General features: G+C 43.8%; 1 protein-coding gene and 1 long non-coding RNA gene across 15 annotated transcripts in view; one reads left to right on the top strand and one right to left on the bottom strand.

Annotated features, from left to right (window-relative positions):
- The window catches only part of LOC124513484 (uncharacterized), a 41,129-nt gene extending 3,045 nt beyond the window's left edge, over nucleotides 1-38,084 (top strand). For 2 of the 14 annotated variants that reach the window (XR_006962403.1, XR_006962405.1), the window contains exons 2-7: nucleotides 1,377-1,554; nucleotides 3,288-3,391; nucleotides 4,378-4,643; nucleotides 24,774-24,966; nucleotides 31,080-32,758; nucleotides 34,445-35,246. This is a non-coding gene — a long non-coding RNA (uncharacterized LOC124513484). The other 12 variants (XR_006962404.1, XR_006962408.1, XR_006962398.1 and 9 more) reach the window with 10 other exon arrangements.
- Nucleotides 38,085-77,691: 39,607 nt separating this feature from the next.
- LOC124512895 (ABC-type organic anion transporter ABCA8-like) lies at nucleotides 77,692-141,744 on the bottom strand. Its single transcript, XM_047080533.1, has 37 exons — nucleotides 141,552-141,744; nucleotides 138,095-138,259; nucleotides 133,906-134,012; nucleotides 132,775-133,001; nucleotides 130,376-130,517; nucleotides 129,886-130,071; nucleotides 128,724-128,871; nucleotides 125,392-125,560; nucleotides 123,225-123,283; nucleotides 122,137-122,247; nucleotides 120,913-121,088; nucleotides 120,349-120,468; nucleotides 119,963-120,101; nucleotides 119,061-119,151; nucleotides 115,711-115,850; nucleotides 112,338-112,457; nucleotides 108,828-109,026; nucleotides 108,168-108,334; nucleotides 104,379-104,512; nucleotides 103,470-103,607; nucleotides 100,401-100,508; nucleotides 95,481-95,654; nucleotides 95,176-95,289; nucleotides 92,848-92,970; nucleotides 91,929-91,994; nucleotides 91,387-91,478; nucleotides 89,622-89,742; nucleotides 88,404-88,521; nucleotides 87,638-87,729; nucleotides 84,404-84,564; nucleotides 83,153-83,228; nucleotides 82,984-83,078; nucleotides 82,208-82,327; nucleotides 81,868-82,008; nucleotides 80,042-80,121; nucleotides 78,209-78,264; nucleotides 77,692-78,077 (listed from the first exon to the last, which is right to left on the bottom strand). Exons 1-37 carry the CDS (start codon nucleotides 141,667-141,669, stop codon nucleotides 77,979-77,981), a joined length of 4,692 nt encoding a protein of 1,563 aa, XP_046936489.1. The 5' UTR covers nucleotides 141,670-141,744; the 3' UTR covers nucleotides 77,692-77,978.
- Between the last annotated feature and the right edge of the window lie 2,435 nt (nucleotides 141,745-144,179).

The following is a 144,179-nucleotide window of genomic DNA, read 5'->3' as shown; positions in this document are numbered from 1 at the left end:
TTTATTTCAGCAAGATGGCGGACCAGGGTTGATGTGGACATGATATTATGGATTGGGAAGCTTGTTTGTGAGAGGTGAAAGCAGCTGATATTTTGAGATGTCCTTTGGTTGTCTGTGTAAATACTCCCAAGGGTGTCTTCTCAGCAATCCCCACGGTTGGCAGAAAAGCCTCGGGTGATGACAGCTTTGGGGTCACTTGAGAAGTATTCAGCACAAGATGATGCATCTGTGGGCTTTTCAACCATGAAGGAAAGGGGGCTTCTTAGCTGAATCCCAGGGAAAAAAAGCCACACCCAGGCTTTTTGGTTCCCGACGCCTACCGTATCAGTATTCCTGGCATTGACAGATGTGAAATCACAGCAACTGAATAAAATGGGAAAAATCAGACCATGACAAATCAGCTTGGCATTATTTCTAACTTCTGTCAGGATTTCCTCTTCGACCCATGAAGAATTGAGAATCACTAAGTTTCCAAACATACAAGGGTAGTCCTAACTGTTTTTTGTTTTGGTGGGGTGGGGGCTGGGGGTTGTAGGTAGGGCAGAATTGAGTTCTTATCTTCTTGTCTTGTGGTCAGACGATAGAGTCCATATGCTTTATCAATGCTTTGATATTATTTGAGATGCCCTTTATGGCCCAGCATGTGCTCAGTTTTTGGAAGTATTCCCTGTAAATTTGAAAGGAACGCAGATTATCTAGGAGTTGAGATAAAGTTCTAAACATGTGGATTTTATAAAGTATCTTACTCATGCTATTCAAATATCCAACATCATTATCAATCTTTTGATCACGTGGTCAATCATGTTGTAACAGACGAATGTTAAAATCATACTTTAGGAAATTCAATTTTTCCTAAGTCTATTATGATATCACTTTTACTTTACTTTACTTTTACTTCATATGAAATCACGCTTTCGTACATCCATCAAATATTGACAGTTTCATATGGCTCAACCTAATATTTTGAGGCTACGTTGCTGACGTTTGCTGTCTCTGGTTTCTTATATTTTTCTAATTTATTATGTGATAACCTTCCTTGTCCTTACATAACATCCTTTAAAGTTTCTTCCACCTGACATTTATATGGTAAGAACATCTTTATTTCGATCAGAACTTTTCTAGTGTAATCCATGTATCTGTATACTGATGAAGTTCTATTTGGATTAATGTTTGCCATGTTCTTTTTTCTATTTATTATACTTTTTCTTTGCTCTCTGCCCCTTTCCCCTGCCTTGTTTTTGACATTTTAGTTAAGAAAATTTTCTTCAACCTGATTATTCCCTGCCTCTAAGTCTTTGGAATTCTAAGTCTATATATTCTACTTCTATAGTAGTCTTACCAACAGACTCAACTCTGATGACTTCATTTTTTTCCAGGGAAACCCTTGGACTCCCGGGCGTGTCCAGGAGTCGAAATATCCCACACATGGATAAACACACCAGTTTCTCCAGAAACCAGGACGCTTTTATTTGGTCACTTGTCAGCCACACACATATATTGGTGGAAAGGAACATAAAACATCCCTGAGTTTAGTGGAGATCCAAGACCACTGAGGTCCGTCTCCTCTGGTGATGGAATTTAATAAACTGAGCTCTGTCTTTCTCTCTTTTTTTTTTTTTTTTGAACGTTTATTTATTTTTGGGACAGAGAGAGACAGAGCATGAACGGGGGAGGGGCAGAGAGAGAAGGAGACACAGAATCGGAAACAGGCTCCAGGCTCTGAGCCATCCGCCCAGAGCCTGACGCGGGGCTCGAACTCACGGACCGCGAGATCGTGACCTGGCTGAAGTCTGACGCTCAACCGACTGCGCCACCCAGGCGCCCCTCTGTCTTTCTCTTATACTCTCCTCCGTGGCTCTTGCCTGGTCTCTCTTTCCTGTCCCCAAAACTCTGTGCCAGGAAAGACTAGAACTTGTGTGCGGAATTGCTACGATGTAGCGGTTAAGAGTGTGACTCTGGGGAGCCCGGGGTGGCACCGTTGGGTAAATGTCCCACTCTTGATCTCAGCTCAGGTCCTGATCTCACAGTTCCTGAGTTCGAGCTCCGCATCGAGTTCTGCAGCGATGGCCTGGGGGCCGCTTGGGATTCTGTCTCTCCTTCTCTCTGCCCCTCCCCTGCTTGTGTGCCCCTCCCCTGTCTCTCTTTCTCTCTCTCAAAACAAACTTAAACAGAAATTAAAAAAAAAGAATGTGGCTCTCTTGCTTGATGGCGTGGAGCTAATACTCTCCATCTGAATGGCTCTGGGGAAGTGACTTAACCTTTCTGTGCCTTGAGTTCTCATCTACAAAAGAGGGATCGTAATGCTTCCTGTTTTGTGCCCCTGTGAAGTTTCAATAAGCTCAAGGCGCTGAAGGAGGTAGAAAAACACGAGTAAGATGTTCAGTAAATATGAACTGACATCCCCGGATCAAAATCTCCGTTTTCTTTAATTTGAAAGGATGACAAGTTGAAAGACGCTCGTCATAGGTGATTGAGTAACAAGAGGTCACAAAACAATAAGCGTAATGTAATTTCATGTTGTAAAAATAGTATCTATATTTACACATGCAAAAGAGATACATAGAATTTCCTAGATTATGGGTTATTTATATCCTCCTTTGTGCTTTCTAATTTCTCTAAAATGAACATATATTCTGTGTAATAGACTACACTTGAAACATGCCTTGAGTACGCCTGTTTATATTTTGTTCTGTGCAGTGTTTAAATTAGTGAGTTACAACACAGAGACTGTATACACGCGAGAAGACCACCCTTTGATGTGGTCATTTTGATAGGGTTCAGGTTGTGGGGAGACAGCCAAATTAGATGGGTAATCTCAGAGAGCTTTAGAAATTGGAGGGGCGCCTGGGTGGCTCAGTTGGTTAAGCGGCCGACTTCGGCTCAGGTCCTGATCTCGCGGTGCGCGAGTTCGAGCCCCGCGTCGGGCTCTGGGCGGACAGCTTGGGGCCCGGAGCCCCCCTCGGATTCTGTGTCTCCCCCTCTCTCAGGCCCTCCCCATGCTCATGCCCTGTCTCTGTCTCTCTGTCTCTCAATAATAAATAACCGTTATGGGGCGCCTGGGTGGCGCAGTCGGTTAAGCGTCCGACTTCAGCCAGGTCACGATCTCGCGGTCCGTGAGTTCGAGCCCCGCGTCGGGCTCTGGGCTGATGGCTCAGAGCCTGGAGCCTGTTTCCGATTCTGTGTCTCCCTTTCTCTCTGCCCCTCCCCCGTTCATGCTCTGTCTCTCTCTGTCGCAAAAATAAATAAACATTGAAAAAAAAATTAAAAAAAAAATAAATAACCGTTAGAAATTGGAAACTGAGGCGCAGAAACTGAAGCAGTCAGCCCTGGTTGGGGGAACGGAAAGGTCATGCGCTGCAGCTCGAGACGAGAGTCATGAGGTGCCGTGCAGGTGAGTGAGTGACTACAGAAGCTGGCCCCAAAACAAGGGCCGTGAGGCAGTACAGCAAAAACAAGGTCACACACGGCCCCGCCGAGGGGGGAACAGAGAGAAGTTGCCCGAGCTCCTGATGGCTCCCCAGGCTTCAGTACCCGCGCCCCGGGGCTGGGGGTCATGTTTCACAGGTGGCAAGCAATGCCCGTGGGTGGACACCCTCAAATCCTTTCCCCACTTTGTGAGCTAGCTGGAGCGAGTTTCTGTTTCTTGCCACCGGATGCCCCGGGGGTTTCCACTGGCTGCTTACCAGGGAGCACCTGCACCCATCATGCAGCCATTATGCATCCACCCAAGCACCCATTATGATCAGCCACTCCTCCGATGTACCCGGCTGTTGATATTTGAAGGTTTCCGCCCCGTTCTCCGGTCGCAGAGTGAGGGAGAAGGGCCTCACCGGGTTAGCTCTAGGGCGGCTCTGGCTTCCGGCAGGTACCAAATAACCACTGGCCTCAGCCCATCACCATAATCACAGCATCTGAAGACACTAGAGCATCTCATCAGGAAGCTCAGCCTTTCAGAAAGATGCAAAGTCAGGACATGACCCTCTGGGACAGGGCGCGAAGGCTCCGAACAGTGAAACAACGAGACCAGGCCTGGTCCGTGTCATTTTACTTCATCTCCAACTGTCCGCATCAGGCTGTTGAAACAACCCAAGAGACCTAAGCCTGCTGCACCGGGTGGTGGTGACTCCCTCTGATGTCGCTTAAAACCCTGGGGTTAGAAGACGGTTTTTTTTTTTTTTTTTTTTCTAAATACAGAGGAGGAAGTTTTCAGTTAATGATGGAACCGGACCTAGAATTTCGGTGTCTTAATTCCAAATTCACCATTTCAGCTACGCATAGGAAGGCCACCCGCGTCCCCTTCCCTCCCCCACCCCCCAGTGCGCCCTGGTGCTTTGAGGCCATGCTTATCTGGCACCATATTTCTTTCTCTCCCCAAAGATGCTCCATCCGTGGAGAGGTTCCGAACTGGAGCTTTGTGGGACTCCAGCCCTCTTCAGGGAGGAACAGGCAGAAGGATGCTGGAGGAGACACCGCTTTCCCACGGGACACCGTGTGCTAAGAGACTACGGAAGGACCCCCCGACAAGAGGTATACAGAGCAGCCGTTGCTCAACTGGGGAAGCAGCTACGAGTGCGGGGTCTACAAGAGTGCACACATCCGTCCCGCGAGATGATGCCCTCTGCCCGTGGGCTGGTCCTACAAGCGTAAGTTGGGGATCATTGGTTCTTGTCTTGGTAGAGAAGTGAATTCTGATTTAAACACAAAGCATTAGGCATGACACAACTTCATGTAATTCACAAACTCAAGAGTCGTAATTATGTGGACAGAGAAAGGCTGATATTTGCCTCCATCCTCTTTATTTTTAAAAAGAGAGAGAACAGGGGCACCTGGGGCTCAGTCAGTTAAGCGTCCGACTCTTGACTTTGGCTCAGGTCATGATCTCAAGGTTTGTGAGACAGAGCCCCACGTCGGGCTCTGTGATGACAGTGCAAAGCCTCCTTGGGATTCTCTCTCTCCCTCTCTCTCTGCCCCTCCCCTACTCACATTCTCTCCCTCTTTCTCTCAAAATAAATAAATAAACAAACAAACAAAAAAAGAGAGAGAGAGATTGGGCCCCTGGGTGGCTCAGTCGGTTAAGCATCCAACTCTAGATTTTGGCACATGTCAGGATCTCATGGTTGGTGAGTTCGAGCCCCACATTGGGCTCTGCGCTGACAGTATGGAACCTGCATGGGATTCTCTCTCTCTCTCTCTCTCTCTCTTCCTGTCTGTCTTCCCCCACTCATGCTCTCTCTCTCTCAAAATAAATAAATGAATAAATAAATAAATATTAAAAAAAGAGAATAAAGAGAATGAGAGACGCTTAAACTAAAAGAGTAAATTTTTCTTCTACTTAAAAAATAGCTCCTTGTATAAGATGATCAATATGGAGATTCAATATTATTACTCCCTATGCATTAAAACGGGTTTCCCAAGTAGTACTTCTTGAAAGAAACTATTAGCTCCAATGGAAATGACTTTACCTATGTAGAGAAAAGAATCCTCATGAATTTCTTAGCTCGTATACTTCTCTAGATGCCTAGACAACCTCATTCACTGTGTTTAGTCATTCAACCAAAGCATATTGAATGCGAGCGTTGCAGCGGGCTTTGCACCAAGTCCAAAATAGCGGGGTTTCTTTCATTATGTAATAGAACAAGTCTGGGACGTCTCCGTGTGATAAGGCAACAGAGAACCAGACAAGTAGACAATCTGGGGAAAGAATAAAAACACCCAGGGATCCCGGCGAATGTCTTCATACTGAAAAGGTTTGGGGAGATCTGGAAGTATCACAGGCAACTGCTGAGTGATTTTTCTTCTAACTGATCTTATCCAGAAGGGAAAAGGGGAACCTACCTTTAATGGGCGTCTGCGTGAAACAGTCACAGTATTGGATCACACACACACGCACACTTCTATATGTGCAGATATTGATAACATGCATACATACCAGATGATACACAGTATGCATGGGTGTATCCATAATATAATATTTTGAAAAATGTAATAATTGAAAGTGTAATTAATTACATAGTTATTTAAAACGCACTTATTGCGAAAACTTGTGATGTATGACTTGCCTGTTTGAATAATGAGGAGTTGGAGATCAGAGTCACTAGTGTAAAGTCGTACATAAGAGGAGGAATGAGGATTTGTGCCAAAGTCTACTGAATTCCAGAATCCACTATTTTTTTCCATGTATGTTGATATCCAGAGAATAAGTCAATTAGAAACCTTAAAACTCAAATTTTATTTTAATAGATGCCATCATTTCCTAGGCATGTGACCTTGAGAGGATTCCTTAAGCTCTCTGGGCTTCATCTGACCATTTGTAAGATGCGATCAAAGCAATCTCACGGACGAATAGGAAAAGAAGATGTGGTATACAGACACCATGGAATATTACTCGGTGACCAAAAAGAATAAAGTCTTGCCATTTGCAACAACGTGGATGGAACTAGAGTGTATTATGCTAAGCAAAATAAGTCAATCAGAGAAAGATAAATATCATATGATATCCACTCATATGTGGAATTTAAGAAACAAAACAGATAAACATCAGGGGACTAGAAGGAAAAACAAAATGAGATAAAAACAGAGAGAGGCAAACCATAAGAGACTCTTAAATACAGAGAATAAACTGAGAGTCGCTGGAGCGGAGATGGGTGGGGGGGAGGGTTAAATGGGTGATGCATTAAGGAGGACACTTGTTGGGATGAGCACTGGGTGTCATATGTAAGTGATGAATCACTAAATTCTGCTCCTGAAACCAATAGTACACTATATGTTAACTAAGTTGAATCCAAATTAGAAAAACAAAATGGTTGCTGAAAAATTCAATGAAATAAGTCAAAGTACTCAGTCAAGTGTAGAAAGCAACACACAAAATGGCGTTGTAAAAGTACGATGCAAAGGAAAGGACCCGCCATCGTATTTTTATGGTTGTGCAAGAAAACCAAAGACAATTACCTAAATGTAGCCAGTGGGGTGAACAAGATCAAAAAGAACGACAAAACGTTTTTTATCGCAACTTAAAGAAAATACAAATGAGAAAGGTTTTTTTCTTTTGTTTAGAACAGTGACACGTTGATAACTGTCGAAGCTGAGTGCTTGGGTACAAGGGATTCTTACTACTTTTATGGATAAAATTTCCATTTTAGCAAAAATATAACAAATACTTTCTTGCTTGACTATTCAAGAGTGGATAGGTTGGTGGATTCGGTGGCCAGAATGCCTGGTTTGGAATCTTGTCTCTGACACTAACTAGCTGTGTGACCTCAAGCACGTTACTTGACCACTCTGTGCCTCGATGGCCTCATCCATAGAATGAGGCTAGTATAGTACCTACATCATAGGCTTGTACAGAGAATTAACTAAGTTGATATTTGTTAAGTACTTAGTAAATTACGTGTAAGTACTTGGTAACATAAAAATCTTCTGGGTTCGGAATAACAGGGAAAGTGAGGCTCAGGTCAAGCGACCTACTCAGAGTCCCAGACTTAGGAAGGGTCTGCGCTTGGGTTTGATTCTGGGTCGGTCTGACTCCAAAAGCTTGGCTTCATGCGCCGCGCTGTCTCCCAGCAGGGACCTACTGTAATTCATCCAGGTCCGAATTTGGTAAATGATACTGTATTTACCCTGGTATTGAAGGGTGTGTCCGAGGTCTGGAAGGTCGCTGGGCAAATCTGTTTGCACTAGGGGACCCCCTAGACTTTCTGGAAGGGCTTTGAAGGAGGTCAGAATTCCAAGGTGCTAGTCGAGTCCACTTCACTCTGCACAGATCCCGTAAAAGCTACTCACGTCCATGATGCTTCCCCTGTTCCGGGCATTGTTCTAAGTGTTTTATGCATCGTGCGTTGGAAGCGCAGATATTTATCTGGATTCCCTCAGATGGCCCATGAGCCCGTCCTACACGTATGAAAAAGTGCTGATCTCACCTGATGTCCGAAGGACAAATGAACACGGAAGAGGGTTACAGTTTGCCCTTGTTCCTTAAGGAAGACTTTTTTTTTTTTAATTTTTTTTCAACGTTTTTTATTTATTTTTGGGACAGAGAGAGACAGAGCATGAACGGGGGAGGGGCAGAGAGAGGGGGAGACACAGAATCGGAAACAGGCTCCAGGCTCCGAGCCGTCAGCCCAGAGCCCGACGCGGGGCTCGAACTCACGGACCGCGAGATCGTGACCTGGCTGAAGTCGGACGCTTAACCGACTGCGCCATCCAGGCGCCCCAAGGAAGACGTTTTAAAAGCTTAGCTGCTTTGATACAGAGGGAAGTACTCATAAAAAGAAGAACGAGGACACATATATTATCCAAGGATCTTTCACCCTTTCGGTTTAACCAAAGTACATTTCCAGGGTTCAAAGCTCAATGGCCAAATGCCACATGCTATGACATTTTTTAAAAAGTTTATTTATTTTGAGAGACAGAGAGAGAGAGTGAGTGTACAAGCAGAGGAGGAGCAGAGAGAGAGGGAGAGAGAGGATCCCAAGCAGGCTTTGCACTGGCAGCCCACAGCCCAACATGGGGCTCAAACCCATGAACTCAGAGAGCATGACCTGAGCTGAAACCAAGAGCAGGACGCTCGAGTGACCGAACCACCCAGGCGCCCCAGCCGCACCGTGACGTTTTGATGAACGCGGTGGACTTGTGTGGAAGCCTCGATTTGGATTTTACGACCCTCTCCAATCTGGTGGCCCGTCCCCTGTGACCACGGGGAGGGGAAAAAATCCGAGCATCAGCACCGTGCCTCACATGCATACATCCCTTCCTTCACAAGAGAGACCCTTGGGCATTTTCCCATGTGATCTCCTCCACAATTCTGTGTGGGATCTATAGTAACCTCCCTTCCAAACACGGGAGAAACTGAAGTCAGGGAGCCGACGGGAGCGCGTGACATGACATGAGTCAGGGAGCTCATGTTATCGCTGCATAACTGGTTAGTGGTGAGTCCAGGATAGGAGCCCAGGTCCTCTGTGCCATTGGGGACACTTGCGTTCTATCCTACTGTTGCTGATAAAACATTAACAAGCCTCTGCTAGAAAACTTTGCTGACTTTATCACAGAATACCATGGGGTGGGGGTTTATAAACAATTATTTCTTTCTGGAGGCTAGGAAGTCCAAGATCAAGGCACCGGCAGATTCGGTGACTAGTGAGGGACACTTTTCGGGTCCTAGCGGGTTGTCTTTTTGCTGTATCCTCACACAACAGAGGGGGCAAAGGAGACCCGTGTGGTCTTTTTTTTTTTTTTTTTTTTGCAAAGCACTAATCCCTTTCACGAGGGCTCAACCCTCATGTCCTCACCGCCTCCCAAAGGACCCCACCTCCTAATACCGTCACCTGGGGCATTAGGATCTCCTATATAAATCGGGGGAGGGAAGCACAGTCTACAGCACTGATGGTCATCGAAACAGCCACAGCATGATATTGAAACTATGAACTCACAAGGCAGTGCCCCCTAAAAGTTTAATTCACGAACTTATTTTAGAAACAGGAATCCTAGATCCTTAGGGGATTATACATAGCTTTTGCAAAGCTGCTCAGGGGTATGGTTTAAGAACAGATTTTTCCAGGTGTTGGGGCCACGCCGAAACACTGCCAAGCTGTATCATCTGAGAATTCTTGGGCTAGTCAAATATACGAGGGAGAGCCTGCTGATTTTTCGAGTCCGTTAAGATGACATTGCAAGAAGAAGTTAATAAGCATCTTTCATATACAGTGACATTTTGTGAGAGTTATGTAAAAATAGTGACTATAAATGATTACGGGGAAGACAGCTTATTAGCGGAAAGGTTCCTTTTTTCACGTAATCACCAATGATTGTAACTTGGGGGGAAGCCAGCGTGGCATCTCCTAACCTTCCTTTGTCATTGAGCATCTCTCTCTGGGGGGGGCACCCACCGACTTTGTGAGGTAGCGAACGGCCAGCTGGGTCTCCATGTTACACACGACGATTTCTTCCTAGCAAGGAGCTCAAGAGGTGGACAGTCATCCACAGCTAAGATATATTCGGCGTTGGATTTTCTTTCCTTCCAAGAACAGCAGGCAGCTACGAGAATGTTCCGGAAAGAACCATAGAGGGAGGGAGCCCGGGGTGGATTGCCGGAGAGGATAGGCGACTCTCACGTGGTAGGCTGGTGAATACTGACAGCCCCATGCTCCTGAGGGAGGTCTAACAAGTCTAGAGCCCGGCTCTGATCCCCAGCCTTTCCCAACAGTGAGAATGTCGCTTCGAGGTCCGCTCCAGACTGCTCTCTGGGGCTTTCTTCTCCGGGTACTAATAACTAGGTGAGGGAGAGACACAACAACCAGTGTCTTCTCTCCCAGTGATCTTGTGGTTCGTTTCTCCCACCTAACCCATTCATTCCTCCCCCTCAACATACTCTTGGAATTACTGTATTTTTCTCTGCGTGTTTATGCTGATTACATATTTGTTGGTCTTGTCTCCTATACACCCTCTTTAGAGGGTGGGGATGGGCCCCTTCTCCACTATCCATTATCTGGGGTGTTCTCCTTGCAGGACTTGGTGCCCGGAGGGGGTGCGGTAAATGCGTGTTTACCAGCTGCTCAATTTCCGCCCCCCCCCCCCCCAAACCCGTGCCCTGGCTCCTGCCCTGGGAGCTGGTCTCCCCAAACCTTCGATGGAGTCTGGTCAGGGTAGTCCGGGTCAATGCCATTCACAGGTAATACGTTTCTCCTATGGCTGAAGCACGGGGAGAGGCTCTTGAAGAAAGTAGGACGTAATCGGTGCTTTGCAGAGCCTTTCCAGCCAGAGAATTAGTGCAACAGTTTGAAGCCTTGCTCTTAACACACTCTGGTGGGTCCGATTAGTCGTGAAAGGTGTACCAGTGATTTGTTGCTAATGAGAAAGTACTGAGTGGGGAGCGTTTATTTTTAAAAGTAAATGTGAGTGGATCCAGGCTTATTGTTATAATAACCCTTCATCATTTTTCCCGCCTTATTTATGAGTGTGAAACTTCGGAGCGTGAAACTTGTTTTTTTTTTTTTCCTGAGGCACATGCCTCACATGCGACCAGCTGACCAGCTCTGACCCCACGTGTGGAAGCTTATCTGAATGCAAGTCATTAGGGTAACGTTGTCACAGATACCGTCTAATTATTGGGAGGGGGAGGGAATTCTGATGGGGAAGGAAAGGGAGTGGGTGAAGTGTGGTAGGACAGATCCAAGTTGGGTCTTAGAAGGCAGCCACCATTTGGGCAGATAGCTCTGGGGTGCAGGGGTCGCCCAGCGGTAAGATTTAGGCATAGTTGTCAAAGAGGGAAGTCTTGAAAGTGTTCGGGGTCCTATAAGTGGTCCAGCAGGGAAGATGGAGAGAAGGGTCGAGACTAAGTTGGCGAAAATCTTGAAGGGTTACCAATGGAAGACGGAGGTGTTTATGCTGTATGTAGTGGAGTATCGTCCACGTTTTTCAAATCTGACACATTAACATGTCTATTTCTGTGTGCCGGGCACATAGACTAGTTCTTAAAGCATCCTGGAAGGGTTTAGACATAATCTGCGTAGTGGTTAAGAGTCCTGGCTCTAGAGCCAGTTAATCTGGGTTCCAAAACTGGCTCTGTCACTTATTAACTGTAGACCTGGTTCACCGTGCCTCAGTTTCTTCATCCGTAAAATGGGGATAAGAAACGTGTCTCTTTCACGGATTTGTTACTAAGCATTAAATGGATTAAAATGTAAGTGCTAAATATTGAGTGGGTTAAAATATAACTTAGCCCGGAATAAGCACTCAGAACCTGCCAGCTGCCCATAGGATTATTGTTATTATTACCTTCGCTGAGTAACTAGGTGGGTGTTCTCTGGTTATTTCCTGATGACCTGGGTGAAAATGGGACACATCTTAACGAATCAACCATATTTCTTGAGTGATCCCTGTGTTATGTCCCCCTGTGCTCTGAGGGATATAGAGAAGGGAGCGGTTCACACAACCCTCAAGAACGTTCCAATCCAACGAGGGGGGAAAAAAAAAAGACCAAGCATGGAAACACCGATCAACAGCAAAGCAAAGCTGTGCCAGTGTTCTAGATAGCACAACCCTGTGCCAGACGGAGTATGTGATGGCACGCTTCTCCAAGGGTTTGGAGGGGAGGTGATGGCATGTAGGTTGGAGTGCATTGGGCCATCTGTAAGGATTGAGCAACAATTTGACCAGGGGACTTTAGCTTGGGTAGGAATTAGGTATCTGGGGAACAGGAAGGGGTGCGTCTGATACCTTTCTGGGTGTTTATTTGCCACTTTCACGCTGTTTCAGTTAGGCATTGGTTGGTGGGTTAAGGTGTTCTCTAAATTTTCTCAAGCTCCACGTGTCTATACTTCGTTATCTTTCGGGCATTTTCCCAGTCCCCACTGTGGGGCTCTGTGTGCTTGTGCACTCAAGAAATGATCCTTCTGATCCTTCTCCACTTTTATAAATTGTAAATACGTCCATCGGGTTTATCTCTTAGAGGCCAATTAACTTGCATATACACGGGCGCCTGGGTGGCTCAGTCGGTTGAGCGTCCGACTTTGGCTCAGGTCACGATCTCCCTGTTTGTGAGTTCGATCCCTGCATCAGGCTCGCTGCTGTCAGCACGGAGCCTGCTTTGGATCCTTTGTCCCACTTTCCCTCTGCGCCTCTTTCTCTCTCAAAAATAAAAACAGGCATTCAAAAAATCTGCACATACAGATCTTTGCATATGTTCTGGTTCTGAGAAACACTTTCTGTGCATCGGTCAGTGGCCACTGGTGAGCAAATCCCCATTCACTCTGCCATCTGCTTTTTTTAAAAAAAAATCCCTGAAAAGCTTTGGAAAAGAAACTCCACTGACTTGGCCAAAAGAGGGGGAGGAACGGGGGAACGGAGCCAAGAAGGGGATGCCACTCGCTCAGTTTTCTCAATAACAGAGACCAGGAAGCCAAATATAAGAGAAATGGAGCTCAGGAATACTTGAGATGAAATGTGATCGTCAACAAAACATTACATTCAATCTTTGCTATTTGTTGCTCATCAATGTTCTTATTCGTACTCGTTCTAATTTCCTCCGAAGGGGACAAGTGACACGGAGGGAGGGACTGTCCAGCATGTGAGACAGGCGGCCTTAAGCGTGTGTAAATGTCTGCTAGGAGCCTAGGCCAGTAGAAGCAGGGGGAGCAGAGTACAGACAAGGACAGAGAGGGTCATCAAGATGGCAGCCGACAGCAATGGGAAGGAATCAGATGGAGAAGATTCCATGAGCAAGCATCTCTGGGGATTCATTCAACAGTGCTGAGTCTTTCAGTGACCAAAGGCCCCCGGCAGAGGAAAAACATTAAGATATTTGGGAGAGGGGCGCCTGGGTGGCTCAGTCGGTTAAGCATCTGACTCTTGATCTCAGTTCAGGTCATGATCTCATGGTTCGTGAATCTGAGCCCCGAGTCTGTGTCTGTGCTGAATGCAAAGCATGGTTGGAATTCTCTCTCTCTCCCTCTCTCTCTCTCTCTCTCTCCCCCTCCCCCCTCTCTGTCTCTAAAAATAAATAAATAAACACACACACAAAAGATATTTTTGGGAAATAGCAATTAGTGGTTCAAGAATCAGGGGAATGAGTGGGAGAGAACTTTGAATAAAGCAGATTGCCCTCCATAATTTGGGTGGGCCTCATCTAATCAGTTGAAGGCCTGAATAGAACCAAAGGCTGACCTTCCCGGAGCAAGAGGGAACTCTGCCAGCAGATGGACTTTGAGCTTCATCTGCAACCTTGGCTCTTCCCGGTTCACCAGCAGACTGTTTTAGGACTTGAACTGGACTCTCCAAGCCTCCACAAGTCTGTGAGCCAATTCTTTAAAATAAATCAGTCTCGGGGCGCCTGGGCAGCTCAGTTGGTTAAGCGTCTGACTCTTGATTTCCGACTCAGATCATGATCTCACGGTTCATGATTTCGAGTCCTTTATTGGGCTCTGCACTGACAGCACAAAGCCTGCTTGGGATTCTCTCTCCCTCTCTCCCTGCCCCTCCCCTGCTCATACTTTCTCTCTTTCTCTCAAAATAAAGAAATAAACTTTAAAATGTATATACACATACTCCTTAGGACCCAGGGCAGGGCTTTTGCGAGCCTAAAACTTGAATCACTCACTGCCTTCTGGTCGGTGTGAAGTTTCTAATGGAACCTTACAGGAGACCTCACAGAGGCTCAAGTAACCGGGCTCACTGCCTCACTGGGCTGTGCTGTACAAAACGCAGCTGGCCTTCAAGGCTGAGAAAACACAGCCTCGGGTCCTTGCCAGCTTGGGCTGGCTGGAATCGGGGCGACCCGATCCTTCTGAGCCCTTACGTTTCAGTGGAAGGAGAGGTGATGTTTCTTTCCATCGCAGGTGCCTGGAGGTTCAGCTGGGGAGTCCATTAACCTATCCACAGCCTGCCCAAGAGGTTCTCTGCTTTCCTGTTCCTTCTCAGCATTTCCTGGCAGCAGACCCCCCTTAGTCCAGCCCATCTGGGTTTATACAGGGGACCTGGACAGTGCAGGGGGCAAGGAAGTGAATTCAGGGCCCATGACATAGCAGAGGGGCTAGTGGATTGAGGAATGGCACGACTCTCCCCTATTAATCCCACCCCCTGCTTAGGACGGAGAAGTAGAAGGTCTACAATCAGGAGGCAATTTTCTCACGATTCCTTTTCTGTCTTTTGGCGGCTTGAATGGCAGGACTGTAAAACCAGAGCAAGGTTTTCCAGTTGCTTTGGGCAACAGAGTGAGTCCCCACTGTCACATGCCTGAATTCTCCACTTCTTGCAATTGTGGTCAGCTGCTTGACAGCCGGAAGCTAAGAAAGGTGGGGGGAGCGTAAAAACCCACCACCCAGCTGGCTTCGGGCTCCTTTGAACGTTGGAAAAAGAAAGGAGGAAGGGAAGCATAGTTTCTTCTTCTTCTTCTTCTTCTGTGGTTTTCTTTCAAGGGCATCAGTGATGTAACTGTCGATAAATGTGAACGATCTTTTAAATATTCAGCACACCAAAAGTTATACACCCCAAGGAGTGTTTACACATATCGAGCCCTATCGATGTAGCCATCTTGACCACACGCGTGTTCTAAGTCTTTGCTGCAGTGTTGGTCTCTTCTGCAGGCGAGTCCTTGCCCTCAGAAGCCCAGGCTTTCATCCCAGAGGAAGCAGATGAAAATGAATCGTATTGCGTACATCAATAACCGTAAATGGGCTACACATCAAGATTAAAAAAAATATGGCTGGATTACAGAGTAAAACCCAACTATAAGCTGAGAAAAGAGATATGTTTAAAACAAAGTGACTCATAGAGATTGACCGTAAAGAATGGGAGAAGGCATGCCAGGCAAATATAAGTTAAAAGAAAATGTGAATCTTCACTTAGTGTCAGACAATATTAAAGCCAAGGCAAAGAGCATTAAAGGAAACAAAGAAGGGTACGTTACATTTTTAAAGAGAACCACATTTATGGTGTAACAAATATGTTCCACGGTCCATGGGGCCAGGAAGATTCTTTTTCTTTCTGCTTTCCTTTTTCATCCAGTACGTTGGTGAAAAAAAAATAGTGTTTATTTTTTTTGAAGATTTTATTTTTAAGTAATCTCTACATCCAACGTGGGGCTTGAACTCACAACCCCAAGATCAAGTGTCACATGCTCTACCTACCAGCTGAGCCAGCCAGCACCCCCCACCCCCGCAACCAAATTAGTGCTTATTGAAGTATTTTAAAAATCAGGTGATTTCAAATTAAAAGAACACTCCTTATTTCCAGTTTCTCTTGTAAAATCAGAAAATCCAGCAATAGTGGGCCTGAATGTTTATGTCACATCTGTTAGCCAGGCAGGAGTTGGCAAGCTACATCCCGCAGACCAAGTCCAGCCCACCCCTCAAAGAAATCCACACCAAAGACATTTATGCCAAGACACATAATATAAGGCCAGTATAGGAAAATCAATTATATTTCCATGTAGTACCAACAGATAATTAGAAAATACATTTTTTCAAGATAATATTTTTATGTTAGCATCAAAAACGTAAAAAAAAATACGAATGTATCTAACCAAGATGTTAATATCTTTACATAGAAAACTACAAAAACTCTGTTGTATTAGTTTCCTAGGGCTCGCATTACAGATGACCAAAAACTGGGTGGCCTAGAACACATTATGCTTGTTAAGAAACAAAATTTAGTCCCCTGCATGAAGACTCTTTCAGCCTGGGTTCCATGAAAGCATTAATCCCTACAGAAAATGCTCTCAGTACAGATTTACGACCATGCTACATGCAAAGGAGAAAAGTTAATTCATCACCTCCAGCAGATGCTTCCGGGTATCAGGGCTTAATTCCCTGCGGGATACCTGGTTGAGAAGGGTTATACGGTGGGAAGTCGAGAAGAGGGTGGACATCCTGCCCTGTCCCCCAGCCTGGCCTTTGACCCGACCATCATGACAGTAATTTATTTCCAGGTACTAGAGAGTGAGTTCTCAACACCCAAGAAGTATTCGTGCCATAAGGCATAGTTGTGTACTTAAGAGATTCTTTTTGTCTCTCTTCTTTCTCCTCAGAGACTCTTTGAGACATTGGCTCTGCTTGGATTTCCTTTTCTCCATCCGATAGCACTCACTTCTGCCACGGGATAATGTTTTCTATTTAGGAATCACAGTTGAAGAAGTGTTAAGCCACTTAGGTTTCCAGGAACTGTTGTTCGAAAACTTCAGATGAAGGCTAAGCTACAAAGAGAATCACAAGTGGGCTAAGTGTTTGCAGAGTAGATGTCCGTAGCAGATTGCTCGTGTCTGGGCATTTATGGACTTAGGTAAGGATGAATAGTCCCTTTTCGTTCACCCCACTCTTCCTTAGTCCCATTGCTTAGGTCAGTAACGGACGATGTAGTTGGGGAGCAGCCTAGAGACTAAATCTACTCTTACCATATGTTCTGCATGGCTCTAAAACACTAAGAGGTTTTAATCACAGTATAAGCTAGTGGTAACTGGTTATACGAGACCCACACAGTGGGGTCTTGGTATAGATTGGCTCTGTGATGAACGCGAGCAGACCAACACAGCACAAGAGACCAGAAGAAGGAGGCCAGGCTGCTGGACACACGGAAGGAGGGTCTCCTTTCTCTGGAGGGTGACCCAGTGAGACATAAGACTCCTTCAGTATTAATAGTCGGTAGGTATGCATGACAGAGAATGTCCTAGATCTTCATCACCTAAAAAAAGAAGATAAGCCGTCATTTCCATGGAGTTCTGGACTGTGTTAACGTTAAAGCATCCCACAAATGTCAGTCAGTGTTATGCAGATTGGGTACCTACCCATCTGTGTTCCTCTGCTAATGCCTAGTGAAGGTCCTAACTCACTTCTAAGAGGCTTATGTACCCACAAGGCTCTGGACATTAAATATATAATAGTGGGTTGGCTGTGACTCATTCCCATGACGATCCTTTTAATTTGTCGGCCAAGATCTATGTGTGGAATGGGGATAATGTTTCAGAAAGAGCCTTATGCTGATGCAGGCTCGGCATGAAGGAAGGCAGGTGCTTGTTTCTGGCAGTTGTAGGAGGCATGAATCCAGAATGGATTTGCATCTTATCTTTGTGTGTATCATTTAATATTTATTGAGACCTTCCTAGGTTCTGGGGAATATGAAAACAAATATAAGCTGAGCCCCGGCTTCTCACCGGCCAGTCAGTGTTAAGGCTCTATTTCCAAGTCACATCTACGATTTTTCTTTTCTTTTTCTCTTGTTAAAAGATTTTATATTCAAGTAATCTCTGTGCCCAACATGGGGCTCGAAACTACAACCCCAAGATCAAGAGTTGCACACTCTACTGGCTAAGCCAGCCAGGCTCCCTTAAATGCCGGGTTTTTACACTGTAGAACCTTGACTGTGAATTTCTATTTTCAGGAGAAAAGAGAAGGCAGATTCTCTTCCGTGATACCCCCTCATTTGTTCTCTGTATCATCTTCATTTGCCCATGTAGGACATACAACTCAAGGGTGCTTCACTCTGGAGCCCTGGAAGTGATCTTCAGGACATGATCAGATGATCTTCAGAGGGTGTAGCTTGAGTGGGGGTGTATGGGAGTGTTAACAACGGTAATAGGAGTGTCTCTTTTGGAGTCAGCAGGACGCCGAGGGCTCTGATTGCTGGGACCTCCCAGATAAGCCAAGAGGGCCACACCAGGAAGGTAGTCTAAGTCAATTTGGGAGGAACAGAAGGTTTCTGATCTTTTCTATTCTGCCTCTGTCTCGAACCCCCGACCCTCCTGTGTTCTGGCAGAAGATTGTACCAGCCTGAGAGGTGAGACCAAGAACCACTGTAAACCCACTTAGACCATAATTTACTTTCAGAATCGGTTGATGGCATCAGTCCATGCTTCAGGAATTGTGAGGGAAGGTGTCTCAACCAGAAAACCCCTAAAGGCGCTAAGATCGTACATAACACCCTTGTGTTGAAGGGCAATCGAAGAAGTGTTGGAATTACATTTTTTTCCTTTTCCTCTTCAGGGTTTTAAAGACTGGACTTACCCAGATAGAGTTTTGTTGTGTTTTTTTCTTCTGTTTTTTTTTTGTTTTGTTTTGTTTTGTTTTTATGTTTTTTGGTTTTGTTTTTAGAAACGGAGAGAGACCAAAAACTTACTACGTGACCTTGTATAAATTGCTTAATCCCACTAAACTTTTGTAAAGTTTTCTCAGTTTTGAGGTCAATAATGGTAGCTTCCCAAAGAGTTTTTGAAAGGGTTTTATGAGGAAGTCTACGTAAGGCCTAGAACGTAGCAAAAACGTGAACGGGGTGTCTGCGTGGCTCAGTCAGTTCAGCGTCTGACTTCGGCTCAGGTCATGATCTCAGTCTGTGGGCTCGAGCCCCACGTCAGGATCTCTGCTGACAGCTCGGAGCCTGGAGCCTGCTTCGGATTCTCTGTCTCCCTCTCTCTCTCTCTGCCCCTCCCCTGCTCGGACTCTGTTTCTTTCTCTCTCAAAAATAAGTAAACATTGAGAGAAATTTTTTAAAAAAGTGATCAATGCTGAACTCTTATGAGGGTTTCTTTTCAAAGAGAATCTTTATCAATTGATTGTGATTCTTTGATCCTGCACCCTTCACCCTGTTTAAAACATCTTATTGACTAGATTTCAATTTCAAACCTTTTAATCTCCTTTAAGGGCAGTTGAGTATAAAACATGGTTACAAGGGCAGCTGGGTGGCTCAGTCGGTTGAGCAACCGACTTCAGTTCAGGTCAAGATCTCATGGTTTGTGGGTTTGAGCCCCACGTGGGGCTCTGTGCTGACAGCTCGGAGCCTGGAGCCTGCTTCGGATTCTGTGTCTCCTTCTCTCTCTGCCCCTCCCCCACTCATGCTTTCTCTCTCTCTCTCTCTCTCTCTCTCTTTCAAAACATAAACATTAAAAGAAAAAAAACCATGGTTAGAAAACTAAACTAGGATCTCTTCTGCACGAGCGCCATGTTCCGATAAACCAATCCAAACTGGACTGCTCCCCAATCAGGATGATGAGACAAGAGCTTGGGCATCCTGGCAGGAGATCTGTCCCTGGGTTGCCGCCGGTGGTATAAATAGCTGTGAATCTCCAGGTGATTTGCTAAGGGACCACACGCTCGAGGAGGAAGGTGCGGGGTTTCTCTGCTAAGGGAAAGTAATCCAAAGAGGACATCGTACTCTCTCTTCACTGTGGGGAGAGCGCCAGGCATGTTCCGTGGACAGCAAGAGCCCGTGAAAGCAAGGCTCACCCTTTGCGTCCTTGGAATGGCTGGAGAATCTGCCCAGGAGCTTTACAAATGGCGATTCCCAGAAGGTCTCTGCAATGTCTTTGGGGAGTGGCTGTCGGGTGACTGATGAGGTAGGATTCCACAGCTGGACAGAGCCATTGTCCCCTCCCAGGGAAGCTCAGAGACTTGCATGTGACCCCTCGGAGAGTGAGCGGTGACTCAAAGATAAGCAAATAGACAACAGGCACTAGAAGAATGATTCTCTCCCACTGGTCTTTCAAAGATACTTGCGATGGATCTCAAGCTCACCCTCTTAACACAGCGTTTGGAGTTTTTCTTTTTTGGTCAATGCCTACGATTATTATGAATGCTGGGAGACTGGCAGAGAACAAGTGATCTTCTGGGATGCAGGGTGTTGAGAATGGCTTCATGGCAGAGAATGGACGTGGGGTGACAACTCAGAAGTTGGCCGTGGGTTTTTTTTTTTTTTCTGTCCTGGTTGGGGGTGGGGGCGAGAAGACGATGAGACGATGAATAGTAAATGCTATTTTTACTGAGAGCTTACTGTCTGCTGGGTATTTCCCGACGTGTATTGGATGCATTATCTCAGTTAATCCTCACGACAAGTTACAGACAAGGGCTATGATTACTCCCATTTTGTGGATGAGGAAAACAAAATTTAAGGAGGTCAAGTAAATTGTTCCTGGTCACAGAGCTGGCATATGGTAGAATGGGATCTTGAACAGGGTCTGGTCCTGGAGGCTGTACTCTTAAGCACTAAGCTAAAATAATGTGACTTTCAACCTGACGTAGAGAAATATTGGCTGAAGCACGTTTCTTCAGGGACAGCACCTACGTCTTTGAATAACGTCCTTGACTCTGAGCACCTGGCTGTTGGGCTGCACCTGATAACTGATAAATGTTTATCAGCGGAACTGCCTGAATCGTTGAGTTCCATATGACAGCTTCTGAAAGCTAGACTTGCATTCTTGCAAACCAACAGAAATCATGAACCTCTCCCAAGATGGGGATCCGATTCAATTAAAAAACATGATTTATTTATTTCTGGCAAGATGTTGAAGTTAGAAGCACTGCCCTTCTCTCCATCCATTTGCCATAAATTATTAACTTGTTTGAGCGCGGTGCCTGATGTGAATGTGGATGGTATTGTGTGACTGCGGCTTAAAAATACGTGTGCAAACATGGAAGTGTTCTCCACAAGATTTGACGTAAATATGTAAGGAGAAAGGATGGCTAGCTGCCGATGCAACGTCAAGGGAATCTGTTTAATGTGGGCTGTCATATTCGGGCAGTTATCAAGCCCACAGGTGGATTGGGACAGAACTCTGACCTTTATCTATAATTGTGCAAACATCAGAGGGTCCTGATCAAGAGGAAAGCGTGTTTCTCCCAGGGGTGTGCTGGTCAACGTCTAACAGAGAGCTCTCTTGAAAGTGAAAACAGCCCTAGCTGGTCGTGTTGGCCAGTTTGTGTGATGTAATAGTCTGTGATAGATTTTAATTCTACTGTAGATGGAACTGAAAAGAGAGATACACAATCGTCTCTCTTGAGATGATTTCAATGGGCTCCAACATATCGCTTATTCCTCTAGAACCTCCACCCTGGTCCACGTGGGAGTCCCCACTCACCATCTTGCGTACAGACGGCCGCGGGGCTGGTCCCATGATTGTGGCTCTTGTCTACTGAACGTTCCAACTTCACAGGCCAGATGCTTAGCATTAGGCTCCCGATTCACAGGCTTGTGATGTTTTGCCGTGGACAGGGTAGCAGCTGGAAAGTCCGTGAGAGCCCAGACGGCCCAACAAAGACTTTTCAGATAAACTGTCACGGGGATGGTGGGAGCAGACTATGCTCAGTCCTCCTGGTCGTCTCCCCACCGTAAGAATGAACAGCTCATTACGCACTGAAGGTGGGGGAAGGAGCCACGTCCACCATCAGATGCAGGCTGAGTCGGGAGGGCGACGGGTTGCCTAGATGAACTCTATGGGCAGCGTCTGTCCTCTCCCATCCTTGAATCCCCAGAATCCTTGGCCTAGAAGGTTCAGGTTAGCTTAGTAAACCATTAGGCGCTCGACCCGCCAGGGTGAATGACTCCTAGACCTTGTGCCGAGGAGCAGGGCATCACGACTCTGTGCCACACGCACCGGTGAATGGAGATCTATCCCTGGTGCTAAGGGCTCAGAGAGGAGCTTACCTAGGAGCTGTCTAGAGTGGTAGTCAGGGAGGGCTTCCCGGAAGAGGCAGGCCAAAGTGAACTCTTTAAGAGATGAGTTTCTTCCTCCATAGGTCAGCTGGATAGAACTCAAGTCATTCAAGTTGATTGGATTCTCACCTCTTAAAATCTTCACAAAGGAGTCTCTTTCATCTGCTTTGGACCCCGAGCTTCAGGAAGGAAGAAGTATTTGGGTAGGATCGTCTCTAGACGCAGGTTCTAATCGTCCTGTGGATATAATGGGTTTTTGTTGGGGGGTGGGGTAGAGTTGGGGAATTTATTCATTGTTCAAGGAATATATCTGATCAAAAGAAATCAAGTTCCTACCAGAAAAGGGGCTGAGGGCTGATCCTATGAGGTCCCCCGGCCTTTCAGGCTTAACAGGTGTAATTGTTTGAAGAACTAAGAGTATTATCGTCATATGAATGTTGTCTCCACGAGCCCCGAAGCGAAGACAGGTCTTCTCAAGGCTCTTGGAGAAGCCAGAAAGAAACGTCCAGCATGGGACGGCCCTGCTGCCCAGCAGATGTATCCCTCTAAGTCAGCATGTTTTTCTGAGATGAGCCGGGAGACTTCCACAGAGTTTGCAAACTCACACACACGCATGGCCGTGAGGTCTCTGGCTACCAAAACGCGTCCACGTAAGCACGTGCCCCGTCCCAGCTCCTAGGACTAGGAAGATTAGCAGGGACAGTGTCACAAGCCTGGATCTGGTACAAAGCTGCCCACTCTTTTGGACAAATCAAAGGGATGAAGGGTGTGTTCTTAGGGAGAGTTAGCCTTTATCACTGCAGAAAAAAGGATGACTTCCCCGGGGTTATGGCTTTGGTTTGGGGAGACACGAAGAACTGAGCAGTTTACTTATTTATCTATTTGTTTATTATTTATTTATCTTTAATGTTTATTTATACTTTTGAGAGAGAGAGACAGAGCATGAGCAGAGGAGGGGCAGAGAGAGAGAGAGAGAGAGAGAGAGAGAGAGACACACAGAATCCGAAGCAGGCTCCAGGCTCTGAGCTGTCAGCACAGAGCCCGATGTGGGGCTCAAACTCCCGAGCTGCGAGATCATGACATGAGCCGAAGTCAGATGCTCAATGGACTGAGCCACTCAGGCGTCCCAGAACTGAGCCGTTTTTTAGGAATATCCTTGTTCTCAATTTGTCTTTCAACTTGTCTCGCAAGAGACTGAAGGTGGCCTAAATACACAGCCCAAAGACTAGGAAAGGGAGGTCCCCAGTGATGCCAACAGAATGGCCTTGAGTAGAGATGCCTGTGCTGTTTGAAAGGATGGGATGGGTCCATCGGAAGTAGGAGAGAGTACTATTTAATCGACCCCATTCCATAATCTCAGTCTTGGAAAACTGCCACCGGCCTTGGCTTTTGTCAACCATCGAGATGCCCTAGGAGACCCCAAAAATTCAACCAACTCTGAGAAAACAAGTTCTGTGAACTTTAGAACTCCTCTCAGTTGAGAGGCATTGCCCTACACTCCCAGCTCTATGCTGCAAAGAGATGATAATTGTTTTCAGCATTTCCAAAAGGCCATTCCAGGGAATATTATTCCAGCAATTATGGAAGGGCACCGCGAAAAGTCACCTATGTTCATGCAAGTGTGGAAAATACATAGTTAAATAGAGTGAAGCAGTTTATTTTCTACAGGCTTTTTCAGGGCTTCTCAAAATCTACTATCCTGAATTGTGCATCTCTAAGAGGGAGACCGTGTGTATGTTTTAAAAGTCAGGCTCTAAGGCAAAAGGTAGGCGATGCTTCCATTTTGGGGTTATATCGGTAACACACCATCATTGGCACATTGTTTCAAACTGCACAAACACAGGCATGGATTTGTGTACTTAGGTGACTGTGTATAAATAAGAAGCAAACATATCCCATGTGTAGGAGGAATGGATTAGTGGGGGGCGGAGGTGGGGAGGAGATTTAGAAGCCAGCCACCCCTGATGGAAGGTCAATTGTCCCTGATTCTTTAAAAAAATTTTTTTAATGTTTATTTATCTTTTGAGAGAGAGAGAGAGAGAGAGAGAGAGAGGCAGAGTGTGAGCAGGGAAGGGGCAGAGAGAGAGGGAGACACAGAATCCGAAGCAGTCTCCGGGCTCCGAGCTGTCAGCACAGAGCCCGACGCGGGGCTCGAACTCACGGATGGTGAAATCATGACCTGAGCCGAAGTCGGACGCTTAACCGACCGAGCCACCCAGGCGCCCCAATTGTCCCTGATTCGAATTCTGAATTCCTGGGTGACCCCTGCAGGACCACTGCACGTATCCAGTTCCGTTTCCACACAGACACGAAGCAGAAATTTCAGTAAAGTCATCTCAGACTTTTCTTACAAAATACCGTAAGGATTAAGCAAGCCTATGCTGTGAAAATGTTTTGAGCTCTGCGGTCAAGTACACGACCTAATGACAGGGTATCGGGCCCTGACCACCAGCAGGGTTAACCGAGGGGTTTGCAGGACAGGGACAGAGTACTCTGGCAGGACAGGGGAGGGCTGACACCCGGGGATCGGGAAGAGTCATGCCCCGTGTGCACACACAGGTAGATAGGCATGCTGCGCCCTTGGGGGACAGTGGCTTATGTCCTCAGAGGAGAGGACAATCCCAAAGACTTGAAAAGACAGAAAACCTAGAATAAGCAGGTGGCCTCTCTTCTGTGGCAGGTGGTCACGGCCAGCCGACCTTCAGCCAACGCATTAGCCCTGGGGTCTTCCTGTTCACTGGTCCTGGGGGTGGGGGGCGGTTATGGGACTTGCCCAAGGGGTTATTTGCGTAGAGCCGGCTAAACACTCCCAAAGGACCAGACTTCCAGGAAAGGGCTCATCTAAAAAGTTTATTTATTTTTTTTTCCAGTTGGTGGTGACGGCAAGCCTGTGAACACTGGGCACGTAGGCAGTATCCTTCGTCCAGGTTTTACGATTCCTCATTCCCGTTGCTGACTCATCGGGTTGTCTTGGAATCTGAGGGGAGAAGGGCTGGGAGGCGCGGCGGCCGCGGAGAAGCCGGACCTTTTTGAGCAGAGCAGGAGCGCCACCTTGCGTTGCAAGTGAGCGCTGCAGGCCCTGCTGGTGGGATTAGCAAATTCGGAGTTGGGAATCGGTTCCCTTTGGCAACAAGCTGACCAGTAAGGCCTGGGTTTACCCCTGTGACACCCTGAATTATTTTTCTACTTTTTGAAAAAGGTATTTCTTTATTTTGAGAGAGACAGTGACAGCGTGAGTAGGGGAGGGGCAGAGAGAGAGAGGGGGAGAGAGAGGGAGAATCCCAAGCAGGCTCTGCACACAGCCCGAGATCATGACCTGAGCCGAAACGGAGAGTTGGACGCTTAACCGACCGAGTCACCCGGGCGCCCCATATTTTTAACAAAAGGTGGTGTATTGGGGCACCCGGGTGGCTCGGTCGGTTAAGCATCCGACTTGGGCTCAGGTCATGATCTCACAGTTTGTGGGTTCAAGCCCCACGTGGGGCTCTGTGCTGACAGCTCAGAGCCTCGAGTCTGCTTCCAATTCCTTGTCTCTCTCTCTGCCCCTCCATCGCTTGTGCTCTCTCAAAAATAAATAAACATAAAAAAAAAAAAGTAGTGTATTGGTCACAATTGTTCAGAGGAAGACAACCAATAGAATATGTATGTATCCTGCTAAGACTTTAAGGACTTAGCTCGCACAGTTGTGGGGGATGGTAGGTTCGAAATGTGTAGGGAATGCCAGCAGCCTACAAACTCGGGCGGGAGTTGATGTTACCGTCTTGAGGCAAAATTTCTTCTTAAGGCCTTCAACTGATTAGACGAGGCCCACCCACACTATCCAGGGTGATCTCCCTTACCTAAAGTCAGCTGATGGTGGATATTAACCACACCCCAAGTTACCTTCACAGCAACACCCAGCTCAGTGTTTGATTAAATAACTGGGCATTATTTGACACATAAAACTAACCACCATGATGAAGGAGCGTGGGGCAAGCTGAGGGCAAAATACAGGCTAATAGCACCCCCCCCCCCCCACCAAGGGGAATATGTATGACATTCCCCGGACACTCCCAGCTACCCAAGAACAAAGGAAAGGGGTTTAAGTGCTTCCCGCGGTGATGTGGGAAACTAAGGCAAATGAAAAATTAAATTCCCTTACTGCCTACAGCCCATTGACAGACAAGTCCTTGAAACAGGCAGAGTGACCTCCCTCTGGGAGCTCGGTTGCCTCCGTGAGGACGCTTTGCTGGGGGACAAAACAAGAATCTTAGCTTCACATTATCCCAACCTCGAGGATCCTGCAAATTTACTTGGACATATAAAAATTCCTTTGGAAACTTCCTTTATCTCAACTGCCCCGAGATATATGCCCGCAATCAGACTCCAAGCTTATGCCCTCCCCCCACCCCATATACATCTGAAGGGTCCCGTGACTGAGGTTTTATTAAAAGGTAATAAATGGTGTTTCCCTAGCAACAGCTAGCCCCTCAAAGTCCTGGAAACCTTGCTTCCGAACTACCTTGGAGACTTACTCTATCCCTGACCCCCTCCCAACCTGAGGGCGTGTAGTGAGTTACCCGTCACGACCCCAGAGCAGCTCTTTCTGCCCACGGGTCCTGTCCCCGTACTTTGATAAAATCACCCTTTGGCACCAAAGGCGTCTTCAAGAACTCTTTCTTGGCCATCAGCTCCGGACCCCCCCCATCACCCCAAAACTTCATTAATCATTAGGTAAAGGGGAGTCTCAGTTAACAGCTCTCTTCCGGGTACAGGCTCTCCTTTCCAATGCAGATTTCGGCAGTTGAGGGGGAAGCAGAGAGCTTTTCCTGCACCTGCTGGGTTTTGTTTACTTTTTTTTTTAATTTAATTTTTCTAATTTACATCCAAATGAGTTAGCATATAGTGCCACAATGGGTTTTGTTTACCTTTAACTTGAAATAATCTTTATGCCAAAGGGGCCCATCTTGGAGCAGCCTGCCCTTGGCCCCTATGGCAACATTAGCAAGACGGGAAAATGTATTTTTTAACATTAACAGTGTGAATTGCTCTTCACTTGTTTCATTGTCATACGAAGTCAGCAACACTCAGGTCGCTTTAGATACATTGCCATTTCTAGTTATTCCTTGTAACATTGCATTAGATTCTTTTTTTTTTTTTTACGTTCATTTATTTTGAGAAAGAGAGAGACAGAGCATGTGAGCAGGGGAGGGGCAGAGAGAGAGAGGGAGAGAAAGAGAATCCCAAGCAGGCTCCACGCTGTCAGTGCAGAACCCGACGTGGGGCTCGAACCCACGAACTGTGAGATCATTGATGAGGTTTTGCGGTGACGGCGGGGTTCATGGGGCTCAGAGCTGGCGGCCAGGAGAGAATTCTTGAAGATGTCTTTGGTGCAAAAAGGTGATTTTAGTAGACCACGGGGACAGGACTCATGGGCAGGAAGAGCTGCCTGGACCCTGTGGAGAGACAGGTGATATATTTGGGACTCGGGGGAGGTAAAGCCCAGGGGGAGTTTCCAGTGGGATTTTCATCTGCTAAAGAGGACTCAGGCTACTGGAGCCCCAGCTGTTGTCAGGCTAAGGTTGTTTTTCCCTCTGGCAAAGCATTAGCGTTAAGACCGTCGGGAGTTCCTGGACTTCAGGCCATTGATGGGATTGCCTTTATCTGGTAAACCGGTGGGCAATCTTCTCTGTTTAACCAGTGGTTTTGTTGCCCTTTCTTGTTTTTTGGGGTAGCCGGGAGTGTCCAAGGAGTATCACACATATCCCACCAGGGGACATGCACATCAGCCTGTCGCATGCTCCCTCATCAATCCCACCGAGTGAACTGGTTACCCCGGGGAACTCTCCCATTGGACTCTGATGAGGGAGCGTGAGACAAGCAGAGGGCAAAGCCCAAGCTAGCAACATCCCCCCCCACCTCCCCCCCCCCCCGCCCCCCACGACAGTGGGTTGGTTAAGTGACATTCCCCAGGCACTCCTAGCTGCCCAAGAACAAAGAGAAGGGGAAAAACAGATAGTTAACTGATGGAGATTCAGTCATGTTAGACTCCATCAGTTTACGAATACCTTAGTAAATTACAAGAAAAGGGCAATCTTCTCAACAGCCTAATTTCCAGAAACCTGTAGACTCAGTTCCCTGGAGCCCCTGATATCACCCTCTCCTCCTCAGTGATGTGGGGAACCAAGGCCAGAAGGAAATGGCAGGTAACATTTCCTTATAACCTGCAGCCCATTGGCAAATACGGAGTGTAACTGACATTTCTCTAGGCGCTCCCTGCGGTCTTAATGCTAATGCTTCCCTAGAGGGAAAAACAACCTTAGCTTGACAATAGCTAAGCCTCCAGGAATCTGTTAGCTCTTCACATATGGAAATCTCTTTAAGAAACTTCCTCAGGGCTTTATCTCCCCCAGTCCCCAAGTCCCAAGTATATAACCGGTCTCTCCTTCGGGTCCTGGGGAAGCTCTTCTTGGCCCGGGTCCCTCCCTGTGCTTTAAGAAAATCACTTTTTTTGCGCCCAAGACGTCTCAAGAATTCTTTCTCGGCCTTGGCTCCAGAACCCCCATCACTCCAAACCTCATCAACTGTTAAAAAAAAAAAAAAAGAAAGAAAGAAAGAAAGAGAAAAGGAGTCTACAGTTTTGATGGGTTTTTACCTCCTATGATGCTTTTTAAATGAGGCATTTGCAGCCCTGAACACTGAGAATCCCTCCTGTGGAGAACCTCAGGCAGCGCAGAGGAGGGGGACAGGAGACGAACAGGAGTCCCACGGTTGGTTCTTACTGGAGAGAGAAAAAGAAGACATTGGATCCTAGTTGGGGCTCTCTGGCCAGGCCGGAAAGTCCCACAGGATCAGCTAAGAGAGAAGGCGGAAGTTACAACCTTTCTACGGATCATCGTTAGATCTAATTAGAAATAGAAGTAGAAATAATTAGCAGAGTCGCCTGCTAGTTTCTAAACTCCTCCCCGAATCGTGTCCCCCCAAATTCTTATGTTGAAATCCTGACCCACCCCCCTCCGGATACAGCAGAGTGTGACTGCAGGCTGACGAGGCCTTTAAAGAGGTGGTCAGCTTGCCACGAGGTCATTACGGTGGGTCCTAACTCGATGACTGGTGTCCTTGGAAGAAGAGGGGGTGAGGACACAGACGGACGCAGGGGGAAGGCTGTGTGAGGACAGGGAAGAAGAAGACGTCAAGGAAGCCAAGGAGAGAGGCTTCGGAATTAACTGCCTCTGCCTACGCCTTGATCGCAGACTTCCGGCCGCCAGAATCGTGAGCGAGTTACATTTTGGTCGGTTGAGCCACCCGGTGGGTGATCCTTCCCCACGGCAGCCCTGGCGAATTAATAAGCGAGGTAGCGCAGCGTGTCCTGAACCGTTATCTGCTTCCACTCGTGTAGGCTGGTAGCATTGATGAGGATTTTGGTGGCCTGGCATTTAAAAATTCTCTTAGGTTTCTGTGACTATGGGGTTTAACGGTCGCGTGATAGGGTTGAGGGTGCATGACTAGCCCACGAAGTTGCAGGAAGCCTTTCCGAACTGCCCGTAGTGACACCTGTAGTTACGTCGTTACTAAGACGCACGCGTTCCCGCAGATGTGGTGGGAATTTCCATTCCAGGAAGCGATGCCTTCCTATATTAAAGACCCACCGGGATGCCAGTTTAGAACGAGCGTGCTCATGGTTACCACTGGTAATGTGGGTCGGTGCTACCGGCTACCCAGGGCTTGGGGTAGGTCTGTAGGGCTTCTAGAGCTTCCCTTGGGTGACTGCCATTAAGATACGATGCTCTTAGTCTGCTCAGATTCCTACAACAGACTACCACAGACTGGGAGGCTTATACACCGCAGAGATTGATTTCTCAGGGTTCTGGAGGCCGGGAACTCAAAGATCAAGGTGCCAGCAGACTCGGTGCCCGGCCAGGGTCCTCTTCTGTGTTCACAGATGGCTGTCTTCTTGCTGTGTGGCCTCACATGGCAGAAGGGGCGAGGGAGCTCTCTGGGGTTCTTTTCTCTTTTTCTTTTTTATGTTTATTTATTTTAGAGAGAGAGGGAGACACAGAATCCAAAGCAGGCTCCAGGCTCTGAGCTGTCAGCACAGAGCCTGATGCAAGGCTCGAACCCACAAAACGTGAGATCATGACCGAGCCGAAGTCGGACACGCAACTGACTGAGCCACCCAGGCGCCCCATGCAAGGGCTGCACCCTCATGATCTAAATACCTCCCAAGGGCCCACCCCCTACTCCCATCATATCAGGCAATGGGATGTCACACATGATTTTCAGGAGGACACAAACATTCAGTCTATATGGCAACTAAAGAATAAGCCATTGAGTTTATTAAAATATAAAGGATAAATATAACAAATGTAGTTATTAACACTTGCTTGGTGCAGGTTTTTTATGTTTACTTATTTTTGAGAGGGGAGGGGAGTGGGGAGGGGCAGATCTGAAGTGGGCTCCATGCTGACAGCAGACAGGTCGACACGGGGCTTGAACCCCCAGACTGTGAGAATCATGACCTGAGATGAAGTCGGATGTTCAACAGACTAAGTCACCCAGACGCCCCTACTTTCTGTGTTTTAAAGAAAGAATAAAACTTGCAAAAACAATAGTGTGTTTTTGGTTACAATTATTAGCACAACCCCGGTCCTGCCTGGGCAGAGGACCCAGACTGACCATCAGAGACTCAGGGATGAACACATATGTCTCTCTCTTCCCCTGTTTCCAGACTGGGGATTGCACACAGCCTTACGCTCAAATCCTTTTCTTAGGGCCATTCTTGGCTCTTCTGTATTTGTCAGACTTTTCCATTTGGCTCTCTGTTCGAAACTTACATTAGCACCGTTGTCTTTCAGAGAGAGAACCATCCTCCCTTTCCCAATTCTCTGGCTTCTCCCTGGCCGTTTCCGCCGTGAAAACACTGCCTGAGTCAGAAAGGGAATGACCGTGTGGCACTGCCATGCAGAACTGCCTTCAGGAACATCCACGGGGTCTCCCGACCTTCCCTGTCTTTGGAAGCTCGAAGCTGCCCCTGTCCCTGGGTGTTTGTGGGCTGTGTGTGGAAAATGCCTGCCTTGTGTGCCTTTCCTCTTCCCGCTGACATTGCTCTGCCCGGGGAGCCTGTGAACCAGGATGTGATTTCCGAAACGCCTTCCTAAGCATCCCCGTTCATCAGCTCATTGATTTTCTTCCTGCAGGCTTTGCAGGTAAGGAAGGAGTAAGGAAGAACCGGACACGATGAAGAGGCTCCCATCTGCTGGGAAGAGAGAATGAAAAGTACCCCGGCCTCCGGAAGCTGAGGTCAGAACCCGAAGAGAGGGGCTATCTGTCATATGTGTAGCGGAAGACAGGTAGTGAGTGACAGAGCCCCAGCTTGAAAAGGTCGACAGCTGAAGAAGAAACCAGGCAGGTGAAGGAAAACCTTCTGTTTGCAAAAGCCCATTAATTACCAATCGACAGAGGAGTCTTGAGATTGATATGTGACCAGATGTCCTTCTGTTTCTGTTAACAGAACTAAAAACTCCCTGCTTTAAAAAAAAAAAAAAAAAAAAAAAAAAAGGCAGGAGGGTTAAGAGAGCAAGCTTAATAATGGAGATTGAGATTCCCATGCCTCCCCCATAATACCAAGGGGCCCCAAACATTCTCAGGCCCACCTGATTTGGGAAACTGTGTCGATCAGCATTTTATTTTGCAGAAAGAAAGGGAGTTTAAGAATGTCTCTCCTTGGGGCACTTGGGTGGTTCATTCAGGTAAGCGTCTGCCACTTGGTTTCCACTGGGGTCGTGGTCTCACAGTTTGTGAGTTCGAGCCCTGTATCGGGCTCTGTACTGACAGCAAGGAGCCAGCTTGGGATTCTCTCTCTGCCTCTCAAAAGTAAATAAATCAACTGAAAAAAGTCTCTCCTTTTCCACTTGAGCAATAAATGTGTGCAGAAGTCATTCTAGTCAATAAGACTGTCACCGGCTGCATTAGCTTCAAAGTCAAAGACAAGAATGAACAATCCATAAGAGAGGAATATGCTTATGAAGGATAGCCTAGAAGACCCTGAGATTCACACGCCCCGGAGAGGGCAACATTTCTCCTTGCCTACGATGTCTATACTATTTCAAACGCGTCAAAAAGGCAAAGTAGTTACAGCCAAGGAGATTGAGAAAAACTTCCGGGTCCAGGCGTGACCGCAAATGCCCCCTGGAAGGGAGAAATCGTTGATGATACACTTGATTATTGTCAGAATTGGTTCCTTTATGTTCCTCGGCTGGAGTTGAGGCTTCTTCTTAAAGAAGAATGGGACAGAATGAACACGGGGAGGATGAGAAATGATAGACACGCCGTAGGAAGAAGATGAGAGAGAGAGAGCTGGGAACTCAAATTCTCATAAGGCCAAGCAACGACGACAAAGTTCCCTGGGCCAGAGTTCTCTTCCGTTCCGCAGGGTGCCTGCCCCATACTCCATATGCCAACAGAAGGTTAGATTTTAAATCTTGGGGAGAATGAATACCTTGTTGAAAAGGAACACTGGCGATCCCCATACTTCGGATCCCCATACTTTGTGCCAAGTTAGGTGAGACAGAGCACCTCTGGAACCCCTGGAGAGTCCACATCCTAGGGGGATGATGTGACAAGTTTACTTGCGGCAATCTTGTCCCAGGGCATCCCCTCAGCTTCTGGACCCTGGGCTTGTTTTATTTGTTTGTTTGATTTCAGAATCCTAAAGAGAAAAGCAAACAGAGCCTCCACGCCCTGCAAATGACAGATGTTTAACTCCTCTGAGGCTTTGTTCTTCACCTTAATCACAGCTACACGAAGAAAAACACCAGCAAAGGCATCATCAGTGAGATGAACGCATTGACCCTCTAGAATATTTATAATTACACAGGTACCTGGAGATGGGGGTGGGGGTGGGTGGGAACGGGACTCACCCCCTCCTCCCTGCCCACTTAGGTTTCTTATTTTGTCTTGCTGCGTGGTAGTAGCAGTTTGTGATCAGAAATCACCCAATCTTTGGGTCAGTGTGGGCAGAAGTGACCATGGATACCCATTTGACTGCAACCATGCAGATCTTCCCAGAGTAGAGTGGGAAAGAACTAAATGACGGCCGTCATTGGCGTCTAGTGCAATTGCGAACGTTTAAGAAACCCAGAGTAGGTATTCAGGGCATGGTGTTTAATCCCTTTTGTTGTTTGTTTTTCGTTTTTGTTTTTGTTTAAAGGAGCAAAATCCAGGGAACCAAATCCACAGGAAGTCTCTGTGGGAGACGAAGGTCAAGTGGAAAGGGGAAAGTGACCACTTTATGATGTAGTGCTCGAGAGGCAAAGCAAATTGCATTTCTCCGGGGAGATTTGCTTAACCCTCAGCAGGTTCAGACAGGGAAACCCATTTGCAAATCCCCAGACAATGATGGTGGAATGTCCTTCTCCCTCCCCCACCCAACCAGGAAACCCAATACCCTATGCTGGGAACTCAGAAATAAAAAGTACTTATGTCTAGTACGGAAAACATACAAAGGTTTCCGTACAAATTTAAATTTCTCAGAAAGGCAGCAAAGAGGACACCATGACAGATCTCTTTTTCACTGTTCCCTTGCGTTAAGAACTCTTAAGGCTGGAGGGGACTTTGTGAGCCACCCCAACCCGTGTCATTTTACGCAGAAGAAGTCGAGATCCAATCCTTTTCGGAAGAGCAATCTCTAGTGCAAGAATCGTAGGGGCTTTAGTGGAGCCAGAATGTTCCAACACTCACGTTAGAAGCAGCCCTGCACAAACCACTTGGTGGAATCACATCCTAAATTGTTGACAGGGACGTGGATTGTGTTATTGTTGTTGTCATAGCTACAAGCTGTGCTGTCATTTCCTGGAACCCGGGGAGTTTTACGGGCAGAGCTTAGTGGAATAACAGAGATGTGTCTTCAGCAACTCACCGACCCATTGGTTGAGTCTCTCCTTTCTGCTCTCCGATCATAGAGTTGTTTTCATTGTCCCATGGCAACTGCGTGGTGGTCCCTTTCCTGAGCCCCTATGCTCCTCTTTAAAAAAATGTTAATTGGGGCGCCTGGGTGGCGCAGTCGGTTAAGCGTCCGACTTCAGCCAGGTCACGATCTCGCGGTCCGGGAGTTCGAGCCCCGCGTCGGGCTCTGGGCTGATGGCTCGGAGCCTGGAGCCTGTTTCCGATTCTGTGTCTCCCTCTCTCTCTGCCCCTCCCCCGTTCATGCTCTGTCTCTCTCTCTGTCCCAAAAATAAATAAACGTTGAAAAAAAAATGTTAATTTATTTTTGAGACAGAGACAGAGACAGACAGAGCGTGAGCAGGGCAGGGGCAGAGACAGAGGGAGACACCGAATCCCAAGCAGGCTCCAGGCCCTGAGCTGTCAGCACAGAGCCCGACGCGGAGCTCGAACTCACGAACCGCACGGTCATGACCTGAGCCGAAGTCGGACGCTCAACCGACTGAGCCACCAGGCTCCCCTTAAGTATGCTCCTTTTGAAAGCATCCGTAGTGATATGTTTCATGGAGAATAACTCATTCATGCTGCTATTTGCTGAAATATTTGTCCCCCCCACCCCCAGATCTCAGCCATGTTTGCAAGCGTGGGCTTCGTATCAGCTCTGGATGCCAGGACAGCCTGACGGATCGTGAGGTTCCAGCCGTTCGAAAGACACCACTTTCCAGCGTCAGCTGTAAGTGTGCCTTCCAAGTCCAACCTATTTCAGATTCAAAACGTGCTGTGACTTTTGTTCTGGCGAAAGCTGCTGGTCCCAGGAGAGAATGAGGCATGTTCAAGCATCCTTCTTTCCTTCGCTCCATCAAGATGCGCACCGCACGGGGAGTTCTGGGGGCATCCCGGGGCTGGTTTGCAGGGGCTCCGATCCGGGAGCCCCTCATATAGTGTCTCAGGATGCAAAGTCCTGGGCTTGACTCCTCAAGGATTTGGTCTTCCAGGAAGCTCGAGAAAACTTCTGGACACAGAGATGTCTCCCTCCTGGCTAAACCTGCCTTCTCTCGCCTCTGTTCCACCCTGGGAAGGCCGGAACAGATGATTTAATCTAGATTTTTTCAACTTCAGGAAGAAACTTGGTTATTTTGGGGACCCTTTCACCCGGGTTCATCTTTCCTTGCCTTCTCCCCACGCACATTGGCTTGAATTAAGATGTGAGTCCAAAGAGGTCATTCGATCTTCTGACTTTTGGGCTCAGGGCAGAGGCACAAATGGAGTCCTGGTGGTTCCTATGTATGAAGGGTTTTACATAGGGGTTTGGACCCAAAGGTTGTGGTGGTAAATGACGGATTTTCTCTAGAATGGCTCTTCTGCGTGTGTCCTGGGTCAACCTTCAGTCATAATAGAAATCGCAATAAAGTGAGTCAAATGAGTATTTTTGTTTCCCAGTGCATGAAAGTTATGTTTACACTATACTGTAGCCTATTAAGTGTAAATAGCATTATGTCTTAAAAAAAAAATGCACTTGTTATTTATTTATTTATTTATTTATTTATTTATTTATTTATAGTTTATTTATTTTGAGAGAGAGAGAGCATGCATGCAACCAGGGGAGGGGCAGAGAGGGGGAGAGAGAGAATCCCAAGCAGGCTCCACACTGTCAGCACAGAGCCCAACGTGGGGCTCGATCCCACAAACCGTGAGATCATGACCTGAGCCGAAATCAAGAGTCGGACATACCCAACTGAGGCACCTAGGCGCCCCCCAATGCGCATGTTTTCATGAAAAAATACTTTATTGCCGAAAAAGGCTAACTATCTGAGCTTTCAGTCAGCTGTAATCACTGATTACAGATCACCAAAACAAATATTATAATGATGAAAAATTTGAGATGTTGCGAGAATTACCAAAATATGACACAGAGACATGAAGTGAGCAGACGCTATTGGAGAAATGTCACCAATAAACGTAGACAATGTAGGGTTGCCACAAACTTGCAATTTGTAAAAAATGCCCTGTCTGCCAAAGTGCAATAAACTAAAGCGTAATAAAACAAGGTATGCCTGTAAATAGATGAGGAATTTCAGATTCTGGATCCCAGATCCCTGGATCTCTCCTTCTCAGGGACACACAACAGTGGTTTTGAGTGTATAAGCCAAAAACAAATGGCTTATACATCTGATGACGTTGGCAGCCGAGAGCATTTTAGAAGAGTCCCCATTCAATTTCCCTTTCCAGAGGTTGAACCTACCTCTGAATTTAATGGGTAGTTATTTTTCAGTAGGAACATGTACTTCCAAATAAATAAGCACTGAACTTTTGAAAACTGTCCCATGGCTTAATTGGAATACAGTTCAAGCTGTCATCACCCAAGAGGCCAGAATCAAATTCTAGGGAGATAAGCATTTCCTGTCTGACTTCCCTCGTGGAGTAGGCTTCGTGCTGTGTGAACAGCGGGAAGGAACGGGCAACGTTGGTTTCTGTATTTGACCAGGAGATGGCACCATCTGGAAACCTATCTCTCCACATCTCACTAGAAACAAGGAGTTTCTGTTTTTCACAGGGAGGTCAAAGATGCAAAGCAGAGCTGGAAAAAACCCAGATATCGTAAAAGACCATAATTCATACCATGAAGCTTCTTGCTGTCCCTGGGTGTATTTCTTTGGGAGTCCCGAGTGGGGGGGGGGTGGGCAGGGGGAACAGGCAAAAAGAAATCGTGTATGAACATTCTGGGAATTGAAGAGACAGTTTCCCATGTTCTTTTAGAGAAAGGTACAAAAACCCCAAAATGCTCTTATGTTGTCGTAAATAACAGGCTGGTGTAGGGAGTGGGGGAAGGACTTTTCATTCCTTTTCTAGAAAGAAACTGCTTCACGATTCCAGTTCCGTGACCTTTCCTGCTGCCCCAGAGGAATGGAAACTTCCTGACTTGTACAATAAGACCGCTTGATGGTTCTTACTCTCATGGTATTTAAGAACTGGGGAGGAGTTTTGAGGACATTCGGTCCAAGTTTTATCCAGCACAGGAATTGATGTCGTAAGTAGAGAGTAGAAACGCTGTCTATTTGCAAAGCTCACTGGGGACAGAGTCACACATCTGTCAGTTCATCGTCAGACCCGCAGGTCAGGTTGTTTTAGTTGGACTACGGCCAGCTAACACTCCTGATGCTGTTTCTTGAGTACTTGATTCATTCACAATCCATTCATTAAATGGATAGTCACTTATTTAATTGGTATTTACCCATGGCCAGGCACTGAAAGAAATAGGCTTATATGCCTTACCTTACTAAATGCTACAACCGACACCTGAGACACGTTCCATTATTTCCTGTTCACAGGTAAGGAAACTGAGATCAGGAAGATTAGGTAACTTGTCCAAGGGAACACAGCTAGTAAGTGATGGCGGTCATGGCAGGGAGCTTGCTTTGAACCGTCTGATGAACCCCCAGTTCATACACTGAACTACAACGTTCTCATGCTCCCAAAGTGCATGTGGGTGGTCCCTTAGGGATCCTGTCGTCTCACCCTGCCACCTAAGCATTTTTATTTGAACCCTGATGGGCACATCTGCCTTACAGGGCACTTGGACTGATCTTCAGCTCCTCAAGCTCACGTCTGCCCCTTCGTCCACATGATAACCCTGCAAATGTTTGCGTGTTATGAGCCTATCCTAGTACTCGTTCTTAACAGTTTTTTTTTTAAGCAAAACAGACCCAGTTTTCTAACTTTTCCTTAAAAGAGATAACTTGTACCCTCTTATTACCCTGCTGGTTTTCTCGGTAAGCTCCTCCTTTGTCAATGTTTCTTTTTTTAGAAATGCCTAAAATGGCGTGACCGGGCTAGGACACAGTGGGTGTGATTGCTTTCCTTGGTCTGCACCGTGTTCTGTCCAGAGTGGGAAGATATGGGCTCTGATGATATGTCTAAAGCCAAACCCGCTACCATTTGACCCTGTGTAAACCATTTAATCCCCTCTGGGTTCTGTTTCCTTATTTGTAGGTCTCTTCGCATCTGCTGCAACCTTCTGAGACTCTCCATTGGTCATTCATGGGATATCTGCCTTCCCCGTTAGTCTGTCTTCTGTGAGGGCAGAGGCCGGGGCCATTCTGTTCCACCCTTAGAGCCTTGCTCTGTTCCTGGCACCACCCAGCTGTTTAACTGGCAAAACAATGCATCTGCCACATGGGAGTAATTAAACCCTCTCTTCCTCCTTCACGGGATTGTTGTGCAAAACCAATGAGAGAATATATATAAAAGTCGTCTGCTAAAAACAATGCCACGCCCACTGCATACGCTTTGTGTCTGACTCCATTGCATACGCTTTTTGAAAAAGTCATGTGATTGCTTTGCAGGGAATACAAAACTCCCAGGGCATTTTTTTTCCTTACTCTATTCAGCTGTTCATTCATTCTTTCTTTTTTAAGACCCTACTAGGTGCTCAGACAGTGTATTTTAGTTCAAAGTACTATTTGTAAAGTCAGTCAGAGAAGGACAGATATCCCATGTTTTCACTCATCTGTGGATCTTGAGCAACTTAACAGAAGACCGTGGGGGAGGGGAGGGGAGGGGGCAAAAAAAGAAATAGTGATGAACAGAGAGGGACGGAGGCAAACCAAAAGGGGCTCTTAAACACAGAGAACAAACTGAGGGCTGATGGGGGGTGAGGGAGAGGGGAAAAGGGGTGATGGGCTTTGAGGAGGGCACTTGCTGGGATGGGCACTGGGTGTTGTAGGTAAGCGATGAACCACGGGAATCTACCCCAAAAACCAAGAGCACACTGTAGACACTGCATGTTGGCCAATTTGACAATAAATTATATGTAAAGAGAAAAGACAAAAAACCGAAGTACTATTTATAAGCTCAGCAAATTCCTTTCATCTAGTCGAGTTGCACTATTTTCCTCGTTTAATCCTGGTGGTCCTTCCATTGTTCCATTGACTTACATCACTTACATGCGTACAGTCTAAACCTCTTACTGTTACTGTGCAGTGACTGAGCTGGGTTTCTACTGCATTAGTTAGACACATAAATTCCATGCATTTGTTTTTTACTTATTTGCTGGAAAAATCGTATGGGCAGAATGGGCTCTAGGGGCTGTTTCCAATATACGAAGGTGCTGACGTGTTCTAATTCATTTCTACTGATGGAATAAGAACAATAAAGCATGCCTTAAAGGGATTTACTTACACCAGGGAAAATCTTATCTTGATTGAAGGTTATCAAGTCCCTAGAGTAGCTTGTCCATTTTAGGCTGGAAGGACTCTACAAAGTAAGGACCTTCAGAGAAATTGATACCAGGGATAATAGTGTATTTTTCTTTTCCGCTAGAAGTCTTTTAAAGTCAGTGAAATTCCTTTTTACTTTGTAAGGTTTCCTACCAATGTGTTCCATGGAACTTTCTCTAATTAGATGCCTCACAAAAGACTTGTCCATGACGAGCCCTTCTGGGAGATTTATGACGTACAGAGAGAAACCAACATAACATTGTTTAACCCAATCTTGTCCAATCTTGACTTTAGAATCCTTTGGTCACAGACCACCCCGTTTATCATCTTGGGAAATGCATGTGTGGAATAACGGACAGATCTGCCTCTAGTGGTCTCTGCCTTCTAGACGATCTGCTTCATTTGTAGACGTACGCTCTTTGCACAACCCTCAGCAAATACGAAAGAGTGGAAAAAAGTCTTTCCTTCCTGTAATTTGAGTTTGAGGTGCAAGTATCAGGTGAGGCCTCAGAATTCTCTTGCAATAATTCATAAAGGTCGGTGTAAGACCTGACCAGACTCCAAAGTCTTTCGGTGTCTCAGATACTCCAAGCACATCCCGTAGAGTTGTCTTCGAGCCATGAGGGCTCTATCCATTATGCTGTGGCCAACACAGTCAAGGAAAAGCCAGCTATGCTGAGAGAAGTGTTCCTTCCATTCCAGACATTGGGCTTTGGTCCTCTCGGAGAGGGTATGGCGCTAGGAGAGGGTATGGCCATAACCGCCCAAGCCCCAAACCCTGGAGATCTCACTCTATCCAACACTCATGACGTTTTAACTAAAGCATCTGGCCCAGAGTCATGCCAAAGGAAAAGGGGACTTACCATTGCAATCTGCATCATCTTTGCTATGGGGAACTCTACGATTCTACCCTGCTTCTCCCTTAAGGGATTCTCCCAGCAGGGGCTGGTAGTCCTTTTTCCTGTCTTACAGACTACTCCAGTACCATGATTTTGAGACTCAGTCTACTTTGGGGCGATCTCTACTTCCCAGGTCCTTTTCCCTGTCTGTTGCACCATAGACCCAGGGTCACAGACTCACTCCCTAACTCCTCCAGGATCAGAGTCCAATTTTACCCATCAGCTGATAAGAAAGGTTTTGTTCTTGAGCACACACTGGCAGAAACCGGCTCTCCTACTCCTCAGCCAGCAGCCATACGGGTGTCGGTATAACCTTGTACTTAATGTTCCGTTTGAGGCAGATTTGCTAGGTCATGTGGTAACTCTGTGTTTGACATTTTGGGGATATGCCAAACTGTTTTTTACAGTGCCGAGAACTTTTGCATGCCGAACGGGAATGTACGAGGCTTCGGATATCTCCACATTGTCACCAGCACCTGTTACCTTCTGTTTGTTTGTTTATTTGCCTTTTTAGCTGTAGACATCCTAATGGGTGTAAGGTGGTATCTCATTCTGGTTTTGACTTGCACGTCACTAATGCCTAATAAAGTTGAGCATCTTTTTACGTGTCTATTGGCTATTCGTAGATCTTGTTTAGAGAAATGTCTCTTCAAATCTTTGCCTTATTTTAAACTTGGGCATTTTATCTTTTTATGTTGGGTTGCAAGATTTTTTAAATATATACTTTGGATACTAGACTTTTGTCATGTTTGATTTACAAGAATTTTCTCCCTTTCTGTGAGTTATCTTTTTACTTTATTTTAATATAATTTTTCTAATGTTGATTTACTTTTGAGAGAGAGAGAGAGACAGAGCACGAGTGGGAGAGGGGCAGAGAGAGAGAGGGAGACACAGAATCCGAAGCAGGGTCCAGGCTCTGAGCCGTCAGCACAGAACCTGATGTCAGGCTCGAACCCGTGAACTGTGAGATCATGACCTGAGCTGAAGTCGGACACTTAACTGACTGAGCCACCCAGGCGTCCCTCTTTTTACTTTCTTGATAGTGTCTTTTGACACACAAAAGTTTTACATTTTGAAGTCCAAATTATTAATTTTTCTCACACTTTTTTGCATAGTATCTAAGAAATCATTGGCTGATCCAAAGTTGCTAAGATCTATAGCAAGGACACCTCATTTTATAGCTTTAGGTCTTGTCTTTCGTTTTTGATCCATTTTGGGTTCATTTTTGTACATGGCGTGAAACTGTACATGTACAGTTTCATTCTTTTGCATGGGAATACCCTAGAATGTACTCTTGAACTTCTGTGTTGGGATAAGACCTAGTAAAGTCTCTGCAATTATGCAATTTCCAGATCAGGAGACTGGCTACTCGATTCCAGTTATGAGTATGTGTAACCGGAACTGTGATTCGGATGCCAACTGTTCGGGGCCAGAACCTCATTCTAACAAACCCCAAGGGACTCTTAAATTATCATGCTGGCTTCTCTATGGAGAGCTTCTCTATAGACCCATGAGGCTTCAGATTATGTTCCAGTGAAGGGGACCATTTTCCAGGATGGAGACATCTTTTAGGCAGATGGAGATTTGGGTGGTGATAGCATTTGGTTAATGGCATTTGGCTTGCAGGGACCTTGCCACATTGAGTCCTGGGACTGAAGATGGAGGACACAATGACAGTGTCAGTTCGTGGCCCAATTTCAGGGAAGACAGCAGGATTTTTTTTTTCCAGGGAGTGTTCTCTCTCCCTCTTTCTCTTTTTTTGTCCTGTATGCCATCGGCTTCTCAAAATATGAGACATACCAGGGGCGCCTCGATGGCTCAGTCGGTTAAGCGTCCAACTTCGGCTCAGGTAACGATCTCGCGGTCTGTGTGTTCGAGCCCAGTGTCGGGCTCTGAGCTGACAGCTCAGAGCCTGGAGCCTGCTTCGGATCCTGCATCGCCTTCTCTCTCTGGCCCTCCTCCACTCACTCTCTGTCTTCCTCTCTCTCAAAAGTCAATAAACATTAAAAAAAAATATGAGACATACCAGACCCAGAAAAATGCTAAAAATCCCACCCTTTTCACAAAGGAGATTCAGAGACTAAAATGAGTATCATTAAGAATTAAACATATTTTTTTTAATGTCTATTTATTTTTGAGAGAGAGAGAGAGAGAGAGACAGAATCGGAAGCAGGCTCCAGGCTCTGAGCTGTCAGCACAGAGCCCAACACGGGGCTTGAACTCATGAACTGAGAGATCATGACCCGAGCTAAAGTTGGACGCTTAACCGACTGAACCACCCAGGTGCCCCTCAGCAAGAATTTTTATTTCTGCTCAGCAATGGATAAGCTAGTTGTTTTTTTTTTTTTTTTTAACCTTTAATGAAAAGCCAGGCTTTGTAACGCTTTCATTGCTGGAATTGGGGTGGGGGAGGTCCTCACTGTTTGAACCATCTCTCTACTCTTAGATTTAATATTAAGTGTCCAGGGGCGCCTGGTTGGCTCAGTCGGTTGAGCGTCCGACTTCGGCTCAGGTCATGATCTCACAGCTCGTGGGTTCGAGCCCCACGTCAGGCTCTGTGCTGATGGCTCGGAGCCTGGAGCCTGCTTTGGATTCTGTGTCTCCCTTTCTCTCTGTCCCTAACCCACTCGCATTCTGTCTCTGACTCTCTCAAAAATAAATAAACATTAAAAAAAAAATTAAAAAAAATATTCAGTGTCCAAAATTTTAATTAGGATCAATGCTTGTGACAAGTTTCCCCAATCTCCCCCAATGAAACAACCACCACTGGAGAGCAATTAAAATGTGAGGCCACCTTGACCCTGGGTTCAGGCAAAAAGGTCCCACACAGACAGATCGTTTGACTGGGTTCAGGGGTTATTTGGAGCTCAGAGTTGCTGTGTTTCTCGTGAAACAAGCATGGATTGTCATGGCCAGTGTCAAGGGTCTGGAATGGCATGTTGGGTCACCCCTCAGGAGTTGGGCTCCCGTCTGGTGAAGAGCGCCCATCTTTGACCAAAGGCCAGCTCTCAGGATGTAACCTTCCTAGAGAAGGGACGGCTTGTTCTCTTGGCACGAATAAAGCTCATGCTGTGTTTGTGTACCATCATGTGCCAGTTCCCAGCAGCGCAGAAGGGACTGAAACATACCACCGTTGGACAGAATCCAAGATGCCAAGGGCCAGAGTCATGTGACCATCCTGTGAATGCAATGGCTTTAAACACTGGGTGGAAAGGGGACAACAGAATGAAGAGCCAGGGATTGTTTTTTCACACAGGGCGAAAGGAAGCCCCATCCCTCTCGGAACTTGTCCCTGTGGCATGAGAACGTTGTTTCCACTCTATTTATCTCGCTCACTTATTTGCTCTTTGCAAGTAGCTTAAGCAGAGTAAACATCTGAGTGGAATTTATTCTGATTACACTTTTGAATTCCTGGTGGAAAACACAGAATTATAGCTTTAAGAACCTCCCTGCCATGAAATACATATTCATGATCTTTATTCAAGTTACTGGGTCGTGACATGCAAACGCGAATGCTGGTCGCCCTACTGCTTGCCATTTAGAGCAGCAAGAATAATAGTTCTGTTCTCCAATTGAGTACGAACACAATAGCAATTTGGACTAAAACGTAGATTCACCACCACCCTCCGCCCCAAAAAGCAAGGTGACTTAAGAAACAACCATGTTCTGAGAAAGGAACACATTCTTTTAGAAATAGGATACTCAGGGGGCGCCTGGGTGGCGCAGTTGGTTAAGCGTCCGACTTCAGCCAGGTCACGATCTCGCGGTCCGTGAGTTCGAGCCCCGCGTCAGGCTCTGGGCTGATGGCTCAGAGCCTGGAGCCTGTTTCCGATTCTGTGTCTCCCTCTCTCTCTGCCCCTCGCCTGTTCATGCTCTGTCTCTCTCTGTCCCCCAAAAAATAAATAAACATTGAAAAAAAAATTAAAAAAAAAAAAAGAAATAGGATACTCAGGGCATCTGGGTGGCTCAGTTGGTTAAGCATCCGACTTTGGCTCAGGTCATCATCTCGTGGTTCTTGGGTTCAAGCCCCGCATCGGGCTCTGTGCTGCCAGCTCAGAGCCTGGACCCTGCTTTGGATTCTGTATCTCCCTCTCTCTGCCCCTCCCCCACTCACGCTCGGTCTCTGTCTCTCTCTCTCGAAAATAAATACAATAATATTTATCTTATTAATTAAAAATAGAAATAAGATACAGAGATAAAAATGTAGACACAGACTGATACTGTAGTTGACATGAAGCAAATCTTCACTGATCACATTAGACCTTTAATCCCTATTCCCGTTAGTTTTTTAACATACAAATCAGAGGGGGTCAGGTTTTTCTCATTTCTCTTTACGATTTAGACTTTTACATTCTGTGCTACAGTTTGCTGCTTTAGAGCTACTAAAGCTAACTAAGGTTAGGGCTAACTAAGATTTACAGTTTGCCCACTTTATTATGTACAGCTTGAAACGCCTGCCTCCCTTCTGTTTCTTCTATTTTCCTCTACTTAACTGAACTAGATTTATTAAATTAAATCAAGGCAAATTACAAGTAGCTGACAACGAAGAGATACAGTGGAGGCAGTCTGCAAGCGGTCATGTCTATGATGATGGTATGTCAACAGTAATGATGTTTCTGTAGTAAAAGCTTTTAAGGGTCCACGAATGGTCATGAATTGTTGTTTCAAATGTGGGATGATAATGATGATGGTGGTGCTTTCTCTAACATTTACCGAGCTCTTCTGAGGATGCCAATATGTGTTTGTAATAGGCTTTCTGCTCATTTCCTCACTTAACCATTGCAATTCGATAACGAGACGGGGGCTCTTATCAACCATTTATTCCACATGAGGAGACCGAGGCTTCATGGCCACAGGAACCTAACCCAAAAAAGCAAGGCAAGTCCATCATCTGTGAAGGACTATGGCTAATGACAAGCCCCCACGAAGAACAAAGGTCCATGCCAACAGCCAGGGGAAATCCTAGTTCAGTCTTGCATTTGGGTTTAAAGATTTTAAAGCTTATGAACAGAAAGGATAAATGCTGGCAGAGACCATGTTCAAAGACGGGAATACATTTGACAGGGATTCAGACGGGAAATGGGGCTACTACATCGGACATGGTGAACTACAATTTGGTACAGATGGGGACATTCCCTGTGGATTGAGTCGGTGTGCCTTCCATTTTTAAAACTTTAAGTCCTATTTTCCTGGGAATCCTATGGCTCAAAAGAGATATCAGCTTATGTAATAGCACTGCATGTGGGCCACTGGACCCTACACTGCAAAGTGGCTAATGAAGAAACGAGAAGAAATACTTTTTGGCTATTTATCTCCAAAGACGGCAAAGGTATCAACAGCTGCATGAAATCAGCAACTAATACCAAACATCACACTTACCTGAAATGTGCAGGCTAGAATTGTGTCCTCAATACTAACTTCTCAGCTTGACGTAGAGAGCCTCGTGGCAAGATACAAAGAAAGTGGACTCGTTTGTGGGTTGCTGGCAAGTTTCTTGAGCTAGTCTTCCTGTGATAGGTAGGGCACGTCATTCGTTATTTGTGGTTAATATTTTTGAGATTCAGATGAGGCATTGAGCAGTAATACTTAATGTTTTGCGAAGCGAAAGGAAAGCCAACGGCTTCTGACTTTTTTCCATCTCGTCTCCCTCATTTCAAAACAAATATGCTAATATCGCTCCAAGATTTGTGGCAGATGATTGATTGGGTAATGTGAGCCTGGGGGCTGGGGGGTGGAAATGACTAATATCAGCAAGAAGAGGATTAGGGATTGCCATGCAATGGGGGGCAAAGCGAGTGAGAAAACAAAAAGGGAGCCCGGCGACGCAGAGGGGTTTAGAATTTATAAACATTGTTCATATTTTTTCTCACAAAGCCAGAAGGAGGGAAAGCAGAAAAGCAGATGAAGTAAGGGGTCACAGCAGAGAGGAAAACACTCAAGAAAACGTCCAGTGCCTCATCTACTTGAAACTTACATATATGCCAATTGGAACATTTGGAATCCAAGTAAGAATAAGGAGCAAGGAAAACGCTTTTCCCATTTGCTGAGTGGTCGTCAATAATAGGATATGGCTAATTTTGTATTTTTATTTTCACAAGCATCGCGAACAGAAGGCTTTCATTTGTGAAGAGCAGGTCTGGAAGATTGTGTATGTACTTCCCTCTTATTTGGTGGTTCCATAGACTGTGGGACAAATTTATCCTTTGGATGGATCTTGATAAAGCTTGAATAAAAGTCAAAATTTCAGCCATATTCTCTGCTCTCTCTCTCTCTCTTTTCTCTCATAAACCAGAATTGACCAAAATCTGACCAAAACTCAGATTTTTAAAAATGTTTATTTATTGAGAAAGAGAGAGAGAGAGAGAGTAGGGGAAGAGGAGAGAGAGAGGGAATCCCAAGCAGGCTCTATGCTGTCAGCACAGAGCCAGATGTAGGGCTGTGAGATCATGACCTGAGCCAAACCCAAGAGTCAGATATTTAACCAACTGAGCCATCCAGGCGCCCCCTCCAAATCATTCAGATTGACCAGAAAGCCAGAGCCTGGGGCTTCACCCAATAGGTCGTCTGGCTCATAAATGAGATCCTAATGTTGAAAGTCTATAGAGTTTCGCTAAAAAACGAAGACCCCAACAATGGGCTTGGAAAAGTTTTGGAAGTAAAAATGCTCCTTGACATCCAAAAAACAAAAAAGAAAAAAAAAATCCGAATGGAAAAAGCAAGAGAAAGCAGAAACATGAACAAGGCCATTCTAAGTCACTGGTCTTTGGGTGGATTTGGGTCAGGGTCACAGACCCAGCGGCCAGCATTGGGCTGTTTGAGAAGTTTCAGGGCTTTGCAAGCAAGCCATTGTAGAAGCGTGACTCACTGCACAGTGAATCATTTGAAGCCTTCAGAACTAGAGATTAACCACCAGGAACCTGGCCCATGTTTGCAAGAAGTGGCCCAGGCCATCCAAACAGAACAGAACCACAACCTTCACCTCCACTGTGGGACATTCCATTTAGTACAGGCCATCACAACCCCTGGAATGTTCCTGTATTCTTTCCCACGGCTTACATAATTCAGGCTTCCACGGGTGAAGAATTTTATTCTGTATTATTTTACTATTTAAATTGAGACCTTTTTCTTGGATGTGCTGGGTGGCCGGAAGAGAGCTCAGTGCTAACGGCTGACAGAAGGGGGAACGTTTGTAACTTTGAAATAACAAAAACCACAGTTTCCCCTTTAAATAGTAGAGCTTTGTTTATTTTTAAAAACAGCTCTTTCTACAGCTGCACAGAGCACCAGATGTCCTTGCTGTGAGGTTTGGGCATAGAAAGCCCTTGGAGGCTCCAAGCTCACGTTGGTTTCCAGAACGCCCACCTACTCTCTCCCGTTCCATATTGTTTACAGGAAAAATCCATTATTCTTAACCACCAAGCAACTTGGAAGTCTGTTTAATCCCTTAAGGGTAGAGAAAATAAACGTGAGCAAGTTAGAAAGAAGATGGTGGAATAAAGTAGAAGCTGATCAATCCTAAAGCAGGAGAACGGACCTGGGAAGAAGCTGGAAAACAAGGTAGAGGACATGATGACCTTTTGTGAAGATAATTGGCTGAACAGTTAATAAAACAAGACAAAAAGACCCCAACTCTCCCAAACCCTAACTATTATGCCTCTTGTTTTCATTATGCAAAACATTGTTTGAGGGACTTTGTTTTTCCATCAGGACAAGTTATTTTCATGCTACAGATGCAAACACAAAGGGAAAATAATAAAATGATGAGGAATCCAAGTGTTAGGTCGTCACAAACTAATTTTTTTTATGTTTATTTATTTTTGAGGGGAAGAGAGAGAGAGGGAGAGAGAGACAGAACGTACTGGGGAGGGGCAGAGAGAGAGAGAAAGAGAGAGAGAGACAGAGACAGAGGACCCAAAGGGGGTTCTGCTCTGACAGCAGAAACTCCCATGCAGGGCTCGAACTCATGAACCTGAACCGTAAGATCACGACCTGAGCTGAAGTTGGACGCCTAACCAACTGAACCACCCAGGCACCCCGTGTCACAAACCGATCTTAACCGGTGTGGTTATTACAGTGATTAACTTTCTCCTGGTAAATAGTACAATGAAGACGCCGTCTTGGCCCGTGCCAAATCTGGCCGGTTTTTGTATGGCCCGTGAGCTGAGAATGATTTTTATATTTTTAAAAGGCTGTAGCAAAAAAGAAAGAAGATGGAACTGAGACCTCATGTGGCCTGCAAAGCCTAGAATATTTATGATCTGATCCTTTACAGAAAGAATGTGTGACCAACAGAGTCCCAGGAACACCTAGTGCCCATACTTCTTTATCTTCCCTTGTCTTGTTGTATTTGATTTTTTGCTCTTATCATGATAATCCCAACCTAGTATCTATTGAGAACAACCATGTGTCAAGCACCATCCTAAAAATGTCTACGTTAACCTGTTTAACGTTAACGAAATACCATAAATAGGTATTATCGTTATCACCATTTACTCAACTGGGAAGAGCTGGAGCGGGTATTGGAGCCCGAGGACCTGACTTTTGCCGATGTAAAACGTCATAGGATTTTTTCTGGTGTGATTTCAGACTTTTGCCACCTATATTCTGACAAATTTCCTGAAGGGCGCCAAGGGCAGTCTGCCCCAACATGGGCCACTTGGCCATACTTTCAAACTAAAAGTAATCGAAACCCAGCAGGTGCAGGAGAAGCTCTCTGCCTCCCCCTCAACTGCCGAAATCTGCATTGGAAAGGAGAGACTGTGCCAGGAAGAGAGCTGTTAGCAGAGACTCCCCTTTACTTAGGAAACTTACCAGCGAAATAGGGCAACCCTGGTTTTCAGACATCTCCTTTCTCGCTCCTGCTAATGGCCTTCCTCTCCTTTGTATCCTCAGGCCCTACCCCTCTCCTGAGCTCATAGAAGTTTCGCGTTGCCTCATTGCCTTTGGAATTTCCAGCCTGTGCGGATTCCCCACAGGCAGGCCTATTACATTGGATTTTCTCTGTTAGTCTGTCTCACGTCAGTTTGATTCTACGTCCAGCTCAAAGGACCACGGGGCAGAGGAAGTCTTCCTCCCCGACACTACATTCTAGTGGTTTGTAAAGCAGGAGCCGAGGCGGGAGAGCAATTAATTTTCTAAAGCAAGTTAAGTATTTTATTCATCTGCATCTCGGTTGCTCTGCCCGGAAGTATCTTACCTGATGATTAAGTCAGCAGTTGGACAAATATTGATTAGGTGATGATTTTGTCTTAGGTTTTGGGAGCTGTTAGGCTGTTCTGAGAGAGAGAAAGAGAGAGAGAGAGAGAGAGAGAGAGAGAATCCTAAACAGGCTCTGTGCCGTCAGCAGAGAGCCCGATAGGGGCTCAGACTCACAAACCATGAGATCATGACCTGAGCCGATATGGGAGTCAGACGCTTAACCCACTGAGCCACCTAGGCGCCCCCCAACGTTCTCTCTTCTAATAGACTCATCATTTGTGGGGGTTTTGTGTGTGCGTCTAGCTTTGTAATGAATGCGGGGTTTTTATCCTGAAAAATACCAGGTGGGGGGTCGGTTTTTACTTTCTCAATAAGGTTTGAAATGAAACTCTGGCTCCAGACCATTTTCCCAGCACCATTTATCAACCATAGTATTTTGTTCCCACAAGCCAAGTGCTCTCATTTGTGTAGAAATGTGTGCGTGAAGCGAAAGTTTGGAACGGTTGCGTTTGCGGTAATAAAAGACAGACCTTGATTGAAATGTCCGTCACGACCTCGATGTGTTTTCGTGGTACGTGTGCCGCTTTGGCCTCGCGGAGGATCTTGACTCTGTAGCTTAACACTTCAGTCACTTTGGGAGAAATCTCTGTTTGTCTTTGTTCAAATAGTGCTTCTGTCCTATTCGGTCCCTCCTTGCCTTCTGGGAATTCCAATCCTATGTATGTTAAGCCATTTGACTACCTTACACCTACTTCTTGTGCTCTGTTCCATTTTTCCTTTCTTCTTCTCTTCCTGTGCTTTAGTTTGGGTATTTTCAGACGACTTGTCTGTGAGTTCCCTAATTCGCTAACAGAGGTGGTTTACAAGACCCTCTGCCTCGCCAGACTTGGCAAAGAGGGCGTGGCTGCTGAAATCCATTAGGAATTTAGTCGACTTCTGCCGTTCCCCACTAGATTTCTTGGAGTGTCCGTCTATACACAGCAGTTAAGGTACCCACCCCCTATTTCAGGACTATTTGTGTGTAGAATTTGGGGCTCACCCTTTGGGTGAGTTCCTTCCTCTCCAGGATTAATTTTCTGTCACTCTCGCAGCCATGGATTCTGATTTCTGTCCCCTACATTCAATATGACCGTTACTTTCTGCTCAGGCTCTGTTCCTAGAATTGGAAAGCATTGGAAATTTCCCTGAGGGGAAGAGCTGGCTAGATAGTGGAGCTTGTCTCATGTTCGCCCCTTTTTTTAAGGGTCACATCCTATGCAGTTTTTGTATGCTCTAATTGTTGTCCACCGCTTTTGAATATCACCCCCACCCCTCCCAGTTTCATAACTTTGTTATTATCGTCAGGAGAGTTACTTTGGCAAAACTCTTCTGTCCTGATTGCAACTGACACGGATAAGGATTTGCGTTAACGTTATACATCGCACTCAGAAGAGTAAGGCAGGACTTTAAAAGTTGACATGATAAATTATTTAGTGACTCAAAAAAATGAGTAGAATGATAGGATTTGGGGTTGGCGTTAGCTTCAGATTTCAGGGTTGATGCCATTTTGAATACGTGTGAGAGGCTAGAAAGCACACGACTCGTGAGCTTCTGGTTCCTTTAGCAGTAAAGAACAATACAGGGCGGCAAGCTGTCCCCGGCCCAGAGTCTAAGTGCATTTGTGAAACATATGTTGATGCTTAAAAGCTGCCTTCAAATCTGCAGGCATAACATTTTTGCAATCCTCATCCGTTGGAATGCATCTCCAGCCAGTGCTTGCCAAGAAGTTTGGGTCAGATTCTCGGAAGACGGAGACATATGATGCCACCCAGGTGGCTGGAAATAGAAAGCAAATATTTCTCTATTAGTGCAGGGCCGCTGAACAGTGAGCTTCTAGAAGCATTTTGCAATGGGGAGTCTGTGGATATTTCAAAAAAGTACCAAAAGATGGCACCCTTTGAAAATTTAGCTTGGTAAATGAGAAGAAAAAAAAATACAAGAAGTATTTATGTCAATTTCAGAAACGTAAGGCAGAGAAAAGAACATTTTATTAATGACCTTAAATAGCATCTTGATGATGGTTTGAGGGATTTTTGTTGTTGTTAAACCGTTTTCAGTTTTGAAAAGTTGGCACAGGAATCTCATGTATTTTTCTGGGAAAGTTGGAGACATTTTACAATGTTCTAAACAAAGCGCCAACAAAGCTTTTTTTGTTGATGTAAATAACAGGATGGAGTCTCAGGCTTTTTTTTTTTTTCTTTTTCTTTTCATTTTTTTTTCGTTTTTTTCTACTAAGTAATAATAGCTACTGGCTAAAGAGGCAGGAAGTAAAATAAGGCTCTAAGCCATGAGCCTTTCTGCACGGATGTTACATGTAGGTGAAACAAACCTGGCTATGCGTGTAGGTAACAACATCCCTCTTGACCTTGTATGTAACCTGAGACCACTTAATCAGACTGCTTGTTTGTGTGTGTTACCGTATATGGGAGCCAAAGAAGAAGAAAATACATTTAAAAAACTGCTCCACATGGTGTTCGGGGCTCAGTTCCTTGGTTACCAACCCAACTGAGCTTGCGGGCATGAATAAAGTTGCATCCTGGAAAGAAAAGCCTGGGTGTCTTGACCCTCTGTGCGAGAATCCTGCTACACTAGCATTAAGGTTAATTAGTTCTTCCCATAGTAGGAATTTAATTAAACTCCTGCTATGGTTGGAAGTTGTAATGTGTGGGAATATCTTTTCTTCAGTTCTTTTTTATGAGGCATTCCCCCCAAAGTAGTAATGTTACACTAAGTAGAAGTGGGTTTTAGTTCATTAGCTAGAAGAGGAGAAAAAGTGGTAACTTTGGGGAGCGTGGTGATTTTTTGGTTAGCAAGAAAGCGCTATGGGGAAGGCAGTATCCTCCACAGCACCTCGTGGGGAGACATACGGGTGGGAAATACTTAGAGAAAGACAGGCAGTTGCCAAGAGAAAACATTGCCTTCTTGGCAGCTTTTCTTAGGGCTGGGTGTGTTTCCTTAATTCCTAAAGATTGGGTTTGTTCTACTCAATTTTTCAAAATTAATTTACTAAAAAAAATTTTTTTTTCATGTTTATTTATTTTTGAGAGAAAGAGAGACAGAGCGTGAGCGGGGGAGGAGCAGGGAGAGAGAGGGAGACACAGAATCCGAAGCAGGCTCCGGGCTCTGAGCTGTCTGCACAGAGCCTGACTCGGGGCTGGAATTCATGAACTGCGAGATCGTGACCTGAGCCGAAGTCGGATGCTTAACCGACTGAGCCACCCAGGCGCCCCTGTTCTATGCAATTCTTAATCGTAGGAAATACTTTCAGTATCATTTCTTTTCCGTAGAGTATGTATTCACAAACATAAGTGGATGATGTGGATAGGTCTATCTTTCTGGATACAACAATGATCTACTGTTCATTTGATATGTTCTTGGAACACGCCTCTGCCCTCTAGGCAAATTGTTCCTGCCATACCAGACCACAAAAGTTCTTGAATTTGCTCTGTGATTTTCTGCCTCTGCTCCCTACTTCCATCTGTCCTCATGCAACCATTATTCTGCACATGGGGGTGCAGAGTGCATGAGGATGTGCCAGTTTAATTTCCACAAGACCTTATCCTGGCCTCGCTTTATTCAATCTTTTCTCCCGTAACTACCACCACAAAGAGGAAAGGTTTGGTGTCATTCTCCATGACTCCTCTCCAATGTTCATAGCTTTTTCTTAAGAGTTCTAGACGGTTGTGCCCTATAGCACCTGCCAACAAGCGCTAGTAAGATTTCTGATGAAATCTGTGCATTCCCAGCATCTGAGCACTAAGACAGTCTCAACCCCCCCTCCCCCACACACACATCCTACATAGCCTAGTAAAAGTAGGTCAAATCCCAGTATAGACACTGGGATGAGATGATCTGATGGCCAAAACAAGCGACAACATGGATGAAATTCAATAAAATTCAAAAATTAAATGGTTTAATTTTGGTTTGACTGATGGTTTGACTTGCTGAGCTAAATCTTATTAAAAGGGATCTTATTAGAGATACGTGCTTACTGGTTGCCTGGGTGGCTCAGTTGGTTAAGCACCCAACTTTGGCTCGTGTCCTGATCTCACGGTTTGTGAGTTCAAGTCATGCTTTGGTGAGCTCAAGCCCTGCTTTGGGTGAGCAAGAGCCCAGTTTCTCTCTCTCTTTCTCCCTCCCTCTCTCTCTCTCTCTGTCCCTTATGGGATTCTCTCTCTCTCTCTTTCCTTCTATCTGCCCCTCGCTCACTGGCACCTTCTCTTTCAAAAAAAAAAAAAAATATGTGCTAAAACTTGATCAGAATTCTTGATCTGTTTTATAATCAAAAAGCCTGTTGGGGCGCCTGGGTGGCTCAGTCGGTTGAGCGTCCGCCTTCGGCTCAGGTCATGATCTCACAGCTCGTGGGTTCGAGCCCCGCGTCGGGCTCTGTGCTGATGGCTCGGAGCCTGGAGCCTGCTTCGGATTCTGTGTCTCCCTCTCTCTCCCCCTAACCCACTCGCATTCTGTCTCTGTCTCTCTCAAAAAATAAATACACATTAAAAAAAACATTAAAAAAAAAGCCTGTTTATACTTGTATTCTCATCCCATGGGTTTTGAAAGTATTTTGTATTAATGCTGTTCTCATCTCAGTTGATAGACATTGACCTTTGTAAGAAGTTCCAGATGTTTTTAATGACTTTTTAGTGCGATAAAACTTCACTTGAGCACTACAAGGTTTAATTGCTATTACAGTGTTGGAAAATAGTTTGCAGGTCTATCCATTGATTTTGATGTATCGTGTTAATTATATGCCGATTGCAAGCCCCGCTGTTTAACCACTGTTTCAATCCACAAGCACGGATGTACTTTTCACTATTCGGGAAGAGATCAAGCTTGGAAAAAAAGTTGGATCCAGGAACTCTGAAATGCTACTTTGGGGGCTAGGGACTTGCCTAATTGTATTTGAGGTGGGGGGAGGGGCTCTTTATACAAGGTTTCGTGATTTTAGATGCCACCAGTAGCTACGTGCTCTGTCGGGGTTGGAGGTAAACTAGGGTGGCAGTGATCTGCAAAGGTAGATAAATAGGGGTGATTGCCAACTTCTCCCTGCTGGTCTTGAAGGCCCGTGTGTTCCCCCATCTACTTCCCACCACCAGCTAGTATACTAGGAGTTAGAAAGTTGAGATCAGTAAGTTGGAGAAGGGATTTCAACGCATTTACAGTGGAGGGGATATATTAATGAGGGCAGGCTGGCGATTATAATACAGATACCCAAATCACATTGATTTAACACTCAGGGATTAAGGCCCCTTCCACTTAGCACAGAGATACTTAGTCAGAGGTCCATGGAACCAAAGAGTTCAGGGATACAATTCGGGGGTCCATGGGCTTGAGCGAGGGGAAAAAAATGGCATCTTTTTTTTTTTTGAAATGACATCTTTATTTTTATCAATCCCGGTTAAAAATTAACACGATTTTCCCCAATGAATGTGGTTTGTCGCCAGGGAGCAAAGAAACATTTGTTCATGGCCTGAAGCGCATGTTGTGGAGATGGTAAGTTATCTTAAGAAGAGACCGAAAAGGAAAGCCAGGCAGATGGTCCAACCTAGTTATTGATCTCCAAAGACAAGGGTGGGAAGGGAAATGCAGTTATGAGACAAAAGATAGAGTTCAAAGGGTAAGAATGGAAGGCGGAGCTTGGAGGAATTCTCTGGGCTTCAGGAATGCTTTATAGGTTCTGTAAGATGCCTGGAGGCTTGCACAGAGGTTGTCTGGCTCAAGGTGGGACGGTTAGAGCCTGACCACAAGATCATTTCACGTCCATACTTTACCAGGGTTTATCGTCGAATAGGATTGGGCGGGGAATACGTTCTTTTCTTTCCCATGAATATCAGGCAATTTTCTGAGTCTTTAGCTATTGTCTAATGATTTCAAACTAATTTGACTCCGATCTCAAAGAAACTCAGTTGTCCATTCGGAGACTTGAAGTTATGCCCACTCCATGGGGAGAGAGCTCCTGTCAAAATCTACCCCGCACGCTGTCTCAGGGCTGGGACTCCCCGGGCGAGTTTGCTTCCCGCTCTGGGTGCAAGTGGGAGCACTACAGACTCCTGGCTCCTCCTGTAATTGTCCTGACCTTAGCTCCTCACCTCTGCCTCCGCTGCTCCCTCGTTTCAGCCCCTCCGGCTGTCTTCTGTTCCTCGCACCTGCCAGGCAGCCTCCCAGCCCCCGCACCCTCGCCCTGCCCTTGATTTTTCTGCCGGGAAGACTTTTCCATTATGCTTACCTTCCTCACCGTCTTCAGGTCTTGGCCCAGATCACGCCGGATGAGAGCTACTCAAACCTCTCTAGTGGAAAGAGCGATTGGGGCGCCTGGGTGGCTCAACTGGTTGAGTATCCGACTCTTGACTTCGGCTCAGGTCTTAATCTCACGGTTCATGAGTTCGATCCCCGCGAGGTGCTCTGTGCTGACAACATGAGCCTGCTTGGGATTCTCCTTCTCTCTCTCTCTCTCTGTCCCTCCCCCACTTGTGCCTGCTCTCTCTTTCAAAATAATACATAAATAAACATTAAAAAGAAAGCGTTCATTCTCTCTCCCTCTTCCTCCCCTTCATGTTTCCCCAGCAGGCACATCCCCATCTAGTTGTCCTTTACTGTGATTACTCACGGACCGAAATCATGCACAAATGCTAACAATAATTATCGTTCATTCCATTGGAAGTAATATTTTTAGGCCATGGGATAACCATTTTTGAAGTTCGTTCTTCTTGACTGTTTACAAGATGGCACAAGGATCCAAAGGGTTTTCCACAACAGAGGAACAGGAAAGGCGGTTCCTGAGTGGCCAGGATCTCTTTGTTACGGAAAACAGAACCTAAGGGTGGGAGCTGGAGAGAACGGCGACTCTCAACATTAAGCAAGCGAGTGTATTTTGGTCCACGATCCAAAATCATCATCTAGCTTTGAACTGAAAGGGAACTTAGAGATTATGCTACGGTATCATAATTTTTAAAAATTAAGAGATCAGCATGATCCATCCTCTGCGGTCACACGAGGCAACATGTAGCCTGTGCAACCAGCAGGGACTTTGGGACCGGCCTGTCCTGGGCTGGAATCCTGGCTCTGCTCTTCCAAACCCTGTGCAGCGGCTGCCACGGGGACGCAGCTCGGTCTCCTTCCCTGAGACGTGGCGCTCGCCTCCCAGTGGATTTTGCTTGCTACTGGCTCACAGCTACTCTTTCCTCCCAAGAATTGCCTGCCGTTGGCCGCGTGGGAGCCACCTCTCCACCCCCTGGGGCTGCCAACAATCAATGAGAGGCACCGACACACTGGCCTCCAACGTACCAACTCTTGTGCAATTCATTCTCCAGAGCCCCTCGTGGGAGAGGCTGAAAACTATTCTCCAGCCCAGACCACTCCTTGCTTAGTTTCCTCCTCTTCTCTGCCCCACCTCCCTTGCTTCCTGTTGTGGGTCTGGCCAAGCTCCTCCGTGGCATTGCTGCCTTGGCATTGATTTTGTTTGGCCAAGCAGCCGCACTGGCCCCCTCCTGCAAGCCAGTGTCCTGGGGAATGGCCCGCAGACTCAGAAGCAAATGTGAGTTCCATTTTTAAATTAATGTTGACTTATTTCTTTTGAGAGAGAGAGAGACAGAGAGAGAGAGAAAGAACATGAGCAGGGAGGGGCAGAGACAGGGAATCCCAACCAGGCTCGAGCCTGGAACTCACGAACCACAACATCATGACCTGAGCCCATATCAAGAGTTGGACGCTTAACCGACTGAGCCACCCAGGCGCCCTGCAGATATGAGTTCCTAAATATGATTTCCCAACAGATCTTGTGATCAACTGCCTCTCCTGCCTCCCAGGGCCTTCCCTTTGGACAGCCCTTAGATGAGACACCTTGGAGCTCAACAAAATCCCACCCTTTTGGTCTGAGTCCACCAATCTGGCCTCAGATTGGGGCACTGCTTCTAGGAGCTGGTTTGAGGGGACATGGCTGTGTCTTCTGCCTGTTAATGCCCCATGGAGGATGAGTCCCCACCACGGGTGTTAGCTTTCGGGTATATTCGCCGACGCTAAGCACTGACCCCACTGCTGCTGTCAGGTGAATTGGCTAACACTTTCGTAAGGTCTCCTTGCATCTTAGTTAACGCCTGGGACGTGCGATGACAGCTCCTGCCCAAATGTGGGCTACCGGATAAAGGTGCTGGCCGGTGCACTTTGAAGGAAGAGACAAGACTCCCCTTTCTTGAGCACTGTATTTATGGCAATGCCAAGACTTGAAGCCCTAACCTGTTGGATAGCGGCACCCTTGCTGGGGAGGTCAGGACTCACGGTGGCGGTGGCAGCCAAGGTCTGCACTCCCTCTGTGGTTGCAGATCTCGCTGCTGTCACACCCTGTCCCCTGACCCTACGAAATATGTAGCGCTCAGCCCTGGCGTATGGTGGCTTAACATCTAATGGGCTGATTTAAAAGCCTGAGCAGCTAGCACCAACGGCCTCTAAAACACCCAGGAAGTTAGCAAGCTCCTCCCTGAACGTAAAACACCCGTAGATATGGCCTGGGCGTCGCTCAGCTCCGAGGTGTGCTGATATGCCGAAGGGTTAGGGGCCAGGCCCGGTGATCCTGCCCCCATCGTGCCAGTGGAGGCTGACCCCAATGCTAGTGAGGTCGATTGGGACATTCTGGACAGACGTGCAGCTACTGAGGAGTTCAGCCACTGAGGACATCCCCTGTAGATCTTCCTTTTTTTTTTTTTTAATGTTTATTTATTCGGGAGAGACACAGAGCGGGAGCAGGAGAGGGGTATATAGAGAGAGGGAGACACTGAATCCGAAGCAGGCTCAGGGCTCCGAGCTGTCAGCACAGAGCCTGATGCGGGGCTCGAACTCCCGCACTGTGAGATCATGACCTGAGTCGAAGCTGGACGCTTAACCGACTGAGCCACCCAGGCGCCCCACCAAGTTTCATTTTATTTCTCGTTGGTTTTGTTTTGTTATGTTTTTCCCCTGAGGCTCTCTGTGAGAGCTTTTTCACTTGACGCATCTATTTTCCATTGAAATTCATTCTGGAGACTGAAGTCTGAGTGGAGTATCTGTTAAAGTCGCTTGGGCTTTAGTGAGGGTCCTCTTCCCAGCTAGTTCAGTCATCTCTGCGTGTGCCCACATGGCCTTTTCTTGGCACCTGCTCGTGCAGGGAGAGAGAGAGAGAGAGATCTCTTCTTAGAAGGCCACCAGTCCTGTCTGATTAGGACCCCACCCTCATGACCTCATTTAAACTTAATTCCCTCCTAAAAGCCCTATCTCAAAATACTGGGGGTTAGAGCTTCCAATATGAATTGGGTGAAGGGAGACATAATTCAGCCCACAGCACTGTCTTTTATAATACATGCGTTTGGAGATAAAAGAGACAGTAAATATCTTGAAAAATAACACTATATTAATTTTGCTCACTTCTCTTAAATGGTGGTATAGATCTGCCAAGGGTCATTAGTTTGAAATTTGGCATATTTTGTGCTGAACTGTTTTTTTTTTTCCCCTTAAAGATCACAACTTCAGTTGTTCTTGAAATTTGCAACAGTAAAACTATATCATTGGCGGAGAGAATAATGCTTATCTTTGTGTTCGTTAGAGCAGAGGTCATGCGTTACAAGTTGCAACATCTGGGCGATGTCCGCAAATCCCAGGAAATGGGAAGGGATTTGAAATTGAATACGTATGTGGTTCTGTCGCTTTACTTTTGAGCATAGGGAAAACGCTGATGAAACCTTGTTGAGCTGAGCCTCAGTTTACTCATCTTTAAAGGAGGAAAATTACTCTTGCTTATTGGGTGATGTCGGCAAAGTAATAGTCGAACGCTCTTAACGTAATACAAAGTATTGTATATATCGCTTGGTAGGAGTAAGAATCATCTTTCCTGTATCAAGAGGAACTAAAGAAAGTCTTCCACTTGTGTTGCGTTTCCTCACCTTTTAATAAGATTTTTGTCCCTTCCGAAATTCAAACACAGAGGCTACATTGCTCTTTGGTATAAAGCTTTGTCACTCGGAAGGTTTAAAGACCAAGTTTCTGGGAACCGGGCCAGTAGCCTGGGCCAACTCTCTTGTACCATACCAGCTCTGTCAGTATTTGCTCAGAGTTTGAGAAGTGAAGAAAGAAATCTTTTTTTTTTTTAAGTTTCTTCAGATGCAATCCATATACATATAATTTATTCAGATGTAATTCACATGCTATGAGAGTCAGTGTAACTGCCACCACTGTATAATGTTAGCCATTTGCATCACCTCAAAAACAGAGCCCATACCCATTTGCAGTCAATACCCATTCCCAAGGCCCATCCCCGACCCTGGAAAACTGCAAATCCATGTTCAGCCTTTATGGTTTTGCTTATACTGAACATTTCATGTAAATGGAACCCGATAGTACGTGAGCCTTTGTGACTCGCTTCATTTGTAGATACAGCACATGCTATGAGTTTCCAGACATCCTCTATGCACACTTAGATGTTTAAATTGTGGCAAAATACAGGTAACAAAATTTGCCGCCTTTTTTTTTTTTAAATTTTAAAGTTTATTATTTATTTTTGAGCGAGAGAGGGAGTGAGAGGGGGAGGGGCAAAGAGAGAGGGGAGAGAGACCATCCCAGGCAGGGTTCATGCTCGGTGCAGAGCCCGACGTGGGGCTCTGTCTCCCGACTGTGAGATCATGACCCGAGCCGAAATCAAGAGTTGGATGCTTAACGAACGGAGCTACCAGGGCGCCCCGTAACATAAAATTTGCCGCCTTAACCCTTTTTACACATACAGTTCAGAGATTCCCATGTTGCTGTGCAAGCATCACTGCCTTCTGTGTCCGCAACGAATCGTTCATCTTGCAAAAGTGAAGTTCTGTGCCCGTGAAACACCTCCCATTCGTCCTCTGCCGGTCTCAGTCAGTCGAGGGGATTTGGATCCCAGGCGACCGGAGAGTGGCTTCTTTCTAGCTTCGTGACCCCACAACCTTGCCAAATCTTGCTTTTCGTTCCTATCCATTCACCTGCTGGGTTGCCGCAGAACCCAAAGGGCTGCAGCAGGTGCTCTCCTGAATCCGAATCTTCTCTACACTCGGTGTTTGTAGAAGCAGAAGGCGTATGCAGCTGTGTGCAGGGTCTGAAAGGGACCAAACCAAGGCCTTGTCTACCAGAAGCTAAACTTCACTGTCAAACAGGTCACAGCTCACTGTGCATGCAGAGATTTCAGACCCTGATTGACTGGTTGATTCAATGATTTTTCCAGGATATCAAATCAATATTCAGAGAAGGTTAATGTGTTGACCGAGATCATAGAACTGCTAACGAGCCCAGCCGGGATGAAACCCTGAGTGAGGGGAGAGTGGACCTAGGAAACCTGGGCCTTCTCTTTGCTTTCCTCACAATTTTGTAAAGAAGACAAATCGCAGATACTCAATGCAATCCAAGGAAGAGAGCAGCATAGCAAACCATCAGAAGTGTCCCCTCCCAGGACCAACAAGTGTGCCATCAATGAGAATTTAAGGAAGCAAAATCCATCGTGCGTTAGGCAGAACTGACAAAGCTTTTTATGGGAAGTTACACCCTTGAGCTTGACTTTGGAGAAAATGTACAATTTTGAAGAAAACAAAGAATATCTAGTTAAGGAGAAGTCAAAGAGAATAAGAGCTGGTGATAAATCTGCAGAAATAGTAAGGAATGTTGTTTGAGGCTGCAACAAACCTAGAGCAGAACACCCAGTTATTGTGGAAATAAGGTTATTTTTTAATTTTTTAAAAAATTATTTTAATGTTTATTTATTTTTGAAACAGAGGGAGTGGGAGAGGGGCGGAGAGAGAGGGAGACACAGAATCCGAAGCAGGCTCCAGGCTCCGAGCGGTCCGCGCAGAGCCCGATGCGGGGCTCGAACCCACGGATCGCGAGATCATGACCTGAGCTGACGTCGGACGCTTGGCTGACTGAGCCACCCAGGTGCCCCCGATGATAATGAGGTTTTAATCCAAGTAAGGAAAGAAAAAATGGTCTTTAAGAAGCAACTCAGGATCCCATTACGTCACTGAATATATTTCTTGGACAAATGAAGCCCATTTTTTAGTTGCATCCTTCTGAAAAAAAAAAAAAGAAAAAAAAAACATTCTGATCCTAGAATAACCTTCTAAACTTAACTATGGCAATAATGCGGTCTCAAGTCCTCCCCAAGATAGATGACACTTTTCTGCCTTTCCTACCTCCACCCTTCTACCACAGCCTCCGGGATGACACTTAGGGTTTCAAATAAGGAAAGACTTCCAAAGTGTCTTGGGTTTGCTGACCTAGGAAGCCCATGTTCTGCATAAGAAAAGGGCAGTCAGAGCTTGAGTGTGACCTGGGGCGGGACCTGAGAGACATTACAGAGCAGCAAGGGGTCGTGGCCGTGGCAACAATATGGCGGAACTGGTAATGATTTTGTACAGTATCATTTTCAGTGCCCCCTTCTACTCAGGTTGTTTGCAGTCCTTTTCCCTGTATGTCTTGCCGGGTGTCCATCCTTCAAGAGAGTTGTGACGGCCATGTCTGCTCAAGCAAGTGTCTCCTCCAGCAGTATTTAATATTCATGAACATTTGCTTGAGACACAAAGACAAACGAGCCATATCCACAACTTCAGTTGGGTTACACCCAGGCCGCACACGTTTCAAGGAGTCAGTGAAGTTCATTACTGAGAAAAAAATTCATGAGTGCCGCATATGGAAGAACATCGAACTGTCAAAGGTAGGTAGGGGGCAGTAGGCGCAGAGGATGATGGTACCAGGAAGGTTGGTCGTCGACATTATAGAACAAAGAGTAGCAAACTGCAAATGAAATGCTTTTCCTTAAGGGATGTTCCAGTGAGCCTTGAGTGCATAACCCGAGGGCTTGAATAAGACCTACTCGTATCACGTCCTTCAGACCTTTAATTTTGTGCCTACGTTCCTCGGTAGTCGGATGGCCTGATAGGCCGTATTTTCTCATCCGCAAAGCAAACCTTTCTTAATTTTGAGGCAAAACGGGATGGTTGTTTTGTTCAGCTGCCCCATTTAGTGAGAGTGATGCAAATTTGGATTTGCAAGCTTCCAAATTGCCCACATCAGCGGGAGATGTGGATTTACTTATCACCTCCGCGCTGTGAAGCAAAATATTAACGAGAAGGCCAGACCTCTGATGTTGCTGGCTGCTGTTAATGACACATTTTTCCATAGCTGCACGGAGTCAACAACTTAATGGGAGACATCAAAAATATTTCATCTTTCCTGGGTGACCGCAACAGTAAATTGCCACATCAGCAGAGAGAGACGAACAGGATGTTCTCTGATTCCAGCCACAGGAATCAAAGCAGACGCCAGCTTCTTCCTTTCAAAGCGATTCAGAAGTTGAGGGTTGTCTGCCATTTTAGTCAGGTGTCGGAGGCCAAGTGGTTCATTTAATACTGTATTTTTTTTCAACGTTTATTTTTATTTTATTTTTTTTTTTGGGACAGAGAGAGACAGAGCATGAATGGGGGAGGGGGAGGGGCAGAGAGAGAGGGAGACACAGAATTGGAAACAGGCTCCAGGCTCCGAGCCATCAGCCCAGAGCCCGACGCGGGGCTCGAACTCACGGACCGCGAGATCGTGACCTGGCTGAAGTCGGACGCTTAACCGACTGCGCCACCCAGGCGCCCCATTTAATACTGTATTAAAATCATAATTGATTTCTGAACCCAATGAGACAGCCGTGGAATCTTGTGTTCTCGTTCCTCCTTCTCCTGAGCAAGCAGTTAATCATACGCCAAATCTCAACTCTAACTGGATTCAAATTTTGACGGAGAATCTTAACCGTGGATTGCGTGAGTTGTAGGTATTTCCCGTACAACAAAGTATCAGGTGGTATTAGCTTAGAGACACAAAGGAGAAAGAATGTAAGTAGAAGAAAGAAGAAGAAGAAAATGAATAAAATTGGTATTTTAACTGTCTTATAATAATTAAAATAAGAGTATTTTATGGCAGCTGGGAGGTAACTTGTCGGGCAAAAGCTGGAGATAAAATTTAAGGCTGATCATATCTGGTAGTAAGATTATGTTACTTGACCTACCCCTGAATGTTTGGGGAATTTTTTTTAATGCGAGGCTATGAGTTCTCACACATACTTGTCTAAACAAAACATAACTTTTAAATGCAATTTTTTTCTTTTAATTTAGGTCGAGCATTCAAGAATTGTATTTCATAAGATAGCGTGTGATGAGATCCATACTCACCTTCAGTATTATGGCCAGTAAGGAGAGAGGTAGTGGACGGTGGAGGATGGAGGGTGGAGTGTGGAGGGTGGAGGGGGAGAGGCCCCCAGGAAGAACTATTAGCCCCTTCTTTGCTTCCATAACACGTGAGACACATTAATTATAGTAACGAAAGTATTTTATTGGAGTCATCTAGTTTTTTCCCATTTGCCCCATTCAGTTGAGCTTCTGGAGGGCAGAGGGTATGTCTTACTCACCTTCGTGTCTCCAAAATTTAGTATGTTAGTGGCACAATACAAATTAATTAAGTGAATGGTTGAAATATTGAAGAAGTAATAGTATATGTACATCTAAGCATAAATAGAGCCACAATTTCAGTGAATAAGAAACTCATAAAAATTGCTCAATATATTATGAAGGCTTTAAAAATTTTTTTTTAATGTTTATTTATTTTTGAGAGAGAGAGAGAGAGAGAGAGAGAATGAGGAGGGATGGACAGAGAGAGAGGGAGACACAGAATCTGAAGCAGGCTCCAGGCTCTGAGCTGTCAGCACAGAGCCTGATGTGGGGCTCGAACCCACAAACTGAGGGATCATGACCTGAGCTGGAGTCAGACAGTCAACGGACTGAGCCACCCAGGTGGCCCTACGAAGGCTTTTATTTATGTTTATTTTTTATCTTGAGAGAGAGCGTGCGTGCGCGCACACACACACACACACACACTCATGCACACAAGTCGGGGAGGGACAGAGTGAGGGAGAGAGAGAATCCTAAGTAGGCTCCATTCTCAGCAAAGAGACTGATACGGGGCTTGATCTCACAACCGTGAGATCATAACCTGAGCCGAAATCAAGAGTTGGATGCTTAACCAACTGAGCCACCTTAACGGTCCAACATGAAGACTTTTAAAATTGTGTTGTGATTTTGCAAAAAATAGCCAAAGTTGAATTTATACATTGTATAATGACTAAGGCTACTTCACGTGATGTGGTTTTCCATTTCCAGATTTGTTAAGAACCTCCTGAAATTGATTGATTGATTGATTGATTTTTGAGAGAGACAGAGAGAGCACCAGAGAAGGAGGGGCAGAGAGAGAGGGAGAGAGAGAATCCCAAGCAGGCTTCATGCCATCAGCGCAGAGCCCGATGTGGGGCTCAAACTCATGAACAGTGAGATCATGACCTGAGCCGAAACTAAGGGTCAGATACTTAGCCAACTGAGCCACCCAGCGACCCCTAATTCCAATCTATTTTTAAAATGTGATAATTGGGGCGCCTGGGTGGCGCAGTCGGTTAAGCGTCCGACTTCAGCCAGGTCACGATCTCGCGGTCGGTGAGTTCGAGCCCCGCGTCGGGCTCAGGGCTGATGGCTCGGAGCCTGGAGCCTGTTTCCGATTCTGTGTCTCCCTCTCTCTCTGCCCCTCCCCCGTTCATGCTCTGTCTCTCTCTGTCCCAAAAATAAATAAAAACATGGAAAAAAAAATAAAATAAAATGTGATAATTGACATACTAACAAAAGTGACCATATTTGATGGAAATACCATGTCTGATATATGGTGTTTTTGTTTTGTTTTATTACTACAAACAGCTTTCAAATCTATTGCCACCGTTAACAGGAAACACTCATTACTGGTCTTCCTGGCTCATTTCTCTCCTGTCTGTACGTCCCAATAGATGCTCTGTTCAAATCTGTGTCCTTGCATTAGTTGTGTCCCCGAGGCATGAAGAATTCCAATAACAGGAAATTCCCTGAGAATTTGTGCTTTGGGAGGAAAAGGCAGCTGTAGACCCATGGCAGAGAGTGTGAGCCACTGGGGACGCCAGGGCAAGAGACACTCACAGGCAAAGATGGGTAACGTGCCACATCAACATACCCAGCTTAGGAGGTGATGGGTCCTGAGTTGCTTCTTCAGAGAAATCAAGGCCGGAACATCCCCGAGAGACGGAGCCACCCTTGACAAAACAGGACTGATTTGGCTAACAGGAAGGAGAATCAAGCTGGGGAGAGAATTAATGACAAAGCTTAATGACTTCAGTGGGGAAGAATTTATCTCTAATGTCGCATAAACAACCTGCTCATATGGAGAACAGATGTGACTCCATTTAAGTACCAAATGAGGCAAAAAGTTCGCAGGAAGATGGAATCGGGACCGGCCTGTTCGAAATGCAGAATGAATCCAAATCCATCCCTGCCCCTCGGTCTTGTTTGCTCTCCCATTGCCCTCTTCTCTCTAATGTTCTGCAGCCACGTGGCCTGAACACTCCTGACCCCAAAAGAGGTTCTTGTGCGGGGCTTTTCTAGAAAATCATCTGCTCTTTGGCCTCGGGCTCCTGTTACTCTTGGTAGCTCGCTCACTGCTTCTTATACTCTTCTCTGATCTGCATTTTGGGGTAAGTTTCCTTTTTCCAATGTGCTTTTGGTAGCTTTTGTTTTTTTTCAGGATTTCGTCACAGTTGCCGGTTTACCAGATGTCTCTCTTTTTCCATACTCACGTTTGGATGCCTTTACCTTTTGCAACTTTTTCATCATCTCTGCGGATTTGGAGTGGGAGGGAAGCATGTCGTCGTTTATCTCGAAACAGAAATCTTCCATTTAAGATTGAGATAGCAAGTATCAAGGGCACCAAGCATCGGCCTCCTCCCGTTCTCCCCTCCCCTCCAAACACACTCCCCACCTTCTAGTGTATTTCAGAAAGAGTGGGCATATGGCTCTACATAAAGACTTCACTGAACAGTTGGAGGAACTGACTGTTGAAAGTAGTGTGAGGCTATGTTGTCCTGTTCAAGCAAAACCTTGACTGCGTGTGTGTGTGTGTGAGGAGTGAGTTCAAGTTCTCCCAAGATGGGATATTGAAAACTGGATTTACTCTGCACCAAAATCTCAAAAAAAGGGATAAAATGCACTTGATTTTAGTTGATTTTTTGAAAGCTAATTTATGTAAGGGCCCCAATGGGTTGTTTTCGTTCCAGCCTATTTTTCTGACTGTAAAAGGCACAAAAGTCAGACTCAGTTTTTCATGATATGACTACAGAGTTTCTCGGTTAGTTTCAAAGCAAAGCCGTAGCAGAAAGATTTTCCGTTGCGGCTTTTAATGACTCCAAAGTGTGTGAAATTTTAGGTTTCTCTCTTGACCTTGAATAGCTGTCTCTTGGCAAACTATCCAAATTGTAGAATATCCCTTGTTTGAAGGAAGATCTTCATGTTTGGCTCAAAAATATACAGGCACTGCAAGTTTGGACTTGAGAAAAGAAGGCGGGAAAGCCCCAGAGTACGGCTTCAGTAGCAAGGTGGAATCCAATAAAATTTTGGGGGATTCTGGAAAGACTCAACTCTATTGTCACTGTGCCATCAAAGAGTGAATCGGAACCAGAACAAAGCGGTCATCAATCTTGTCAACATGCAGCAAATGACTTGAAATTTTGAGGACGCTTCAAAAGCAACCAGCATAGTGGTTTACAACTACAACAGAGTCGATAGAACCCACCCCTCGCTGAGGTCCTTCGATCAGCGTGTTGGGAATTGTGAGTTCACCTAAGGAACCAACCACTGACAAGTTTTTATTATTCTTGTCTCTGTCATACGAAGACATACACAAATGTATTGACCTCGTACGTTTTCTGAGATTATGAGCCTATGTATGGTGAATTTCTTTTGGTCCAGGATATTTTATTTGGGTATGGAAGAAAATCTCATATGAAGCCCAAATATTCAAAATATTTAAATGGAAGATGGACAATAATTGATGAGTATCTAGAAAAGTACAGAGATCCTGGAGTAGTTGACAAACAACAACAACAAAACCACAAGAAAGAATAGATGAAGAAAGTTCTGTAACAAATCTAATGCTTTCTGTGCATCCTTGAGTGATGTTTCTCCTCTCCTGCTTTCACAGCTGCTGATTTTCCAGATGTTCTCTCCTATGAAGCTCTATCTTTTAAGGGATACGTGTTTGTTCCATGAAAAGTCAGTCTTTTCCTTTCCCTGAAGCATTACTTGCTCAGAGAAAGCCATTTTTCTAATCCTTCTGCAACCTTTCTTAAATTTAGGACATCTCTTCCAAACACTAATATTGATAAAGGTTAAGCTTTGGTGGAAGGCAGAATTTGGCTGTCCACTATGGATGCCAAATGGACCAATCTTCGCTCTCAGTGCATTCAGTAAAATGCTCCTGCTTGAGTCTTTGGACCCAGGGGAACCAAGGTAAAGAACAGGGATAGTAGAGCGGTACCTGGAGGGCTCAGTCAGTTAAGCATCGACTCTTGGTTTGACTCAGGTCATGATCTCATGGTTCATGAGTTTGAACGTTGCGTCGGGTTCCGTGCTGCCAGTGCAGAGCCTGCTTGGGATTCTCTCTCTCGCTCTGTCCCTCCCTTGCTCACTCTCTCAAAATAAATAAACTAAAAAGAAAAAGAAAGATAAGCATAGTAGAGACAGTCTTCCCGGAGGCAGTGCTGGGAGTCCAGCAGCAGTGACAACATCAAGAATTCAGTGGCTGTGACCATTGCTGTTGGCATCAGCCGTCTCGTGGTGATGGCGCTGGTACCGTGACCTTGAACCAGGTTGCCCCGAAATGGGATATTCTTTGTGTTTTCCTACCGCCTAACTTCTGGTTCCTGACTGCTTTCTGAGACTAGGTGTTTAGCGTTTCCGGCATTTTGGTGAGTTCATCAATATCTTTACAGTAAAGGATTTTACCGCCACCAGATTTGACTTCTACTATGTCAGCCAAGGCTGCTTTGTAGTCTACAAAACAATTCTTTGAATGAAGTTTTGGCTTGTGTGAGTGGGACCCTTCTTGAATTGCTGTTGACGACACAAAGCTAGGTATGTACTTATCCACGAATCATTGTACAGATCAGTTAGCGATGGGAACACCTCTGGGCAAGAATGCCACGTTCACCGTTGTTCTAGTAGGTACAGGAGCACTTCTCCAGGAGGCACATCTTCATAATTTGTTGTCTTCACCATCATTTTCACTTAAAATCATTGTTTTGAGCAATTTTATCCAGTTTTATACTTGTTTTCTGTGAAGGAGAATTATCTGATCTGTGAAGCTTTTATTGGAAGTAACTTACAGTCGCTCTTTGGCTTATGAAACAGGACAGATGAATTTCCACGTGCCTTCAAGCTCTCATATGCCACTGTCGACGCTTTGGACAGAAAACATAAAGTTTCTTAATAGAATGTCGTCATTATGGAAGTATTTTGTTACCTATCTACAAGGGCAATTTATTTTCCCCTTTGTTTTGTGGAATGTTCCAGGCTGATACAGCTCACTCTCCCAGAGGTCTTTTGCAGCTGCAGTATTTTCAAGTGTTCCTTTGTTGTGAAATCGGGCTGGCCAGATTAGATGAATTCCTTTGAGATACAGCTGCAGCCATTTTTAATGATGAAAAATTGTTCCGTTCCCTTGTAAGCCCATTTGCAGAAATGGTGTATCATTTTATGTGTGCCTCCATTTTTATCCTTCCGTTTCCTTCTCCTACTGTGTATTTTCTTGGTATTCTGGGTTTTCTTGGTTGTTGTTCTAGCTTTTCTGTTCTTTTACCCTTGTCCTAGTAGTCTGATTGCATTTTGTTTAGTGTGAGCAATCTCAACTCCTTTTATCGGTGTGAGATGGTGGGAAAAATAAGTAATAATGCTTGAGAATATGATATTCGACAATGCAATCGTTTTCTTCTAAAAGTTTTGGACATTTAAGAGGCACATTCATTACACGGGTGACTAAAATCTGTTAAATATGGCACTATGCCTCCTGCATCTGATATGAACTAAAATCTCAACAGCACATATAACTGACAAGGAACAAGTAACCTGTCTTTCAGAGTCTTTTAAAACCAAGTCCCCCTCTTTTTTTTTTTTAATGTTTATTTATTTATTGAGGGACAGAAAGAGAGAGAGAGAATCCCAAGCAGGCTCCACGCTGTCAGTACAGAGCCCTCCCTACTCAGGGCTCAATCCCATGACCTTGGGATCATGACCTGAGCCAAAATCAAGAGTTGGACACTTAACCAACTGAAGCCTGCTTCGGATTCTGTGTCTCCCTGTCTCTCTGCTCCTTCTCCACTCTCACTCTCTCTCTCTGTCTCAAAAATAAATAAGTGTTACCAAAAAAATTAAAAAAAAAATCTTGTCTAATTTGAGGATACATCTGTCTACCAGGTTAAATATCTTTGAACCCCAGTGGAGGAGATAGAGTTTTAATATTCTGTTAGAACACTTCTCAACTTCTATTTTAATTCACAAATGTAATTAGATGCTCTGAGAAAAAAAAAACTAGCTAATTAACTTCATAGCATCAAAGGTCTAAATGTAACATGAATCCATGGGGAAGGGCAGACAGCCCAGATCCCCACCTGCTCAAATGACCTGTGACATTATTACTATTAACTGTATAATCACCTCTTACTGCAACCAGAAGGTACGGGAACAGTATCTGACCAAGCCCTTCTAAAATTCTTGCCCAGAAGTTTAGAGCATACAATTGAGCAGTATTTAATAAAAATAAAAACAAAAGCAGTGTTATTTTTGAAGTTCTGGTAGTCAGAGGTAGCTTGCAAAGTGGCTTTGAGTATGAAAATAATGTTAACATAGTTTTATCTTGAATGAAGATATTTGTGTTAATTGCTGTTTCTCACTAGTCTTTTTTTTTTAATTTTTAAAAAAATGTTTATTCATTTTTGAGAGAGAGACAGAGTAGAGACATGAGCAGGGGAAGGGCAGAGAGAAAGGGAGACACAGAATGTGAAGCAGGCTCCAGGCTCCGAGCTGTCAGCACAGAGCCCGACGTGGGGCTTGAACTCACGAACCGTGAGATCATGACCTGAGTCAAAGTTGGACGCTTAACCAACTGAGCCACCCAGGGCCCCAATCTTGTACTTGAGAATCTTCAGAGGAAATAAAGGAAATGGCCATTTATAAGGGGATCTACAGAGTCCCCAACAAGCACAGAGTCAATGTGTCACTGCTTAGACAGCTATCACAAAACGCCCAGCTGCTGCAGTTGGCAGGCAGAAAATACATTGAATGGCCACAGACCATGGCCATGGCCATGATACAAAAAATGGTCAAAAGGACCTTGGGTTCAGGGCTCAGGTCTGAAAAAAGTGGCTCTCAAAACTTTTTTGGTCTCCCCTTCTCGATTGCCCTCCTTCAATTCTCTAGGCACCAAAACAATTATCTTACAGGTTATTGGGCTTGGTCTTCTCCAAATTGGAATGGCACCTGGATGAGTCACCTTCATGACTCCCTACCACTCCACCTGCTTTTTATCCTCCCCCTTGAAACTTGGCATAGACCTACCTCCTCATCCATTAGGACCTCACCTCAAGGAAACCTTGAAGTTTTCTTTGCTTCCAACTTTAAACTCACTACCAGGAAGGCCCAAGAGTCAGTTACCCTCCTATGCTACCATTTTGGTTTTCAGTAATGTTTGCATGGCATCTGTCGGATTCTGTTTGCATTCTAGATACACTGGAATGGGGGCTTTGGAACCAGAAAAACTTGGGTCCAAATTCCAGCTCTACCAAATCGTGTGATTATAGGTGATTTACTCCCACTGCCAATCAGTTTCCTTACTGTAAAACGGTAATAATCAGCCTCTTAAGATTGTAGCCCGAAACAAACAAACAAAACAAAACAAAACAAAACAAAAAAGAAAGAAAAGGTTGTAGCCTGAATGTCTGGCATAGGAAAGATGATTAATTAATATAAATCCTCTTTCTTCCCTTTCCTGATGGTATTTTACTTATTTTGTTTTTCCTATAAGTGTGTCAGTCGGTGTTTGGCACATAAGGAGCTCATAAGTATCCAGCATTGGAGACATGACTCAGACGTCTCTGTGAGAATAGATTGTACGTCGTGTATTTTTCATCTTGACAGAAGCAAACCACTCATCTCAACTTTGATCTATTTTCCTGGCCAGTAATTTTGTAATTTTCATTTGTTATTCAATTTTCAAGTGGTTTGGGTCTCAGAAGCTCACAGGTCATAAATAACGAAAAGAATCAGTGACTATTGCTCAAATGTCCATAGCCCTTGGGTCCAGCAACGTTCAGGTTATTTTCAGCCACATATCTTATTCTGAAGTAGGAACACTTTGTCTCCAATAATCTTTCTCTTCCTCTCTCAGATATTCTCTGCTCTTGGAGTACTCATCTGACATTTACTGAACATCCACTATGTATCAGGAACTGGGGATACCACGACAAACGAGACGTGGCCCTTCCCCTTTGTCAGGGAGCAAAATAAACTACCCCAAAATATGCCTTTGTAATATAGGGATTATTTTGAGCTGCTCATTTTTAAGAAAGAGCTGACACAGAAAAATCTCTGAAAACTAAGAAGTTAGCCTTTCGTAAGGGAAATTTACATTCGTAAGGGACATTTCCATGTGTAAGGGTGTCTCCCTTGCTGTACCAGGAAGGTACTCTAAATCTATAGAAACTGTTGTCAGTGGAGAAGACATGGGCTTAAAGCTACACAACTCCAACCTTCTTTACTGTGCTTTTCCTGAAAATCTCCCATACCTGGCTCTCCCTCACCACCCAACATCTTTTGTTTTTAGCTGGAAATGGCACTTAAGGTGATGGCTTGGGCCATTTCAGGGAGTTACTCAGTTTTTCTGGGTATTTCTCTCTCTCTCTTTAATATAAGAGATACAGATGTTATGTTTATTTTTCTCCCATGAATCTGTCTTTTTATTACAGAGGGATCTCAGCCAAGAACCTACAAAGGTAGAGGAAAAATTATTTTTCTTCCCCCACACCTCAAAAAGTGATAGCTTGATGGAAAAAAAAGTTGTGACCGATGATTGCATTTCACAGTAGTAAATGCTAGAACAGAGAAATGGGACCTCTATTTAGTTAACGAACCCAATAATTGTTTAGTGGTGGCTTATTATGGTATGAGCACGGTTCCAGTCCACGGGGAAACAAGGGTTAACAAGACAGATAAGATGCCTACACTTACGCAGATTGTCTTTAATTGGTGGGAGGAGGGTAGGGAGGAAGGGTGCGGGTCATCTACAGATAAATAAATAAGCTACCTAATTTCTGAAGAATAGAGCAGGGCAAGTAGTGAGAGTGACTGGGAGCTACTTTAGATTGGGTGGTCAGGGTGATATTTTAGAAGAGGAGACATTTGAGCTGAGGCCCGAAGGACAGTCATGAGCCAAGCAGGTGAATGTCTGGGGGAAGGAAGTTTTGGCAGAGGAAAAAGTAGATGCAAAGGTCCTGAGGTAGGAACAATTGTTGGGGGAGCAGAATTCTTGTCCCTTCAAAGGTGTTTATAGCTAGAGTAAGAATCGAACCGACACGAGGCAGAGTATGAGGAGAAAATGGAATTTAATAGGCAAACGTACAGGGAATCCACATAGACACGGAAATTCCAAAGACAGGCCAGCAAAATGAGGTATATAGGTCATTCTGAACTGGGGAGAAGGTGGGTAGGGGTCTGGGACTTTGGAGGAAAGAAATGTACCTCACAGGACAATAAGAAGACCAGATGTTTGGTAATTAGACATTTGTCCTGCCAAACAGATGGGTCACTCAGATGAAATTTATCTCTGTTAATAACCCTTGTTCTTGGAAAGACCCCCAGTTTAGATTCTGTGTGGTTAAGGGGAGACAAAATTTCTCTTGAGCCCATGGGGACGCAAGCGCCTCCAGTTCAAAACAATCCACATTCCGATGTGGCCCATTCGGGGAAGAGGGCACATCTGTCCCAAGCCCCACTGTAATCTCGATGTGTATATGGAACAGAAAGTCTCCATGTGGCTGGAGTCTCAGAGTGGTGGGCAGAGGCCACGTCATACGAGGATCTGTAGGTCTGAATGGGGAGTCTGAATTTTATTTGAGTGCGGTGGTGGGTTATAAAAGATGGGGACACGATAGAATTTGTAGCCACTGTGCAGAAAATGAGATATGGGACGCAAGGCCAGATGCGGGAACGACAACCGGAGGCCGATGCAGAACGCTGGGCGAGAGGCAATGGCAGCTCGTGCAGTGGGTGTAGCAGCACAAGGAAAGAAGAGGATGGACTGGGGTGCAATTTGGGGCTAGAGTCAATAGAACCACCAGCTCAACGGACCCGAAGGAGGACACAGAGCAGTCAAGGGTGGCCCTCTAGGTTGGCAACTGGGATGTTGCTACTATTGAGATGGAGAAGTCCAAGGGAAATGCTAGGAGTTCTGTTTTGGACACATTTTGAGTTTCCAACTGGACACTCAACTCGTTCGTACGTTTATAAGTTCTCAAAGGAAAGGTGTGGGTGGAGACATTGGAGCGTTTCATTGCATTTGATAGACTGGATTCCAACATCGACTCCACTCTCCTTCCTGGGCACATTCCAGTATCGTAAAGGCTGGAGATCTAAACTGCTATGGTCCCTTGACCTTCCCTTCAGGGCCACCCTGACCAGTGCAGGGAGTCCGATTTCAACTAATTAGGACAATAAGGAATTTGGGCCATTTGTATGCTCTGTCCTCATGAGTTCTCTGACAACACAGCAGCATCGACCTATTTAGAACCCGGGTACAAGCTACCTCTCTCAACCTCCAAAGCGAGACTGAGATCACTCGGGCTTCCACGGGTTAAGACCTCAACTTTAGAGTCTCTATTTAATTGAGGTCTCGTGTATTTCTTTTCTTGGATGTGAAGAGTAGGATGAAGACACGAATTGTAAATCACTGGAAAAACAAGGACATTTTGGAATTTATAAGAAGAATACGAAGGTTCCACCCCTTCAAAATGTTGCCATTTCCTGTGTGTGATGTGATGGTTCTGCATTAGTCTATCCCTCCAACCCTTTCACAGCTGTGTGCGTTCTGCATGGGTCAAGTAGACAAAGGATGTCTCCTGAGACACTTGGTTCCCACCATGTTCAAGTCGTCGTCTATTTTTCCTGACGCCTTTATCATTTGTTGCTCAACATAATGTATCACTTGACCTCTCTGGGATCTTGGAAGACTGTACATTTTTTTTTTTTAATAGTGGGAAAAATCCCCCCCCCCCAGTTTTACTTCAACATCTCAGGAAAGGCTTTGAAAGTGGCATAGATCTGAGGCACCTGGGTGGCTCAGTCAGTTAAGCGTCTGACATTGGCCCAGGTCATGATCTCACAGTTTGTGAGTTCGAGCCCCGCGTTGGACCGTCCGTCTGCTGTCGGCACGGAGCCTGCCTCAGATCCTCTGTCCTCCTCTCTCTCTGCCCCTCTCCTGCTTGCGCTGTTTCTCTCTCTCAAAATAAACAAACTTAAAGGAAAACAGGTGCGGAAAACCCTGCAGATCACTAGAGGAGGCGTGGATGCAGGAAAATATATTAAATAAATAAATAAGTAGGCATAGACCTGGATAGAAGGAGAGGAAACCAACAAGTGAGCAGGAAAGCAATCAAGCATGAAAACTGGACTAAGACAGAGCCTGGGGCAGGGAGCCATGTCCCCTCGACTTCGTACATCTGATTGGAAAATAGCGATATTGGTCCATTAGCTGGGGTATTGTTTCCACCATGCCAATCAATTTCCTTGAACTGAATGTTTCTCCCTTGAATATGATTTCGTAGGATCTCTACACAACCAAAAGAGAGGCAAAAAACCCAAACCCCCCAAACCCAAACCAAAGGAGGTTAGAAGACTATTACAGTATACTAATGAGATTAGAAAAAGGATGGGTAGGGTAAGACTGACCATAAGAAACAAAGAGATTTATTTTTAGCACAGCAATGCTCCGTGTCCTCCGGGGCCTGCGGATGTAAGGGGCTGTTACAGGTTGGGGGTAAAATGCGCAGAGCTAGGCTGTGACTTTAGGTTCCCTCGATGGCCTCCGAAATGTCAACATCTGCCACGTGGTCATCAGACCCTTCACAGTTCACCAGGCGCCGGGCAGCACCCTGCTGGCGATACTTTGGGTTTCCTCTGCAGATGCACCAGGGGAAGCCAACGCCACACGTGGGTCCCACATGAAGCCACGTGAAGAGCAGGCAGGCTTTTCCTGGCAGAATCCGAAGCACAGTCCAGGCTCCCAGCTGTCAGCGCAGACAAGAGCCCGACGCGGGGCTCGAACCCACGAACCGCGAGATCATGCCCCGAGCGGATGGCGGACGCTTAACTGACTGAGCCTCCCCCCCACCAGGCGCCCCTGCGTTACTCCTCCGGGCTGCAGCGCGAAGTCCTCCGTGCCAAGAAGTCTGTTCAGGGATTATTTACAGACGCCTCGGCTGGCCCTTAGGAAACGAGGTGACACAGCAGCAGGCTGATGTGCCCGGGAGAACCGAGGGGACAAAAACAAGAGGGAGCCCCCTGGAGCGCACCGGATGCTGGTCACAGCCAGCAGCTCGGGACTGTTGTTGACTTTTGGTGCTCACGGCAACCCTCGGAGGCGGGCTCTGCTGTCTCGAAGCGAGGGGCGCGCGGACAGTAAATGGTAGACCCCACATTGAACTCAGGCCAAGCTCCAGACTAGTGGTCTGGACGCGCAGCAACGGGTTGCTGAAGGCAGGCGCGGAGTTGCGTTCACCCAGTGGCTCCCAGCCGTGGCTCTGTAGACTCTAAGCGGAGGGTGGGAGAGGGCCCAGCGAGGCCGAAGAAATGACCGGAGACGGCCGTGGAGGCGGTTGGTTGGGGGACCTTACGTACCAGGCGTCCAGGAGTGGGGACCGGATCCCCCCTGCGTGCGGGGCTCCACACGCAGCAGGTGGACAGAGTAGCAACCGGCCTGGTGACAAGCCGTAGCCTCTCCCCTTTCTTGCACGGCCAGCGGTCCAAGGAGACCCGGGCCTGTCACGTGGACCTTCATGGTTACAAAGGACGCGCTCCAGGTTGGCCGCCCCCAGAGCTCCTGACCCCGAATGCTGAGCAGCACGTTTTCTTTACGTTATCTTGCTTGATGGGAATACAGAGGGGGAATGCGAGCCCTGCCTTCTCAAGACAGTGACTGGCAGGGGATTTGGGGTGTGTTTGCACCGACCGGCCTTCCGGCAGCACATCCCGCGCACGAGAACAAGATGAACAAACGGACCTGGGGAAGGGAGGGGAGGGGGTGCCGCCTGGAACAGAACTTCCCGGGCTGCTAAAAAGGATCTGAGTCTGGGAGGGTCAGGGCTTCCCGAGGGAAGAAAAGATAAGGCAGAGAGAACTAGCAGGGAAATCTGCTCAGGGAAGCCTCTCCACAGCTCAGACAAATCTTGTTTAACTACATGTGATGCATGGTAGCCATACCCGGATTTTAATTTTTTTTAACGCTTATTCATTTTTGAGACAGAGAGAGACAGAGCAAGTGTGGGGGAGGGGCAGAGAGAGAGGGAGACACAGAATCCGAAGCAGGCTCCGGGCTCTGAGCCATCAGTACAGAGCTCAACGCGGGGCTCGAACCCACGGACCGCGAGATCGTGACCTGAGCTGAAGTCGGAGGCTCAACCGACTGAGCCACCCAGGCGCCCCACCATACCCGGGATTTTTAAAAAAGATTGTTCTAGGAGATGTTTGCCACCACCGTTTACTTCCTTAACCACGGTGTGTTTTTTCTTTCTTTGCCATTTAGCAACACGTTGATTATAGCACACCAGCTCTTACATTAGAATTTGTTTTCAATTTGATTTCAATGAATTTGTAAATAAGCCACTTAGTCAAGAAAGAGACACGCGAGAATCCTTGAAGTAGAAAACATATTTCAGGGCACCTGGGTGGCTCAGTCACTTGATCATCCGACTTCGGCTCAGGTCATGATCTCACGGTTGGTGACTTCGAGCCCTGCGTCGGGCTCGCTGCCGACAGCCTGCTTCGGATCCTCTGTCCCTTTCTCTCTCTGCCCCTCCCTTGCTCGTGCTCTCTCTCTCAAAAAATAAATTAATTAAAAAAATAAATTAATTAATTAAAAAATTCAAAACGGCACATATGAGATTTATTTTATATTTTCCACCAACTTGGTCATTTATCAACTTTCTTAGACCAGGCGGCAAATATCCACGAATGATCCGTGGCAAAATGGGCAACTCTGAAACCTCGATTTTAAAATACAGTGAAAACGGGACTTCAATGGTTTACCGGGATTTAAAAAGTTCAGTAAACTCCTAATCACAAGTACGTGTGTATGCTACTCATAGCATTACCAGGGGATGTGTTTTCAAATATATTGGTATCAGATATTAGAACGAATGATGCCGTCATATTTTTAGCCATAAGAATATACAAAAAAAATGTATTTCGAAAAGTATGACAGCTTTGACATGGTCACTTAAATTCTTATTAAAATATCAGCTTCACAAAGTCTACTTGAGAGGGTATTTTAAGGTTTTGATAAACAAACAAACAAACAATTGAACCCAATGTGTTTATTGTACTCAGAAAATGAAACAGTCTCGTAAGAGTGAGTTGCTTATTCAGTATTATGCAGAAATAGGGAATCAGGGCCACCTGCAGAGACACAGAGGCTGTGACCAGGAGGCGGGCTCAGCCATGTGCCTCTGTCCACGCGGTCACTGCAATTGCCCAGCGCTTGCTCCTTCTCTCCACCACAGGAAGAATAATGTTGTGTTTACAATATAGTTTCTAGAAATCTGACATTGAAGCTATAAAAATAAATGTCTCAAAAAAACACAACTGCAGGCTTGAAAGGAAATAGAGGTTTTGGCACGTCAAGGGTCCTCCTGGGGGAGGAGCTTCCATCTAACTGAGGGGTCAAGTTCTTCGTCAAAGTCATCCAGCTCCTGCTCCTTGGAGAGCTCCAGGAACACCTGAGAGGGGCAAGAAATGAAGAGACGGGGAGGTCACGCTGCCTCCCGCAGCTCCGAGCGAGTGCACAGCACGGGCACAGCTTGTACACCTCTGTCCCACGGATGGAACAAAGTCCCTAAAACGGACCCACCTGCTCCAGGGTAGACTGCGAGAGGCTGTACTCCTCCAGGTCGAAGCGCTGTTTAACTGCAGAAAGATGGGTGCACGTGAGGAGTTCATAGATACATATTTTAATGTTTACTTATTTTGGAGAGAAACAGAGAGACAGCGTCTGAGCAGGGGAGGGGCAGAGAGAGAGAGGGGGCCACAGAATCCAAAGCAGGCTCCAGGCTCCGAGCCGTCTGCACAGAGCCCGACGCGGGGCTCGTACTCACGAGCTGCGAGATCATGACCTGAGCTGAAGTTGATCACTTAACCGACTGAGCCACCCAAGGCGCCCCAGGAGTTCATATATTTTTATATCCGGACAGTTCAGCATCCAGTACAAACAACAACTTTTAAAAACTTGTTGAATAAAAAAGTTTCAATGACAATGTTCCTAGTTTAAGGATTGCATTCAGTTAAAAATACGCCAATGCCGGGGCGCCTGGGTGGCTCAGTCGGCTGAGCGTCCGACTTCAGCTCAGGTCACGATCTGGTGGCTCGTGGGTTCGAGCCCCGCGTCGGGCTCTGTGCCGACAGCTCGGAACCTGGAGCCTGCTTCGGATTCTGTGTCTCCCTCTCTTTCTCCGCTCCTCCCCCGCTCGCACTCTCTCTCTCTCTCTCTCTCTCAAAAATAAACATTAAAAAAAAATTAAAAATAAAATACACCAATGCATTCACTTGGGTCTGGGGAGAAAAGTGCTCACGCAATGCTCATTTAGCACAGTGTTCGCAATGTCTGTTTAATGGAGGAAACGGTGCTGCAAAGGCCTCCTTCCTTGTGTGTGATCCAAGGCTTTTGCACACTCAGCACAGGAAGAAGTGGAAGGAAGACACATTTGGCAAAGGGAAGCATCAGAAGATGATATGGAAAGATGTTTGAGGGTTTCTGGGGAGCAGATATCTTTTGTGGGCCTCTCTCTCCAGTGACAGCTTGTGCCTAATTGAGTTGAAAACCCTTGTCCTTAACCAAAATGGGACTAGTCCCAGCCCCGATGGGAGGGCAGTAGACTGGAAATAGGTCACCAGCAGAACCTCCAGGCCAGTACTGGCCACAGTGTCGATCCGGAAGTGACTGCACGAACACATGGTCCAGAGAGTTGGGGTCCTCAGCTCGGAGAATGGAAAGGGGGCACTGCCGTGACCATGGATGTTATCGGCAGGAGTAAAAAAAGTCTTCTCGAACCAGGAGCCTTAAATGTCTTCTCTAGGGAAGGTGGCAAGCCAGCCGAAAGATCACTGAGCCGTGACAATGGAAAGAGCAGAGGGAGGGAGTTGCGGCTAGCACAGTTCAGAGAAGCAGAGCTAATGAGCTCTGATGGCAAGAAAAACATGGGGCGTGGTCACTTTCGAAGTGCAACAGACAAGGGAAGATTGTTCTAATGACCAGACAGGAGCCAGTTTCTTAATACCCAGCCTAAGGCAATAAAATAAGATGTAAGTCCATATAAAAATTGAATTGTAAATATGCATGCATCAATGTTCCCAAAGAAAACATCCTCCTTGAATGCATACACAACTGAATTTTGCCTTAGGTTGTTCCTGTGTGTGTGTGTGTGTGTGTGTGCGTGTATACACACACAGAAAAACCCCACCAAAGGTAAAATCACTCCCGTTAACCCCCTGCCCCTCCTCCAACACCCAACACACAGAGAATCTGTCCACCTCTTTGATCCCGTGCCCATAAGATTCAACTGGAGATTTGAACTTTGAAAACGAACACCTTAGGTCACATTCCGTTCTTGTCGTGCCGATGGATTCATCTAGGATTTGGAATTACCTGCTTTCCGGGGGATCTTATTTCAAAGTGTATCGCTCTTACCCTTCTCTAACATGAAGAAAGCTCGTGCCAAAGGTCGAACATCTTCCACTGGCACTTTATAGACCATCACCGAAGAGAACCTGGGGGGAGAGGGGCGGGGCTGAGGCCGGTACCACCTGCGCAGGTGCAAGCTGGCTGCGACCCTCTCTCCGGTCGCTGTCCTCCTAAGAGTCAGTTTGGGCCAGCGAAATGCCCAGGCTGAGGCCGTCCACAAGGACAACTGGGAGGCAGGAGGGGATCGTGCCCTTGGCTTCTGGGATGAAGAGGTGCAGTGCAGGTAAAACGTGGACATGTGTCAGAGTCACCTGTCACCTTATCTTTTCAGCTGAACACTGGCTCCTCAAACATCACCTTCCAGCCAGGGACTGACGCCTGGTAGTTGCTTGATGTCACCCAATTCACGTGGGGACTCTGGGTCTTTTCTCCAGAGAACTCATCTCTCTCTGACCTTGCCCCATGCTCTCCTAATTTGGGATAATATAATTGAATCCTGAATATAAAGCTGAAAATATAATTGAAATTGAACTGAATCGCATTTTTTAAAAATAATTTGTTTCTCAGATGAACACTTGTCTTTTTAACATTTGAAAATCAGGAGGATTTAGATTTCATTTTGTTAAGATACTATTTGCGCGGGGCACCTGGGTGGCTCAGTCGGTTGAGCGTCCGACCTCGGCTCAGGGCATGATCTCACGGTTCGCGAGTTCAAGCCCTGCGTGGGGCTCTGTGCTGACAACTCGGAGCCTGGAGCCTGCTTCGGATTCTGTGTCTCCCTCTCTCTCTCTCTCTCAAAATAAATATTTAAAAATTTTTAATTTTTAATAGCTAATGCTATTAGCTCGCTTTATGGGGCAATCGTTCTCATCTATTCTCATTCCTTGTGACTTTATGACCTATTTCTATTCAGTCGTGGGCTGCACACAAGGTACAGCATTGCCGTGATACTTACACTCCACGTAGAAATAGTATTTTCCCACCGTATTGTTGTGACTTATCACCCTTTCCTGTTTTCTCCCCCAACTCCTAAATCATCTGTCTTCTGTCATCAAGTCTAGCTGATAAAAATGCCCCTAAAGTTAATCTCTTGATTTTTACTGTATTATGCTCCTGAGAACTGTGCCATTACTAGACTGTTTATAAAATAGATTTGAAGTGAAATAATTAGGTTTATATTCTTGTGCCACTTGTTAGCTGTCATGTGACCTCACTTACCAGTTTCCTATTCTTTTTTTTTTTAATGTGCATTTATTTTTGAAAGACAGAGAGACAGAGAGAGAGAGAGAGAGAGAGAGAGAGAGAGAGAGAGAAAGCAGGGGAGGGGCAGAGACAGAGGGAGACACAGAATCCGAAGCAGGCTCCAGGCTCCGAGCTGTCAGCGCAAAACCCGACATGGGGCTCGAACCCATGGACGGTGAGATCATGAGCCGAGTTGAAGTCGGACGCTTAACCCTGAGCCACCCAGGCGCCCCTCAGTTTCCTATTCTTAAAGGTAACAATCAATTCCACTCATTAAGGTCCTTGTAGTGGCCAGACTCTCACAATGCTCTTTTGAAACCATCCCAGGAAAAATGGAAAAACGGTGTCTTCCTGGGCAAGTCTCGGGGAGGATGAAGTAGAATAACGCAAGATCAGGACAGTACCGGGCACTTAGTCCCTCTGATTTTACACCAGCTCTTCTCTTCTCCAATTTAGGTTTTTGGGTGTCCAGCAAATAACTTCTCTGAGGTTTCCTTTGGGGCTCACTGTGGACTCCGAGGGCCATAAATCAATGAAACCACAAGGAAAAGTTTGGTATCAGATCGAAACGAGCAAGCGCCCAGCTTTACCTTTCCTGCCGAGCAGCCTGGGGGAAAACCCTCAGGATTTCGAGGTGGAGGCTTTCCCTTTGCTCGAGGGCCTTCACTTTCATCTCCAGCAGGTAATTCTTGCCAAATTTGCTCTTCAGGTGCTGGATGGAACCGATACACCTGGAGGTGGGAGGAGGATGAGGTCGTAAGAGACAGGGGAACGGGACAGAAAACGCCACGCTCGAGACCCTTGGTGTCCAAAGGACCTCCCTGGTGGACCCAGATGCAGCAGCTACAGCCGCACGGAGACCTCCCTCTGTCCACAGACTCCTCCGGCCGTGCACCTGGGCGCCCAGTGCGGGTGTGGACGGGCACCCACCTCAGCCTTCCGGACACCATGATGGCCACGCGGTCACACACGGCCTCCGCCTCTGCCATGTAGTGGGTCGTCAGGAGGGCGCCTCTCTCCGTGTTCTTAAAGGTGGCCCGGATTGCCTGCCTGAATCGTCAAAGGACCATGTGCAATTGCGAAAGGCTTCTCGTTAGTCGTAAGTGGGCAGAGAGAAGAATTTGTAACTGGCACGAAGGTTGAGTCATTTGCAAAAAAGAGCTTAAGCAAGGGAGGGACCCGTACGGGGGGGGGGGTGGTGGGGAGGCAGGTGGGAGGAGGGGAGGGGGGAAGCCAGGCGTTGGAAGAGGAGCGGGCACAGAATACCGTGTCGATCACGAGGTGGCACTGAAAGAGAAATGCTGAGCAGGAGACTGGGTACGAAAAGGCTGCTCGAAGGAGCAGGGAGAATCCAGCAACAGAGGTGTCACAGCCTCGTAGGAGAAAATACATTCCTAAGAAATATACAAGGTGACACGGAGGACCCGATCCCACCTCGACAACCTAATACTGGGCCCTCGCTCTAAAACACCAGCCTGGCATGGTTATCACCGCGGCGATCAATGATGCCTCCTCTTTCTTCAGTGATGGGACTATCATCGGGGAGAGGTTTCCTTTTTGGTTTGCCAAATATCGGTGGCCCTAACGATCCTGAGAGGTGTCTCCTTTAAGAGACAGTTTAAGGGGCCATTCTTACAGCAGGAAAGCAATTCACAGATTTCCTACGGGGCACTGGAGCTGGCCCCGACGGGGTCGTGCCCCCTCACCACATGTGCTGCTGCCCCTCGGGGTCCATCCCCGTGGACGGCTCGTCCAGAAGCACCACCGACGGGTTTCCCAGGATACTCAGCGCGAAGCACAGCTGGAACGAGAGGAACAGCGTGTCTGGGGCCGACATGTGGGGTGTGCAGAGGAACGCTGAGCCCCCCCTCTTACCTTCCTCTTTATTCCCTCGGATAAGGTCTTCACGGGCAGCTTCAGCTGGTCCTGAAGCTTGAGTGCATCCACCAGCCTGAAGGAGGGAAACACGATGGGGCATCAGAGTGAGGAAGTTGGAAGGAGGGCACACCTGCAGCCCAAGGATGCAGAGCGGAGCTCAGAAATGCGGTTCTGAAAATAGACACCAGGCGATCTTTTTTTTTTTTTTTAATTTTTTAAAAATGTTTTAATTTATTTCTGAGAGAGAAAGAGAGGCCCAGAGTGTGAGCAGGGGGAGAAGCAGAGAGAGAGAGGGAGACACGGAATCCGAAGCAGGCTCCAGGCTCTGAGCCATCAGCACAGAGCCCGACGCGGGGCTTGAACTCACAGACCGCAAGATCATGACCTGAGCCGAAGTCGGATGCCCAACCGACTCGGCCACTCAGGCGGCCCTACGTGCCAGGCATTTTTAAACTGGTTGGTCTGATCCCCTCAGAGAGATAGTTTTCTCTTTTAAAAGAATAGAAGCACATTTCATGATTTCTAAATAGTTGTGCCAAAATAAATACTTTATACTGAATTGTACTTATATTTTGCTTTTTAAAAAAATATTTATTAAAAAAATTTTTTTTAATGTTTATCTATTTTTGAGAGAGACAGAATGCGAGTGGGTTGGGGCAGAGAGAGCGAGGCACAGAATCCGAAGCAGGGTCCCGGCTCCGAGCTGTCAGCACAGAGCCTGATGCGGGGCTCGAACCCACGAGCTGGGAGATCATTACCTGAGCTGAAGTCGGACGCTCAACCAACTGAGCCACCCAGGCGCCCCCAAAAAATGTTTATTTATTTTTGAGAGAGAGAGAGAAAGAGAGAGAAGCCTAAGCAGGATCCGTGCTGTCAGCAGAGTCTGATACAAGGCTCGAACTCACGAACCGTGAGATCATGATCTGAGCCGAAGTTGGGCGCTTAACTGAGGCAGGTGCCCTATGCTTAATTTTAGTATTTTTGGTAACTTTCACTGATGGTTACTTTTTAATTTTCATATTCAGTATGAGAGGAAAATGAACACTTTGAAATACAGGCAACGGGTTTCTAGTGGGGAATCTACCCAGTGTGGTCTGGGTCAGGGGTTGATCACTCGCTCTCCCTCTCACTCTCCCTCTCTCTCTCTTCCTCTCGAGAGAGGAGTCTTCCGTCCAGAATGACAGTGAAGCTCGTCACTCCCAAATGTCCCGCGCCCTCAGGCATAGAACACCTGTGGCTCCCGTCTACCTTGTGATGGTGACTGCCGCATCGGCTTTCCTGAGCCCTTTCACAGCAGCGAACACCTCCAAGTGCTCCTTCGTGGTCAGGTTGGGCCACAGCACGTTCTCCTGAGGACAGTACCCTAGGAAACCCAGGGAGTCCTCTTCACGGCTCCCTTTTAGTAGCACCTGCAGAGGAAAGTTCATGCTCAGAGCCTGCCCTCTGGGTTTGTCTTTCTCTTTCTCTTTCAAACCTAGAAAAACTAGAGACTCTCTAAGTCCTAATCGGGTTGACCAATCTGTCCTCAATCTGCATTGAAGAAAGGTCGTCAGAGAGCAAGCCCATGAAAACAAGTGAGTGCCCCACCTAACCGAAGCCGAAAAATCAAAAGTCTCACCAACGGGACCGTCTTGCCATCGTGGCCAACAGTTTATATACAATTTCCTCGTCGCAGTCAGGAAGAAAGTATATGAATTGGTGAATTTAATTACTCACTATTGGATCCGTGATCCAATGGTTTTTGAGAGCCACCCATGTAACAGCCAGCACCCCTCTTATTTTGGGGGTTTTCCTTCTACCAAGTGAATCGGGCAATAAAGAAGTAGCAAAATGAATGGATGGAATACAGGCAGCTCGTAAGGGGTACCGTAGTGGGAGCAGTCCGGAAGCTGGGTTGGGGAATACCAGTGGAGATGAGTAGGTAGGGTCATCAGAGAAAGCCTGTTTGCTGAGGGGCCATTGTGGGGGGAGGGCAAGAGGGCACCTGCCATGGAAAAGCCCAGAGGAAAGGAATCTGGAGCAGAGGAAAGAGCCAGAGCAAAGCCCTGCGCCGTAATGAAGCTTGATATGTTCTTCGACCCTAGACAAAGCTGGGAGCCTGGGGCCGAGTGAGAAAGGAAAGAAAGGCGAATGGAGAAGGAACATGATAATCGGTCCCTGCAGCTGCCAGCAGGTGGGGGGTCCGGGGTGGGGGTGGGGGGGTCCTTCAGCCTTAGTGCAGTAAGAGGTTGTTGAAAATACTTAAGTAGGACAATGACATTGTTTATAAAGATCACACTGGCTGATCTGATGACAGCTAGTTTCATGACACCCAAATAGCTGACTTTGTAACTCAGATCTTACTTAAAAAAAAAAATGCTTAGTATGTTTTATTCTCAGGATTTTATTTTATTATACTTTTTAAAGTTTATTTATTTATTTATTTGGAGAGCGTGGGAGAGCGAGAGCAGGGAAGGGGCAGAGAGAGAGGGAGAAAGAATCCCAGGCAGGTTCCGCACTGTCAGCACAGAGCCTGATGCGGAGCTCGAACCCATGAACCGCGAGATCATGACCCGAGCTGAAATCAAGAGTCGGATGCTTAACTGAGCCACCCAGGCGCCCCTAACCTTTTTAAGTAATCTCTACACCCAATGTGGGGCTCGAACTCACAACCTGAGATCAAGAGTTGCACGCTCTATGGACTGAGCCAGTCAGGTGCCCCAGAACGTACCTACCTTTGAAAATATTTCATCGCCATGTATCTATGAACAGTTACTTCCTCCTTTTGTACTCATGTGTGATAAGAAATAAAATAATGATTTAGGGTCCAGGTGGTGACTGAACTGAAGCGTGGTCTCAACTGAAGGAGTCCAGTTACAGTCGACCAAGCCACCAACCTCCCTGAGTGGCCCCCTTCACAGACACCTGCTCTCAGCTCGGCTTCAGAGGGATTGTGGATATGTTTTCTCTTCCGTCTTTAGTGGGTTGTCAATCACTTTACAGGAGGTCTTTTCCCTCCAGGCTGACCACCAACCCCTTTCCCACAGTGCAATCCCCTAGACGTCTGCGTTATATTCTGTTCTCCACAACCCCGGACATATTTTCCAAAGGAGCGAGCTCTTAAAGTTTTCTTTTTTTCTGCCAAGGAGTTTGGGGGGAAATGTTTTCTCTATACGTCATGTTGTCTCTCTCTTTGATAAATCTGAGCCCCTTTGTTTTTTCAGACCACTTTATACGGTTCAATTGCATGTACAATTCAAGTTGACTTCATATCCCTCAACTTTGAGCCATTCCTTACAAATACTCCCAAGAAATAGTGGATCTGTACAAAAATATACGTTCTAGTGTCCAAGCACGTTGTGTAGGACAATGAATATAATTACTTAATAAAGGTGTTGTTGTTTTTTTTAACATTTTAATTCGATGTTAAAGCATTACATGCAGGGAAAACAATGTTCATTGAATGTGCAAATCCTGTATGTCTACTATATTTCAATTTAAAAAAGTCTAAAACAGGGGCACCTCGGATGGCTCAGCCGGTTGGGCATCTGACTTGGGCTAAGGTCATGATCTCGCGGTTTGTGGGTTCAAGCCCCATATAGGGCTCATTGCTGTCAGCGCAGAGCCCTCTTGGGATCCTCTGTCCCCCTCTCTCTGCCCCTCCCCTGCTCGTGCTCTCTCAAAAATAAATAAAACATGAAAAATAAATACATAAAAATTTTAAAACTCTAAAACAAAAAAGTAACGCGTTACACTGCACTCACTGTTAGTAAATGGAAGCAAATAGTTTGTCAAGAAAAACAAAGTGCAAATGCGTGTGTTTTATGGTATTGTAAATAAGACTTGTACGGATTCTGATATTGATTTCTGATCGGATACTGAACATTCCCTCTAATTGTCTTTGAAGTCATAAGTAATTGCTCCCTGGCAGCGATTAATTTTTCTGTGTATGAACACGTTAATTTGTGAATGTATTATCCTGCTACTTTACTTCAATCATCTAATGATTAAATGATATTTGCTATTTACAAAGTTTTAACATCTTATAAATTAAAAAAAAATTAAAATTAAAATTAAATGATATTTGCTATTTACAAAGTTTTAACATCTTATAAATTAAAAAAAAAATTATTTTTGGGAGAGAGAGACAGAAGGCAAGCAGGGGGAGGGCAGATAGAGAGGGAGACACAGAATCTACAGCAGGCTCCAGGCTCTGAGCCGTCAGCACGGAGCGTGATGCGGGGCTCGAACTCATGAGATTGTGACCCGAGCCAAAGTTGGATACTTAATCGAGCCACCCATGCGCTCCAACATCTTATAAATTTATTAGCATAATTATATTATAATTATAACATATTATAATTATATAAGATATAATACATTATAATTATATGTGATATATAACCATTTAATTATGTTAAAATATGATACATTAAAGTATATCATAATTATAACTATAATATGTATTAAAATTAATGTAAATTATTAGCCTAATTCACTTACCTGTCCAGCAGTTGGTTTTGTGTCTCCAGTTATCACCTTAATGGATGTACTTTTACCAGCTCCATTGTGTCCTAATAATCCTAAAACCTCACCTGAAAAAAAATGGTTACACTTAATATTGACTTGCTCTCTCAAAATAAATAAACAACAAAAAAAAATGTAACAGAGTCTGAAGACTTGCCATGTGACAAGTATCGTGCTATGTGCTTTATACACAGTATCTCATGGACTTGTCAACCCTGAGAAGTTGTTACCATAATCCCTTCTTACGTATCTGGGGCCGGCTCTCAGAGATTAGGTTAGCTGCCCACGGTCACACTGATAGGAAGGGGTAAAGCCACTCCTGGAAACCAGCGTGTCATACTCTTGTCTCCTGTGACCCTAAGCACTCCAGGATAATGACACAAAATGAGGTCATCTGACAGCTGCTGGTCAAATCTTCTGACTGGATGGGTACAACCCCAGTTAGTTCTCTTGTGAAGAAGAACACTAGGAAATCAATCATGTTCATTACATAGAAATGTCACAGCTCCAGTGGTTCATTTTAATAGACTGCTCATGGTTTCCATGTAGATGTGACTGTGCCCCATCCGTGGGGTGAGTTAATTGATTTCACTTAGAAATGGAACAGGTCAAAGGAGCTGTCACAGTCACCTGCTGATGAGTCTGTGTGTGAAACCAAGAGGTGATGCATCAGATTCTCATCAGGAACCATAAAGCTAATGAGGGCCCCAAGCCAACAGGGGATGAGCCATTGGGGGCAAACCTTTTCTAACACAGAAAGAGACATTTCTCGTGGCTATTTTCTTCTTCCTCTTGGAAAAGCAGTGCTTCCTCTTCTCTGCATACTCCTTGCGTAGACAGCTGGCAATAATGACCGGTCTCTGTAAATAACAAATAAATCACATCAGACCTTAATTCTCTCTGTTAACTTTGATTTTTTTTTTTTTAACGTTTATTTATTTTTGGGACAGAGAGAGACAGAGCTTGAATGGGGGAGGGGCAGAGAGAGAGGGAGACACAGAATCGGAAGCAGGCTCCAGGCTCCGAGCCATCAGCCCAGAGCCTGATGCGGGGCTCGAACTCCCGGACCGCGAGATCGTGACCTGAGCTGAAGTCGGACGCTCAACCGACTGAGCCACCCAGGCGCCCCTCTCCGTTAACTTTGAAGAAACTCTGTCTTCCCACTGGGTTGGTGCCTCATGGCACAAGCCACGCTTCACAGAAGACCTTCTCCTAGGTGACATGTTTACTGGCCATTCTCCAATCCTAGTCCTTATTTTCGGTCACGTTAACCCTTGACAAAGGCAGTTACTCAGCAGCACGTTATTTTGTGCAGAACAGGAGCAAAGAAACTTGGAGAAGTACTGAGTCGTCCTTAAGCATCCAAAACAACAAGCTGTGGACCAGACTTTGCCTTGAAGTCTGCACCGTGCACTTTCTCCAAGAAGCAATGCCACCCTATCGCTTTATTCCGGTTCTAAAGTTCACTAGGTCTTTCTTGGCTTTCGCAATTTTAATTGTTCTCTACTTGTTCTTTAAACCGTGAATGACAGGGGCGCCTGGGTGGCGCAGTCGGTTAAGCATCTGACTTCAGCTCAGGTCACGATCTCGCGGTCCGTGAGTTCGAGCCCCGCGTCAGGCTCTGGGCTGATGGCTCGGAGCCTGGAGACTGTTTCCGATTCTGTGTCTCCCTCTCTCTCTGCCCCTCCCCTGTTCATGCTCTGTCTCTCTCTGTCCCAAAAAATAAAATAAAAAACGTTGAAAAAAAAAATTTAAACCGTGAATGACAAACTGAGGTGACATGACTCTTAATCTGCTTCTTGAGATGTAATCATATGACCACTTCCTAAGCTGGAGTTGTGGTCTTTGCCTGTATGTATTAGAGACACTCAAAATTCTGTGAGCATTAGACTCATAGCCTGACCACTTTGACTGACAAACGTTTGTGGTTTCGACGGAATCATTACCACGTATGTTTTACCTCATCAAAGTTCGTGGAATTCAAGGCATCTGCTGTTCTCACTCTTTCCATTTGGACATCTTCATCCTCCCCTTCTGGATCTTCTGGATTTTGATACACGTTGTTGCTTCTTGGAGAAATTCTAGAGTCGAAAGCCACCCATTAATCACTGGTTGGCGGCTTCATTCTTGTATTCAGAATACTGCATTCTTTAAACCTGATGCTTTGAGTAGTAGGCTGGGTACTTAATAAATTGTCACACTCTCCTTTTAGTACCATGCCTCCTCCGCCCTTCCTCACCTTATTCCTGTCCATGGTACTGCTATATTTAGTGACCATTGCTTCTCACGTGTCTTTCGCTCTACTTACCTACGGGACGTTATTTTTTCATTATCGCTGGGCAACTTAGTATCTATTGTCTAACATAGGACTTTAGTATCCTAGTTTAGTGATGCAATTTTTCTAGAAACCCTATCTTTACCACCACCTCCATGTTGGCATTATTGCATTTCCATGGGGAGAATGAGTTGACATATCTGGAGTCAGGATGGTCTCAGAAAATACAAGTTCGATGCTTGGTCTCCTACTGAGCCTGGCCATTTCTTGGGAATATATATGTGCCAGATTCACTTTCTCCTCTATTTTAAGTCTGGTCCTTCATAGCTAGCCAGCTAGCTAGCTAGTTATGTCATTTTAGTCTCTCTTACCTCTGCCCTAATCCCACATACCGATCTTAGATTTCTTTTTTTTTAAAGTATATTTATTTATTATTTATTTTGAGAGAAAGCATGAGCGGGGGAGGGGCAGAGAGAGAGGGAGAGACAGAATCCCAAGCAGGCTCCATGTTATCTGTGCAGAGCCCGAGTCGGGGCTCGAACTCATGAACCATGAGATCGTGACCTGAGCCAAAGCAAAGTGGGATGCTTAATTGACAGGGCCACCCAGGCGCCTCGACCTTAGATTTCCTAAAGGTCATCTTTTACCTTGTGAGTCACCCACTCAACTGTCTGTCATAGTTAAAGATGAAACCAATGTGGCATGGAAGACAGGGAATAAGATGCCTATGGACGTGTCCTTGTATGCCACAAAGACAATCTCAGCTTCTAAGTCCCATTATGACCTGACCAGTCTGTCATCTACCAGCTGGGCTTCTCGGCACCACAGGAAAAGAGCATAATTATTGCGGTCTTTGGCTTATTCATCATTCTAGTCTTCCTCCCTAGACTGGTAGCATTCCTTCAACTACCAATCTATTTAAACTGATTGTTGTTTAAACTGAACCAGCGGCAGAGCCCCTGGGTGGCTCGGGTGGTTAAGCACCTGGCTTCTGATTTCAGTTCAGGTCATGATCTCGCTGGTTCATGAGTTTGAATCCTGCATCAAGCTCTGTGCTGACAGTGCAGATCCTACTTGGGGTTCTCTCTCCCTCTCACCCTCTGCCCCTCCCCTGCTCGTTGTTTCTGTCTCTCTCTCTCTCTCTCAAAATAAAGAAATAAACATTAAAAAGCAAACAAAAAAACCTGAACTAGCAGCATATAACTTTTCCCACCCTCTCTACTTCACATCATGTCAGACAGAGCCCTTAACAGTGAGTGTTTCAGATCTCTTTTCCTCCTCTACTTATAATCCTCTGATTTAGGTACTCAGATCTCTATATTTTGTCTTGGCATATAGCTGCGACCCCAGCCTGTTCCAGGACTTGGCCGTTCTTTGCTAAATCGTTACTTTATGCATGAAAAAAATTAACCACTGATAAATGAAAGAATCCAATTTGATTTCTCCCAACCTAAAGAAAGGATCTTTCCTCATTGACGTCTTTCCGAACTTCCATTCCAGACACCGAAGAATAAAAAGGAAGATGATAAAATGAAGGAAAGGCTAGGAATAAAGAGAGAGATGCATGGTTAGAAGCACTCAAAGAGAAATGTTTCACATCAGAAGTGAACTAGGAATGGTCGGACTTCTCTAAAGGTATGGTTGGAAAAACCATTTCAAATTTCCAATAATCTATTTGTCAAATTGTGCCACTATCAAGTTCATTTTCAATCTTGTTTATGGAAACATTAGAAGCAAATACAATTAGCTAATACCATTACTTTATGTCATTTCGTCTAAATACTGGTATAGTGTTTTCAAAATTTGGGAAGCATATTATCTAATCAGTGAGTCTTTATAGAAAAATTTGTTCCATATTTTACTAATATTTTATCTCCATGGGCTACACATACCCATATATCTACCTTAATAAAAAGCTTCACCCTGTATACAGGAATTAAAATAGTTCGTATAGGAAAAGACAACAATTTTGAAAAACAGGTGTGTTCTTACAATTAAGAATACCAGAAATGGCTCTGCACTTGTTGGTTCTTGAGTCCAAAGAGAAGACTCGACTTGCTGCAAAAGGAAAAACAATGGTTACATAGGAAGGTTTTTGGTTTTGTGCATTTTTATCCATATAAACGTGAATTGGCCCACTGAACAGCCCTACTGGTATGTCCCCTGATTTCGCCATGAGTATTGGGTAGGTGTCCCTTCCAAAATGTGTATCAAAGGGTTGTATTCCTTCCTCCCAAGGTCTAAGAGGCACTGTGTTTTTATTTGAAGCAATAGGATTTAGCAAGTACTCACCACCTGGTGAGAGGAACTTGGGCATGTGTTAGCCTCTCCAAGGAAGGAGAGAGAAACAGGGTTTATCCTTATCCCGCAGAGCTTCACACACCTTCCTGTGCCCGTTGATCCTTCATAAGCCCCTCCCCTCCCCTCCCTTCCCTTCCCCTCCCCTCCCCTCCCCCCTCCCCTCCCTTCCCCTCCCCTTCCATTCTCTTCCCTTCCCTTTCCCCATCTTCACGCATGCACTGTATCTTTCTTCCTTTTGTAGAAGTTGATTAGCTAGAAGAAAAGGATTTTATTCCTATGGAGTGCCTCTCCAGAATCGCAAGATCCCAAAGATCGGGGGTATTTCATTTGCCTTCTTCTAAAGCTGAGCATGCCTACGAGTACATAGAGACTGCTCTGTTTCCCACCACCTGTTACCCCCCCTCCCCATGCACGGACCAGGGGCAGGTTTTCTAATGCAGTTCAGCTGGAGCACATGGGCCTATCTGGGAGGAATTCAGCTGGTATCCATGCGGTAGAAATATTTCAATGTCATGTATACTCAACATGATGTAGAACCTCAACCCCCAGCATAGCATTCACAATTGGCCAAGAGTTCTAGGACACTGGGGCAGATGGTGGCACTACTTACGTAAAGAAACAAGAACATGCAGCCAGTTAAAGTGGCTTGTGGTATTAAAAAGGTGATGTAATACAGCACACCATATCCAAAGTAATCCAATAGCATAAATAAAAACAAAGAGAAGGTGGCGATCTAAAGAAGATAACAGACATGCATATTAACACTTCGAATTTCAACATATATTCCAAATTGAGATGGCTCATCTTGAAGATAACCCTAATTTCAGCCCCAGCTTCAGAAACCCAACTGAAATCAGCATTATTGCTACTGACCTGTTCTCTTAGTGACTTAGCCAAATTCCTTTCACCTAGAGTATCATGAGTGAGACACGACTGGATAAATCTAACGTATGGAATATTTTCGTTACGGAAAAGGAAAAAAGTTGGCCTTCTTTTCGGAGGTAAAACGGGTAGAAAAGCAATGATCATGGGGAACACAAACTGATATCTAGTAGGAATGACATAACAACAACAACAGAGAGAGAGAGAGACTTCTGTTAGTTATACTGATGGAGAAACAGAGGCACAGAAAAACCCAGAGTGACTTCAGGAGAATTCAGTAGAATTCAGGGATAAGAGATGGTGAGAGGTCCAACAAAGACATTCAGACTTTTTCTTCTAAAACACTGCAATGATAAAAGGTCCCTAAAAGTTTTTGTACTTCCGGCTTCTTTGTGTTACAAGCTACCATTTTTATGGTACTGGGCATGTTCCTCCTAAAAGTATATTTCGGATCACATTTCATGTCTACACTAGAAGCTTCCATAGCTTCCCACAGCCTGTAGAATCAATTCTGGAGCACATCACCAAAGGCCAGCATGGTTCCAACCAATATTTTTACCATAACTAAGGCCACACCCATGCTGCGAGGTGTTTTCTTCCCTTCCCTAAGCCAGATTATTACCAGTTCTTAGGATAAGCCTGGACTTTCTCCCCTCTGGGTTTCTCTTTCTTCACTGCATCATTCTTCTTCAGCTAGTAAAATCTTATTCTCCAGGTTTCAATTCCTAAAGGAAATTTCTGCTCTCATTTTCACAAGTTAATCTTTCCCTTCTCTGGTTTTCATAGAGGCAATCTTTTAAAAAGAGATCATCTTTAGTATAGTAAAAGGAGTCTGAGCTGCTGTTTGTCATTTGATTTTAGCTAATGCCAAGGATTTTAGTGCTCATTTAACAGACCTATGCCCATCATGAAATAGACAAAATATGAATTCCTTTAAAATACCTTGGAATTTTGTCAAAAGTGGTTATTACGAAAACCCTAAAAAAAGGCAATAAATAAAAATTTGTAAATTAAAAAAAAAGAGAGATCATCTTTTCCTTGTCACTTTGTTCTCGTAAGTGGCTGTTTACTTCTCTTTTACCCTCTGAGTGCCCTTTCAGGGTTGAAACTATTTTTTATTTATTATCAGTCTTACTTTTTGACATATTGTTGGAAGGCAACTAATACACATTTTTTTAAAGCTGATTTATTTATTTTGAGATAGAGAGAGTGAGCAGGGGAGGGGCAGAGAGAGAAAGAGAGACAGAGAATCACTAAGAGTGCAGAGCCTGACATTGGGCTCAAATTCACGAACTGTGAGATCATGACCTGAGCCGAAATCAAGAATGGGACGCTTAACTGACTGAGCTACCCAGGTGTCCTGAAGTCAACTAGTATTTGTTGAATTAATAATTTACTTTTTGGCAGCCAGAATGACAGGAAATTAGAATAGGTAACAGGAGATAACATGTACTTTTCCTTCCTAATTTAGATAAAATAAATGTTGCTTTTGTGGAATTAATTCTAGTAGAATTTGGAGAAGCAGTTTCTAGTTTTAACCAGGCTAGCAACAACATTCGTAATCTAGTGGAGGTCTGTGGGCTTCTTTGTTTTTCAGTAACGAAGATACAAATGGGTTCCTGGTTTCCTTCTAGCAAATACTTTATGGTTCTAGAAACAATTTGGCTACTTTTAAAAGAGAGGAGGGTAGGGGTGCCTGCGTGGCTCAGTTGGTTAAGCGTCTTGACTTCAGCTCAGGTCACGATCTCACGGTTTGTGAGTTCGAGCCCCGTGTTGGGCTCTGTGCTGACAGCTGGGAACCTGGAGCCTGCTTTGGATTCTGTGTCTCCCTCTCTCTCTGCCGCCCTCCCCCTGCTCTCTCTCAAAAATAAACATTAAAAAGAGAGAGAGAGAGAGAGAGACAAGGGTAGAAATTAGGAAGAGAAAAACATGCAGAGTTTGAAAAGGATCATGCATAAGGAAAACAAAATATTTTAGATTATGATATTAATTTATCATTCTACTGAGGGCAAACTTTAAGTACTGGCTCAGAATTGTACACAAAAAATATACTTACCATAAAGAAGGAAAAAGACCAAATGCCACTATTTTTCCTCCCCTTGCGAAAAATGAACGAAATCACGTATGTCAAGAAGATAAGTGAGAAGGCATAGCCAATAGAACAAGGGATCTGAAATCAACAGGAATGTGACGTTCAGTCAAAGGCAAATGCCATCCGAGAAACACATCAGGAGCCAAAAGAGTGTTGTAGCACAGAGTTTTACAGCGATTTAATTTATGACAATACAAATATCATTTGCATCTTCAATTTTTTTCATGAAATCATTCAACGGTATTTGTTCTATGAATATCGTCACTTACTTGTATAGTCTGATTTACAGTTACAAACGCAGAATCTTCGAAGTTTAAGCCGTAGTCTAATAAATACATAAGAAGTAAGATCAGGGAGTACATTGGGACATCCACCAGCGCCTGCCCAAACCAGTAAGCAGAAGGGAAGAGGCCTGAAATCCGGAGCTGGGACTGAGCTTTGTTCTGATTACAAAACAGCAAAGACACAAACAGCTAGTTCAGTTGGAGCTTTCAGAAAACGTGGATTATGTAAGAAAACACTTGATCAGAATTTTCCTTTGTAATAATTCTGCATCATGGCCAGAAGCATTATGGGGACCAAGGGATACGGATAGTTCCAAACACAGATGGTCAATTTGTTGCTTTCATTAACAATATTGATGTTCGTCACGCACCCAGTGGAAATACGTGTAAGAAGGTCTCAGTGTAATTAAGGTGTTAACACTGCAGTAAACAAAACAGTGATTAACAATCTATGGGAACAGGGTGGTTTATTTAAGCAGCTAGCCTTCCATCAGGGTGATTCTGCTTTGACTCACTGTGAAGTCTTGTGCTGTCTCTCTCTACACGTGTCTACATACATATAAAGATTATACATAAAATATTATGTTTTATTTACAATTATACATAAATACATAACACGATATGTACCTTATATACATATGAAATGGCTTTATTCCTTTCATACTAACTAAAGGATACATTAGGGTAGTTTTGGCATAGCACACATTCAAATATTTATTACCCATCCAAATATTTATGCACACGTACATGAATATTACATTCGTAAATACTACGTGTCTTGCATTCCTGCCCGTCCCTGAATAAGCATACTAAATTACATATTTTAAAACTACTTATCAAGTGATGAGGGGTTGGGCACCAATGAAGCAATCACAATAAACCGTTAAGCAATTTTGAATACGTTTCTTTTCTTTCAAAAATAGTTCATTTGCTTATGGTCTCTGGTTGGCTAAAATAGGCCCCTGTCAGAGATGGAATTTGACCTAAGGATGCGTGTCAAAATCTCTGAGCACCGGCCCAGTCAGTTGGCACGACTGAAAAGGATTTGGTGGTGGACGGATCTGTGGTGAAGCCCGGAGAGGGGTGAATGGTGGTTTTAGGTTACTGACCGAGTGAGTGCCCAGCACTGCCAGCTCTGGAGGGCAGGAAATGCGGAAAGGGGGTACCCATTCAACAAGATCATAAATTCAGCTTTGGAGATGTGGTTAAGTTGGAGAGTCTGTGACTCTCCCAGTGGCAACCCCGGAGAAGGGAGTTTGGATCCGCACTGGAGGTAACATGAGAAATTAGAGATCTTGGGGCGCCTGGGTGACCCCGTCAGTTAAGCGTCTGACTCTTGATTTCGGCTCCGGTCATGATCCTACGGCGGTGGGACTGGCCCTGCACTGGGCTCTGTGCTGATAGCACTGGGCCTGCTTGGGATTCTCTCTCTTCTCTCTGTCCCCTCCCCCCACCCCCGCATAGGCACACTCTTTCTCTCTCTCTCTCAAACTAAAAAAAAAAAAAAAAAAAAAGAAGAAGAAGAAAGAAATTAGAGATCAAGTCTGTTGAGTGATGGGTAGGTAAAAGGGGTTTGAAGCCATAAGGTTAGATGAGTTTGCCTAGGACAGAATGACATCAAGAATGATGAGAGAGCCTAGGACTGAGATGTAAGGAGTTCAGAATTTAGAGACAATGGAGAAGAATGAGGAGTTCCAAAGGAGACAGACAGTGGCCAAAGGGTTGGGAGGAACATGGTGGGATTGAGGCGTTTCACAGACCAGAGAAAGAAAATGTCCGCATTTCCTACGGGAGGCATTTTTTTTTTAAGTTCATTTATTTATTTTGAGAGGGAGAGAGAGAGAGAGAGAGAGAATGAGTCCCAAGCCGGCTCTGTTCAGGGCAGAGCCCGATGTGGGGCTCCATCCCACGAAACGGGAGATCAGGACCTGAGCCGATACCAAGAGTCTGAGGCTTAACTGACTGAGCCACCCAGGTGCCCCTGGGAGTCATTTTAAGTTAGGACAATGTTAAGTACAAGATGCCTGACAGTTATCTCAGGCCAGCAAATGGTGTTTCCCAAGATTCCCCGGACCTTCTACACTAGGAAGAGAACAGGACAGACAGCGCTCCCTTCCCTCGGACAACAGAATCACTTTGGAGAGGAACAGATCAAGATCCTTATGCAGGGTCACTCTGTGCAGTCAAGTTACAAAAATGGGGACATTAAAAGAATGGAGACATTAAAATCTATTGAGATTTGCAAGTAAAGCTAACACGAGTTGGCCTGGGTTGATGAGTCCTATGAATCCATCCCCCCATGACTGCCACTCAAAATCTGTCTCTACTCCAGAACTACTGAATCAGTCTTCATCTTAAAAGATGCTCCAAATATCTTGGGGCGCCTGGGTGGCACAGTCGGTTAAGCGTCCGACTTCAGCCAGGTCACGATCTCGCGGTCCGTGAGTTCGAGCCCCGCGTTGGGCTCTGGGCTGATGGCTCGGAGCCTGGAGCCTGTTTCCGATTCTGTGTCTCCCTCTCTCTCTGCCCCTCCCCCGTTCATGCTTTGTCTCTCTCTGTCCCAAAAATAAATAAAAAACGTTGAAAAAAAAATAAAAAAAAAAAAAAACAAATATCTGTAGATACATCAAAAATTCATGGCAATTAACGAAAGAGTGTCTGTGAATGAAAATGTATAGTCAGTTAAACATTAAATTTTTTTTGTTCTCACGTTTTCAACATACCATGTTCCTTTATTTCAATTCTCTCTCTCTAACTTTTTTGAAATGTGATTTTGAAACCATAAAAAATGTCTCTATGAAGTATTCAGTTGCGTGGGGTTTGACACATGTATGGATTCCTCTATCACAATCATAATCAGAGTATAGAGCATTTACATTACCCCCCCCCCAATTTCCCATGCTCCTTTGCAGTTAATAGCCTTTATCAGGGGTTACAAGAAACCACAGGTCTCCTTTCTGTCACTGCGAATTTATTTTACCTTTCCGAGAATTTCATATAAATGAAATCATTCAGTATTTACTCTTTCCTGTCTTCATTGCCTCAGTGTAATGGTTGTGACCCGTATCCATGCTGATGCATTTATCAGTTGTTCCTTCTTTAGTGCTGCTCAGTAACATCCCCTGGTCTGGCCACCCAAGGATTTCTATCAATTCACAGCTTGATGGAAATCTGGGCTGTTTCAGAGAGTTGGCTATCATGAATAAAGCTGCCAAGAACGTGAATGTACCAGTCTGTATGTGGAAAGAGGTTTTCTTTTCTCCCAGGTAAATACTTAGGAGAGACATTCCGGGCCACACCATAAGTGTATTTTTCACTTTGTAAGACAGCGCCGAATGGCTTAGCAAAGTAACTGTGCATTTTATGTTCCTGCCGATGACGCATTACAGTTCCAGTTTCTCCATATCCTCCCAAACGTGATATTTTCAGTCATGTTCATTTACTCATTTTCGTTCGTGTGTAGAGCTATCTCATGGGGGCTCTTTTCCTGATTACCCATGATATTAGCCATCTTTTCATGGGAGCATTTTCCTTCCACATATCTTCAGTGAAGTATTTGTTCAAATATTTTGCCCATCTTTAAAATTTAGGCTATCTTTTACTACTGAGCTGTAAGAGTTCTTTATCTTCTTAGTACAAAATTTTTTTTTTTTAATATGGAATGCTTCACAAATTTTTGTCTTTTCCTTGTGCAGGGACCATGCAACCCTCCAATTTTCGTTTATGTGCGATACAAATCTTTTGTTAGATGTACGAGTGCTGTGGATATTTTTTCTTCCCAGCCCGAAGCTTTTTATTTTCTTATTGGTGCTTTACAAAGAGCAAAAGGTTTTAACTTTGACGAATTTCAAGTTCTCATTTTCCTTTATGGTATATATGCTCATTCTGCCCCATCTAAGCAAGAAATAATTGCTTACCACAAAACCGACAATTCATTTCAAATAAAATCTGTGTATGGTGGGGGGTGAGTGTTGAGAACACTATTTTTTTTCCTCATACCAATATCAAGTCGTTCTGGTACAATTTGCTGAATTCTCTGGCAGATTTTACTGAAAATCAACTGATAATCTCTGAAATGTCTATTTTGTTTCCTACGCCTATATGACTATCCTAAATAAATACAACACATTCTTCACTCCTATAACTTTGTAGTAAGCCTTGAGGGCAGAAACACAACCCTTCCAACTTTGTTTTTTCTTTTTCTTTTTTTTTTTTTTTCAACGTTTATTTATTTTTGGGACAGAGAGAGACAGAGCATGAATGGGGGAGGGGCAGAGAGAGAGGGAGACACAGAATCGGAAACAGGCTCCACGCTCCGAGGCATCAGCCCAGAGCCCGACGCGGGGCTCGAACTCCCGGACCGCGAGATCGTGACCTGGCTGAAGTCGGATGCTTAACCGACTGCGCCACCCAGGCACCCCTGTTTTTTCTTTTTCAAATTTATTTGGTCTATTCTAGGTGCTGCACATCCATGCAACTTTTAGAATCTTCTCTATCTGTAACCTCTTTATTTATCTCTGCATTTATAAAGACATCAAAAAAAATTTTTGTATCTTAGGATTTATTGCTGAATTGGCTGCTCTATGAAGCATGTATAAATGGACGGGAGGGTGGTACCTGTGTAGCTCAGTCGGTGAGGCATCCGACTTCAGCTCACGTCACGATCTCACGGTTCATGAGTTCAAGCCCTACATCGGGCTCTCCGCTGTCAGCATGGAGCCCGTTTTGGATCCTCTGTCTCCTCTCTCTCTGCCCTCCCCTGCTCGTATGCTCTCTCTCTCAAAAATAAATAAGCATTTAAGAAATGTATAAATAGCCTTGTGAAAAGGCTTGTATAAAAGCCTTGTGGAAGGACTTTCACCTTCACCTTCTAGTTATACAAAGTAATGAAGTTTTCATTATTACCTTATAATCATCGAAGCTGCTCATTGCAATATAAGGAGTACAAGAGGATGCCAAAATCGTCCATAACATGGTATGTTCCCAAAATACAAACGAATTTCTCTCTGACTCCTGAAAATGCAAATATAACGAGCTGAGTAACAAATTCAAAATTTGCTTTCTGGAACACATTAAAAAAAATATTAAACTGATGACATATACTCCCTCCTTAGGTCCCCACTGAGGTTCCCAAACTCTTTCATTTTCCATCCAATTATGCAGCATGACTCTTGGCTCTATACCCAATTACAGGGATAAGGAAAGTGACTCCAAGCATGAGACTGAACTGGTAAGTATTACACCGTTGGGAAACAAAAGAGGGGTGAGATTTTACATTTTCTTATTTTAGGATTCTAAAATGTATTCTGATGTGAAAACAGTAAATAATGACAAGTCACAGTTGGAACATTTCATTTTTCACGGGTATTTAATTACGTCAAATGCGACAGCCTGACTCAAAAATCCTCTCGGATGTTCTGTGGGCACAGTGATGCTAAGTGTCATTCTAGGTACACCGTGAGACCAGAAAAATATTGGTTGAGGCTTCCAAAGTAGAGATAAAGTACAGTACTAGAAAGGGAGGTGGAATCTCCCTGAAAAACCTTGGCACTTGCTCACACACAATGTTGCTCCTGTTTGGAAGAGTCTTTAGCGACAGAAGATGATCTAACTGCCCTGAAAACAGTTCCCACGTTACTTTCGTGATCCACAAAGGTATTTAGTTACACATTGCTGAGAAAAGTTATAACCAGGGGTGTCTGGGTGGCTCAGTTGGTTGGGCAGCCAACTTCAGCTCAGGTCATGATCTCATGGTCCATGAGTCTGTGAGTTCGAGCCCCACATAGGGCTCTGTGCTGACAGCTTGGAGCCTGGAGCCTGCTTCGAGTTCTGTGTCTCCCTCTCTCTCTGCCCTTCCCATTCTCTCTCTCTCTCTCTCTCAGAAATAAACGTTAAAAAAAATTTTTTTTTTAAAGTTATAACCAGAGTCTGGTTATCTTCAGTTTGGCCATCAGAGACACCCTTTCTCACGACACAAAGGTGAGATTTAAGGTTATTGACAGAATCTTTTAAGAACACCTTGCATGCGGGGTGGGTTCAGTACTCAGTGGTAAATCCTTTGACTTGAGCAGGACAGAAGCAAGGTCTGAAACTCCCAAAAACTCTTACCTGAGCAACGCACAGGTAAATCCAAATAGAGTATAACCTGAGTTGCTGGAGATATTAAAGTTCAGATGTTGAGCACATGAAACAAGGTCAAGTAAGGTAGTTAGTTGGTATCGAACTCATCATAGCTAAAACGGAATGTTTCTATTGATGGAAATTTGCTCAACTATGGTATCCTCCCTCAGAAACCAGAAAATGGATAGGAGGTTAATTAAATGAACCATAGCATAGTCTAAAATTAGTACTTGATGAATGACTAAAACTTTTTGCTTTAGTGATTAAGCTTCTTACACACCCTTACTGAAAGGAATTTTTATTTGCTGAATGTACCATGAGGTATGTTGTGAGAAGTCAACTCAAAATCTTACAGGAGTGTGTGAAAATGATGGATACAAGGTCCATTTATATACACATGGGTAAATGGTCTTTAGCCATATATATATTATTCTAAAACCCTAGATTTGAATGGAATATAGATAATTTGCTGACCTCTGACATTCATTTATACATTTAACAAATAAGTTACTTGGTGCTTATCATGTTCTCAGCCTTATCTCAAGGTATAAAATATTCTGTAGGGTTAAACATACATGGTCTCTGGGTTCAAAGAACTCTCTAAGTGGAAGCAATATATTTAGGAAACCATCAAAAAGGAACAATTACAAACTCTAATATGTATTCTGGTTTCCAAACTTACAAGGCTTTGTACACAATCCAATCACATGGGACTTTTTTTTAGAAATAAGGATTTTTTTTTTTCTTTTGCCCCAGGTATGAAAAAGCAGGCAGGCCCAAATAATGAATATTTATTACAAGGAACTGGAATAATTCTAGTGTAACCAGTCTGCAATGTTGGTCTGAACCTTGTCCTAAATTTTTTTCTCTGTAGTATTTCTAAAAGTAATAATAAGACTTCAATTTCTTCCTTTCCCTCCCCTCCCCTTCCCTCCCCTCCCCTTCCCTTCTCTTTCCTTTTCTTCTTTCTGTCTCTCTCCCTCCTTCCTACTTTTGTTATTTTTGCGTTAGTCTCAGTGCTTCCTGACTTCACTTTCATTACCTCACATTCCCTTTGAAAAAGAGTTCTGTTTTGCATTTAAAAAATTAAAGCTCTGGGCACCTGGGTGGCTCAGTCCCTTAAGCATCCGACGTTGGATCAGGTCATGATTTTGCAGTTCATGAGTTCGAGCCCCATGTTGGGCTCTGAGCTGTCAGAGCCTGGGGCCTGTTTCAGATTCTGTGTCTCCCTCTCTCTCTGCACCTCCCCTGCTCATTCTCTGTCTCTGTCTGTCTCTCAAAAATAAATAAAACATTAAAAAAACGTTAAAAAAAAATAAAGCTCCAGGGGCCCCTGGGTGGCTCAGTTGGTAGAGCGTGTGACTCTTATCTTGGGGTTGCTGGGTATAGAGATTACTAAAAACATTGAAGCTCTAAAAAGTGTACTGATTTCTTTCTTTTTTTTTTTTTTAATGGTAACAATTTTCTTTTTTTTTTTCATTTTTTTTTTCAACGTTTATTTATTTTTGGGACAGAGAGAGACAGAGCATGAACGGGGGAGGGGCAGAGAGAGAGGGAGACACAGAATCGGAAACAGGCTCCAGGCTCTGAGCCATCAGCCCAGAGCCCGACGCGGGGCTCGAACTCCCAGACCGCGAGATCGTGACCTGGCTGAAGTCGGACGCTTAACCGACTGTGCCACCCAGGCGCCCCACTGATTTCTTAAAACCAGAGAGCTAGCATGAACCAAGTCGTGATTTATTATGCAGCCATTTACTCAATAAGAACGAGATTGCAGCACTTAAAAGAGTGACCTGGGACATTCTTGGTGCAGGAGAGACCAGATTCCTGATGGAGGAGAGTCAATATACTTACCCTTGAAAATGTACTTCTGTCAGTTTGGATGTGTGCTGATGGCTTAACCATTCCAAGTAGTGCATTACTAATAATATCCATGAGAACTGGGAAGCAATTTAGTCTTTTGGTATTGCATACTAATGAAAATCTGTAACACTAAAATATAAAAAGCAAAATTATAAATTCTCAAAGGTTTTTTTTTTTTTTTGCTAAAGAGGTCAAAATTCAATATCTAAAATTTAAAAAATCCTGTTTTTAAAATGATGCCAAATAGGGGCGCCTGGGTGGCTCAGTCGGTGAAGCGTTCGACTTCGCTCAGGTCATGATCTTGTGGTTTGTGAGTTCGAGCCCCACATCGGGCTCTGTGCTGACAGCTCAGAGCCTGGAGCCTGTTTCCGATTCTGTGTCTCCCTCTCTCTCTGCCCCTCCCTCACTTGTGCTCTATCTCTCTCTATCAAAAATAAATAAATGTAAAAAAAAAATTTTTTTTAAATGGTGTCAAATAAAGCAAAACACAAACCCTGTGTAAGTAAAACAGAACAAGTATATAGACTGAATCTAATTTTCAGGACACCAGACATCTGGGTGAAGGCTAGCATCAAGTATTATTGTTTAAGAATAAAACAGAAGTTTCAGAAAATACGTATTCTAAAATCCTTGAGAGGAAATCTGAGTTCTTTGGACTTAAATATGCACTTGACAGGGGGTATTATATAGTGTTTCTTTTGCTAATACACACAGCTTGTGTTGGTAGACAATGGTTAAAATATGAATTATTCATCATGTTAATGACTACAATTCACTGAGTAATGAATGCAAGCATTCTTTGTTTTTCATTTCATTTCCTGAAGTGGAAAGCTGAGTACATCGATATCGTATTGGTTTTCCACATCTTGGGGAAAAATTGTGAAACAGAGACCAACATACCTTTTCATTACCAGACACTATGATGGCTCCATTATAAGATGGGTCATCTAGGGCATTTTTAGTTCCCAATGTATCCACTTCCAAAGCTATGTTTTGATGCTCCACAGAATGTATAAAGTCATCAATGCTTGCCCCTGCGTTGCAGTTAAATATATTAGGTGTGTCATAAAACTAAGAAAATCAATGTCAAGTTGTCCAATAAAATTTTAATTAATGTCATTATGTGATCCTTACCGTCATATGGACTGTCAGGATAGCTTTCCACGTAAGAACATACTTGTTACTGTGAATTAAAAATCTATTCACTTGTGATGGAGTTTAGTTCATAATATATTTATTTGCTTCTGATTACTGCTAATGTGAAAGGTGAAAGTCTTTTTTTGAGCACCATATGGCATTTGGAATGGTGTTTTTATCTAGAATATTGCAATCAGTGGCCATAAACATTAAGGGTTTAATGACACGGATAATCGCTACTAATCAACTACAAAAATCGCTGAATCTCACTTCACTACTGCGAGATTATTAATTGACTTTCAAAATGTGTCTCGATAACAGCTGTTTGAATGAGGGTAGGAAGAGCTTCATGGACCTTCTCCCAGAAAAGCAACCATAACTTGTAAAAATTACGAAAAATCCAACAAGTTAAAAATCTCTTGATTGTCTTAATGGCACACAGAAAGTGCAAAACAAATTTAAGAAAATCTGGTAAGTTTGGGTAAGAACACTAAAAAACTGGCATTTGAGCTAAAAATCCATACCGTTAGTCCCTATCCTCAATTAGCTTGATAGAAGCTTCACTCTGGATATAGCCAAGAACTCAAGAACACTTCATCAAGCCACGTCTAGGGCTACAGTATCTTCTTGGGAAGAACTGGGATAAGGATGATTTGGCCTTGTTATTTTTGGCCTCACGTGCCTATGATAGAGCTTTCATCTCATAAGTAGGGAGTGGATGGACCGGGACTCCAGTCCTCTCACTACCTGGGGGGATGGAGTTTATGCAACATGGGACTGAAAGGAATAAGAAAGGTTGGTGGCCACTCAGTCCCCTGAAGAGAACTGAATAGCCATTGAAGTTGTGTCCCTTCCTCACACCATACACAAAAATTACGCAAACTGGATCACAGACCTACATGGAAGAACTAAGAGTAAAAACACCTTAGAAGAAAATATAGAAGTAAATCCTTGTGATCTTGGGTTACGTAAAGCTTACCTAGACATGAGACCAAAAGCACAAGCCAGGGAAAAAAATAAGTTGGACCTTGTAAGAATTAAAACATTATAGAGTGTCTGGGTGGCTCAGTTGGTTGAGCATCCAACTCTTGATTTCGGCTCAGGTCACGATCTCAATGGTTGGTGAGTTCAAGGCCCACAATGGGCTCTACGCTGACAGTGCAAAGTCTGCTTGGGATTCTCTCTCTCCCTCTCTCTGCCCCTCCGCCACTCACACTGCCTTTGTCTCAGAAAAAAAAAAAAAAAAGAACTTAAAAAAATTAAAACATTATGCTTCAAAGGACACTAATGAGAAAATGAAAAGGCAATCTACAGGACGAAGCAAAATATTTGCAGAAAACTTGCAACTGATTCTTATTATTCATGGTACATATATTCTATAAAGTCACCACAAACACTGAATTAGTGAATTCTTTATTTTTTTAATGTTTATTCATTTTTGAAAGACAGAGAGAGACAGAGCACAAGCAGAGGTGGGGCAGAGAGAAAGGGGGACACAGAATCTGAAGCAGGCTCCGGGGCTCTGAGCTGTCAGCAACAGAGCCCGATGCGGGGCTCGAACTCATGAACCGCGAGATCATGACCTGAGCCGAAGTCGGACACTCAGACGACTGAGCCACCCAGGCACCCCAAGTGAATTCTTAATTATGGCTTAGGTTCCTGTGAGCCTCTGGTTGCAACAATTTCTTTGACCAATCAAGAGATTGCCATATCTTATATATGTTTTGGTATGTATATTGTTGACTTGTAACAGTGATCTCAAAGCCAACGACACTAATGTATACCTGAACGAAGCTTATTTAACACACATATTTCCTCTGGAAGGTATCTCATGGCCTTCTTGACTCAGGGACACTAGAAAGCACTTGTGCACTCTACTTGGGTGGAAAACGTAGCATTCAATAGACTACAGAAAGGATATTTAGTTACAGTATGAGAGCTGAACAAGGAAACAGAGTATCATCTCAGCTGGAAAGTGTGTATCAGGTGACTCAAACTGTCCACTGATCTGAGCATGTGTGTGAATGATTACAAAAGAGCCATGAGTATTGGTTTTGGGGCCACAAATAAGTTTTACTGACTAGAGAAGTCTGCAAGTACATAACCTGTGAATGATGAGGATCTATTGCATGCGATAAGAGACTTGTATCTAGAATATATAAAGAACACTTAGGATTCAATAAAAAGGACATATGATTCATTGTTTAAATAGGAAGAAAAAAGGCACTTCTGCAAAGACAGATATACAACTGGCCAGTAAGCGCATGGGCAGATGCCTAAGGTCAGTAGCTATTAGCAAAATGCAAATCAAACTACAAGATACTACTTGATTCATACGAAGATGAGTATGACAAAAAAAAAAAAGTCAGGAAATAACAAGTTTGGGTGAAAATGTGTAGAAATTGGAACCCTCACAAATTGCTGGCATAAACGTAAATTGGGGCAGCCCGTTCAAAGAACTTTGGCCTTTCCTCAAAAGGTTAAATATAGCCACCATATGACCCAACAATTCCATTTCTGGGTTTTATACCCCAAAGAAGTGAAAAAAATATGTATGTTCATACAAAAACCTTACATGGACATTTATAGCAGCATTACTCATAATAACCGATAATTTGGAGAAACTATCCATCATCTGATGAAAAATAAAATGTAGCATATTCACACAATGGAATTCTTCCACAATTAAAAAAATACTGAAACATGCTACAACATAGATGAACCTGGAAAACATCACGCTAAGCGAACGAAGTTGGTCATAAAAGGTCATATGTTGTGTAATTCTACTTATATTAAATGTCCAGGGTAACAGAGATCTGTAGAAACAGAAATTTTGTGGTTTCTCAGAGCTGGGGAAGAGTAAGTGGCAATGAGTACTCATGAGCATGGGATTTCTTTTTGAGATAAAAATATTCTTTAAAAAATTTTTTAAAAAAAAGTTTTGATATAAAAATATTCCAAAAAAATGAATTGTACTGAGAGTTACACAATTCTGTGAAATACACTGAAAACCACTGGACTGTATCCTTGGAATAAATGGAATAGCACATGAATTCTAGCTCCAGCTGTTACAAATGTGTCTTTTTTAATGTTTATTTATTTATTCTGAGAGAGAAAGATAAAGGTTGAGCAGGGGAGGGGCAGAGAGAGAGAGAGAGAGAGAGAGAGAGAAACAGAAATAGAGAATCCCAAGCAGGCTCCGCGCTGTCAGCACAGAACCCAACACGGGGCTTGAACTCATGAACTGTGAGATCATGACCTGAGCTGAAATCAAGAGTTGGATGCTTAACTGACTGAGCCATCCAGGCGCCCCACAAATGTGTTTTTTTGATACAAATGCTTTCATTTTGCCCACAGCCACCAGAAAGTTTATGTCTCCTTGGCAAGTCCTTTCCTAGTCCCTTTACCTTCCTGGACTTGCACTCACCCTCCTCAAGCCTCATAAACAGTTTTATACGGAGGAAGTCAAAAGTCTCTTTTTCTCTCTCGCATGCTTTATGTTTCTCTTAACCGTGAATGCACTTGGGAATGGAGTATTCGCCACATTATTACCTGTTTTGTTGATGATCAGTAATCCGGTGAGAGGATCACGTGGCTGTTGTCCAGGAGCCAGGAAGTACAAACGAGGAGAAAGTTCCCAAGTGTAGCTCTGTTGATACACTTTCATGGTGATGATCTCCGTGAGAAGAGGGCAAACTCCAAATCCGAGAATCAAGAGCCTACCCAGGAGAAAAGTGCCAGTGTGAATGCACAGTCATTTCTTAACCTTTAAAGCTGCCTGAGCAGATTAGAACGTGATACCATCAAGAATTTATGGAAATTCAACACAGAGCTCTCGGACTCTTTTCTTGAGTATTTTGCCCTTTGCCTACCCCTAAAATTACATTTTTTAAAAGGTTTATTCATTTTTCAGAGACAGAGAGAGACAAAGCGTGAGTGGCGGAGGGGCAGAGCGAGAGGGAGACCCAGAATCCAAAGCAGGCTCCAGGCTCTGAGCTGTCAGCACAGAGCCTGAAGTGAGGCTCGAACCCACAAACCGTGAGATGGTGACCTGAGCCAAAGTCGGACCCTTAACCGACTGAGCCACCCAGGCGCCCCCCCCCCCACCTTATTTTTATTTTTTGATGGTCTTCTCTCGCTTTTACATCTTAGATTTGTTTTCTTAATGTATTGACTGAACCCCCCCCCCCCCCGTGGCACTCTGACACTCACAGTGATAAAAGAGCTTTCCTTTCATGCTTTAATTTCAACAAGCGAACCCTTGCGATCGCACAGATTTGCTGTCTCCAAAGAGCCATTCCGCCTATGGTCTGGCTTATCTCATTAAGCGAACTGAGAACTTGCTCTGTCTCAACAAGCCTCTCTGTATCTCCAGCTCTTTCTGACGGGGCTTCTCCCCACGTGGCAATATCTGCAAAATACGAAAAAACGCAATTCATAAAACTGGGCTTCAGGTGGACGTTATGGAGCCTACTGCATGTAGGAGCTTGTGTCGTCCACACTGCTAGAGTCTTCTGCGTAACCGTGGGCGTTGTGTGGTGCTATTGGCAGCCGCCATGAGCGAGAAACATGCATGGAAGTTTGATGCCTTGAACAAAAGGAGTAGAAAGGAGATCTTGGATCATTTGGCTACAGACAACACATTCAAGAGGTCAGGGCAAATACGCGAGATCGTAGCGTGCCTATAGGTGTCACTTGCAAGGGAAAAATAATCTCAGGTGTTCGCCTAGAGAAACAACCTGCGAATTGACATGCTACAAACGGGATTAACCGTTAATTGTTGGCACTGGTGGGACTTCAAATCTGTTCGCACCACTGGAGGCTGCACTCTTGTATATGCCCGACAGTCTTTGGAGACTCAGGATGCTGTCCATTGTATGGTGTTAAAACAAGCCTGATATCAAACCTCAGAAAGCACACACCCATAAATGTTCAACCACAGACACAAAAACACACCATTCCAGTTACTATTGAAGAAGATGTAAAGATCTTATACAAGGTAGGGGCCAACAGTATATTAAAAGAATAATTCAGGGATCTCCTGCTTCCAAGAGACTGTCACCTCTCTTACCAAGAGAATATACCAGTTATTTTTAACCCATCAGATAAGAGCATAAAGAAAATTAAAAAAAAATTTTTTTTTTCCATAAAGGGAAGACTCATTCCGAGGGAGATGATACCCAAGGCTCCTTTCATCCTAGGGGCATGGGAAAAGGAAAGAACCACTTTAGATATGAATAAGGAGAGGGCATTGAACAAACTCTTATGGTCACATATGGGCTGGTAGGACAGACGAGAGTCACGTGGTACTCAAGTCCCAAAATGAATTTACATCATTTACCAATCCTTTCCCATGAGAACTTCACCAAATACATGGGAACAGCACACCAAAGGCTGGAGATGGGAAGGAAAAGCTGAGAAAGATCCATGCTAAAGTGCAGAGACTCTTTACTTATGGAAGACATCGTCAAGGTACATGGGGCCTTCCTCTGTGAAGGAAATCCACCAGGGGCTGGCTACAGGACACACGAGCAGAAAGAGATATACTGAGGTAGAATGGATCTTGGCTGGGTACAATACACTGGCATGCTGACATCTGGGTGTAGGGTGGAAAGGTGGAGAGATCTCCCAAGGCATGGTAAGCCATGGTCAAGCATGGAGAGTCAGGTTCACTCCCCAGTAGCAGAAAAGCCGAAAACCCCCAAAAACAAGTAAACAAAAAGTGATAGCAAGCTGAAAATCAGGTAGATATCATTTCTTGTTGAGAAATTTGCGGCTGTATAACAGAGGGAGCTCTAGAATTTTGCGTGTGCTGGAATATGATTTATGTGTCAACAGCAATAACATCTAGGAAATCCACAAATGTTTGTACATCGAATGACGCATTTATAAATCACCAAGTACAGGAAAACCTTGGATTGCAAGTAACTTGTTTAGTGAGACAAGCAAACGTTTCCAATAAATTTTAACTTGATACACGAGTGGTGCCTTGCAGTATGAATACAATGTGGTGCCAAGCGTCACATGATCACAACTGAGCCAATGGTTCCTGAAATTCGCTTTGATAGATGAGTGCTTTGGATTACAAGTACATTTCCGAAACAAATTATGCTCACAAACCAAAGTTTTACTGTATTTCAATAATGTCTCATCAAATAGGGGATATAATTAGAGATGTAAAAATTATTTAAGATAACCAAATAGAGATTTGAGTTGAAAACTGCATGAACCTATTTTAAAAGTTCACTGAAGGGGCCCCTGGGTGGCTCAGTCGGTTAAGCGTCCGACTTCGGCTCAGGCCGTGATCTCACAGTTTGTGAGTTCGAGCCCCACGTCGGGCTCTGTGCTGACAGCTCAGAGCCTGGAGCTTGCTTCGGATTCTGTGTCTCCCTCTCTCTCTCTGACCCTCCCCCGTTCATGCTCCGTGTCTCTCTGTCTCAAACATAAACAACCATTAAAAAAAAAAAAGTTCACTAAAAAAAAAAAGCTCCACAGATTTCTTTCGGCGGAAGAAAGAAATCAGTGAACATGACCCAAAAGTGAGATAATTTAGTTTAAAGAACAGAAAGAAAACATAATGAAAAAAAAAAAAGTCTCAGAGAAATGGGAGACACGATCAAGCATTCTAACGTGCATGACCACATATACTGGGTTAATGGGAGTTCCAGACGCAGAGTTTAGAGAAAAAGGGTCAGAAATTATAGTTGAAAAAATAATGGCTATAACAACTTCCCACATTCGATGAAAAACATTCACTACACATATAAGAAATTCACTAGACTCCCAGTGGGATAAATGTGAGATCGACACCTAAAGACATCACAGTCAAGGTGTCAAAAGCCAAGGCCAAAAACAAAAAAAAAAGGATCTTGAAAGCAGCAGGGGGAAAAAACAAGTTATCGCCCAGAAGATATTCTCTGTAAAATCTAAAGCTGGCTTCTCATCAGAAACCAGGGAGGCCATATTCAGAATGCTTGAAGAGAAGAATTTCATTTAAAAAATTTTTTTTTTCAACGTTTATTTATTTTTGGGACAGAGAGAGACAGAGCATGAACGGGGGAGGGGCAGAGAGAGAGGGAGACACAGAATCGGAAACAGGCTCCAGGCTCCGAGCCATCAGCCCAGAGCCCGACGCAGGGCTCGAACTCACGGACCGCGAGATCGTGACCTGGCTGAAGTCGGACGCTTAACCGACTGCGCCACCCAGGCGCCCCGAAGAGAGGAATTTCAAATAAATACACTTAAAATAAATTTAATGAATTTAAAATAAATAAAATAAATGTGCTGACAGCTCAGAGGCTGGAGCCTGTTTCGGATTCTGTGTCTTCCTCTCTCTCTGCCCTTCCCCCACTCACGCTCTATCTCTCTCTGTCTCTCAGAAATAAATAAATGTAAAAAAAATTTTTTTAAAAACATTAAAAACAAAGTTTTAAAAAATAATACATGTTTTGTCTGAAATTGCTCTTGGGAAATGGGATGAAGGATGAATGAGCCTTGGATAGAAGAAAATGGGCCAGCTTTAATAACAAGGCAATATTGACAGGAAAGGTAAAATGTGACAGGAATTCAGTCTGGCTCCATTCATCCTTGTCTAGGAAAGGCCTTGATCATCACGGAACCCCACATTTTGTAATCACATCTATGTAACAGTGTTTTACGGAAATAGATACTGCACTAGGTGCTGTGAATACCTTGACACGATCAGTCACGCATTTTATTTACCTGATTCATCAACAGCTGATTTTCCTTCTAGTTTCAGGAACACTTCGTTCAAGGTTGTCATGGAAACACCGTAATTCTCGATTCCAAGGCCAGGACGCCTATCCAGGTCCTCGTAAAGTGCTGAAGAACACGTACAGTAGCAAATCAAAACTATGAAAATCACAAGTGAAGACAACTTTTCATGCGACAAAGCACAAAGGTATGAAATAAAACTTTACATTTTAAAAGCTAACATTTCATAGTAAGTACTTACACTTCAAATACTGTATTTTAAAATGTATATTGTGACAGCTCATATATTAACCTCCTTTGATCAAATAATAATTTATAGTCATTTATATTTATGTTAAAATTTCATTTTAGGGGTGCCCAGGTTGGTCAGTTGAGCATCTGACTTTGGCTCAGGTCGTGATCTCGTGGTTTTTGAGTTCGAGCCCCGGCGTCGGGCTCTGTGCTGACAGCTCAGAGCCTGGATGGAGCCTGCTTCAGATCCTGTGTCTCCCTCTCTCTCTGCCCCTCCGCTGTTCATGCTCTGCCTCTCTTTCTCTCTCTCTCTCAAAACTAAATAAACATTTAAAAAATTTAAAAAAAAATTTTGAAGTTTGTTTTTAACTTAATTATGGTAACTTTTAACATTTAATGAACAGGGGAACTCCGGGTTTTTTCAACTCTAATTAACTGAAGACTCTTTTCAGGGCCATTTGTGCTTTAGCCAACAAAACGGAGAGAACTAATTATTTGAGGATTGGTACGATGGTACAGAACCTTCTTCAGTTCCAAAAAACTTTTTAAAGGAAGGACATGAATAATAAATCTTTTATTTTTTTTAAATTTTTTTTATTTCTGCTTTTGACTGTGGAAGAAACAATTCACAAGATGTCATCAAGAACGCAGAACGGACTCAGGGCATCTTGTCGTAGTGGGAAACTGGAGGTTGGTGCCTCCTCCAGCGATGCTCTGTCCCTGCCCCCTTTAGTTCGTTGACCAAAGCCACTTTTGCATCAGCCACTGTTCTTAATATAATGAACACTGTCTCTGCCTGTCTGGATCTGAATAATAGCAGCTAATTAAATGAAGCCTGAATTGAAACCTAATTTTAAATCCTAGCAGGATTACAGAAGTCCTGAGCCTTCCACCTATAGTTTCTCCCTGGGCAAAAGGAGAAGTTAAAAGCTTTCTGTCTTTATCAGAGTCCTATGTATGGAAAGGCAGGAAAGAGGTGAGATTCAAACTGCTAATGAGTGGTTTGTGTCATTCTTCACTTTCCCTAAAATTGGACAAACCTCCTCCAAATTGTAACGACTGTGAAAACACATTAATCGGGATTTGATTAACATCTCGCCCCATGGCTCTAAGGAACGCCTGTGCTGTCGCCATAAAACGTATATGTGAATGACTTTGTGGGGTTAATCTATGTGTCTGTTAACCACACGTATGGCCCAGTTAATTTCTTCCACCATCCAGTGTGGCCCTCCTAGAGGGCCTCTCTACCAGGGAGCAGGTTTTCTGAATGACATATAATAAATGCACTTTTTCTTTCTCTTTTAATTCAACTTGTTATGTTGAGCTCATTTTAGGTTCCCGAGCAGTTGTAAAAAAAATAATACAGAGAGATCTGTACCCTTCACTCCGTGTCCCCCAACGGTAATATCTTAAAAAGCCACAGTACAATGATCACAACCACCCTAGTGAAAATACAATCGAGATACAGCACATTTCCGGGGTGCCTGGGGGGCTCCGTTGGTTAAGTGTCCGACTCTCGGTTTTGGCTCAGGTCATGATCTCACGGTTCGCGGGTTTGAGCCGCACGTCAGGCCCTGTCTGCACTGACGGTGCAGAGCCTCCTTGGGATTCTCTCTCTCTCCCCCCCCCCCCTCTGCCCCTCCCCTGCTCATGCTCGATATCTCTCCCTCTCAAAATAAATAGACATTTAAGAAAAAGATACAGAATATTCCCATCCCCACAAAGATCATGCTACCCATTTACAGCCGCAACCATCTCTCCTCATTCCGTCTTTTCCCAACCCTATGGCAACTATTAATCCCTCCTCCATTTTTATAATTCTGCCATTTCAAGAATGTTCTACAAACTGAGTCATAGTATGTTTTCTTTTAGGATTGGCTATTTCCACTGAAGATGGTTCTCTGAATATTCATCCAGGTTGTTGCATATGCCAGTCGGTGGCTTGTTCCTTTTTACTGCTGAGTGGCAATGCAATGTCACGATAGTTCTGGAATTGAACCCTTTACTTGTTAAAGGGCATCTGGGTGGTTTCGGCTGCTGTCTGTTCCAGATAAAGCTGCCATAAACATTCACGTACAGGGGTTCTGTGTGCATATGTTTTCATGGCTTGAAGATTTTTCTCTTATTTTTAAAACATTTTATGGTTTTACATTTTCCTTTTAAGTCCACGATTTATATTAAGCTGATTTCTACCTAAGGTAGAAGATTTAGATAAAGGTTCACGTTTATGCCTGTGGGTCCACGTGCTCCCATTTGTTGAAAAGGTTATCTTTCCTCCGTTGAATTGCTTTTCCACTTCTGTCGAAAATCGGCCTGGCGTATCTCTGTGGGTCTGTTTCTGGATTCTCTATTCCGTTCTGTCTACGTGTCTATCACTCTGCCGATATCACACAAACCTGATTATTACAGTTTACGTGGTGCCATTACTCACTCTCTGGCTCAGCACACACAAAAAACACAGCTGCCTGCTTCCAAAGAGTTGATGGCAGCCCTCTGGAATCTCTGACCAGGCTGATTGCCAGTGTCCCCTTTCCTTCAGAAAGCCAGCCTGTGAAGCCCAGGAGAGGTGCCCGCTTTACGTAATGTGCAGACATCCACACAGAGTGTGAAGGAAGAGGAGACATCAGTGGGAGATGCTCCCGACGAAGAAACAAGACAAACTTCCAGAAACAGACCTTCGTAAGTGAAGCTTTATGATTTACCCGACAAAGAATTCAAAATGGCGGTCCTAAAGTAAACTTTTATGTATTGGCATAAAAACCCCAAAGCTATCACAAAAATCCTGTCGAGAACGAAAAGGACCAATCACGGGGCTGTTTAACGTAATGGCTAAGCCAGACGTTTTCAACCACTTGTGTTCATTCACAGTTACGAACACTAGAAGATTCTGCTATGCACCACAGAGGGAATGAATGACTTAAAGAGTTCCCTGAAATGCCCAGACATTGCAATGCAACTACTGAAATATAATATTTCCTACAATCGATAAAATCATCCAACCACTCACTGTCTTATTCTTTGCATCATGTTTCAAATGCCTGAACACATTGTAAGCTCTCAATATATGCTGTAAGAATTATCATTATGATTATAAATATTATTTACACATTTCATTTCACAGTGTGCTTACCTGGAAATTTACTTGTTCTTTCCAAGGGCAATGTGTAGACAAGTTTTCCTTCACTTTCCGCTGATAATTTGGCATCGGGGATGTGCTGTTTAACCAGCGATGTTATTTTTTCCTGAACACACATTTCATTCAACTGCAAACTGGTGTTTGAAAAATAAAAAAGAAAGATATATGTGATTTGACACAGTCTTCAATAGCATGAAGAAAATGACTTCTATGCAAGAGATAGGCCATTCAAACATGAAATAAAGGGGGAAAAATCTCAGATCGTATAAATGTAATAGGAGAAGGCAGAGGGAGCTAATCAGAACCACTGGTCAGGTTATTTAGAGATGACGCCCAGAGCAAGTTAATATTGACTCAAGTCCTTAAAAGGAGAACAGTGGCAGAGTAGAGACAGCAGGGACACAGCAGGACTACACAAAGGGGAAAATGGTGAAGATTTTTCAAAGGGAGTTTAATTTGGCTGAATAGGATTACCGTATTGGGAAAACAGAAGGGGATTTTGATAGGCAGGGACAAAACAGTTTCCGTTCTTCAACTGGCTCTTCCATACAAATTTATTAAGTTCTTAGTATGTGACAAAAACTTCCCTAAATGCTGAGGGTACAGCGGTGAATAAAAGCGCTGCCCTATTCTTAGGGAGTTTACTGTCTGGTGGGGAGACAGGGAGAAAACAAGTAAACAAACAGAAAAATAAATGATTAGTAGTAAATGCAATAGTAGTAAATGCTCTGAAAGAAATGGGGTACAGACAGAAATGAATTGTGGATGAATGTGGGTGTGAGTCGTTGAGATCACTGATTTTTGCTCTCTTTGCGGTGCTAACCCCAGAACTTTGACCAAGAACACAGAATCATAGAGAAGAACAGTCTACCCATTAAAAAATACCATGGGTATTTCCGTAATGTAGAAAAACAAACAAAAACGTATGAGTCCAGGTTTTAAAGTATACAATAGACAAATACCAGTAGTGACTTGCCTTCTAAACTCGGTTTTGCCGTTTGAAGTGTGCTGCTTGCCCTATCTGGACAGTCTGCTCATTAGCAAAATGGAATAACGATTCCTGACGTTTAAGGCTGTCCGAAGAACTGGGTAATAGTGATGTCTGTACTTAGTAAGTCCTTTAAACAAGGCTTTTTTAGGGGCACCTTGGTGGCTCAGTCGGTTGAGCATCCAACTCTTGATTTCGGCTCAGGTCACGGTCTCACAGTTCAGGTCACGGTCTCACGGTTTGTGGGTTTGAGCCCCGACCAAGTTCTGCGCTGACGGCACGGAGCCTGCTTGGGCTTCTGTTTCTCCTCTCTGCCCCTCACCTGCCTGTATTCTCTCTATCTCAACATACACAAATAAACTTTCTTTTTAAAAAAATGGCTATTTTATTTGATCAAACGCTTACATCGAAACTACGCCTACTGGTGCGTATTAAGAACAAATGAGAATCCCTTCCATTTTTAGAGGCAGTGAAACTCACTGAGAGAATGAAGCAGAAAAAAAAACAACTAAATAACACCCCGCAAATCGTAACTGTTCTCCATGGTGCTGCTGCCCCCTGAAATAAAAACAATTTAATAGATACGTCTTGGTTACTTACAACAACTTGTGCTGGGCACCAGAGAGGACTGAGGGAGCAGAAAATGTACTACCCTCCTCGGGGAGCCTATAGCTCAGAAATGGAGGGCAGTAGGCTCGTTTCTGAAAACGGAATACGTGGTAAATGTTTTAGGCTTTGCGGCCAGTCGGTCTCTCCTGCAAATCTTCGACATTGCTGCTGCAACGTGGAAACAGGCCACGGGCGATACCTAAACACCCGGGTATGCAGGGATCCTGACCAGCGTTTTTTTGCTTAGAGAACACGTTCTGTTTCGATGCTCTGTATGAGGCGCGACGTCATTTGCTCTTCTCTGACCTTTACTTGCAACTGGGAATTGTTATGCCCACTTGGTAAGCGAGGAAACCGAGTTGCAGAGAGCTTAATTCATTTCCAAGAAGCAACTCAAACAACGTGCCTGGGGAAATGAAACACCGGGACGATACACGGAGCTGGAAGATTAGCAAAAGCTACACGAGACAGCATTCAAATAACTGCATAGGACGAAAACAGGCGGGAATCGACCCAAGAAAACTGCCAGCCTCTGGAAATAACCTCGGACAAGGGGAAATGTAGGTCACGACAGGCGTGTGCAATGAACAATGTGTATTTCTTTCTTTTTTTCTTGAGAGACAGGGAGAGAACAGGAGCGGGGGAGGGGCAGAGGGAGGCAGAGAGAAAATCTTAAGCAGGCTCCATCCAACCTCAGTGCCGTGCCGGACATGGGGCTCGATCCCACGACCGTGAGATCAGTCTGAGCCAAAATAAAGAGTCAGACACTCAACCAACTGAGCCACCCAGGCGCCCTGCATATTTAATTTTTAACTAAAGGCGAGTAATATGGAAGTCACAATAGGGTGGGCCACACCAGTTTCATATGACAACAAAATTTGGATTATGACAGATAAAATGGAGCCATTAATGTTTTTTTGTTTCTTGTGTCATATATATATATATATATATTCACACACACACACATATATATATATATATTTAAGTTACAGATGCCGTAAGTTAGAGCTATACTTTTGACAAACTGGCCAATTCATGAATAAACATTAATTCATGTTATTCATTAATTCATAAATAAACATTAATTTAAAATACAGATCTGGATATTAGCCTTCAAAGTTAAAAATATCCAGATTCAATTCCTGGCTCTCTCACTTACGAACCTAGGGGCACTCTACGTTTATCTGTAGAATAAAAATAGCAATAGTTTCTATCTCAAAAGACTCAAGATTTAAATACAACGATGGTACGCATCTTCTCTCTGAATGACTCCATCAACCCCAGTTGATTGAAAATAATGATAAAAATAAAATGAAGAGGACGGAGAGAAGAGCAAGCACATGAACAGCCCCACTGAGAGATCAAGTAGAAGCAAGGAGCCTACTCAGGAAACGATGTTAACACGTGGGTGAGCGGGGAGAAGGGTGGATAATACCACGTGTCAGCCGTGAAAGTTCCTTCAATCCAAACCTTCCTTAACAGCGTGCTGTGGATGGATTTTCTCTCACATTTATCTCGGCTTTTTTGTTATCTTGTATTTTCAGTCTCTAAAATCTACCCCTCAACCTCTCTCCTATATACAGACCAATTCCATATATGTGTGTAAATATCTCCACATAGGCACATGCAAATATCGGTGTGGGACAAAGAAAGAGTTTCACCTGTGCTGTAATGTATTCATTCCATCAAACATCGTGCTTACATCATGTGCCTTTCTCAGTTTCCCAGCCTCCTCATGTGGCTCTACCTTAAGTGATATCCAATGCCCCATTTCTTCTTGAGGAACAGAGAAGAGCCTGCACACTTCAGCTTCCCGCTGGAGAGAAACACTTTCCGATCTGAAAAGGAAGAAGCAAAGAAGAAAGTTTCGTAAGAAGTCGTCCACTCTTTCCCAAGAGGTAACCATGATTCTACTCTAATTGAGGAGCTTCCACATTTTCTTTATTGTGTGTGTTTGAAGTTTATTTATTTGTTTATTTGTCTGTTGGTTTGTTGGTTTAGAGGGCATGGGAGCGACTGGGAGAAAGGGAGAGAATCCCAAGCAGGTTCCACGCTGTTAGAGCAGAGCCTGAAGCAGGGTTTGACCTCATGAACCGTGAGATCATGACCTGCGCTGAAATCAAGAGTTGGACGCTTAACGGACTGAGCCACCCAGGCACCCCTGCATTTTCAAATACAGTGCTTCATAAAAACTCATTGAAACAGGCACACTTTAATCTTACTTGTAGACTTTAGCCTATTGTTTTGCCATCTAACCACTCCGGGAGGTTATGTGAATACGTCTTTTAATATAGACTGTTGTTGCACTATTTTCATGGACCAAACCATTATTCGAATATGTCAAGTCAGTGTACCTTAACTTTGAGTAAAAGGATTAATGTATTAGAATACAGACTCTCACTTCACAATAATTGAGTTTCCTGGCAGATTATGCCCTTGTAACATCAAATGATAGAAAATTCTAGGAGACACACGGAAAAGGTTGGGAGTGAGACTCGTCGGGCCCCGTTCATATCATTACCAGCTGTTCGGATTGCCAGGTACAACTAGATGACCAGATTATAAAATACAGCTGCTCAGGATACAAATCCATATTTCCCAAGTCTCATAAAGACCTCATGATGACACTTAAAGGAAATCGGCAGTTACCAGCCAGGATGTCAGCCTCATCCATGAACTGGGTACTAAAGAGGACCACACGGTCTGCTTTCCACTCCTTCAGGAGGTTCCACACAAGGTGCCTTGAAAAGGGATCCAGTCCCGCAGTTGGTTCGTCCAATAGGAAAACCTACCGAGGAGGGATGTATATAAAGTGTGTTTCCAGTAAAGCACGGTTCTTCCAGAAAACACGCAGAAACCACATTACTTACATAAATTTAAAAGGATACGGTAGTTAAGATTTTGTTCTCATATTTCACGTTCTATCATCAATCCCTTGGCATAGATGTCCTTTGCAAATAAAAGGTTTGAACCACTACCAAAGTTTCATTTTTGAAATTTTGAATTCATCTCCAAATTTAGTCTGACTTACTTACCTGAGGATCTCCTAAAATGGCAATCGCAAAGCTGAGTTTTCTTTTCTGTCCGCCACTTAAGTTTTGAGCAAGGACGTTCTGGATGTTTTTCATCTCCAACTCCAGCAAAACTCTTTGTATCTAACCGAATAAGAAGCTTTATGTCACAAATCAAGATTTTGTTTCTTTTCTTGTTAAATTTGAAAACGCAAGGCTGTAAGGTGTAATGGCTCAAAGCATGGAACCTGAGGCGGCTGCCTGGATTAGAATACCACTCCACTTTAACTAGCTGCATAATCTTGATCCTGAACCTCAGTTTCCACGTGTGTAAAATGGGGATGGTAACAGTACTTATTTCTTAGAGTGGTTGTGAGGAATCGGCCAATTATTCTCTTTGAAGTTAAGGATACTGCTTGGCACGCTGTAAGTTACACATAAATGTTAGCTGTTATCTAAGTTCGATTTCGTCGAACACTTATACGTGATTTGCACCAATATAATTTAATGAAAGCATAAAGAACTCAGTACAAACAGAGTTCACAATCTCTTTTTGACCCATACATTAATTCTGACATGTTTCTGTACCTCTTTGTCCAGTTCATGTGGCCGAATTCCTTTTATTTTAGCAAACAGCCTGAGATTTTCTTTCACGGTGAGGAAATCAAAGTGCACGTTGGATTGCGGACAAATCCCAGTGAGCTTGCTGATATTATCGAGGTCAGCCATTTCTGAAAGTTTATTATTATAAATGGTGACTGAACCTACAATAAAGGCTAAGAGTTAATATCAGAGGAATGCTTGAATTGAGATCTTTCTAGACAGACTCTTACTTATAGAGAACAAACTGATGGTTATCAGAGGGGAGGTGGGTGGGGGGGATGGGTGAAACAGGTGATGGGGATTCAGGGGTGCAGCTGTCGTAAGGAGTACTGGGTGTTGCATGAAGTGTCGAATCACTATATTGTATACCTGAAACTCACTTTACACTGTATGTGAACTAACTGGAAATGAAACAAAAAGTTAAGAAAAGAAAGATCTATCTAGATGAAAAATCACTATATATTTATCAATTACATTTTAGATACACGATTTTCTCTCCAAGGTTTATATAACGTAGGCATTATGAACTTCTGTTTTGGTCGTGTGGTATACTGGAAGAAAACAGAAAGTCCCATCTGCAGCTTTACCATCAAGATGTTATCTATTTTTTCACCCTTCACATTTAGGCTTGGCGATATAATAAATGATCTTAGGAAATGTGATTCAGGCAGAGGCTGTGAATTTGCCTCCACCCTGGGATGTATTTGCCCTCTCTTGGCTTCTGGGCTCATGGACCCCCGGCTGAAGAATCCTGACCAGACTCCTGGAAGATGAAAGTCCGTGTAAACAGAGAAGAGCAGCATTCTTAACTGAAGCCCCACATACGTGAGTGAGGCTATGCCAAAACATCCAGCAACAACTCAGTCCAGGCGGAAACACGAGCCAGTCAACCCACCGAATCGTGAGAAATGATAAAACATCTTTATGTTAAGCCATTCATTTTGAGGCTGCTTGTTATGCAGCAAAAGCTAACAGGTACAAGTTCGAATGCGAAAGGGTAACTTATGATCAAGAAACTGATTCTCACGAAAGACTCAAATTTCATATATGTATCAATCCAGTATTGCATACCTCTGTAGACTAACACTATGAACTAACTTCCATTTGTCCACAGTTATTTGTGTTTGTGATTAACAATCAGAAGGACTTTACAGTAAGAGCTGATATCTGTATATATATGTCGACCTGACTTTGGGAAAAACCTCTTACCTTTGGTGGGAACTGAGAGCCCACTAAGAATGTTTAACAGTGTTGATTTCCCGGCTCCACTGTGACCAAGTATTGCAGTGATCTGGCCTTCATATATGTCTAATACCAGACCTAGATAGAAAAAAGAAAGGAAAAAAGAATGGGAGAAAGGAAGGAAGGGAAAAAAGTAGGGCGACAGGAAGGAAGATAAAATTACAAACAAAACTATATTATGGAACTAATGGATTGCCTTTTTATTTCCTTGAATGGCCATGTTTTCTAAATAGGAATGCTCTGGGTTGTCACATTCAAAATAAAAATAATAAAACACACATTTGGAAGTTTATAGGTCTACCCTGTTCCGAAATTTTGAAATTACTTGGTTTCACAGCAGGAAACATGTCTCATACTCCTAGGTTTATTGACATGGCCTGGCATAAAGTAGGTGGATGTGAATATTTATGGACTAAACAACAGATTAATCATTCAGTCGATCACTATGTGACTAATGTTCCTTTGAGATACATTGCTTTTTTGTTTGCACAGCAGAAGAATATATAATCCCTGCAACAGTTTTGGAATTACAGAAGAAACGTTTGGATTTGTAGGAAAAAAAACCCAGGATTTCCTTAGAGTACCTCAGTATTACACAATACATCTTTCAAGTACATATATTCTAACGTATCATCAATCTGTTTTCTAACTTTTATGCAAAGTAATGTGTTAGAAGGGAAATTTTATCGTGTGGCTCAAATGACTCATTACATTTTTTTTTTTTTACATTTTATTTATTTTTGAGACAGAGAGAGACAGAGCACGAGTGAGGGAGGGGCAGAGAGAGGGAGACACAGAATCCGAAGCAGGCTCCAGGCTCCGAGCTGTCAGCACAGAGCCCGACGCAGGGCTCGAACCCATGAACCGTGAGATCGTGACCTGAGCCGAAGTCAGTTGCTTAACCGACTGAGCCACCCCGGGCGCCCCTCAAATGACTCATTTCAAATCTGAAATGCCACCAGTGATTGCCCACCACCACCACCACAACCAACAAAATTGAATTAAAAGGAGGAAATCAGTATCAACATTATAACGAAGCGTTCTTCTTTTCTTACCCTTCAAAGCCTCTATTTTACCCGACTTTCCTTTATATTCTTTGGTAACATTCCTGATTCTGGAAAAACAAAAAAGAAAAGAAAAGATATTTCAAGGTGTGACAATTTTCTTCAGCTTGTCATTCTTGGTTTGGTTGCCGGGACTGGATGAATCTTATCTTCAGGGTACAGGAAGGTATGAGATTTCACCCTCATAAAGTCATGCTTGTGTGAGAGAGAATCGGCTAGAATACTGCTTCCCAGTCCCGGCTGCACATGAGCCTCACCTGAGCAGTTTTATACATTTACCTATGCTTGGATCCCATTACCAGTCCTTCTGATTTCAAAGATTAGGGTATGGCCCGACATTAGTACTGAAAACAGGGACCATGTCTAAACTGCAAAGCCAAGGAAGCTAGACCGACAGGTAACATGGGCATCTGATACTGAAAGGTTCACTATGCAATACTGGCACAGGTTATAGGTATCTTTGGTTATCTTGAGTCAAGGTCTCCAGGAGTAGGTTAAGAGGCACAAGGGTGGAGGAAGGAAGACAGGCAAAGATTGTAACAGTGATGGCATGGGTTTTACAGTCTTATACAGAATTTAGTAGCTGTTGCCTTAGTCAACGTACTTGTTCCAGGTAAGTTTCAGCTTTTGCAACCTCAAACTTTTGAGTGTTTTAGGGTTGTGGTGGAGGTTGAGTAACATAGTTCATCTTGTATGCATTGCGCTTGGTTCATGGTAAACGGTCAATAAGCATAAAATGATATTGGTTAGATTATGTTGATTATGATAATAAGAAGGAATAGAATCAGCATGTTCTGGGTGCTATTACAGATCTGGAACGCTAGGCACTTTATCTGTTTTATTCTATTGGGTAGTAAATATATAATCCATCAACTAAATCAAATTTATGTTTCTTATTGTATCATCTACTATTCTTCAAGTGACTCGGGTTCCATTCATACTGAATTGTTTGATTAGCTTCTTCATCTCTATTTTCACCCCATTTACTATCACTCCACAGCACTTCTAGTTGGGTGAGATGCTAAAGAGATAGAATACAAAAAGAAATTGAATAAAGATTAAACAAATAGAAAACAGATTAAATGAAGCAGATTAAATAAAGCCATTGCTCTGCTCCCTCCCAGCCGCTCTGCTGGAAGTTCAACCCAGCTTAAACCATAGGACAGACGTAAGGATAGAAGATAAAAATGGAACAGGCAGAAATAAAAACTGGAACAGGTTCTAGAAGCTCTGTAGGCTGAGGTCATCTGAGACCATTCACAAAGGACTGACAGGTGGGGGGTCACTGACGGACGAGTAAGATGTGAACAGTCAGGGATCTGGAGGACTCTCTTCCTATTTTCTTATTTGGAAAGAAAAGTTGCTAGCACCAAGCAAAACACACATTTGGAATGAAGGCATGCAGGACACTCTAAGGCACATCTTCCTCAATTCTCCTTGGGTCTATCTCCAGATCCTTTCTCCCTACCTCTCCCCTACTCTTTCATTCTCTTTGAAAAGGCAATACGTAGAAGAGGAAAGAAGTTAAAACAAGAAAAAAGAACAGAGAAAAACATAAGGAGTATAAAAAATGAGGTAGGGCAAAGTGTGAATAAATGAGACCGGGCAAAGAAATGAGAGAGGCTACGGATGGAGGGGAGAAACAACAGATAAAAGATGGAGAATACAGGCAGGGTTTTCGTTGAATTATTTTTGTTGGTGCAATCTAAATTTGAATTTATTAATTTTTTAAGTTTATTTACTTATTTTTTGAGAGAGAGAGAGAGAGAGAGAGAGAGAGCGTGCATGCACACTAGCATGAGTGTAGGGGGGGCAGAGAGAGGAAGAGAGAGAATCCCAAGCAGGTTCCACGCTCAGCATGGAGCCCAACACGAGGCTTGAACTGAGGAACCGTGAGATCATGACCTGGGCCGAAATCAAGAGTCGGACGCTTAACCAACTGAGCCACCCAGGTGCCCCCTGTTAGTATTTAATGTAAAAGCCAACGATATGAGATAAAAAGGGTTAAAGGAATTTTTCTTTAAATGTGAACTGGGAAATGACAAAGGTAGCATGGAAGTTAGGTCGGAGCCGTCTAGAGGGCACAGAAGAGAACTGTGCTTGCTTTAGGTGCTGTTAGTGTCTCGGTCTTGGCCCTGTTCATTTGCATCCTTGTTACCTGATGGCTTCTTTGCCATGGAATTCTGGAGACACTGGCTCAAAAGAGTCATTAGGTGAAGGATCAGAATGTAGTTCATCTTCAAGGGCCACACAATCAGCTTTTGGTTGCCGTGACCAGAAGGAAGACTTCAGGAAAAACAAGGGGGGATATTGATGTCCATATTTATCTACATGGCCAGGAGACAATTAAATATTGGGTCAGTCATCAGTTTAAGGGAAAGAGTCACCCTAATAAAGCAGAGCAATAGGACCCCTTTGCCCATAAACCTGAACGTGTCATCAGCACAGGTAATGAACATATTTTCCTTGACATGTGTAGTTTCGTCAGGAGAAAAAAATCACCAAGATGTCTCTATTATGATAATTGTTCCCATCAGAGAAAATGAAACTGGGATTTGAAAAAGTCCAGGAGGAATTTAAGTAAATGTGAGGACTTTTCTTAATCTCCAGAAAGCCAGATACTAGAATACAAATGCGAGATATGCTAAGCATCCTGAATGCTATGTTAGGAGTCCAGTATCGTGCCCCCCACGCCCCCCACAAAGGGAGAAGAGACTCGGAAACCACTACTGGATACAAATATTCCAAGAGAAAACAGAACAGGATTATAGGAATTAACGAAAATAAGGGACACACTGTAAGAAAGGGCGAGAAGAGGGGCGAAACAATTTATTGAAATTTAACAGAGTGGAATTTTTCAAAAAGCTACCTTGGGTTTATCCTCTATTTCATCCCCAGATAATAACTTTCCTCTGAAGCAAATTTACTATTCACGAACCTCTTTCTGGAAATTAATCCACAGTGTATTTGCATTTAATTATCACCTCCGTTTCCCTACGTGTTAGGAGACATCATGAAATACAAAAATTGTATTTCCCTAATATTCTGCAAGGGACCTCCAGTGTAATGATGATGGGCTTTCAAATTATGTGTACTTTTCATGTGTTGTCATTCATTCGTTCATTCAATATTGACCGAACACTCTCTATTCACCTGCCATTTGATATATAATTAATCGTATCTCTTTCCTTTGATTAGGAAATCTAACCAACGAAAGCACGTAGCTGTATTGGGTTCGTTCTACCACCAGATTTACCATTACAGAATTCTATCATTTTAGCCAGTTAGTTTTCCTTTCTCTCCTTCATATTTTTTATCTTTAAAAGAATTTTGAACAAAGTCACCATTTGGATTCAGGCTTACATTCAGGCTTAATGAATGATGATGCAAATAATTCTAACCATATAACAAATATTTTAGCCAAAATTGTAGATCCTGGCATCTACTATTCTGGACTCTTCTAAAGGGCAGAGACAGTTATTGTTATTAAGGGATTATCTAAGAGCAACAACATGATCAATTCACTGCCTCAAGATGTTTCTCTGCACCTTTGCCCTCATTCTTTCCCCTTTGTCCCTTTGTACAAGTGATTAATCCTGGACTTTTTAAAAGAGAGAGACAGGGGCACCTGGGTGGCTCAGTCGGTTAAGTGTCCGACTTCAGCTCAGGTCACGATCTCGCGGTCCGTGAGTTCGAGCCCCGCGTTGGGCTCTGGGCTGATGGCTCAGAGCCTGGAGCCTGCTTCCGATTCTGTGTCTCCCTCTGTCTGACCCTCCCCCGTTCATGCTCTGTCTCTCTCTGTCTCAAAAAATAAATAAACGTTAAAAAAAATAAATAAATAAAAAAATAAAAGAGAGAGACAGCGCATGCGGGGGAGGGGCAGAGAGAGGGAGAGAGAGAATCCCAAGCAGGCCCCTCACTGTTAGTGCAGAGCCCGACACGGGGCTCGAACCCATGAAACCACGAGATCATGACCTGAGCCCAAATTAAGAGTTGGATGCTTCACTTACTGAGCCTCCCAGGCAACCCCCTTGACTTTTTAAAAACCTATTCGATGTGTTGATTTCATTAATAACTTTCATAATTTTTTAGCTTTATTGAAGTATGATTGTCAAATAAAAATTGTATACATATACAATGTGATGTTTTGATATATGCATACATTGTGAGTTATTACCACCATCAAGCTAATTAACATATCATCACCTCACATGGTTATCATTTTTTCTGCGTGCGTGTGTGTGTGTGTGTGTGTGTCCTGAAAATACTTGAGACCTATTATCTTAGCAAATTCCAAGCATACAATACATTATCATTAACTACAGTCACCACACTGTATGTTAGGTGCCCAGAACTTAGTCATGTTGTACCTGAGAGTTTGTACCCCGTGACTATCATCTCCCATTCCTCCTACTCCCCCAGCCCTCGGTAACCATCATTCTATTCTCTGGTACCATTCTTTTGACTTCTTTAGATGTCACGTATAAATTAGATCATGCAGTGTTTGTCTTTCTGTGTCTGCTTTCTTTCACCGAGCATAATGTCCTCCATAAGGTTCATCCACGTTGCTGCAAATGGCAGAATCTCCTTCTTTCCTAAAGACTAAATAAGATTCCCTATATCTCACATTTTCTTTATCCATTCCCCCGCTGATGGATACTTAGGTTGTTCCCATATCTTGGTTACTGTGAATAATGGCCGCAATGTACGCAGGAGTGCAGAGAGTGATTTTCTTTCCTTTGGATATGTAACCACAAGTGGAATGCTGGATTATGTGGGGTGAAGAAAGCCTTGGCATTCGGTTTTGAACAGCAGATGCACAGGTGCAAGACACAAACCCCGCCTGTGACTGACTATAAAAGGAGGGAGAAGAAAATGAGCTAGCATTTCGACCCCAACTATTTATGAGTCCCTTGTGTGCGTCAGATACTGGGGTGGGTGCTTTGCTGCCTCTGTGAATAACACAGATCATTGCTTTTATGAACTCATATTCTTTTAACTTGCAAGGTGATAAAAATAAAAATTTACGACCTACTGACTTCCCTATTGTGACACTCTGGGCAGATTTTTAAAAATATAGATGCCCTGGTCCCACCACTGGTGAACTGAATCAGATTCTCTCAGAGTTGAATTGTGCTTGGTATTTTTAAAGTTCTCAAGGTCCTTTTTACATACAGCCAGGGCTAAGAACTGCTGAGCTAAGTGAGTATCACGCCAGACCCATTTAGGAAATAGCTTTCTAAGCAAGTCTTTAAAAAGAAACAAACTATAAGCTTAAATCACAGTGGAGTTCAAAGATCAGTGATCCTATAAACAAAATTTAAGCTGTAGTTCTGACCAGTCAAGTAGCAAGAAATAACTAATTGGGCCATTGGCAATGACCTTGTTTATTTCCTTCCTGTTGATGCCCCAAATAGTTTTTCAAATATAAATAACACGTGTGTTAGGAGATTTGTTTTAGGAAACAATGTTCGTTGTGTCACTACTCACTTGGCAAAATTTTCTCAAAATAAATCGTCAGTGCCATATAGAGGAAAAGATCAAAAGCCAACATGAAATTTGTTGCTATGATCAGATTTGAATAGTCTGATGGATCAGGAAATGCATTAGAATTCAAGTCATTCTCCAAACGTAAGAGCTGAAAATTAAAAAGAAATTAATTTAAGGAACTTAGGTTGAGAAATTTTGAACAGTTCAGTTTGGCAGAAATATCAAATAGCTACTTTTTGCCCTATCCTGGGAGTACAAAGTTGAATGAAACTGCATACGTTAAAATTCTCAAATCTTTGGAAGGCATAGGCAGGTGACCAAGTATAACGAAATTTAGTAATGACTGTGATTCAACTATGTACCAAGTGAAAATGGAGCATTAGGAGGAGGAAGGGAAATATGGGAAAAAATGACATTTGAGCTTAACCTTAGATACATTTTTACCAAATAGGACAAAGGTACGGTCCTGCTCGAAAATTACTACATGAGAAGGAGTTCATGCTCTTGGGGGAAAAAAAAAAAGAAACCCACACAAAAAAATTGGTGTGTTTAAGGAGAACCAGTGGAAAAAGTGGGCTTGTCTATAATGTTCAAGTTAATGGGTCTTCTATAATTAATAATCCTTTCCTTAAGAATTATGTATGTAATGATCAACATTGCCATTTAATTGGAGGGACAGCAAAGTGAGTTCACGGTGAGAATCAGATAAAGACAAAGGACACTTGATGAGCAGAAACGTAATTCACTGGTCAATTCATGTATTTTCAAGAGGTTTTTAACCTTTAATTTTCTTTTACATGGTGCTTTGGACCATCAATCACTAAGCTATTCAATTACTAAGTCAAACTACAAACTGGAATAACGATTTAGACTTAGATTTGCAGCATCAGATACATATTTAATTAATAGTCAAAGGAAATGCTTTAGATTGTCTCTAACGAATTATATATTGATCTCCCATTTTCTCACTCACCAAATGGCTTATTTTGCTGAGCTCAGTGTATCCAAAGCTTTACAAGTTCACCTTTGCAATTTCCAAGTGTTGTGCACTGGGGCTTTAAATCTTACAATGCTCATCATAGAGACGACGATAGACAACTGAATTCCAGAGGGGAAAGATGCTTAGGAAATGCCATCGATAAACAATCAGATTGTTTCTCACCTGGGCCATTCCAAGCGTGAAGGCAAAGGGGCTCAGAAAACTTAAAATCCACTCCAAGGATGTAGGAAGGTGCCTGTACAATGCCGTAAATCCCAAACTCCCCCAAAAGACGGTAAGAAGGAACACGACCAGACCAGTGAGGAAAGATTTCTTTACCAAGACGCTCATGAGAAAAGCCAAAGCTATCTAAAATGAGAGAAGATCCATTTGCTTGATATTTCTCTAAGGATTATCATTAGCATAACAAAATAAAGGATTTAATACACAAAATTAGAGTTACATCTTTTTTGTCTATAATACAAAACTATTCTCTACAAATTGCACTATAAGCTGGCATTACAAAACACTATAGATCACATATATAGATGTTCTCAGGCAAATAGCAGACAGTGATGAAAAGGGATATGGAGAATAATTAACCTAATTGGAAACCAACACTTGATCCTTAGGGTCAGAGTTGAATGGAAAGCAATTTAGTTCACCAACTCACCAGAGACAGTCCATAGAGGAAAAAAAGGATGAAGATCGCCACGAAGCCAGTCAGAATGACAAACTGGACAGATTTTATAACAAGTGCCAAGCAAAGCGCCATAATGAAGATGAAGACGGCATAGAGTAAACCCCAGGAGAGCCTAAGGTGGAAACAAGATTTTATTTTAGTATTTCCTGTTTCTTTTTTTCTTTTTTTTTTTTTTTTCAACGTTTATTTATTTTTGGGACAGAGAGAGACAGAGCATGAACGGGGGAGGGGCAGAGAGAGAGGGAGACACAGAATCGGAAACAGGCTCCAGGCTCCGAGCCATCAGCCCAGAGCCTGACGCGGGGCTCGAACTCACGGACCGCGAGATCGTGACCTGGCTGAAGTCGGGCGCTTAACCGACTGCACCACCCAGGCGCCCCGAGTATTTCCTGTTTCATTGAAAGGAGGACCTGGGATCGATTCTAACATTATTCATCGATTCACTCATCCTTTCGGTAGATATTTATTGAGTTTTAGGATATGTAAATACAAGGAAAATGTGTTGGGAAGAATTCTCTAGGAATTAGGAATATTCGTCTTCCTAAAATTAATTTCATAAATACACACCCATAAATACACGCACACACACGTAGCATTGTGGAGAAAAGGAGAAAATAGTCTTCCAGTCTGATTGATTTTGGTTCAAAGATTTTTCTCTGCTGTACTCATACTCTGTGACCTCGGGCAAACTTTGTAACCCCTCATTGTTTTGTTATTGCTCTGGACAATAGGAATAATATTACAGTATTAGATCAATGAAGTCATGTCTATGCGGGACCCTGTCCTAGTACAGAGTAACCCCTCCATGCATCTCACATTTTTTTTTTTTTTTTTTTTAGTTTTAATTTATTTATTTACTTTGAGAAAGAGAGGGAGAGACAGAATCCCAAGCAGGCTCCGCGCTGTCAGCACAGAACCCAACACGGGGCTTGAACTCATGAACTGTGAGATCATGACCTGAGCTGAAATCAAGAGTTGGATGCTTAACTGACTGAGCCACCCAGGCGCCCTGAATCTCAGATCTTTTCTCCTCTCTGGGGCCTGTCTAGGGGTGAGGAGCTTTATGAATTTCCTCAGAGTTAAAAAAAATTCCTCCTTATGTGTAGTGCTGTCACTTTCTCTTTTTGCGGAAGCTTTCTTCTTTCTCTGGATGCGTACACCAAAAAGTCTACATACTTGGTCTCTAACTCCATCCATTTACTGTTAAGCTAGGAGAGTTCACTTTCCTTTCTTCAATTCTTTTCTCACGTGGATTAATATTCTTTGAAGGATATAATGAAATAAAAGGCAAAGATAGCAGCAAAACCAACAAAATAATAGCCCACACATATAGCAATTACTCCATGCTGGACCGTGTTTTACAAACTTAGCAAATATCGAATCACGTTATGCCCACCACAGCTCTACGCAGAAACACCATTATTTCCTTCATTTTATACACAAAGGACTTACTGAACAAAGATGTCAAGTAACTATGTTTCAAGTCTAGAGTCATTAGATTTCACTGCTTGGCCATACTTCCCTCCAATATTAACTCAATGAAGAGTTCAATAGGGGTGCCTGGGTGGCTCGGTTAAGCATCAGACTCTTGGTTTCGGCTCAGGTCATGATCTCACGGTATGGAGTTCAAGCCCGGCATCAGCCTCTCTCTCTCTCCTCCTCCCTTGCTCGCATGCTCTCTTTCTCTCAAAATAAACAAACTTATTTAAAAAAAGAGTTCAATATTAATCTATAGGATTTTCTTCCAGATTCCAAATTTGTCGCCCTTCCCATATTCCGCCTGGCCTCCGAGTGTCTCTGTTATTTTACCTTCCCCTCGTGACGAACATCACATCTATGCTTTTTCAGTCATGCTCAGGTTCTCTCTCAACACAGGGCTTTGTCCATCCTTGGAATCACCCAGCTCCCAAGATTTTAAATTCAAACTACACAGCCCCTCTTCGCCATCGCATACAGCTGACTTGTTCCCTCAAATATATCCATCATGCTAGATCTTCAGTCTCAAGAGAGCTCTAACCCTTGACTTCTTTTTTCCCCTTTCAGTACCATCCTGGCTTGACTTCCACGGCCGCCTGGCTTAGAAACCCAAATGCACCATTTCTACCTTGAGTCTCTTACCAGTAGACTCAACGGCCGTCCCTCACTATTTCTACCTCACAGCCACCTCACAAACCCAACCCTGATGTTTCTTCTTCAGTCCAAAAAGCCTCGTAATCCACAGCCTTATCCTGACAAGCATTACATCAAGGAGAATTTACCCCATTCATAGGGAAGAGCTGGAAAATCATTCAGTTTGAGTGCTGATGCTTTGAAGAAGCCCACTTTCCCCGAATCCCGACATTCACTCATTTGTGCTACGCTTTACTCACCAGAATGCCGAATCTCGAAGACCCATCATCCTCATCAAGCCCTTCATCTTCTTCCTCTCCCTTGTAACGTTAATAGACGCATAATAAACGAATGAGGAAAAGGAAATGATGCAGAAGAAAATGAAGAAATCAGTGGCAACACCTCCTTGATAAACAAAAGGATGTATCTTCATATTTTTTCCAGTGACAGACATCAATTCCTCCATTACTGAATGATTTGTTGCGGTCTGAGGAAATACATCAGTAAACAAAATTTGTATTTTAATGGATAGCACGTTCGTTTCCTTTTCAATCGTCTGTTTTCCTCTGAATACGTAACTGGTCGGTCTGGCTGTGACGCTAGCCTAACTTTTTACTCCCTTCTTCCACCACTGGCCCACTTGGAGCCTGGATTCCAGGCATTCTGAGGTTCTCACAGTTCTCCAAATTTACTGTGTGTTTTATCACCTCCCCGCCTAACACTGCCCTACAATGTGCTTGAAGTGCCTTTATGACCTTACGTACTTGGCAAATCTTACCTTAAGCTTCAGTTTTAATGTTACTTCGATTAGGAATTCTTCCATGGCATTCTAGGCTGAGAAGTTTTGCTTGTTTACTTACAGGGACTTTATTTGCATCTCCTTTTCCCATTCTACTAAGATTCTTATTAAATGCCTGGCTTCCTGACAAGGTTGAGTCCTTGGGAGAGAAAATTTCCCTTCCATGTATGTCTATTGTCCCCACGGCATATCAACTTAAATAAACTTCGATCTAAAGAAACCAGTGATCAGAGCACCTGGGTGGCTCAGTCAGTTGAGCATCAGGCTCTTGATTTCGGCTCAGGTCATGATCTCACAGCTTGCGGGTTCGAGTCCCTCATTGGGCTCCATGCTGTTAGTGTGGGATTCTCTCCTGGGTTTCTTGGGATTCTTTCTGTCTCACTGTCTCTCTGCCCCTCCCCCCGCTTGCACACACATACTCTGTCTCAAAAATAAATAAATAAAACTTAGGAAAAAAAAAAAAGAAAACAAAACCAGTGATCAAGCGAAAGAATAAGGCTACCCATTTCTGTATTCTTCCATGAAACTTTTGAGGCTTCTCATACCGTTAATCTGCATGGAACGTTAGTTAGCTGGGAACATTCGTACTCACTTCTATAATAGCAGCATTGATAGCGGCTTGAAGAGCCAGAAAACCTTTTTCCCAGTATTGTGAAACTTGGCAGCTAACCTCTTCAGTACTCATTTCAAAACAATGACCTTTAAGGAAAAAAGATGATGGATGGTTTCAGCTCTGATCGCAGGAGACAGTGCACTTTACAATGGCTACAGATTCCAAATGTTATTTTGACTCAAAGCCTAAGAAAAGATAAATGGGGGGGGCGCCTGGGTGGCTCAGTCGGTTAAGTGTCCGACTTTGGCTCAGGTCATGATCTCGCAGTTCATGATTTCAAGCCCCGCATTGGGCTCTGTGCTGACAGCTCAGAGCCTGGATCCCGCTTTGGATTCTGTATCTCCCTCCCTCTCTCTCTGTTCCTCTCCCACTCATACTCTGTCTTACTGTCTCTCTCTGTCAAAAATAAACAAAGCATAAAAAAAAAATTAAAAAAAAGGAAAATATAAATGGGAGTAATGATTCTCAAAGCAGGGCAGGCAGAGTACTTGTAGGGAACATTCTGCATTAAATGAGAATTCACCGTGCTTTCTTCCACTACCTTCTGTGCTTCTTCACCCATCGAGACTCTTGTTGAGGGGCTACCTGGGTGGCCAAGTCACTTAAGTGTCTGACTTCAGCTCAGGTCACGATCTCGTGGTTTGTGAGTTCAAGCCCTGCATCAGCTCTGTACTGACATCTCAGAGCCTTGAGCCTGTTTCCGATTCTGTGTCTCCCTCTGTCTCTCTGCCCCTCCCCTGTGCTCTCTCTCTCTCTCTCTCTCAAAACTAAACATTAAAAAATTAAAAAAAGAAAGAATCTTGTTGAGCTCTTCTCTTCACGATTTTGTATCGTCAAAACAAAATCTTTTTGTGTTTCCAAGGATTAGTAGGTCTCACACGGATTGAGAACTAAAGCTTTGCCTAGCATTAAATACACCACAGGCAGTAATGAGCAACTGGGAGTTTGGAGGGCATGACCTACTATGTTTAATTCATGTCAATCGGAACATCTTTTGAAGAAAAAACTCTTACCAAAAAAAAAAAAAAAAAAGAAAAAGAAAAAAAAGCTTATCAGTCCATTGAGTATGAAACTGCATTAAAGAGACACTATTTATGGGGCACCTGGGTGACTTAGTCACTTAAGCGTCCGACTTCGGCTTGGGTCATGATCTCACAGTTTGTGAGTTTGAACGCTGCATTGGGTTCTGCACTGACAGCTTAGAGCCTGGAGCCTGGAGCCTACTTTGGATTTTGTGTCTCTCTTTCTCTGTCAAAACTAAATAAACATTTAAAAAAAGAGACATTATTTAATATGAAAAATTAAAATTGAATATTGGAATTATGTGTGAGTTTCATTAAAATTTTAACCGTTTAAAAATCATTTCAAAATAGTTCAGGCCTAAATCGATGAACACATAGGTACCCGTGGCCAAATTTTAAAAATAAATAAATCATTACAAATACAATTGCAAACCCCAGTATATTGCCTAGGATCTAATTGCTTTTCCTAGCACCGAGATCCTAATTGGCTCACTGCTTTCCTGAACTTTGTGTTCAAGTATGCCTTTAAGCTTTTACAATGTATCTCAAAACTATACATGTAATTTAGAACTTTTGGGGCATCTGGGTGGCACAGTCGGTTAAATGACTTCTGCTCAGGTCATGATCTCATGACCCGTGAGTTCAAGCCCTGCATTGGGCTCTATGCTGGCAGCCAGAGCCTGGAGCCTGCTTCCGATTCTGGGTCTCCCCCTCTCTCTCTCTGCCCCTCCCCTACTAGCAATCTGTCTCTCTCTCAAAAAAAAATAAATATTAAAATTTTTAAAAAATTATTTATATCTTGCATCTCATTACAGTGATTGTTCTGTGTTTTGTTTCATTTATTCTATATTATGATTTTGAAATTTATGGCCTTATTTTTTCTTCTTATGATTGTGTAGAACCACATTGAAAGAAAATAATTCAATGTATTTATCCATTCTCTTATTGATAATTTGGTTAGGTTTTTTTTTCTTTTTACTATTGCAAAGAAAAAAAAAAGGTTACTGCTATGAAAGTCCTTATATATGTCTTCTCATAATATGTGTGTATCAGTCAGGATAGTCTACAATATGCCTAGTAACAAACAACCCTCAGATCTCAATGTCTTTTCACAGCAAAAGTTTACTTCTCAGACTATAGATTCAGCACAGATATTTGGAAGGAGGGGTGCAAGGTCCTCTGTTTCACATCTAAGGGTCCCAAGGTGACAGGGTTTCTATCTAGCTTGCAGAAGTATGCGAGGAAAGGTTGTAGAGAACTCACATCTGCTTTTCAATGCCTTGAGTCTAGGTATCTAATTATAGCTAAAAACAATTATTCTATGCCCTAAGGAAGGAGAGGAGAATAGGCTGCAAATCTTCAATAGGCATGAGATTTTCCCTAATAAAATTCCTATGATGCTGGGTTACAGGTTATACACATCTTCAAAGTAATAATAAAATTTCTCAATTTTTGTGGAATTAAAATACTTTATAACAATTGGATTTTCTTTGTTACAGATCCTTGTCAATACTTTGTATTGTTCTATTTACTGTTCTTTGCCAATCTGGTTAAACGTGGTTTCAAAATGCATTTGCCTGAATGCTAATGCAGGTAAACATCTGTCCATGTGTGCATTCTGGATCTGTGTTTCTCCTTCTACAAAGTTCCTATTTATATCTTTCACTCCTTTCCTATTTCTATGTTTTTTCCCCCTTATTTATCCAAAGAAAATCTTTCTATATTCTGGTTATTGACCTTTTGTTAGTTTTTTTTAAAAAAAAATTTTTAACATTTTATTTATTATTGAGAGACAGACACAGAGCATGAGCAGGGGAGGGGCAGAGAGAGAGGGAGACCCAGATTCTGAAGCAGGCTCTAGGCTCCGAGCTGTCAGCACAGAGCCCGATGCAGGGCTCGAACTCAAAAACCACAAGATCATGACCTGAACCGAAGTCAGATGCTTAACCGACGGAGGCACCCAGGTGCCCCATTGTTAGTTTTATTTGTATAAACATTTCATCACAAGTTTTGCCTTTACTTTTCACTCTCTCTCTGAGGTCTTTTGGTGAAGGTAATTCTTTAATTTTTATCTAGTTGAATTTAGCCGTCTTTTCTTTTGTAGTTGATGCATTTTTTGCTTTAAGAATTCTATTTTATCCAACAGTTATAAATATACTCTTCTATATTGACTTCTAGACAGTTTATAGTAATTTGTTTTCCACTGAGTTCTGTACTTGGAATTGACTGTTAAGAATGAGATAATTTCATTTTATTCTTTATGGAGAGAGAATTTTCCCAGCACTGATCACAATGTCTTCTCAGTCATATGTTAGTTTTCATGTTTAGGTGAGACTTTTCCAGGTTTCCTTCTGTTTCATTGGTCTTTTACTATGGCAATAGCATACTGTGTTAATTACTTATAATTTCACTCTTTTAAAGACCATCTTGGCTTTTTTTCTTGTCCACTTCTTCACTGAGTATAGGGTCTCCTCAAGTTCCACATTAATATAGAAATTTTCATCTCATTTAAACCCCAGATCTTCTCACCTCTCCTCATGCAGCTAAAACCTAAATCTCTTCGTTACTGAGACTGACAAAACCATACAGTATTAATAATAATCAGTTTGGATTTGGTGACTTCTTCATTTTGGGCCCTCAAGAATAAACTTACTCAGACACTTGAAGAGAAGTTTATTCTATTTTATCCATAAACAAATATACTTTCCTTTAAAATTAATGTATTACAACTGCATATTACATATAATAGATATGTATACATATACATGCATGTGTATACATATACACGTATCTGTGTAAATATATATGTACATATAATACATGTGTATATAATGTACATATATGTGTATATGTACATATGTGTATATGTACATATAATACATGCATATAATACATGTACATATAATACATGTGTACAATACATGTATAAATATATGTACATATGTATAACCATATATAATAACCATCTAATACAGTATATTAATAAACCCCAAAACCACTATACATTTTTAAAATGTGTTGATTATCCTATTGACATCACATCACAGGCAGGGGTTTTAAATTTGCTGTGCTAACATATGTTCCCATGTACAGCCTATAACATAATTGTAATAGAGAGCAGTGGAACTGGGTAGCTAGCTAGTTACCTGTATGTTCCCTGTGTTCCTTGATTGTTGGGATTCTGTATCCCAGCGAGAATTTCAAATGATACGAGAATGTATTAGAAAAGCTGACTTGTATTATTTCTGCAAGATAATGTGTCCTTAATTCTTGAATATCTTCTTCACTGGACAGTCCCAAGACTTCTCTCTCTGCCATTACAAGAAAGGAATATATTGATTAGTAAATTACAAGACATCAACTTTAGGAGGCCATGTTAAATTGCTTATTAGAGCTTTCACTGGAAATAAAACAAAATCAAATATCACCGTTGAGTAAGTCAGGAGGAGTAAAATTTGGGAACAGACATTGCTAACGTTCATCTAGACACATTCGGAAGGACTCCATGAAAATTAGTTATTTTATTTTCATTTGTAGTTCTTGAACCAATTTCAATTACGTATAATATTACTCCATTCCAATTAAACTATTCACATAAGAATTAGCTTTGCAATAAATCTCCAATGGTAGTAAACACATGCATATATCTTTTTTTTAAATCACAGTTAGTCTCTGGCTTAGTCTCTGGTTTACAGCAGGTAGAAATGATTATAAAAATTCTTTTTCCTTTAATAATCCTGACAGTATGCTAAATAGACTAAAAACAAGAGTGAGAAATTTAAAAAAATATGTCGACTATGTTGACATCACTAAAATAATCCCTCTTTTCTGCAGATAGTGTATTCAACACCATACAGATGTCTCATTAAGACTGAAAAGATGAGAAGGAATACAAAGAGAGTCCTGGGTTGGATGGGAGTGTTGAAGATGAAGTCAAAAAAGAAGGCAGCATGTATTTTGATAAAACTACTTTTTTTTTTTCCTGGAATCTATTCCTTAAACCCATGTGATCCTGAGCAAGTCACATAACCTTTATTACTCAATCTCCACTGTTTGTAAAATAAACATAATAATATCTATTTTTAGTAGTACAGAATATTACTAGAGTATAAAAAAGTAAAATACATAATAACAATATGATAGAATCATATTCTATTACTACAGAATAAAGTCTCTATAAAAATCTAGCACACGATAGCATTTAATGAATATTTACAATTTTAGTTACATTATTTATGACACAAAGATAACAACGCGTTCATTGTAAAGATAAACTTGACGTAAAGACCCTGTGTGCGGTAGTCATTTAATGAACATTTATTAACTGTTGCAGGGGACTTTGAACCAGGGTGTTGCTGAGAGGCACAAATTCATAGCGTTGTGACTTCCTAGGAGGACATCTGTGAACCAAGGCAAACATGTGTTGGGATAGACAAGGAGACTACACCTTAGGTGGAGGGCGATCAGGCTATGATCTTGAATCAGAAGTGGGGTCAGTGTTTGCAGGTGAGATGCACAATGTAAACATTCCAATTTGGAAGGAAGTAAGGCAGAGGTGGTTGGTGAGGCGTGATGGGAAAACAAGTTTGGCTGTAAACCATCCACCTGTCCTGGAAGTGTGCAGCGAAGCATGGACAGGAAGGAAAAGCCCAACATAATTTGGGAACTGTGACCACAGAACCTCCAAATAGATTACAGACAGGTGGACTTCTGGATACTCAATACAGTTAAGGAGTCAGAATCCAAGCACAAAATTAATGGTTACATACGCTGTACTAGCATCATGGGGCATAAGGTGACAAAGAGAAGAGACATTTTATGGATTTCCAGGGACTGGGCAGAAAAAGATCCAAAAGTTCTCCTCACAGTAACACTCGTGGTGGAGAGTTACGGTGTTCAAAATTAACATGAAGTACCTTCCAAGGCAGATTTTTAGGTTCTTTTTAAAAACTGAGATATAATTCATAGAACATAAAATTCATCCTTTAAACTGTACAACTTCATGATTTCTAGCATATTCACAAAGTTGTGCAAGCTCTAATCCATTTTTAAATTATAACTCAACTCACAATTATAGGGCGATCACCATAGATTCCCCTTGGAGGTATGCATTTATATTTGCAAAGAATTGTTTTTATTTGCCTGACATTCAGTCCCCCTTCTAGTAAGCACTCCAAAATTCATCTGGGATACTGCCACTCTCCCACTCACATACCACGTCGTTTGGATGTGGTTTGCAAAGTGACGTAGGAACCCAGCCAATGGGCAATGACAATAGTATATTCTTCTATCCAATGAGATTAGTTCTTGGTGGACCGAGACCAACATTAATCCACAGTAGACCATTTTTCCAACGGGTCTAATCTCTAAAATTATTTTGAACTGTTCTGTACGCTTTTCACAGGGGTTGTTTGTGGTAGGGCTTAAATCTGGAGATTCTACAGACTAAGTCAGCTTCTGTTTGGGGGAGCCAACCTGAGAATGAGGCCAGCACACAATACTACAGACCTAAGAATCGGAGACGTATTTCTTCCTTTGTTGTTGACACATCTCTATCCATACTCTTTTCCTTTAAGCGTCTAGCACCCCCTTTTTTTTGAGACAAGCTGAGTTGGGATTCTCTCATTCTCAACCGAAATAGTCATGAAAACCATAGCATTGTTTATCATATCTTGACTATGGTGATAATGTGGCTCAGAGAAGTTGATGACTTGCAAAACTCAATGCAAACCCAGTCATAGAAACACTTTTAGTCAAGCATTCTTTGACTCTAAGACTAGTTCTCTTGCCTCTGCACCAGGCTGCTTCTCCTCTGATTTAAAAAAATTAGTTTTCAGGGAAGTGATCCTGACAGTAATAATACTCTTATTTTTCTTTTTTTAATATATGAAATTTATCGCCAAATTGGTTTCCATACAACACCCAGTGTTCATCCCAAAAGATGCCCTCTTCAATACCCATCACCTACCCTCCCCTCCCTCCCACCCCTCATCAACCCTCAGTTTGTTCTCAGTTTTTAAGAGTCTCTTATGCTTTGGCTCTCTCCCACTCTAACCTCTTTTTTTTTTCCTTCCCCTCCCCCATGGGTTTCTGTTAAGTTTCTCAGGATCCACATATTTACTCTTATTTTTCATTGATAAGTATCTTAACACGGAAGCGTGGAAATTTGAAACACACAATGAATACTCACTCCTCCATAGAATCCTCAAATATAGTAAAGCTGTTTTTTGGTAGTAAAAAGGTGGAGAAAGAATTCCTATAATCAAACTCAAGGAAAGACTAGCTGTTTTTGTCACTCATCACAAGCAAACGCTGGAGGGAGAGCCTCATTTTAGTAATAATGCTTCCACGGCAATGTCAACGATTTCCTTAACACTCCTGCTTTTCAAAGTCTGCCAAACTCTATATTCCATGCTTCCCCAAATCCTATGCGAGATCAAGAGTTCTCTCTTGAGACTGTGCACTCCAATTTCACATAATCTAGAAAATCTGACAAGTAACATGGTTTATCCAGTGAAATGCAAATTAAATGCACGCATCTAAAGTCCCTTGAACCAAATATTGCCATCAGAAATACTTCTCTTTGGTTGCCAGAAAACTCACCTTTCATGAAGGAGGCTAAGGCTACTTTGTCCATGATCTGCTGGGTTACATTGGTGACCGGTGTGAATGCAATAGCAAATGTAGTATCATTGAATGAACCTACTGGTCCCAGGTCCATGGCGGGCAGTGAAGAAAAATCATGAGCTTCATGATAAATAGGATATTCATACAAAAAAAGCAGTAGGAGCAATGAGCTTAGCCATTCCTACACAATCCAAGACAAAGAATAAAGAAAATTATGAGTTTGAATCAGTTATCCACAATCATTTGGGCATACAGTTTGTCTCATTCATCTTTCTGATCTCAATGTGTGCCACATTAGGAACTGTTTAAAATATGTACCTTACAAATGTCAGCAGTCTGACTAATTCCAATGAGTTATTCGTAGGAATTCAAATGTATTGATCCACAGCACCAGTCGAAAGCATGCACTGATCATGGACGTATGAGAGACAACAGTGGTGACCTATCGTAAATTATTACCAGTGGGCAGGAACTACTCACACTGTATCTGATTCTGCTCAAAGCCTAGTGTTACATGAGACAGTTCGAGGGCACCTCTTCCTTAGCAATAATAATACATTGGCTACAAGGCAAGAGTCTGGTGTTGGAAACTCCATACGATTCAGGCAACCGGAGAAGCTGTAACTACCTGATTTTAAAAAGACCCTAGAGTTTAACCAGGATTTTTGTTGCATGGTAGAATTATAGGGGCTAATACTAATTTTGTTCTTGGCACTAATGGCATTTCCAAGTTTTCCACTTGTTTGAAGAGAATAATGTATTTTTAAAAAGAGAAAGAGATTCAAAACCGAAAATACCCGCCAGCTACTTCCGGGGGTTGATTTACCGTGCCTTCAGAATCTCAGCATCTGGACCTGATGACTCATGACTAGGAACACTAGCAAAAATGTGACCACTGACTTAAAAATTTTTTTTAATTTTTTTTTTTTTTGAGACAGACAGCATGAGTGGGGGAAGGGCAGAGAAAGAGGGAGACACAGAATCCGAAGCAGGCTCCAGGCTCCGAGCAGTCCGCACAGAGCCCGATGCGGGGCTCGAACCCACCGACCGCGAGATCATGACCTGAGCCGAAGTCGGACGCTCAACCAACTGAGCCACCCAGGTGCCCCGTGACCATTGACTTTTAAAACATTTATTGGATTTTCTATTGTTGGCCAGCTTCAGTGCTTTAAGACCTCAATTTAGGGTCTATGTCAAGTGAAATGTCTGCAGACAGATAGCAGTTTGAGGAACAGCTTCTTCTGCAACAGAAAGGTGGTTGTGTTTTGTTTTTGGAAGGGGAGATAACGTATAGCTATTTCCCAAAGAATATACATTTTCGTCCTGTAAATACGAAGGGACAGGCATACCATTAAGGGCTCTCTCTTCATTCTCCATTTTTTAAGAAGGTTCTTGCATAATAATGCGCATGTTTGTTGACACACACTTATCTCCCTCTTAATCATTTTGCCCTGTTTAATAAGAAAGACAAGACAATCACATAAATGCAATGGCCTTAATGAGAAGAAATCTCCCCACAAACAAACAATCAAAACAGAGCAGGCTGATCGTTGCAGCGCTAGACATGAGCGCTAGGAATTGAGAGTTCCGAAGTTAGCTTTTCATAACCCGCCGCCCTGGCTTTCTTTTCCTCCCACGTCCAAACTCTTTACTCCCTCATTTGTTCATCATGCATTGTGTCTATCATCATTTTCTTGCCTCTCAGCTCAAAAGTCATCCTTTGCAGCCCGCTCTGTGAAAGTGGATGTGGGCCCTAGACATATTTTCCTTTGCCAGCCGCCATGATGTAAAACTGTCAGGAGAAAGGACTGAAGAGGCATTTCGGGAAGAAGAGACTCTTCTTTTTGGTGTCAGAGGGGTTCATTTTCCTGGTTCTTACAGAATGTATTTCCCCCCCCCCCACTGCTCAGAGGAAATGATTTGCTCCAGCGCAAAGCATCTGGATGGTACAGGTTTCACTGTGTGTTTCCAACAGCTCTTGACCACAGAGCAGTAATGCATCTGGGAGCCTGAGACAGCTGGAGCCTTTCCCCCAGACTTTTGTTTCCTTCTGCTCTCCTACTGCAAAGACAGAGCACTCCAGTCCTCGTGCCCATAGCTTGACATTCAGGCTTCCCTGTCATCCCGTGGGCTGCAACAACATCCATCCAAACACACCTTATTTGACACAACATGACCCTTGCATGGAGTTAGCAATGGCCATGTACCATTAAGAATGCGGTGGGAAACCTCTCTGCCCCCGTTCTTAAGCAAAGGTGAGTTATTGCTGAGGTTTGCTTGGGAATCCAGCACTGATACAAAGCAGAGACAGGCTATCATCCAAGGAGGAGAGAGGATGCTTTCACATATCCAAGACTTCCCAAAAGATACAAGGATAGATCATACAACAGGCAACAAACCAAGTTTCAACAAACTGAAATTATACTAAGTTTCTTTTCTGACCGTGAGAATAGGAAACTAGAAATGAGTAACAAAAGAAAAGCTGGAAGGACATCGAATCAGTGACCAAAAACCTCCCAACAGGGGTGCCTTCGTGGCTCCATTGGTTAAGCATCTAACTCTTAATTTTGGCTCAGGTCATGATCCCATGATTGTGGGATCAAG

The sequence above is a fragment of the Lynx rufus genome, unplaced genomic scaffold (genome assembly GCF_022079265.1).
Source record: "Lynx rufus isolate CCGP_SWC_20201006 ecotype Redwood Valley unplaced genomic scaffold, mLynRuf1.p SCAF_18, whole genome shotgun sequence".
NCBI lineage: Eukaryota > Metazoa > Chordata > Mammalia > Carnivora > Felidae > Lynx > Lynx rufus.
This window is presented reverse-complemented; position numbering and strand designations above follow the sequence as displayed.

What these genes read in the sequence shown, in the direction of transcription:
- LOC124512895 (XM_047080533.1), bottom strand. Translation starts at nt 141,669, where the DNA reads ATGGACCTGGGACCAGTAGGTTCATTCAATGATACTACATTTGCTATT. An exon ending in CACATGAACTGGACAAAGAG is followed by an intron (nt 120,469 to 120,912) that starts GTACAGAAACAT and finishes TTATTCGGTTAG; the next exon opens with ATACAAAGAGTTTTGCTGGA. An exon ending in GGTCTTTTTCCTTCTTTATG is followed by an intron (nt 92,971 to 95,175) that starts GTAAGTATATTT and finishes TATCTTCTTTAG; the next exon opens with ATCGCCACCTTCTCTTTGTT.